The sequence below is a fragment of the Equus quagga genome, chromosome 13, assembly GCF_021613505.1.
Source record: "Equus quagga isolate Etosha38 chromosome 13, UCLA_HA_Equagga_1.0, whole genome shotgun sequence".
NCBI lineage: Eukaryota > Metazoa > Chordata > Mammalia > Perissodactyla > Equidae > Equus > Equus quagga.
In genome coordinates, this window is record NC_060279.1 from 6,230,711 (window position 1) to 6,374,889 (window position 144,179).

Genomic DNA, 144,179 nt, shown 5'->3' on the forward strand with positions numbered 1-144,179 from the left:
TCTCATGGGAGACTCCAAACTAGTTTCCTTGCCTCCAGTTCCTCCTCCTTCCAATACATCCTGCATTCCACGGCGCGATAAATTTTCCTTAAATTGAATTTGCACAATTAAAGTTGTACGATTGTATTTGTACAATTATAATTTTTTTAATTTAATTTAAATTTAATTTTCAAATTAAATTAAATTAATTTAAATTTAATTTTTAAATTGTACTTGTACAATTGGATGTGGGCTCGGTGAGTCGAGGAATCAAAAGAAAGATTTCTTGGACTCTCAAGGTCTGGCAGTAGTGCTCTTTTATTCAGCAAGTAGCATGGAGTAACATGGGGACAGGACCCATGGGCAGTAAAGAGCTGCAAACATGGGTTGAGGGTAGGGCTAAATTTAAGGCATAGGTATGTGAGTTATCTCTTTATAAGACAAAGGAAAGATTATATTAAAAAAAAAGTCGTTAAAATGGTATCAGTGCAGGTGGGGTCCGGTTATTGGGTGGTCCTATAACTTTAGACAAGAATCAGATCAGATCAGGTCAGGACGTCCTATGCTTCCCAGAGGATGATATAGATCAGTATGTAGGACCAAGTCAACTTGAGCTTCTCTCCCTGGGGCAGCCTTGATCCTCATCACAATTAACATCAAAATTGTACTGATACAATTAAAGTTTTTAATGTTTTCCCATTGTCTATAGGAAAAAGGATCTGACTTCTTAGCCTGGGCATCAGAGCTCTCCCTAATCAGACCTCAACCTGATTTCATGGCACTAATTCCACCACAGTACAGGTCCTGTCCTGTGTCTCTTGCCTAAGTTTTCTCTGCCACTGACTATTTCTGGAGTAGTGTACTCTCTCCATCTTGGTTACTCAACTGTATCCAACCTCCAAGGCCATGTTCTTGTTCCAAGCCCTACAAAGCCTCCCTGACCACTTCAGTCCACAGTAGCATTTACCTATTCTGAACTCCAGGACATTCTTCTGACTCTGTAATTCACATTTACTCACAGATGACCTTGTGATATTCCATGTTGACTTATTTACTTTTAATTTGCATTCAATAATGCAGCCGTTCAACAAATATTTATTAAATGCCAAATCAGAATAAGATTATTGCCTTCAAATAGATTATAGTCATGTTTGAGATTTTATTTGATAACTCTGTCGATGAAAATAATCCATAACCAATCTATAAATGAAAATTTGGGTGAGTTTATTCTGAGCTGAAATCTGAGGACCATGGCCCGGGGCCTTTCTTCCCAAAGGAAGAAAGGGCACCAAAGAAGTGGGGTGCACAGAGTGGTTATATACCCCCAAACAGGGTGTTTCACATATGATTGAAATGTCCCTCCCACAATAGTCACAAGATTGCCCTGTTGGCACAGTACTTGATGGACACAGCAGGTAGTGGGTCTGCTATCTCAGAGGGCGGTAGCAGGAGGCAAGTCTATTGTCTCAAGCTGGGTGGTCACAGGTGAGGGCAGCAATCAGTTTCTAGCCTAAGGAAAGATGCTTAATCCTTAAGGGAATGCCAACATTGGGAAGGAGAGGGAAGTTGCACCTTTATCTCAAGGGCCTTTGTTCTTGCCATAGGGAATATCTAAAGCAGACATGCAATGCATGCTCAATGGCCTTGGTCAGGCCCTTTTGGAAAGACAAGGTCAGGCCGAATTAGGTTTATACCAAATGTCTTCCTCATATTCTCCAATATATCCTATTGCTTGCCATTTTTATTTGTCAGCTCACAGGTAGAAAAATAATTACAATGTAGTAAATTTTGTGATAGGAGAAGTATTAGTTCACAGAGCAGGGGAAACTGAATCCAGTCTGGAAGTTTGGGAAAGACGCTTGTAAGATCAGAGTGAACTTGGATATATGTTGATACTTGCTCATTGTATCCTCCTCAGTTGTCTGACCTGAAGAAAGGAATATCTTTAACAAATAACAAATTCCCATTCTTAGTTTCAAGGATATTGCCCAGTTTAAATTAATCAGATGTCTGACTTTCAGTTAGGAATATGCTTACAAAACTTGGTGATTAGAGACCAATTCCCGAACACAATCATTCCTTAGAAAATATGTGACAGAGAGATGAGGGGCCCAAGGGCAGAGGGATAAAGAACCAAAAGCCATCAGTTTGCATAGGAAACACCTTGCTTAACCAAACCTTTTAAATTTTATTACTATATTAGTCACTACAACTATTTTCTAATTGCTATGGTAACAGAGTATTTAAAACAAGCCTTCATTATGAATTGTCACACCATTGTCTCAGTCAAAACCACCAACATTTTTCTTGTTATTGATATTTATGGAAACATCCAATTCCAAGAAAACAAGGAGACCTCTGAACTTTCTAAATAAGTACTCCAAACTCTCTCGTGTGAGCAGGGTGAGCAGTAAGCAGTTTGGCAAGATTACCAACCACTACCACAGAGGAAATAGAGTCCAAGCTAAGACTTAAAAAGTAAGTAGAAATGACGCAGGCAAAGATGGATACTGAGGGGGAAGAGCATTCAAGGAAAGAGAACAATATAAGCAAAAGTCCAGAAATGGTAAATAGTGACAGTACATGGTCAAAGTCAACAAGAGTTCAGAAGGGATACGGGCAGTGAAAAAAACGCTAGATAAGGAAGCCGGGACCAGCTTGTACGCCCCGTGAATTACCCTGGACATTATCCTAAATGCAAGGGAGCAAGCAACGGATCTTTTACTCATTCATTCAACAAATATTGATTGAGAGCCTTTTTGCTGGGCACCATTTCTAGCACTAAGCAGTGAATAGGACAAAGTCCCAGATCTTGTGGAACTGACATTCCAGAAAGGGAGAGGGAGACAATAAATAAGTAAACATAATTGAACAAGGTGATTTCAGACAACAATATCTATGGTGAAGAAAATAAAACAAGATTATGGACAGTGACAAGGCGAGAGAAGGAAGACTACTTAACTTTGGATGGTTAGAAAGGGTCTGTCTGAGAAGGTGATCACATTTGAACTGAGACCTGAAGGATACCAAGAAGTTGGTGAGCAAAGATATGAGGACAGAAGTTTAGAGTGAATAGTAAGTGCAAATGCCCTGAGGTGGGAAGAAAGCTTGGCCTGTTCAAGAAACAAAAAGGACAGTGTGAGGGATGGCCCCATGGCATAGTAGTTAAGTTTGGCATGCTCTGCTTCGGCAGCCGGGGTTCACAGGTTTGGATCCCTAACATGGACCTACACCACTCATCAGCCATACTGTGTTGGCAACCCACATATAAAGTGGAAGAAGACTGGCACAGATGTTAGTTGAGGGCTAATCCTCCTCAGGAAAAAAAAGAATACAGTATGCCTGTAGTGTAGTGAGCAAGGGGGAAATAATGAGATAATGCTGAGGTTAGAATTATAAACAAGGCCAGATAATATAGTCTCACAGGTCATGATAAGGAAGTTAGATGTTATTCGGGAGCATTTGAAAATCATTAAAGGTTTTAAGTTAGAGTGGGAGGTTTGATTTATATTTTTAAAAGATCATTATGGAGAATTATTTATGAAGAGGCAGGAGTGAAATAAGTTAGGGGCTATTTAGTAGCCCAGACTAGGACTGGATTAGGATTATAGCAGTAGAAATAAATAAAAGTGGCACATATTCAAGATCTATTTTGGAGGTAGCACTAATACAATCTGTTTATGGATCATATGTGGGAGTAGGGAAAAGGGAGAAATTAATCATGATTCCTAGATTTGTGCCTGCGCAACTGAATGAATGGGCACTATGAATTGAGATAAGGAGATAGGGAAGGAGAATAAGAATTACAAGCTTTGTTTTGCCAAGTTAATTTTGAGAGCCCTGTTAGACATGCAAATGGAGATTTCAGGCAGGCAGTTGCACGTGAGCGGAGCTCAGTAGAAAGTTAAGGGACAAAGAAAATAATTTGAGAGTTATTGGCATATGCATGGTATTTAAAACCATGGGAGTAGATGAGATACTCAGAGTAGGTGAAGATAAAGAGGCAATGAAGCCCTAGGACTCTGGGGTGCATTTAGGTGGTTATCAGAGACACAGGAACTAGCAAAGGATATTGAGACTGAGCAGGCAATGGAAGCGGGAGGAAACCCAAGAAGATGCAGCATCATAGAATGCAGGAGAAGAGAAAGTTTTAACAAGGCAGTCATTAGCTGCTGGGCATTTGAGTAAGATAAGGACACAAAAGTAACCACTGGATTTGGAAATACAGAGCGATGGGCACTTTGACTGCAGTGGCGAGACAGAAGCCCAATTAGAATGTGTTGAGGAATAATGAAAAGTGAGGAAATATAACCTGCAAGGAGAGACAATATTTTGAGACATTTTTCTACAAATGAGAACAGAGACATGGAGTCCTAGTATGTATTATTTGTCCATGGGAAATGTAAACAGTTTGAGATGAAGGGCAGTATTTTACCCTTTTTATACATCTATACTGCCTAGCATACAGCTATGCTCTTAAGTACATTCTCAATTCATACTGGCTGAATGACTGGATAGATGGATGGATGACTTATGATTTGCCAAGAAGAGCACCCTGTTAGCAGAAGTAAAGCAACACCGGAGAAAGGAAACTTTAGCTTTTTGTTAACTTTGATGTCAATGAAACATGAAAGTAGGACACTAGAAGAGACCTAAATAATTGGATGCAGTTGTTTGCTTAGAATTTTAAAATGTGGTCATTGATATTGATATGGTTCTAGTGGAAAATTCTTGGTGCTTCATTGCAATATCTTGCAATTTGCTTCCTGTTCAGGATAGAAATCTTGAAGCTGCATTTAGAAGGTTCCAGGGTTCACCGGGGTCCTTAGAATTAATTTTTTCCAAGACTCTGTCCATAATAAGAAAATCACTAATATATTTGACTGGTCTAGACAACGGGAAGACAGTGCTCAAATAAGATTTGTTTTAAGAGGACACTTTCCATAGCAATCAGACAATTCAGTGACTAACATGGTAGAACAAAGGGTGTTAGTGTTTCCCCCAGCCTCTTGACTTGCTGTACCTTATCTCTCCACCCTTCGTTCCTGAAATTGTCAAATTCATAAACTTATCAAGGGCTGAATAGCCTCTGGAGAACCGCTGTACACTCAGCAAACTAACAATGGGCAGATTTATAAGCCATGATAGCTGACTAATAGGAAATACCCTGAACTAAAAATGAGAGTTGTTCACTTGCAAATGGGTTCCTTTTCCTAGAGAATTAGAAAATTAATCTTTTAAGTCCCTCTTCCCCATTTTTTTGTGTCTTCTCCTTCAATAGGAAGGAGTTATCATGAGTTACCAGAATTATCATGGCCCTCAGGTCTCACCTCTAGAGAAAGAAAAGTGATTTGATAAAATAATTTACATGAAAGTACTAGTCTCCTAATGTAATTGAGTTCCAAAGGGATCCCAAGGGGAGAACGCTGTTTGACCAAACAGCAGGCTCTTTACTTCATTTCAAACGCTCTGGACAAAGGATTGGGGAGTATGCATGAATAGGGGGTCCTGGTCTACCACCATCTATGCAGCCACTTCCATCACAGTAAGCCTCCCTACTCTTACTCCTGAATTGGTTTACTCATGACACCAGATTTTAGATCAAAAATTGCTTTGTAATGCTTCATCTAATCATTGAGTTGCCTTCTTCTCTTAAAAAATGCAAAGGAAAACTTCTCAGGTTTACTTTTACGGGATATGGCTCTCTATTTATTCAACAAACACTTATTGATCATCTATTATGTGCATCATGCTAGGGACTGGAACTTAGTAAATGTTTAGCACGTTGTTCCATTTAAACCTCGCAACAAACCATGAGGTTAGTTCTATGACTCCTATTTTACAGATGAAGAAACTGATGCTCAGAACCACTTAAGTAACTGGTTTAACGTCATGCAATTACTAAGATGAAGAACTAAGAGTCAAAGCATGGTTTCAACCCAAAGCTTTTCTACTCCTCTGCACTGCTTCTCTAGGTGAGATCTGAGATATTATGGGAAAGAGAAGTGTCATACAACTAACGGAAGATAAATTTTCAAGGAAAGAGAAATGTCCAAAATAAATAGCTATCCTATTTACCAAAAACTGCTGGCTTAAAAATATAATGGAAAAAATCTCATTCACTTTAACAATTTTAAAAAAAATAAGATACATAGGAATAAATTAAAGAAATTTGTAGAACATGTGAAGAAACTAAAAAATGTTAGTAAGGGCCTTAAGAAAAAAACTTGGTTAAATGGAGAGATATGCCATGATACTGGATTAGAATATTTAATATTATAAGCATTCCAATTCTCACCAAATTTGTCTATTCATTTAATCTACCATCAACCAAAATACCAAAGGAATTGTTTACAAATTGTCAGAATAATTATAAGTTTGTTTGCTCAGGAAAAAGAAATATATATAAATAGTGAATAACACCCCACCCCATCCTCCAAAAAAAAGAAAAGATTTGAAAAAGAAAGAGCAAGGAAAATCTTGCCTGCTAGATATAAAATTATAAAAATACACTGATTAAAACAGTTTAATATTAGTGTAGAAATATGCCAAAGTAATGAAACAGAACAGAAGTATACTTAAGTGTGCATAAAAATTTAAATATGATAAATATGACTTTTCAAATTAGCAATGAAAGGATATGCCTAGAGAGGTAAGACAACTAGTTACTACTGGAGGGGACGGGAGAGGATAAAATTAGGTTCCCATCTCACATCCTACACTAAAATAAATTCCAGATGGATTACATTTAAATTTTTGTAAAAAAGGGAAAACATAAAATTCTTGACGAAAATACGGATTGTTAGTCCTATGATCTTGTTTATTGAAGTATAGTTGGCACACAGTATTATATTAGTTTCAGGTGTACAACATAGTGATTCAACAGTTACGTATATTGTGAAATGATCACCATTGCAAGTCTGGTAACCATCTGTCACCATAGAAGGTTATTACAATATTACTGTCTATACTCCCTATGCTGTACATTACAACCCCATGACTTATTTATTTTATAACTGGAAGTTTGTACCTCTTAATCCCCTTCACCTATTTTGCCCATCTCCCCACCCTGGGGGGATGAGATTTCGCCCGTCGCCCCACAACAGATTGGCAACCACCAATCTGTTCTCTGTATCTATGAATCTGTTTCTGTTTTGTCTGTTCATTTGTTTTTTTTTTTTTGTTTTAGATTCCACATAAATGTGAAATCATGTGGTATTTGTCTTTCTCTGTCTGACTTATTTCACTTAGCACAATACCCTCTAGGTCTATCCATATTGTTGCAAAAGGCAAGATTTCATTCTGGCTGAGCAATATTCCATTGTATGTATATATACCACATTTTCTGTATCCATTCCTCTAACAATGGAAACTTAGGCTGCTTTCATGTATTGGCTATTGTAAATAAAGCTGCAATGAACGTAGGGGTGCATATGTCTCTTCAAATTAGTGTTTTCATTTTCTTTAGATAATTAGAATTGCTGGATTGTATGATATATTTATCTGCAATGTTTTGAGGAACCTCCATACTGTTTTCCATAGTAGCTGCACCAATTTGCATTCCCACCAACAGTACACAAAAGTTCCCATTCCTTCACATCCTCACCAACACTTAATATTTGTTTTCTTTTTGATAATAATCATTCTGACAGGTGTGAGGTGATAGCTCATTGTGGTTTTCATTTGCATTTCCCTGATGACTGGTGATGAGCATCTTTTCCTGTATTTTTGGCCATCTGGATGTCTTCCTTGGAAAAATCTCTGTTTAGGTCATCTGCCCATTTTTCAGGCAGATTGTTTGTTTTTTGCTATTGAGTTACATGAGTTCTTTATATATTTTGGATATTAATCCCTTATCAGATACGTCATTTGCAAATATCTTCTCCCATTCAGTAGGCTGTTGTTTTGTTTTGTTGATGGTTTCCTTCCCTGTACAAAAGCTTTTTAGTTTGATGTAGTCCTATTTGTTTATTTTTGCTTTTCTTGCATTTGTCTGAGGAGACAGGTCCATAAAAGTATTGTTAAGACCAATGTCAAAGAGCTGACTGCCTGTTTTCTTCTGGGCTTTTTATGGTTTGAGGTACCACGTTTAAGTCTTTAAATCCATGTTGAGTTTATTTTTGTATATGGTGTAAGAAAGTGGTCTAGTTCCATTCTTTTACATGTAGCTGTCCAGTTTTTCCAACGCCATTTATTGAAGAGACTGTCTCTTCCAAGCTGTATATTGTTGCCCCCTTTGCTGTAGATTAATGACCATATAAGCGTGCATTTATTTCTGGGCTCTCTATTCTGTTTCATTGATCTTTGTGTCTGTTTTTGTGCCAGAACCATACGTTTTAATTACTATAGCTTTGTAGTGTAGTTTGAAATCAGGGACCGTGATACCTCCAGCTTAGTTATTCTTTCTGAAGGTTACATTGGCTATTCAGGATCTTTTGTGGTTCTGTACCAATTTTAGGATTATTTGTTCTAGTTCTGTGAAAAATGCCACAGGTATTTTGATAGGGATTGCATTGAATCTGTAGATTTCTTTAGGCAGTATGGAATTTTGACACTAATTCTTCCAAACCATGAGCACAGTATATATTTCCATTTATTTGTGTCATCTTTAATTTCTTTCATCAGTGTCTTATAGTTTTTAGAGCACAGGTCTTTCACCTCCTTGGTTAAATTTATTCCCAGATATTTTATTCTTTTTGATGCAATTGTAAATAGGATTATTTTCTTTTTGTAATTTTTTTTAAGATTTTTTAATTTTTTTGTTTTCCTTTTTCTCCCCAAAGCCCCCCAGTGCACAGTTGTATACTCCTCACTGTGGGTCCCTCCATCCGTGGCATGTGGGATGCCACCCCAGCGTGGCCTGACAAGCAGTGCCATGTCCGCACCCAGGACTCGAACCAACGAAACACTGGGCTGCCTGCAGCGGAGCGGACGAACCCAACCACTTGGCCACGGGGCCAGCCCCAGGATTATTTTCTTAATTTCTCTTTCTGATAGTCTGTTATTAGTATTTAGAAATGCAACAGATTTCTGTATATTGACTTTGTATCCTGCAACTTTACTGAATTCATTTATTAGTTCTAATGTTTTCTGATGGAGTCTTTAGGGCTTTCTGTATACAGTGTCATGTCATCTGCAAATAGTGACAGTTTTACATCTTCCTTTCCAATTTGGATGCCTTTTATTTCTTTTTCTTGTCTGATTACTGTGGCTAGGCCTTCTAATACTATGTTAAATAAAAATGACAAGAGTGGGCATCCTTGTCTTATTTCTGATCTTAGAGGCAATTCTTTTAGCTTTGCACCATTAAGTGTGATGTTAGCAGTGGGTTTGTCATATACGGTCTTTATTATGTTGAGGTGTGTTCCTTTTATACCCACCTTGTTGGGAGTTTCTATCATGAATGGATGTTGAATTTTCTCAAGTGCTATTTCTGCACCTATTGAGATGATCATATAATTTTTATTTTTCATTTTGTTAATGTGGTGTATAACATCGATTGACTTGTGGATATTGAACCATCTTTGCATCTCTGGGATAATATCTTTTTGGTGGAGCCTTGATCATGCAAAAGTTGTGTGATCATTTTAATATGCTGTTGAATTCAGTTTGCCTTTGCTTAGAGTTTGGAAATATCTCCTGAGAAATGACAGTGAAAAGAGTGTTTAGATGGTCTACCCCAGGCATAACTGACTACTCTGAGGGTCAAAGAGCCTGAGGTAACAAGGCACAGAAGCACTACATCACGTGTTTGTGTCTGTTGGCTTGCAATGGAGGTTCACTGTGACCACGGTGTGACTGCACTATACTCTCCTGGAAATCCAACCATAACAGAAAATCAACAAAAAAAGACTCAAGTTTCCACTTATCAGCTTTTCATATCTCTTAGCCTTTTGCTAACTTTAGAGTAACTTTGAGAGTAGGATGGCTGCCTGAAGACTTTTTCTGTGCCATGGCCTAATATTTTGTTATTTCTTGTATTAGAGGACTAGTTTTGTCAAATTTGATTTCTTGCATGTAAATATTAATGATGACAGAAATAATATCTAATCTGGTGATTCTGAACATTTCCACAAGTCAATGAAACCATCCATCAATATTTACCAAACTCCTATTATAGATAAAGCAGTAGCTAGTACAAGAGTTTAAGACATGTGGTTCTGACTTTGAGGACATTAAAATTTCACTGGGAGGGTAATAAGCATTATAAACCAGGGGTCACGTATCCTGGTTTGCCCAGAGAAGTCCTGGTTTATACCTGATGTCCTGGAAAAACTATTAAAACTGCTTCATTTCACTCTCAAGTGTCCCAGTTTTTAATAAATTATATGGTCAGGTTGACTGTAAAGTTTTTCATTTAACTGGTAAGAGTTACACAGACATATTCTAGAGAAGTTCAGAGAGAAGGGCCAACATAGTGGATCAAAGGGTTAGGATAGCTCCATGGAGGTAGGGCTTAAAGGAGACCTTGAATGAGGAGTAGGAGTGTTCAAATCAAAGAGAAAAAGGGAAAATGGTATGGAGGTTCCCCAAGAAGTTAAAAATAGAACTTCCACATGATGTAGCAATTCCACTTCTGGGTATATATCCAAAGGAAACAAAATCACTATGTCAAAGAGATATCTGCACCCCCATATGCATTGCAGTATTATTTAGAATAGCCAAGACATGGAAACAACCTAAGTGTCTATCAACAGATGAATGGATGAAAAAAATGTGGTATACAGTTTACACACACATGCGCATACACACACACATGCACACACAATGGAATACTATGCAGCGATAAAAAGAAAGGAAATTCTGCCATTTTGACAGCATGAATGGACCTTGAAGGCATTACACTAAGTGAAATAAGTCAGGGGGAGAAAGAAAAATACTGTATCATCTCACTTTTATGTGAAATCAAAAAAAAAAACCTCATAGGAAAAGATCAGATTTGTGGTTATCAGAGGCAGGGGGTAGGGGGTTGGAGAATTGGAGGAAGATAGTCAAAAGGTACGAACTTCCAGGTTTAAGATAAACAAGTACTGGGATGTAATACACAACATAATGATGATAGTCAACACTACTGTATGGTATATTTAAAAGTTTCTAAGAGAATAAATTCTAAAAGTTCTCATCACAAGGAAAAAAACACTTTTTCATCACTTCTCTTTTTGTACTATCTATATGACATGATGGATGTTAAATAAACTGGTGATAATCATTTCACAATATACGTACGTCAAGTCAATATGCTGTACATCTTAAACATACAGTGCTGTATGTCAATTATATCTGAATAAAACTTAAAGAAAAAATAAAACTAAAAAAAAGAGAGAAAGAGAAAGGAAGCCCAGGTAGTCATAATGGTGCGATAACCTTTGATGATGAAAGATTGCTTTCGGAGGAATAATTACAGAAGTGTTCTAGAGACAGGATGGAAATGGCAGTTTGGGCTGAATTAAGGAGAGTCTTGAATGCAGACTAAGAGAGTTGAACTTTGCCCTTGAGATAATAGAGAGCTACTGAAAATTTTGGGGTAAAGGAGTGATGTGATAAAACACTGACCCTTTTCTCAGGCACTTAGGCCTTTCCCCAGAAAGGCAGGCTACCCTTGGAATAATCAACGGTACCAGGGCAAGTTCTCAAAATTTTCCCTGGAAAGTCTTCCACGATGACCCCACTTTTACCACTTCTTTATGAAGACTTCAGACTCCTCTTTCCTATAGACACGGTCCTCATGGTCCTGAGGTAATGTAAATAGAGACAGAGACAGTTATGTTGGCAGAGCACTAGAAGATTGTACTGACCTCCTGGTGTATCTTATGCCATGGGAGACAAATCAAGAATTAATTTCTTTCTCAAGTATTAGATAAAAAACCGATACAAATGTGTGGTCTAATATTTTCTTTCTGCATTGCAATGAAGTGTCTTGTACACCCACTTTGGAGACCACCATCTTTGAAAATGGGAAGATATTAAGGATTTTAATCAGTGAAGAGATGAGTTTGACTTGGTGTGCTACGAAAACTATCATCTGTGGTACGGGGTGACAAGATTAGCCTTGGTCCAATTAGCATTGGGTGAATTGAGGGAATCCTTGATTAGCAAGAGAGAAACAAAGGGAGCAATTAACTAAATAATGGCAGTAGCAGCACTAGAAATGTCCATTTTAGTTAAGTATGGGAAAGGAAAGGAAACATGAATCAAGAACATTGGTTTTAAATAAGACTAATGTCACAGATTTATATGAAACATTAATGTACAATATTACATTTGAAATTCATAACAGTGAGAATAAACAAAACAAATATCCAACATTTTATTGAAGAGGAAACGATTAGATCTTAGTTATTTGATGAAGGGCATGCTCACAGTTACTAAGGGCAAGGATTAGTGGAGGACTCAGGTCTGTCCAACTTGTATTCCAGTGGCCTTTCCACCACACCACACTGCCAACCACTTTCTTGAATGCTTATCTTTGCTCTGTGCTGCTGGTTCTGAGACGTGCTTAGTGATTAAGAAACAACATAAAGTCACAACTCTGTGGTGTGAAGATGCCCACAAGAAATATTCAGGCCTGTACGGTTTCCAGAACTTTCCCTGGGAGTTCTATAGATGTACCAGCCCTTCAGTCAGCCAGGGGAAAATAACAATGCATCTTAAGCCTAAGTTTCACTTCAGATATGTCACAGTCACTTCCTTACAAGAAATCAACAAACGTGACAGATTGATCATTATGTGCCGTAAGTGAAATCCAACGGTTTACGCTCAGAGGTCTGTTATCAGCTTAATGGATCAGAAGGGTGTCATTTTCCTTGAATCTTGGGCGTAGGTTTTTAACAGACTGAACTCACTCTTAAAAAATTCTTTCTTAATAAAACAATTTAAAACTAAAGTACTAAAGTTTGTTATTTTAAAATGCCAGTTTTTAAAAGTGGCCATAGAACATGTAATTTAGATTAGTAAAGTAAAGTTTTGAAGAAATTTAATTGATGGCAATTTTAACGGGAACAATATTGAATTTGGAAGCTTTTAATGGTCACTGAACCAGTTTCACATCTGACTGAAGTCGTGTAGCTCCATGATTTCAAGTTTCGCCTCTTATAGTGCCATCCGTAGTCCAGCAGCATCAGCATCACCTGAAGCTAGTTAGAAATGCAGACTCTCCTCCCACCCCAGCACCTAGAAATGCGCTTGGCAGACAGTAGGTGCTCAACAAATATTCAATGAACTAGTGAATTAACATACTCTCAGGGTTCAGTACTTTTTCACAGACTAGTCCTTCTGACTGATAGCACTCAGTTCTCTGTCCTTCCCACCCCACTCCATCAATCTGATGAAAATCCACTTATATTTGAGTCTGAGGTCAAGTGTTATCTCTTCTGAGAAGTCTTCTGTCACTGGCCCAAAGGAATTTCTCCTCTATGTTAGCATCGTATCAACATTGACTGCCATTGTTGCTATTCTCCTGCTGCATGTTAATTTTCTGCTTGCATATTTATGTAAGGAAACTAGTAATTTCCCCTAATAAAATAAAATCCCTGGCCTTTAGGATTGGCAATGGAGGTAGACTCTAATTAGGAAGCGGGGGAGGAGTGTTCACTTATGTTCACATTCTCCTTATGAGACGTACGTCACTCATCTTCAGCCCATTGTCCCCAATAGTCTGCCTCCATTTAGCAGAGCCCATCTGTCCCCCCAGAACTGTCTCAACTCTTGAAGTTTGGAGTTAAAAGAAGAAAAGCAGGATGCCCTAGCTCTTTCATCAATCTTCCAACTTCTGTTTCTGTCTGAAATCTACCAAGTCACCACCTGACCATTGATACTGGACAATATCCACTCATTCTCTTCTCCTTCTACCTTCTCCCTTGTACACCCCATTACAGGCATATGGTCTCACTCTATACCTCAAAAGGACTACCCTATCAGAAACCTGCACAGTGTGTGTAACACTCACACAAGAGGTTCACTAGTTGTGTTACTACTTCCACCCTAGATTGGAAGCTCCCTAAGAGCACGTAATGTATCATTTTATCTTTATATCCCATTTTTAAGCTCAGTGCCTGACATATGATAGGAAAGGAGGCATTTTCCTTGAAACTTGGGTGTAGGTTTTTAAAAGACTGAACTTGGAAGTTAATATTTATTTATTGAATGATTTTTTTTTAATTGTGACTTATTCCACAAAATTATAAGGTTAAGGAGAGTGCCACAGAATTGGTATAAATAGGCTGAAAATATAATTATCATCCAAATCAGTACACTTTTGAGAGTGCTAGAATGTTAAAGCAGATGGAACACTGGGGCTGTCTCAGGCAAACCCGGCTATATAGTCATTCGAGGTATAAAGCTAGGCAGTATTGTCCTACAAACCAAAACTCCAACTGGGATGAAATGCGAGGGGCACAGCAAGGTCGCCTGGGCTGGCATCAGCTGCTTCTCCTTGGCCTCTTACCTTAGTCATATACCCCTGTCCCTTGATTGTCTCCTCTGCTCTGAGTCACCAACAATCCCGCCTCCAGTCACTGGTTTCAAAGTTCAACTATTGTGTGAATTCTAGGCAACCTCTTGACTCCCTGATTGTGGAGTCTTTTCCTTGAACTCCACCATTTTATATTTCCCAGAACTCTTTATGCTTTTTAAAATTTTAATGAATATGATTCCATATTTGTCTCTCTATCATTCTTCATTTCCCTCCTTCCCTTCCCAGCCCCCTGGCTTTGTTTGTTTGCTTGCTTTCATATATCTCTCTTCTTCTGAGGCCTAAGTCCAAAACTATGTAATCTATTGTTCTGTTTCCTGTTACTTAATCTCTGGCCCTTCATAAATTAAATTTGACAAAGTCCCTTGACTAACAAAGGAAATGCACAAATCACAGCAAATGCGGCACACAGAAGGCAAACAAACTTGAGGATTTGTCTATTCCTCACAGCACTTCTATGAAGATTCAGGAGAAATGGGGTGTAACTGCAAGTGTGCTCAGTTACTATACAACACCAGAGTAAAATTTTCTTACAAGTATCACATTTCCTTAACAGAAATTATTAAGGACAGAAATTGTCTTGTTTACACAAGGTCAGTACGTGGTGAACTCTTGTTGGAAGGAGAATGTGTTTGATCTGTAGAGTAGGGCAGAATTCTGTTTGATTTGCAAGTATTGGAGAAAATTCACCATGAAGCGACTGGCACCTAGGAGGTGGCACCTGGGAGGGACTCAGTTCTTCCTATTACTAAAATACTCCTGAGAGATAGAAAACTTTGAGTGCATGTTTATGAATGACCAAAGAGTGGGCCTATCCAGAATGGTCCTTTAGACCAATTATGGGTAAAATGATTTATATTCAGGTTCTGACATTTTGCTTTGTCATTTATTTTTAAGCAATGGGATAAAATGTGTATATGATAATAGATGATAGCAAACTAAAATTACTGGCGACATAAAAGTCTCTAATGATTTTGACTCTGAGATTATTTCTCTTTATGCTGAACTACAGGACTATAGGAGAAGGGAAGAAGAATTTCTAGGGTATTTTGGGGAAAAGTTACAGAGTAAGATCTTTTTCCCACTCTGGGAAAAGAAAAATCCGTCACAAAGTTAAGAGCGCTGTGGTTTAATGTTTGAAATACAGATTTGAACACATTTCCTGTTAAAGGAACTAAAATTCAGAGCATTAAAAACATCGGTGCCACCTCCCAAGAAGACATTTCTCTGAGGTATTTTCCTTAGAAGAATCTTTTTGGTTCTTATTGTAAAAATCCTGGAGGAGATTGAAAACAGCAAAGCAAACAGGAAACAGAGTTCAATTTGTGGAAAGCTCAGGAAAGAAAAGCAAACCACTGAAAATGTGGCTCCCTCTGAAGATTTTTAAAACACAGATGGTGGAAACGCAATGATAATAAAAAAAGCTGGCATTGAGATTGGTTAATGAGAATGTGGTGTGCCAGTGACCGACTGGGGGTGTTTTGAGTTTCCAGGTTTTAACCTAACTTCGCACATAAATTCTCCCCTAAAAAAAATCCTCTCCCCCTAAACACTCTATTTCACGCTATTTAAAACAAATTCAGAATCAAGTTTATAGAAATACACCAGAAGTTATTTAGAGCAGCAGAGATCTAGATGAATTTTGAGTTTTAGGACATTTTAGACACACATGAAGAATCTGGACAAGACTCCTTTCCTACCTCAGATAACATTTTTTTCTATTTACCTTTTTGACTAAATAAATCTCAGAGTGAGTGAGTTTGTCATCAGCACATTCTGAGGTATATTGACTTCTACTTTATGTAGCCTCAGATCAGAGGCATGACTGGTTGAATGATTGATGGTCATCATGTTGGGACTAGGAGTCAAACCTCACGGGCGGGAACCTATTGGACATTTCAGAGTAGGCTGAGAAAATGGCTGGAGTGACACTCGTCTTATCTGGGTAACTGGGTATGTGAGGTGGTTCTCAGAACTGTGCTGCTGTTGCTGCTGTGCAGCCAGGACAGTGAAGAACTTCTGAGACTCCTGGATACGGTGATAGGGACAGGTTTCAGCAGCCTTCTGACCCCAGTGCTCACCTTGATAACCTTTCCTGCAGTGTCCAGTGTGCAGGGGGAGGTCACATGGGAATACTTGCCTCTGTGCTCTAACCCCAGTTCAAACATTTCTTTTGATTTCAGTTACTGCACAATAAGATAACTAAGACCTTATTCCATCTCTCCTTGCTGGTTGCCCCCGACAGAGATGCTGTAAATCACCTTGAGGGAGAAAAGAAGAGAACTGTCTCTTACAGGCCCCCTTCCTATATTTGGTGGGTGTCATGTGGTTCTCGAGGTTCATCAGTTTATTGCGCATTTCCTCTATCTTATCAGTTGGAAAGCTGTCAAAGTTTGTAGGAGTAATCCACAGGGCTAAGAGGTGAGGGGCAAATGGAGCTGAAAACAGCCCTGTTCCATGTGCCCCACTGTGTTCCCTAAGATGGGGTTGAATCTGCCTGGAGGACAGAGCATCTTTTCCTTTGTACAAAGGCACCACACAGTCCAGCAGCAGCCTGGCGGTGGCATTTGGGGGTCCATGAGATTGAGTACGTCTGATTCTACACAAAGGCGTAAGGTCCATACTGCCAGAGGCGAGCCTTCATACCTACTTTTTCCATCACGTCAGTATATGCCATGGAAAACAACAGCTACAGCTTCCCTTCATTACATCCTTGAAGATCATAACTTTCTTGGCCACTTACCCTGTTCTATGAGGGGCAAAATGTCCCACTTTCTTTACTAATACTTAGGTTACCAAGCTGTTTGCTGCTATTGTAATTTTTACAGTTTCTTTCAAATAGAGTACCAATTCTTCTCCTGAAAAGCACTTCCCTTTGACAACTTCCTCTATAGACGATGAACTCACTTTTAAGGGTTATCTGAGTTCACTTTTAATTCCTCAAGAAGACAGAAATTTGAATTGTGAGAGAATATCTAGTGGTGATAAATGAACTGCAGCTTCCCCACACTGTTTGGTTGACTAGAAGCCACATCACTGGGCTGCCGTAAAGGGTTCTTGTATGGCACAGAGCACCTTCTCTGCCGGGCTGCCCAAGTTATGATGGTGATTTTGAATGTGCACTTTTACCCGAAGAAAAGGCTTAATACCACTGTAACATAGTATGAAAAGTTCAGGAAATTCTGGCTGAAGTGGAGGTAAAGACTCAAGTTCATGGTGTCCCAGGGTTTCCTTGTTCCTCCTCTTTTTCATACAGCTCTGTATTAAGCACCTGAATAAAACACTATGAGAGCACTGAAAAGTGAAGACACATTTTCTCCTCTCAGAAAGTTTATTCTCTAGCTGAGCAACTGACTCCACCTCCCCTGGGGACACTACAGCACACGTGTCATTGGCTTCTGCATTTGACACAGGGAAGTGTGTCAGCTGCCGGTCAGCCTGGACACATTTCCCACACCCCTCAGTTTCTGAACCAAGGGCTGAAAGCCATCTGCGGGGCAGGGGCAGTGGAACTGGAACTGAGGGCACAGGTGCATCTGAGAAATGGGAAGTTTAAAGGAAGAACACAGCATATATGTGACTGAGTTCTTCGAAACAACTTTACAAGTTGCATTCTTCTTCATCCTTAATGATCTGCAACACCAAAGCATCCAAAAAAGACAACTTAGGAACTGCGAGGTGGAGTGGGGGAAGGGTGCATGGATGGAGAGAATGGGGGTCGGGTACCAAGCAGTGCAAAATCTGGAATTTGTTTCTCCAAGTTCTGAACCAGGACTGGTAAACTGTAAAGGTCCAAATCCAATTTTTATCAAAAGTGAGCAAGGCTTCCTATTCGACTGAGAAAACAGGATGACTAAGTATTATAGGAATTCTTGGAAATAATCACTTTCTTTTATACATAGGAACCATGTGGAAGGAACCATGGTAAGTGCTCAGTATTAACTATTGTTCTTTAAAAGAACTCTGTTAAGGAGATACTATTGTAAATCCTGTGTTATAGATGGGGAAACTGAATTTTAACCCAAAGTATTGGACTCCAAAGCCCACTGTCTTAACATACACACTTCTTTAAATGATTAAGTTAAACTGTTTATATGCGAAGGAATACTATGCATCCTTCTCCTGGATTTGTAGCCATATTTGTATCTCAAGTCTCTTGTTTGCCAGCTGTCTTGGGTAGGTGTGTCCCTGTCGGGGAGTAACACTCCCAGAATTCTTTAATGCCCAGAATTATCTAGTTCCCAGGACTGGGCTTCTGCTTTCAGTTCTTCTGTTTGCACTGTACCCTCTCCGTCTAAGGGCTGAAATTGTGCCCTGAGCCGTGTCTCTTCTGCTCCTGAACAGGCCTCCTGGATGACACCTCATTAGGAGTCTAATTCATCTTGGACAACTGAGACATACCTGTTTGTCTCAAAATCATTGATACTATTGTTGTGGGACTCTATCCAATGCTTTGTATCACCTCAATAACCAAACCAGCTGTTAGGGCCAGTTCTACCTTATCTAGCTGGTGGTTCTGGAATGTAGCTGTGGCGTTTGCAGTCGTGGCACCCTAGATACAAGCATCTTACAACTACATGTCTTCTCTGTAGCTACACCTGTGCATTTACCTGATGAGATACAAATTATTTGATTATAAATGACTTTTTCATATTATAATTTTATGTATATGTACATAGATAATATATATATGATTATATATCCATTAAGGATTTACATGTAATATATATAATTTTTAATGATGTGTGTAAATACATTTCTTTTTTAAATTTTTTTTCAACTATTTTATTCTATTTATTATTTTCCTTGATGAAGATCAGCCCTGAGCTGACATCTGCCGCCAATCCTCGTCTTTTTGCCGAGGAACATCCGTGTCCATCTGCCCCTACTTTTTTTTTTTTTATTGAGTTATTGATAGGTTACAATCTTGTGAAATTTCAGTTGTACATTAATGTTTGTCAGTCATGTTGTAGGTGCACCACTTCACCCTTTGTGCCTACCCCCCACCCCACCTTTCCCCTGGTGTCCACTAAACTGTTCTTAGTCCATAATTTTAAATTCCTCATATGAGTGGACTCATACACAGATTATCCTTCTCTCGCTGGCTTATTTCACTTAACATAATTCTCTCAAGGTCTATCCATGTTATTGCAAATGGAATGATTTTGTTCTGTTTTGCAGCTGAGTAGTATTCCATTGTATATATGTACCACGTCTTCTTTATCCATTCGTCTGTTGCTGGACACTTAGGTTGCTTCCACGTCTTGGGTATTGTAAACAGTGCTGCAATAAACATTGGGGTGCATAGGACTTTCGGGATTGCTGACTTCAAGCTCTTTGGATAAATACCCAGTAGTGGGATGGCTGGATCGTATGGTAGTTCTATTTTTAGTTTTTTGAGGAATCTCCATACTGTTTTCCATAGTGGCTGCACCAGTTTGCATTCCCACCAGCAGTGTATGAGGGTTCCTTTTTCTCTGCAACCTCTCCAACGTTTGTTGCTATTAGTTTTAGATATTTTTGTCCTTCTAACGGGTGTAAGGTGATATCTTAAGTGTAGTTTTGATTTGCATTTCCCTGATGATCAGCGATGATGAGCATCTTTTCATGTGCCTATTGGCCATCAGTATATCTTCTTTGGAGAAATGTCTGTTCATGTCTCCAGCCCATTTTTTGATTGGGTTGTTTGATGTTTTGTGGTTGAGTTGCGAGAGTTCTTTATATATTATGGATATTAAGCCTTTGTCAGATATATGACTTGCAAATATTTTTTCCCAGTTAGTGGGTTGTTTTTTTGTTTCAATCCTGTTTTCATTTGCCTTGAAGAAGCTCTTTAATCTGATGAAGTCCCATTTGTTTATTCTTTCTATTGTTTCCCTTCTCTGAGAAGGCATGGTGTCCGAAAAGATCCTTTTAATACTGATGTCAGAGTGTACTGCCTACGTTTTCTTCCAGAAGCCTTATGGTTTCAGGTCTCACCTTTAGGTCTTTGATCCATTTTGAGTTTATTTTGGTGAATGGTGAAAAAGAATGGTCAATTTTCATTCTTTTACATGTGGCTTTCCAGTTTTCCCAGCACCATTTGTTGAAAAGACTTTCTTTTCTCCATTGTATGCCCTCAGCTCCTTTGTCAAAGATAAGCTGTCCATAGATGTGTGGTTTTATTTCTGGGCTTTCAATTCTGTTCCATTGATCTGTGCACCTGTTTTTGTACCAGTACCATGCTGTTTTGATTACTGTAGCTTTGTAGTACGTTTTGAAGTCAGGGATTGTGATGCCTCCCGTTTTGTTCTTTTTTCTCAGGATTGCTTTAGAAATTCGGGGTCTTTTGTTACCCCATATGAATTTTAGGATTCTTTGTTCTAATTCTGTAAAGAATGTCATTGGCATTCTGATTGGGATGGCGTTGAATCTGTAGATTGCTTTAGGTAGAACGGACATTTTAACTATGTTTATTCTTCCAATCCATGTACATGGAACGTCTTTCCATCTCCTTATGTCGTCATCCAATTCTCTCAGAAAGGCCTTGTAATTTTCATTATATAGGTCCTTCACTTCCTTAGTTAAATTTGCCCCAAGGTATTTTATTCTTTTTGTTGCGATTGTGAATGGTATTGTATTCTTGAGTTCTTTTTCTGTTGGTTCCTTACTGGAGCATAGAAATGCTACTGATTTATGCAAATTGATTTTATACCCTGCAACTTTGCTGTAGTTGTTGATTACTTCTAACAGTTTCCCAATGGAGTCTTTGGGGTTTTCTATATATAAGATCATGTCGTCTGCAAACAGCGAGAGTTTCACTTCTTCCCTCCCTATTTGGATTCCTTTTATTCCTTTTTCTTGCCTGATTGCTCTGGCCAGGACCTCCAGTACTATGTTAAATATGAGTGGTGATAGAGAGCATCCTTGTCTCATTCCTGTTTTCAGGGGGACAGTGTTCAGTTTTTGCCCATTGAGTATGATGTTGGCTATGGGTTTGTTGTATATGGTCTTTATTATGTTGAGGTAGTTTCCTTCTATGCCCATTTTGTTCAGAGTTTTTATCATAAATGGCTGTTGGATCTTGTCAAATGCCTTCTCTGCATCTATTGAGATGACCATGTGGTTTTTATTCCTCAGTTTGTTGATGTGGTGTATGGTGTATCATGTTGATTGATTTGCGGATGTTGAACTAGCCCTGTGTCCCTGGTACGAATCCCACCTGATCATGATGTATGATTCTTTTGATGAATTGCTGAATTCTGGTTGCCAAAATTTTGTTTAGCATTTTTGCATCTATGTTCATCAGTGATATTGGCCTGTAGTTCTCTTTTTTCGTGGCGTCCTTGTCAGGTTTTGGGATCAGCGTGATGTTGGCCTCATAGAATGTGTTAGGAAGTGTTCCATCTTCCCTAATTTTTGGGAATAGCTTGAAAAGGATAGGCATTAAATCCTCTCTGAAAGTTTGGTAGAATTCCCCAGGAAAGCCATCTGGTCCTGGGGTTTTATTCTTTGGGATGTTTTTGATTGCTGTTTCAATCTCTTTCCTTGTGATTGGTCTGTTCAAGTTGTCTGCCTCTTCTTGAGTGAGCATTGGGAGATTGTAGGAGTCCAAGAATTTATCCATTTCCTCTAGGTTATCCATTCTGTTGGCATATAGTTTTTTGTAGTATTCTCTTATAATCTGTTGTATTTCTGCAGAATCTGTTGTTATTTCTCCTCACTCATTTCTGATTTTGCTTATTTGAGCTTTCTCACTTTTTTTCTTTGTAAGTCTGGCTAGGGGTTTGTCAATTTTATTTATCTTCTCAAAAAACCAGCTCTTTGTCTCATTGATCCTTTCTACTGCCTTTTTCATTTCAATAGTATTTATTTCTGCTCTGATTTTTATTATTTCTCTCCTTCTGCTGACTTTGGGCTTCATTTGTTCTTTTTTCTCTAGTTCAGTTAGGTGTGCTTTAAGGTTGCTTATTTGGGATTTTTCTTGTTTGTTAAGATGTGCCTGTATTGAGATGAATTTTCCTCTTAATACAGCTTTTGCTGTATCCCATATGAGTTGGTATGGCATGCTATCATTTTCATTTGTTTCCAGGTATTTTTTTATTTCTTCTTTAACTTCTTCAATGATCCATTGCTTGTTCAGTAGTGTGTTGTTTAGTCTCCACATCTTTGTGCCTTTCTCAGCTTTTTTTCTTGTAATTAATTTCTAGCCTTATAGCACTATGATCTGAGAAGATGCTTGTTATTATTTCAATTTTTTTAAATTTGTAGAGGCTTGCCTTGTTTCCCAACATATGGTCTATCCTAGAGAATGTTCCATGTGCACTTGAGAAGAAGGTGTATTCAGCTCTTTCAGGGTGGAGTGATCTATATATGTCTATTAAGTCCAATTGTTTTAGTTTTTCATTTAGCTCCACTATTTCCTTGTTGATTTTCTGTCTGGATGATCTGGCCATTGATGTGGGTGGGGTGTTGAGGTCCCCTACTATTATTGTGTTGTTTTTAACATCTTCCTTTAGGTCTGTTAATAGTTGCTTTATGAATCTTGGTGCTCCTGTGTTGGGTGCATAGATATTTATAAGCGTTATTTCTTCTTGATGAAGTGTCCCTTTGATCATTATATATTGTTCCTCTGTGTCTCTCTTTACCTGTCTTATTTTGAAATCCACTTGGTCTGATATGAGAATTGCATCACCTGCCTTTTTTTCCTTGCTATTTGCTTGAAGTATTGTCCTCCACCCCTTCACCCTGAGTCTGTGTTTGTCCTTGGGGCTGAGGTGTGTTTCCTGGAGGCAACAAATTGTTGGATCGTGTTCTTTAATCCATTTTGCCACTCTGTGTTTTTATTGGAGAGTTCAATCCATTCACATTGAGAGTGATTATTGATGCATGTGGACTTAATGCTGTTAATCTGTTGCTCATTATCTTGTTTTCCTGCGTTTCTTTTCCTGTTTGCTTTAGACTACCCATTTAATACTGCAATTTCTTATGCTGGGTTTCTTAGATTTTTCCTTATTTATGATTTGTGACTCTGTTCTGTACTTTATTTTAGTGTCTACCTTGAAGTTTGTATTTAGAATCTCGTGTATAATATAGTCTATTCTCTGGTGGTCTCTTACTTACTTGACCAATACTGATTTAGACCCTTTGCTCTTCCCCTCCTAAATAATTATTTTCATTTTTTATTCCAACTCGTCTTATTAATTTGTAGTTAGAGTGCTAAGATCGTCCTTGCTTTGGTGGTTTCCTTACCTTTACCCTAATGCTATAGTTGAATATTTGCTATCATGTTCTGGTTCTATCCATCAGTCTCCCTAGTCTGTGGATTGTGTCCCCTTTCTCCCTTTTTTCTTTTTTCAGGTATGAGAGCCTTCTTGAGGATTTCTTGTAATGGAGGGCTTTTAATTACAAATTCCCTTAACTTTTGTTTGTCTGGAAAAGATTTAATTTCTCCCTCATATCTGAAGGAAATTCTTGCTGGATAGAGTATTCTTGGCTGAAGATTTTTATCCTTTAAAGCTTTGAATATGTCACTCCATTCTCTCCTAGCTTGTAGGGTTTTGTGTAGAGAAATCTGCTGACAGTCTGATAGGGGCGCCTTTATAGGTTATTCTCTTTTTTTTTCTTACTTCCCTGAGTATTCTCTCCTTATCTTTCCTTTTTGCCAACTTTACTACTATGTGCCTTGCAGTAGGTCTTTTTATATTGACAAATCTAGGAGATCTAAAACCCTCCTCTACACACATTTCTCCGTCGACCCCTAGATTTGGGAAGTTCTCTTCAATAATTTCGTTAAGCACACTTTCTGCTCCATTTTCCTTTTCCATATTCCCGGGAATTCCTATGATCCTTATGTTCTTCCTCCTCATTGAATCCATTATCTCTCAGAGATTTTCCTCATTTTTTAAATTCTTAGTTCTCTTTCTTCCTCTGTCTGGCGCCATTCAGCCTGTCTGTCCTCGATTATGCTAATTTTCTCCTCTATGTTGTCTACACGGGCATTCAGGGCATCCGTATTCTGTTTTATTGGGTCCATTGTGTTTTTCGTCTCAAGTAATTCTGTTTGATTCTTCTTTATGATTTCAATCTCTTTTGTGAAGTAACTCCAGAACTCGGCTTGTTTCTCTATCTTTCTCTCTACCTCATTGAGTTTTTTGATTATAGCTGCTCTGAACTCATTATCACTTAGTTTACCTAATTCCAAGTCCTCAGGACTTAATTCTGTGTTTTTATTGTTTTCCTTCTGGTCTGGGGCTTTTCTAAATTGCTGGATGGTAGAGGAGCGGTTTATTCTCATGGTGGTAGAATTCAGTTGCAGTTACAGCCTGTCGCCACTAGATGGGGTTCGAGAGCGGCGTGTTATGAGCTCTCCGCCTTCGGGGCAAGATGGCTGCGCCCACTGGCTTTGCCGGGGGGGAGGGGCTGTTACTCATACATGCTGGTCTGGGTTCAGATTAGTTCTGCTCTCTGGTCTCCCAAGGCCCTTGGTTTATGGGGTCCCCGCGGACGGAAGCTTTCCCCCCATCAGCGGGTCTCCACTGAATCAGCGGCAGGAGTCCTGGATGATCCCCCAGTCACGCGGCGCCTCCCCCGCTCCTTCCCGACCCGCGCCGCAGCGATCGCAGACTCTAGGGGAGGGAGCGATGTTCTCTCCTACCGTTCCAGCACCTCCGAGGGTGTAAGCAAGGTTATGATCTCCGCCTTCTTGGTATTGTAGGTCTCTAACGAGCTGGCATTATGTTTATTCTCTGAAATTCAGTTCTTCCAATCTTTTGTTGTATTTTGGAGGGGAGAGAATCCTGGGTCAGCTCACCCTGCCATTTTGCTCCGCCTCCATCCCATCTTCCCCTACTTTGTATGTGGGACGCCTGCCATAGCATGGCTTGATGAGCGGTGCCATGTGCACACCCGGGATCTGAACCAGTGGCCCCCGGGCTGCTGAAGTGGAACGCGTGAACTTAACTGCTGTGCCACTGGGCCGGCCCTTAATTTTTTTTTATTTTTGAGGAAGATAAGCCCTGAGCTAAGATCTGCTGCCAATCCTCCTCTTTTTGCTGAGGAAGACTGGCCCTGAGCTAACATCCATGCCCATCTTCCTCTACTTTATATGTGGGACGCCTACCACAGCATGGCTTGACAAGTGGTGCATAGGTTCGCACCCAGGATCCGAACCCAGAAACCCTGGGCTGTCAAAGCAGAATCTGCAAACTTAACCACTGCGCCACTGGGCCAACCCCAATAAATTTCTTTAACGATGACTTTCATTTCAGAATAATAAAAGAGTGCTAAGAAATATTTGTGTTGAAAAACAGGCATTGGTAAGGTTAAGACCACTGGAGTGATGAAAAGAATAAAGTCTTTCAAAAGATTTCAGTTCAGATTCTGGTTCAAGGTGAGGAATGTGATTGGGATCAAGTTACTTCTTTGAGTCTCAGTTTCTTTATCTATGAAAGGGAGATAGTAATTATAACCTAACTCAGGGCTACTATGAATATTAAATGTTAGTATGTGTAAACCTCTTCTGCCCTGAATATAATAAATGCTGAAAACTATTAGCTATATCATTATTAAAATGGAGATATATATACCTCATAGGTTATAAATATTAAGCAAGACGCCATACAAAGTGCCTAGTTAACAGATGTCCAGTACATATCACATTTCACTGACTCCAACTTGTACCATTATTTTAGGCACCTCTAAGAAAGAAAAAAATACTGCCCATTATACTACAGTTATAGATAAGAAGACAGATCCCAATTTCAGATGTTAAATGTGACAATTTTTGCACCAGAATCAAAATACTTTTTCTCCCCTTCTCTTTCCTGTTATTTAACTAGTGAGGATTCTATACTCTGGAATTCTCCTTTCCTATCCTTTCCCCTTCTACCAAGACCCTCAGGTCTCCTACTTACTTGGCTACAAGGGTGAACCATAAGCACGATTAAGTATTCTGTATCACTTTTATACTCTTTATCAGGATTCTCCTTTATTTCCTCCACCTCAATGTGGCTTCCACTGCACAGCATTCCACTTTTACTATATGAGATAAATGAATATACAATAGAACAAAACAAAAATTTATTCCTAGTTACCTAAGGCCTTCAATCTAATATTTTAAGTTCACTACCATTTAGTGACACATATTTATGCCCTTAGAATTCATGGCATGGCTTAACAACTCATATAAATAGAAACAAACAAAGACTTGGAAGAAATTCACACTTGAAATAAGAAATGGCAGGTTTTTCTGGAGAAAATGTTACAAAATGTCAAGGGTAGCAGAAAGGACAAATAGAATGAGGATGGAAAACAGAAAACTTTCCCATAAAATGATTTCCTAGGAAATCTCATCAAATGCTCAGGGACACTATTTTCTGTCTCACCCAGCAAGTACAAGGTTGTTAATACAGCTGGCCTATTATTTAGATAAAGAAAACTAAACAAACGTCACAATTTCAGAGAAAAATAATATCAAAGCAGAATTGGAACATTCAAAGCACATTTTTGGTTATTCGGTTTATTTCATTTAGGATACTCAGGGGACATTATCTGGGGGACTTAAAAGTCATTTCAATTAGGAACCTCTTTAGTCCGTCATCAATTATTTCGAGTGTTCTAGTCTCAAACACATTCCTTTCTTCTATAAACTTCTGAAAGAGATGAATACCTCCACCTACACCAAAATAATGTGCTTTGCTGGCCAAAAGTACCCGTCCATTTTTATCTAACAATCTACCAAAAGTTTGGTGCAACGTACCATAATAATCTGGATTGTAAATGGTTTCTGAGGTGAGAATGAGATCATATTTTTCAAAGACTTTTTCACTGCTTAGTACAAGCTTACAAAACTCAGACCACTCTCCAGAAAAGAACCGGCACTTACACAGATCTTGTACTACTTTTAATTTCCTGCATCTTTTCACATCTAGTTCGTTTCCATCATTTTCTTCATCTTCCAAAGTGGAGTTAGCCACGACATTAGGTAAGGTTACTTCATCAATCACCATACTGTTGTAGTCTTGAAAATGAACTTCCTTGGCCCCTCCCTTGAATGCAGTTATACCCAGCAACCCTGATCCACAGCCAAGATCTAATACTTTTTTCCCAGCAAATTTCACTTTGGCTTTTGTGAAATAAGCCAGGAGGTCAAAGGTACATTCCCAGATTTTTAAGCCTCCTTCATAAACACCTGTAATCAGATCAGAGTGAGAAGAAAAGCTTTTTGAAACGATGTTTTCTCCAGGGAAGTTCTCTTTCAACAAGATGGTTTTCACTACCGATATGTTAACACGCTGGAGACCTGGTAACATTTCGATGACTTTATTTTCTAACACTTTCTTTAAATCTTTAGGCATAGCGTGCTCTTTGGCAATTCTCAAGCAAAGCTGTTTTTCATACGGCTCCAAGTTACTTGAACTGTTAGCTACACTGAGTGAGCTGTCTGTGTCTTGAAAGACAGCTGCATTTCTCACTGACTTAGGTTCCCCTGAAGGATCCCGAGGCAAGTCAAACTCTTCTGTAGAACATTTTTTGTCCCTATGTTTACCTTTTTGGCTTTCTGAGACCAAAGACTCTTTTGAGGAATCCAAGGCCAAAGTTCCACCTCCAAGGGGTGTTAATTCATTTTCCAGATGGTCTTCTATACTGAAATTAAATTGAAAAGTCATCCTCATTAAATGTACACAATCCTTAAATTCAGAGGAAGATTCTTCTGCTTCTGGATAGAACTGATGACACACACATAAACCTGCCTCAATTATTCAATTAGTTTTGCTGGGGGTCAATATCTCTTTAATTGCTTATACACAGTTACAAGTATTTTAGAGACGTCTCCAAATGACTTTTTAGAGGTCTTTGCTCCTCTTTAAATTTAGCTCTGTGGAAAAAAAGAAAATTGTTATTAAAAAGTAAAATGACCAATTTCACTAAAACGTAATGTTAAAAAACCCTCCCCTTCATACAGCTGTCTTTTCTATAAAAGCTGGGGAGGGAGGGAGATAAAGAGATTTGGAAATACATACACTCTTCAGGGTTCAAAAGTTGGAGAAGAGACAAAACTGTAAAAACAAAAGGACTACAGCAGCAACAATAAGAACTAGAAAACACAAAGTCCAAAATTCTCAGGCAGTAAATGATGAGATAGCTACTCAGCATGTCACTTATCATGACCCTGCCCGAACATATTCACCTCCTAAACTGCCAGGATCTCTTCACTTCAGTCTGTTACTGTTTCAAGTAACAGCACTTCGAGATTTTATTTTGGCAAATGAACATCCCTTTAAGAACATGCAAATGAAACTGGCAAACAGCCATTGATGATTAAGTAGCTAGTAACTTCAGTTTTCTTCCTTTTTGCAATTACTGATTACAGCTTTTAGCTGTTCTCCCACCCATTGTTAACTGTGTTTAGGCAAAATGCTGTCTGATTCCCACTAGGTTCCTACAGATAACATCTCCCTGGGGCCTGGGTCACCATGGTAATGGGTATGTGAGCTGTTTATCAGGAATTAGAACTCCTTGTCCACTTCAGGTCAGTTGGGACCACCAACTCATCAACTGGGCCCACAGAGATGCCCGATAAGCAACCTTTTGATGTCAAGAGGCTAAAAACTCCACCCTCAGATCATGCTAATGCCACCATTTTGTGAACATGGGTCTTATGAAGAGGCATGTAGTCTGACTAAGCTTGCACAGATCATCAATTGCCTCACCTCTCCTCACCTCCAACCACCTCTCTCCACGTTTCAGACCATCTTGGATTCATAACTAGCATATCATTGTACCTGATTCACAGCAGGAATTTTCAAACAATAGGTGTGGAGACTCTGTGCATGTGTGTCTATATATATGTTATGTATGTGTGCTATTTTACCTCCAGATGATATAATTTCTAAAGAGCTCTATTCAATTGGCTAATAGTAAGTGCTTACATAAATTCTAAATGTAATAGAAACTAACTCAAATGTCATTCGAGTTAACATGATGAAATTAATCTTTGATAACTGAAAGCTTATTTAAGCTTGTTGGTCTGATTAAAATGGACATGTCCTCAAAGTTATCAGGACTGGATGTGATGGAGACATGCAGCCTTCATTCTACATTTATTGGTCAAATAAGCTGATGTTATTTCTATTACAAAACTGGTTAACAAAAATAATAACTTAAAATGAAGGCTAATTTTGCCAAAAGTCTGATGAAGTTTTGTAGGCAATCTAAATAATTATTGGGAGTAAACTAAATAGATGTGAAAAAGATAAAAGTGTTGGGTGAACTTTTCAAAATAATTGTGTGTTATGGCACGTATATTTAAGATAACTTCCATAATCTCTCTGGTAACTTGAAACTTTGAAGTTTTGCTAAGTAAAATTGAATGATAAAAAATACTCACTGAATATCTGGGTCATTTTTCAAATAAGATAAAATACTAAAACATTATTATTAGGCATGTCTAGGTTTATCTACTTTTGGCTTCTTATTACAAACTAAAAGATGTTTGGTACTATTAGTAAACGTCTTGTATTTTATTAAAACTTGTACTATGAAGTAGCATGTTTCCAGAAATTTTATAAAAAGTGTTTATAAACTTGCCAAGCCACAGAATGCTAGTGTAAAAGAAAGTTCCTAATTGCTTGCTTTTTAAGGTCTATAAGGGTTAAAAATTCTAATTAATATGTGTAATTAAAGCTGCTAAAAATTAATAAGGAGAATATCTTTGTATTCAAGGAAAGTAAATGTATGTTTTCAGTAAAGAAGGTATAAGGAATGGAAATATTTTTGTTTGTTTTGTTAAGAAAGATAAATTTGTCCTAAAGTACTAGAAGGGAAGAAAGCAAGCATGGGACAAATTCTGAATGTAAAAAAGAAAGTTAAGCAAGCTTTGTGGAAGAGGAATCCTACAAAGAGTTTTATGCATGGTCAAGTTGGTTAAGATTGAATTAAATCTAATTAAGCAGATGAGTTTTAGTGTCAAAAATAAGCTGGTGCAAAAATTAAAATTTGGTTCTCTCTCTCTTAAAAGGATAATTTTCCTGGACTTTTAGTGTGCTCTTGATAAAGAGGTTTTAAAAGGTTTTTATTTACCTTGAGTAAGTTTACCTAAAAGACAGAAGATCTATGTTTTGTTGAAATAATTTCCTATGTTCAAAAACAATGAGGTCTCTTTATTAAGGTTTTCTGACTGTTTCAACTCTGTTTGCCCTTGACTGTTTCTGTTGTCACTGATTGAATAGATAACTGAGCATTGGTTCACAGTGAGCATTGTTTCCTATTTGACAGTGTTTTTTTAACTCTTTTGATATTTCTGACAAGCTTACCCACAAATTCAAATCCTAAATGAAGTCTTTCTTTTAACATAAAGGAAAAATTTTTCTTTGAGGATTTTTAGAGGACCCCTGGGACTACTCAAAGAAACTCATTATTTCTCTTTCTATAAAAATACTAAATTAATTAGGCTTATTTGGTATGTTAAATTACATGGGAAGCATTGTCAAATAAATGATGATAAACGTACTTAGGTGGTATTATGTGGGTAAATGTTATTGATATAAATGTTTTAAAAATTATGTAACATTCCTAAAATTCTGTTCTGTCCTGGTTGTCAGCCATAATTCTAGTTATCCTGAAGCATTGTATGTCACAGAAATAGCCAAGTTTCTTTGCCAATTGCCCTTTTGAGTCTTTTGTCACTTTCAGATAGTGGCTGTTTTACTCTGATGCTTTAGCAAAATATGTTTCATCTTCAGAGAGATTCATGGAAAGGACTCTGACACTTACTCTAGACTACAGGTTTCTGATAGGCTTTCAGATCATAAAACTGAACTGGGTAAGAAATGACAGAATTCTAACAGAGAAACTGATGACTTCATGAAACTGCTGACAGAAGATTAAGATCAAGAATCAATTACACAGGACTGAATGAACTGATGAGGATAATTATAATTTACATGACTTTTCATTTGAAATATTGCTGATTTTTTTGACGTTTTGTTTTGTTTTCCAGATTTAAGGAAATCTTTTCTTTTCTCTCATGCTAACTATGACTTATAGCAATTTGGTAAATTATACCTTTGTAAGCAGAACTGATACATTTATTTATTTTTCTCCCTACCTGATCCCTCCAGGATTTGGAAACTCTTAATGAGTGAGTATTGTTTTCATGGCAATATAGTTATTTGCATAAGTTCAATAAGAATCTGTTTTCCTTATAACAAGACACAATTGGAAACACTGGTTATAATACCAAGTCTTTGACTGGAACATCATATTTGAGAGACACACACAGACTCAGATATGACAAGACAACTTTTGAGGAATAAAGGTTGACTTCCTGGAATAAAGCCACTTGGAAATATTGGCCTGGTACGTTGTTTACAGCATTCCTGGCAACCATACTGGGTAAGTAAGGAAGCTCACTTATCAGGCAGGTGCAAGGAATGTCAATATTTTGGGGAACCTCAAAAGAGAGGAATCCATCCAAATCTAAGGTATTTCAGGCAAAGCCTGATGACAAATCCTTGGATTGGCTTTCCTGGCCTCAAGAGGCTATTAAAGTTCAATCTGAGATTCCTTATAAACGGTTCCAGCAAATCAGATTTAAAAGAGCCTATATGATCAATGGCTATTCTTGCTGTACTTATGTAAATAAATAGGTTAGGTTTATTGAAACTAAACTTATTTTGAAAACCAGTTAGTCTTAATTTGGCTATCTTTTATAAAAATGAGGGTGATTTTAGAGAGAAAAATTATGTTTCAATAGACACTATAGTACACATTCCTGGATATTAGGTTCTAGTTCTGATAATTGTCTTTGAGATTTTGTTTTATATCTGTTAATTGGACTGGATCCTGAATTCTTCCAGTCTCCTGAAATATCTGGCCACAAATCTCCAAACTAATGTTTTAAATTTTTTCCATCATTTTCATTTGGAATCACTGAAAACTGAACCTACCATTTTTCCTGAAGCCTTGCAAACTGAAGTTGGACAACTTGATATAAACTTAAGAGAGATTCATGTCTGCTGCTGTGTGAGCTACTCAGGAAGATACTTGAATACCTGATGACATCATCAGAGACAGTTCAAGCAAAAGATGCTTCAACTCTGACACCTAGAAATCTTTTTTGACTGGCTCCCACCTGGGCTCAGAAAGGTTTATAATTTGCTCCCACCATTAACCTTTTCCTTTTGTCTCTCTGGAAATAATTCTTATTAAATCCTAGCTCTTGCTTACCCAACATAGGCCTAATTTTGGGAGCCCACCTATATCACCATCTTACTAAGAGACTGGTTCAGTGAGATGGAACAACCTATGCCCCTCATCAACAGGATATCCCTCAAGATTGAAGGATGAACAACAAAATGGGGGGGACTGATATTGGCTCAACACAAGGTTGACATAAGGGAAGCCACATTGTAGGAAAGGAATCATATTGTAACTTTGAATGACCTCTGATTAACTAACCCAGACATGCTCTGTAGATTTTACAGCCCCTCCCAGCTGCTATAAGTTGATAACTTTGTTCTTTTGAGTTCCTTAGGAATGTGATGACCTCCAGGCAGAAAGTCTGTGCTGATAGCCATCATCTATGACAACTGAAAGATCAGGGTATAGCACATTTCTGGTCTCTGATGCATATCTACTAAAACAAAAGACTACCAGGAACTAAGACCAGATGTCTGCCCCCACCTGGAAATCAAATGGAGGCCCCACTGGGATTAGGTCCATTTTTCAGGGACTGGTAAAATTTGGCTCATCTATACTTCTTATCCTTCTGGTTGGATGCTTGATTATAAAATGTGCTTTTAGATGTTGTTCCAAAACTGTTGATCAAGGTACAAAAATTGTAATAATACAAAATGTCAACCTGAAGCCAGGAACAAGAGAATATTTCCAAATGAGTGCTAAACAGTTTCATTCCTCTAACTCAGATCTATGCCCAATTCAGCAGGAAGTAGCTAGACTGGTTATTGCCCCAAATATCTCAAGAATGAGGCATGCCCAAAGAACAAGAGGGATTGAAACCAGCAAACAGTTAGCCGCTGATGATCAAGCAGCTAATAACTACAGTTTTTTTCCTTTTTGCCATTACTGATTACAGCTTTTTTTCCTTCTTCCACCCATTGTTAACTGTGCTGTTTAGGCAATATGCTATCTGACTCCCACTAGTTTCCTACAAATAACATCTCCCTAGAGCCTGGGTCACCATGGTAATGGCTGATTGAGATGTTTTGCAGGAATTAGAACCCTTTGTCCACGTCAGGCCGGTTGAGACCACCAACTCATCAACTGGGCCCACACAGATGCATAATAAACGAACTTCTGATGTCAAGAGGCTAAAAACTCCACCCTCAAATCACGTTCAAGCTGCCATTTTGTGAACATGTGTCCTGTGAAGAGGCATGAAGTCTGACTACACTTGCACAGATCATCAATTGCCTCACCTCTCCTCACCTCCAATCACCTCTCTCCACATTTCAGACCACCTTGCTCCCCTACCCCATAAATATCCCTGGGTTTTCAGGGAAGTGCATTTGAGACTCATTCTCTCACTTCCACCCATGGATGCCTTGTGGTTAACACCCTCTCTCTGCTGCAATCTTGTCGTCTTGGTGTCAGCCTTTCAGGGTGGCCGGGGCTGGGGGGGAAAAACAAACCTGGTGACGTAATACATAGGTATGCTCTGGTGTGTGTAAATTCATCCAAATGACCTCACTGCAAACATTTAGTGGAGACCAGCAGTCCTAAGTGTATGGGAGTAGGGTAATTTTGGATAATTAGTAAAGATTAGTTTGGTGGTAAACACAATAAGGGCACTGAACTGTCTGGAGAAGCCCAGAGAACACGAAAGCAACATTACTTCTATCTTCTACCTACAGTGCTAGACACTTAATACACACCATCTGCTTCAATACGCACAACTCTGGCAGGTGGGGCTTTTATTCCCATCACACAAGGGTCACGCAGTTAAGCAGGTAAGAACGTGCCACTTTCTACCCCCACTGCACCACCGGGCTTGGAGTCATTTCCGGCTGCCGGTCTCAGGTCAATCCCGACGCCAGAGAGGACCCCAGGGGACGCAGGGTAGCAAATCTAGGGACTTCCAGCCCTCACCTCCCAAAGCACCTCAAAGCAACGTTTACAGCGATCCAGACCTGGTGATGCTCGCAGCCAGGTATGTTCCCAGCTCACCGCGCTGCGAAACTCCGTTTCTCGCCAGACGCGGCCGACGGAAAACGCGCACCAGTGAGTCGAGTCCTCCGCGGGCTAGATAAACCCGGCTTTCTCTCCAGCCTCTTGGGGCCTGGGCGCACCAAGGATCGCAGCCGGCTTCCTCTCTATGGTTCCGGTGCCGGCAGAGAGCTCGCAAGGCCTGCCGGGACGGAGTTTCCGGTCCTGGCGGTGGCGGGCTGTCTTGAAGCTGTGCTGTTGGCGAAAGCATGTCTCAGGAGCGCGGAGCGCCAGCGAGCGTGGTTCCCCTGGAGGAATTAAGTAGCTGGCCGGAGGAACTCTGCCGCCGGGAACTGCCGTCCATGGTGCCCCGGCTCCTCATATCCTTCATTGTCACTTCCACCTAGAGAGGGCTGTGGGACGGGTCTCGAACCCTGTTGCTGGGCCTCCGAACCCCCGCGTCTGGGCCGTGTTTTGTTTTTGCGGCCTGAGCCCTCCCCTTTCTTTGTTGATGAGCGAGCTGAATAAGCGAGGGGATGCAGGGCGCGCGGGGCCCGTGGGCGCCTGCCGAAGGCATGCCTGGCTTTGGAAGGGCTCGCGGAGGTGTTCTGCCCCGTGGTTTTGGCAGTGGGTGTGGCGTTTTCGCCCGTTCCCCTGCGCCTTTGAGCGTTTCTGTACTCCTTACGTGCAATTCAGTGTAGATACGTTTGCGTGGGGGTGTCGGGGAGGCCAAGACTCAGACCTGAGGTGTAAGGCAGCCGAGCTCTGGCTCTTAATAGCTGCATGAGGTAGAGAGAGAGAGAGAGAAAGTGAGTTCCTACCGTCTCTGAAATGGGTGGTGAATATGAATACCTTCCCCTCAGTATTGTGAGAATTAAAGGACGTAGTTCTACCATGATGCCAAGTCTGTAAAAGATGGGTAGTAAAGAACTAAAAATGTTCTTCCCCACCCCCTTTCGGACCTCTTTTCGGTCGTTGCTGGTTAGAAGTTGTTGCTTCCTTTTGTAATTGGTTCTCGTCTGCTGGGTTTGAATGACTTAATGCCTTCGTTGTCCAGGTGCAGACCGTTTTTAGTAGTCTCATGCCTTTGTGATTGTTAGGTGTGCTAGGAGTCCTAGCCCATCATGTTAAAAGGTTTTTTGCTTTTTTTTTACATTTTTGAGCTCACCTTTAAAGTAAAACTACACCCAAAAGAAAAAATGACTTTCACTTGAGAGAGTCGCAACACTGCACAAATAATTATTTACAGCTAAAGCCAAATATAAATGCTACCATCACATAGAAGTCATTCACCTAGGCATTAGCAAAATCCGGCTTAGGTACCAAAGCCGTTTCTTAGTCGTTGTGTGGATACGGAATTGCTGTCCTCAAGAATTTTGACTTGGGAAACAAATAGCCATCCTCCTACTCAGAAACATTTGCTAGGTCCTTGATTTGTACCCGGCAGGGTCTTAGGCTTTGGGGGAACAAAGATAAGAAACATAGGTCCTCTTTATCCTCTCAAGCTTATAGGGGGATTTCAGTAATTGAAAGTCAGCATTCCCACCTGGTTTTGAGTCTCAAACTTAACATTCAAAAGAATCCAAACGTGCCTTGCTTTTCTGTATCTAAATAAATGGTTTCACAAGCCAAGACTTTGAATTTTCTCTCTCTCTTTAACATCCAGTCGCTAAGTTTATTGTTTCTGACTTCAAACTGTGTCTTGAATCCCCCATCCACAAATCTACACCTACAGCTCAAATGTCACCTCTTCTGCCCTCAATCAGAGCCCTCAGTCTTAGGTAGTTCCCCAAAACCCAGTCTGCAATTTAGGTAGTTCCCCAAACCCAGTCTGTAACACTTTTGTCACATTGCCCTGTTCATTTTTTTTAAAGAGACTGAATCATTAACAGAAATTAGTGTGTTTACTTTGTGTCTTTTTGGTTATCCTCACTACACTGTAAAGTTCATAAAGGCAGAAATTTTGTTTTAACTGGATTATCCCCAGCACCTAGAGTAGTGCCTGGAACATAGTACTTAGTCAGTGAAGGGCTAAAAATATTGTCATGTTTTAAAAATGACTGAAGTCTCATTAGACAATTTTTTTCAGCTTTTGTTTGTATTTTATCTTCACTATTTTCAACAAATGAAAGAAAAGTTTTCAGTAAATCTACAATCTTATCACCCAAATATAATTATCTTCATGTCTTGCATTTTACATGCTGTTTTTCAGCCTTACGTGTATGTCTGCATAACTCTTGTTAGCGCTGTCCAGTCAATTCTGACTCCCAGTGGAGCCTGTGTGCAGCAGAGCAGAACCCTGCCCAGTTTTTTGGTGTCATCCTCTCACCTTCCGGCCCTTTATGGGATGATGCTCCACGGCTGTTCATAGGGTCTTCACGGCCAGTTTTTTCAAAAGTGGGTGCCCAGGTCCTTCTTCCTCATCGCTCTTAGTCTGGAAGCTCCGCTGAAACCTGTCCACCCTGGGTGACCCTGCCGCTGTTTGAAATACCGGTGACATAGCTTTAAATTTATTCTCAGTAGTGAATATCCTATTACTGTGGTACTGCTATCTTCCTTAGTTCTTTTACTCTATGTATCGGCATTCTGACAGTTGGATGGAGCATATTCGTAAGTAAAATTAGTGTAATTCTATGATTTACTTTGACATCGTTAAGCTCTGAGTCCCACATATCAATACAAGTTCATATTCCCTTCAAATGTATTCTTATTGTAGTGTTACAGCCTCTGTAACCGTCAGTTACTTAAAATGACCAAATTCCTTCCAATTATGGGTACTTAAAGTTTTAAATTCTATTTTGGATACATACCAGAAGTGTTCTGTTTGATAATGTATGTATAAGCACATTGTAAATTTTAAACCTTAGTTAAAATGGTTAGACCTGTATAAAACAGATTTTACATTAACCTTCAGCCTTGAACATGTTTAGTGTCAATTACAAAATACTTTCTAAGTTACAAAAAGCGGTTTCTTTAGGTTGTGACAAATTTATCATTTAGAAAAAGTTGAATTTCTCATCTTCATTAATCTTACTTGATGTGATTTACTTATTTAGTTAGGAGAAGTAGAGTGTTAAGACTAGACTCCACAGTTTACTCATATTTTGAGCTAGCTTATTCTATTTACATTTCACTTGGTTGCAGAATATGTGTTATAATTTTGAATCTACGTTGCCTGTTAGGGTCTATTTTTTAAAAAATTATTTTTTATCCTGAGTATAGGAGTTATACATATTCATTGTGGAAGATTTGAAACATGCAGAAAAACGAAAAATAATGAAACATTTATCTGAAATGGTTAAGATTGTGATATAGAACATTCTCATCTCAGTTTTATATATTCCTGCTAGCCTGTCTATTTTTCTTTGTATATACATATTTATATATATTAAAATTGCTATTATACTGCTTTGGAAACTTTTATATTTAAACTTAAAGTATTGTGAACATTTTTTCATGGTTTTAAATAATCTCTAATAAACATTTGAACAATAGCAGGTCCTATTTAGTAGATGTACCTGTAAGCATTAACTGGTCCTCAATTGCTGGACATATAAGTTGTTTCTTTTTTGTTTGTTTGTTTCTTTTTTTTTTGCTACTCTTTCAAATACTTAATTCTCTATGTAGAACAGGGCATTTTGAAACTGTTCAAAACTTTTGATTGCTAGTACTTACACATTCTCACGTTTGAAAAAGGGCAATGATCTTTGTTGGGTGACATGACTTAATTTTCCCATAAAATATGTTACTCTTTTGCTTTATAGAAATTCTGAAAATTCTTGTAGAAATGTTTTTACCTCATATGAACCACTTGACATTGGAACAGAATTTCTTTTCACCAGTGCTGCCAAAGGTATAGTACTATTATTATCTTAAGTGATCTACATGTTATAAAGGCTCTTAAAATCTAGGCTGTTTTAGGTCATTTCTTCTCAATTGTGGCTCTTTTTTTTTTCTAATTTATCAAACATATTTGAAATGCAAAAAGTAGTAAAAAAAATAGATGTCCTGTGAGAATATGATGGTGTTAGTGTGATCATTAGGTGATTAAAAACTTATGTTTTCAGATAGTATGGATCCTTTACTAATTGAACTTACATTATTTGTAGCTAATTTTAAATACTCTTCTATTTTAAAGCTGTTCAGTGAAAATTTGGGATAGGTGATGAAGTTAGCTAAGTCCCTTTGTTGTATCTTCTCTGTGGAGTTTATTAATAATTGTTTAAATTTTTATTGTGTGGAGAAATGCCAAAATTTATTAAAGAAGTCTTAGAATGAAAAAGGCTGGAAAATGGGTAAAATCAAGTAACTAAGAGAAAACATTAAATTCACTGATTACCTTACCACCTTTTAGATGTATGTGGTATACTTTTTCTCTGAAAACCACAGTGAACTTTTTTTTTCTAATTGAGGGAACTAAAGATACTATTGTGCCCAAAGGAAACATTTTTTTATAACGTATTTCTTATTGAATGGATTTCTATCTTTAGCTTTGAAGCAGATAATCATCAGAATTCCTTTTACTCATTTCACTTAATTGTTTTCTATCTGAAAAGTTTTTTAGAATTTGTTCTTGACCACCAGAAAAAGGTACAGCTACTATATAGATGAAAACAGGAATGTTGAGTGTTAGCAAGCCTGTGGGAAACAATAGCCTCTTTTATTTACATTGGGTTGTTGACTATGTTGTTATTCGTGCATTGTTTAGGTTGTTTAAATTGTTTAGAAAGATCTGAGTATTAAGATCATAGGGTGGCTAACTTTTCACAGATAAAAAAACATAGTTCTGAGGTCACATATTGTACCTCTAACCCAGGAATGGTATTTTGAGTTGGTCAAAAAGGGACCTGGTTAGAATACAAGTGAACAGGTAATTCAGCACAAATTCATTACCACTGCCAGAAGATAGCCTTGTAAATGCCCATAAGAATGTTGATGGTTAAGACCGTCATTGTTTGTTGTGTAAAGAGTACACTTACCTTTGTTACATCCAAAAAATGAACTTTGTGATTTTTTTAATGGATGTTATTAAATAGATTCAAACTGCAGAAATGGAAAACAGATCAATTTCTGTTGGAGGCTTTTTTTTTTAGAGATTGTATTGTAGAAATACTTTATATTATGTATATGTTTTATATTATTAGGTGCAATTGTTAAGCTAGACAATATCCTATGGCTGTTAGTAATGCAAAATCAAATCATCTGATTCTTTTTCTTTAATATGTCTTTCCTTTTCTAGTAATTTCTATTACTCCTATGTGTAACCTGCTATGTTTTCACAGACTGTGAAATTATTTGATGACATGATGTATGAGTTAACCAGTCAAGCCAGAGGACTGTCAAGCCAAAATTTAGAAATCCAGACCACTCTAAGAAATATTTTAGAGGTATGTCAAATATATTAGGAACAAGACAGGGGGTGGGGGTGAGGGAGGGGGGTAGCTTAAAGAGTGTGAGAATTTTTACAGTGATACTAATTAACCATGTATTCTTTTATGTAATGGCCCAATACTGGAATTAAATTTGTAGAATTAAAGACATGAATGCAAAAGCATAAATTCTGAGTGTTTTGTACAATTTCATGCTGAGTAAAGATCTAAACTCGTACAAGAAGACAAGTAATCAAGATAGTATGCCCTACCTGTGATGTCAGAGTATGTGTAGAAGACCTGCCGTGTGCTTTGATGTGTGGGTTAGCATTCCAACTTTTTTTTTACCCAGATGGCTAGCCAGTCGTTCCAATATTTGTAGTTCTGATAGACTGAAGTTCTGTGAAAGGAGGAAAGAGTGTCCATTTTGTTCACTGCTGTATCCCTAGCACCCGGCATACTCTCTGACATCTTTTAAGTGCACAAAGAATGTGTTCTGAATTAAATTTCTTCTCTTATTTCCAGACAATGGTGCAGCTCTTAGGAGCTCTTACAGGATGCGTTCAGCATATCTGTGCCACACAGGAATCCATCATTCTGGAAAATATTCATAGTCTCCCCTCCTCAGTCCTACATGTAATCAAGAGTACATTTGTACATTGTAAGGTGAGTGATGGGTCTGAGTACACTTTAAATGACATAGAACCCATGGCAAAGGGACTGAATAAAACAGTTTGTACATAAGATTTTACATTTTAGCTGTGTTACTGGAATAGACTTTCCCGTAGAACAAAAAGCATGTATGTAAATAATAAGTGGTTATAAGGCAGTCATAAAAAGTGGACTTTTGCATTTTTGTTGTTGTTTTTATCCTATTTGCTCTCTATAAAGAAGGAAGTGACATGGATTTATATTGAGTCACAGAGATCCTGCAATAGTTCTGTCATGACATTGGTGGATCAGATGAATTCCTTAATGATTAGGTTCCTATAAAGGGACACTAACCCTTATTTAGTCCCTTTCTATGTTCCCGAGGCAGCTTTAAAGTGCAAAACCTGGCCTGGGATTTGTGGGTCACAGGAAGTTTTGATGCTGCTACTTACTGGGTGAATGAAAATCACTAGTTAGGGGGCTGGCCCCATGGCTGAGTGGTTAAGTTTGCACACACTGCTTCTGTGGCCCAGGGTTTGCCGGTTCGCATCCTGGGTGTGGACCTACACACCACTCATCAAGCCATGCTGTGGTGTCATCCCACATAGAAGAATTAGAATGATTTACACCTAGGATATGCAACTATGTACTGGGGCTTTGGGAGGAAAAAAAAGGAGGATTGGCCACAGATGTTAACTCAGGGCCAATCTTCCTCACCAAAAAACATAAAAAACAAAAAAATTGCTAATTAATGCTTCTCTTTGGTGATAGGGTGCTAAAATGTCACGCACCTGACTTATGTTGTTTCTCTCTCTCTTAGTTCTATATTTGCAAGATCTTGGAAGTCAGAAATCATATCTTATACATGCCTGCGTCTTTTGAAGTACGCTGTTTGTAACGGATGTTCTCTAAACATTTGTTTAATGAATGAATATGTGATTCAGTAAAAAGCATTACATTTTTGAGCTCTGATAGAATAACTTAAAGTAACTTTGGTTCTTCAGCATTTTATGACTTGCTTTTTCTCTCATTTTTATTTATTTGTGATCAGAATAGTGAATCTGTCTATTCTGGGCGTTTACACCTAGTTTCAGACCTTCTCCAGGCTCTTTTCAAGGAAGCTTATTCTCTTCAAAAGCAGCTAATGGAACTGCTGGATATGGTTTCCATGGACCCTTTAGTAGATGAGAATGTTGATATTTTGAATATGGTAACAGGTGAGCAAAGAAAACTTGCTATTTAGTATATGATGTATATTGACTGTAAATTGTCTATCAGTTAAATTATTAAATCCAACATTGTTTCTAATGATTCATGATATCTTAATTATTATGCATAAAAAATTTAAATCTACCCAATAAATTTTTAATCTTTTTAATTTTAGAATTTCTAAAATTGATATTTGATGCCCTAACATAGATTTGTATATTCAGTTAATGTTCACAGTAGATGATTTCTCACAGTGATTAACAAAGAAAGTTATACGACTTTATACCCTCTCAAGTAGTCCAGATTCTGAGGCAGTAGCTTTCAGATTTTTTAAACCATAATTCATAGAAGAAATGAAGTTTACATTCCTTCCCAGAACACATATAATTACATATGTATGTGTGTGTTTGTGAATGTGTTTGTATACACCACATTTATTATACATGAAGTAATACCCATTTTACATGTAATGTACTCTATTCTATTTCATTTTTAAAGAATTGCTGATTGCTACTTCGTTAAATCCATCAGTCACTGATGGATTATGACCCAGAGTTTCAAAAGCAGTACTCCACTGTGTAAGGGCAAAGATTGCATTTATAGCTTCAGCGTAAAGAGTAAGTTGGTTTTGTGCAGTGTATCGGATACCTTTTGATCTGTAACAAACCACCTCAAAATCTATTGGATTAAAACAACTACTATTTTATTTTATCATGATTCTATGAATGCAGTTTGGGCTGAGCTCAGCTGGGACTGCTTTCTCTGCTCCAGCTGGTGCAGCTGGCTGGCTCATGTGTTTGTGGTCAGTGACCTCAATCACGTCCGGCTCTTGGCGGAGGCAGGAGTACTGAGCCAGCCACGTGTAGTACATCGTCCATCAAGCTGACCCCCCCGGGCTCGGTCACCTGACGATGCCTCAGGGTTTCTAAGAACAGCACGAGAGGGCAAGCCCCAATATACAAGCACTTTACAAGTCTCTGCTTGCCTTATGTTTATTATCCTGTTTGCCAAAGCAAGTCATGTGGCTAAGCCCAGGGTCTGTATGGAAGGGAACTGCCCAAGAGTGTGGACACAGAAAGCAGAGTTACTGTGGCCATTATTAGAGATAATCTACCACAGGCAGAGTAGAAGCCTTACGTGAGTACTGTGCAAATTCATTTTAATTCTTCTTGTTAGGTTTTCCTTCCTTAGCTGTTTATTTTGTCATTTTGAATTAGAATATCTATAGAATATTTCATTTATAATAGGGCACAACTTTAATTTCACTGAATATTTTTAGTTTTATTTAGGTCATAGAGTAGATATAAACTTCAAGATTGAATTTTCCATAACTGAAAAACCTTAAAGCAAAACTCTGACACTTATTTTCAATAATTATTTGTACACAGTTTTTGTCAAACTGCGTTATCTATTTTAACAAATCACAATTGTTCAGTAGGTACTTTTAAATATAGGAGAGACTCATGCCATGTGACATTTGAATGTCCTAAGAATTCTATTATCTTTCTTTGTAGTTATTCATTCATTGTTGGAAATCTGCTCTGTTATTTCCAGTATGGACCATGCATTTCATGCCAATACTTGGAAGTTTATAATTAAGTAAGAGTTTTTGTTTTTTTCTTTGTTTTTACTTTTTGTAATATTTTCCATATCCAAAATCTTAATTATTCGTAAGTTTTCTTAGATTGCTCTTAAAACATTCTATGGGTGTGTATACTGTTGACTGATACTGCTGTCTGGTGATCCACATGTTATACTTGTAGCTCCCAAACCAAATTGGACTTCTTTACCTGCTGCTCCTCAAAAAAGAAAAAAAAAGTTCTACCTAGTTAGCTAGTACTTCTGAAGTAATGGGCCATGGGGCCTTAACCACTTGCCTACTGCTAATAGTGTTTAACTGACTAACAAGTGTCCTATTTCTAGGCTTACGTAGATTAGTAATTATAATCAGAGCTGAATATAATCCTTTCATCATATGCTTTTGAGTTGTTCATGTTTAATTCCATTTGTAAAATACTTTTAACTGGAACGTTATGAAGGGTTGCTAGGGAGAGTGCCCATAGTGTTCATCAGATTCTTGAGGGTGGGAGGAGATATAGTTGAGAAGTGAAAATGGTTAAGAGCCTCTACTTTATACACATGCCTAAAACATTAAAGGTCATTGTGGGTCTTTCAGGTCTCAGGTCCTTTTCTTGCACCACCAGGTCATTAGGTTGCCAGCAAGTAATAGTACTGGCTTAAAAGTGTCAACTCAGAGCCCTATGGCATATGCTTGAATCCATTCTGAAATCACTTACTTCACCTGAGTTCCTGGGCAATTTGGTTAACTTCTCTGAACCTTAGGTTGCTCGTCTGAAAATGTGAGTAATAACCTTAGCACCTTCTTGGTGGGGTTATAGTGAGAATTAACTGAGTTGTTCAGTGTGGAATGCATAGAACTCTGTCTGGCCCATAGTGAGTGCTCAGTGAATTAGCCACATCACCATCACCATCATGGAGTATTTTCCACTCTTCTCCCCTTCCATTTTCAGCGTTCAGACTGATCTTTTAAAAATGTTAGTGAGATCATGTCACTCTACTGCTTAAAATCCATCCCGTTTTACAGTAACAACCTAATCCTCTCTGGCCCCTGCCTTCTGTACCAGCCCATCTGTGCTGCTCTCTTCCTGCTCTTGGTTCCTCAAACATGTCAAACTCTCCTGTCCTGGAGCCTTTTCTCACCTTTTCCCTTTGCCTGGGATGCTCTTGTGCCCTGCTCTACACCTTGCTAACTCCTACTTTTCCTTCGGTTCTCAGCTTGAGTGTTACATCTTCATGGTAGCATTCTTTGATATCCTCACCCTAAGAATAAGGTAGATTAGATTTCCAGCTTAGCATTTATCACAACTGTAATTAATTATTTATTCTTATAATTATTTAATGTTCTCTCTTGTGCTAGACCAGAAGCTCCATGCAGACAGGGTGGAGACTGTGTCTTTTCATTCACTTCTCTATCCCCAGGGCCTAGCGGAGTACCTGGCACATAATAAGAGCTCAACTAATATTTTATAAGGAGAAATAAAAAATTAGCAACTTAATTAAACTAGCAGGCCGGCTTCAGAGGTCAAGTCAGCACATCTTAATTGTGCTGTGTCTAGTTCTACATATGATGCGTTGTGATTTTTCACATGTTCTGTTAGGTCATGTTTTTATGGTTCTAAGTTACCTGATGTGTTTCTTGGTGATGACTGTATTCTTTTCTTTTTATTCATTTAGGCAAAGCCTTAAGCACCAGTCGGTTATAAAGAGTCAACTGAAACACAAAGAGATAATTACTAGTTTATGTGAAGACATTCTTCTCTCCTTCCACTCTTGTGTACAGTTAGCTGAACAGATGACAGAGTCAGATGCACAGGTAAAACGTGGTCTAACAGCACTTTAAACAGTAGCTCTTTTCCTTTGGCAGTCACTAAATCTCATTTGAAGCTATGGATCAGTTTACCTAAAAGAGTTTTAATTTGTTGTGTTTTTTTCCAATCTCTTGGATTATTTACACCCCTTCATTACTTTTCACCCAGAACATTGCGTTAGACTTCTGTCTGTACTCATTCCCTCAAGAGTCTTCCCGTCTCCCCTATTACATACTAACTGGTTGATCACGGCATTCCCTCAGAATTCTTTCATTCTTTTCTACCCTAGGACAGAACTCTAATTCCTTAGTCCTCTATTTATTTAAGATTGCCTTAATGTAGCCATCATCAATCTTATCTTCACCAATCCAGCAAAGTGTGGTGATGTGATATACAACTCTGTGTGTGTGTGTGTATATGTATCAGTCTTCTAAAATTGGTATGTACTTAGAGTTATTTTTATTTCAAAAAGTTATAGTGTTGAATTGGCATCTCATTTATGAAACAGATTGTATTCTAAAAATTTGTAATACACTTATTAGGAATTATAGTTCGTTTTTCTATAACAATGTATACATAGTGCCTTTTGTTCTCAGACTAGCCCTTTAAATTTTATTTAACTCATAATAGCCCTAAATTATAGGATTAACAGTACTCAGAACCTAACAGTTAAATGTAATAATTTCAATGGGAAAATGAATTAAATATTTCTTCGTAGAATAACATTTAGATCCCTTCCTGTTGTAGACCTGCAAGCTGATACAGCTGATTCCTTTGTGCCTGTTCTCTTCCCTGCCCAGCAGCTGTGGGGGTGCATGTGTAAGGATTCATCGAGTCCTAAACACTGGTTAGAATTCCTGGGGTGGGGATGATCTGGAAAGACACACCCTAGAGGAGGATGGAAGTTTGAAAAGGAGTTCTGACGTTGGTAGGAAGGAAGTGAGGAGCACCTTTAGGAAGGGGGCTAACCTTTTCCTTCTTGCCGTTCTTCATTTTCTCCTTTCTGTCCTCCCCTTATATCCCTTCTTTCTTTTTCCCCTTTCTTTTCTGTCCCTGCTTCCTTTGTGTACCCTTTCTGATTCCTCTCAGGTTGCTGACAGGAGGCATTTGGTTGGGTATCCTGTGTCAAAGGCAGGAGGGTTGTTCCCCTCTTCACCTTTATCTTATACATCCATATACTTAACCCCAAACTCCTCTTTTCCCAATTTCCTTCTTACCTGTCTTGACACCACAGACTCCGAGCTAGTACCTGAAGGGTAAGTTTAGACAGAGATTCTTGGGCAGGAGTGAGATGGGGAAAGCCCAAGCAACAGTGTAGTCTCTAGTGGAAGAGAAAGGAGAAGCCCTGGGGTCCCTGACCAGTGTGGCTATCTGTACATAAAGTGTGTAAGTTCAGCTTATATTAACTGCTTGTGTATGAAAATCAGAGAATTTAAATTGTAAACTTTCCTCACTTACCAAGCAAATTTTCATGTTTTTCCTTACTTGTGAAAATTTGAGACTGATAAATGTGACTGTCCGAGCCTTGAGATAGCTGTATGGTTGCTCCATTCTTAACTCTAAATTCTGATGAGCAGTGAGTGCCCTCTGCTGTTCACTGTTGATATTTATTGAGGAATCAAACTATGATCTTAAAAGTCTTCCAAGCAGTTTTTTCACCTTATTTTTAAGAACATCAAAATAAAGCCACTAGATTTAATAGGTAATATTCTATTTATGGAAGCATATAGATATATCAGTTCTCTTTATTAGGTTCCTGGGGCTGCCATAACAAATTATCACAAACTGGGCGGCTTAAAACAATAGAAATTTATTCTCACGGTTCTGAAGGATAGAGGTCTGAAATGTGTCAGTAAGACCATATTCTCGTGAAGGCTCTGGGGAGAGTCTGCTCCACGCCTTTCTCTTAGTTTCTCGTGTCACTGGCGTTCCTTGGCTTGCAGCTGTAACTCCTGTCTCTAGCTCCATCATCGCTTGCTCTTCTCTCCCTGTGTCTTCACACCAGCCTCTTCTACGGACAGCAGTCCTGTTGGACTGAGGGCACACCCTTCCCATACGCCCTCATCTGACTAATTACATCTGCAATGGGAACGTTTCTTGTGATATGACATCTAAGCTGAAAAAGATTTCTTATTGAGTATGTTATAAGGTCAGTGTAGATTGATCTTTAATCCCTGTACTTTTAAACTTCCGTAGCACTATATAAGAGGGTTCATGTTCATAATTATCAAAGAAGGGTGAATTTTCATCTAACCTATTTCTGCTGAGGAAAATTGCCTGTATCCAAATAATTTTAGCAAAGGTCAGAATGAAGGATCATATTCAATTAGGGGATCATCCAATTCCATTTTGATCAGTTTAATTAAGGTTTTGCTGTGTTGTAGGAAAGAAATTGAACATAGTCAGTTAACATTAAACTTAAGATATATTATTTCATATGAAATTATTCTTAAAATTAAAGACAATAATGTATCTGTTTGACTTTATGGTACTAATTTAAAGCTCTTTGTATTATAGGGTATAACATATTTGGATGACATAACAACCAATATTTATTGAGCTAAGTTGTATGAGTGTAAGACACTATTTAAATCTCACAGTAACCATAGTACAAACCACATTGCAACCTCATAGAAAGATTTCAGAACTTTCTCAAGGTCATATAGTAGTTGTGGTAGGGTGAGAATTCAATACAGATGATGGCTCCATGGTCCTCCACCTCCCCTGCTTAGACATAGCTGTCTTGGCATTGCCCACTGTCTTATCAATTTACAAATGTGATACATACTCAGAAAACTTTCACATATTACACAAATATCTAACATGGAAAGTGAGATCCTACTTTATTTTGCTAAACAGAACCACAGGTAAAGTTTTGATTTATTTAGGGAGATTAGGGAGCAAATATTAACACACAACACAGATTTTAAAATAATATTGCATTATACATACTGTTATGCAGCTTGATTTTTTACTTAATAATCTATCTCAGGGCTTTCTGTGTCCGTGAAGGTATATCTACCTGATTCTTTTCAAAACTCAATGTTATTATAGTTTATGGATATACTTTGAATTTATTTAACCATTCTCCAGTTGATGGATATTTGGTTCATTTCAGTTTTCATTGTATAAGAAAATGTTGCATTGCATACCTTACTAGTAGTATTTCTATAGGATATATTTCCAGAAGTGGAATTGTGCTACTGGGTCAAGGAGTTTTAACATTTAGCTTTGAATAATAGTGCAAAGGTAGTATTATTTCTGCTCCCACGAATGGTAAAAGAAAGTGCTCATTACCCCATTTTCTCATCAACTCTGGGATGTTAATCAGTCTTTTGAATCTTTGCTAATCAGATAGCCCTCTCCCTGCCCTGCTCAGAAAATATGTAATTAGGTTGTAATTTGGATTTTTTTCAATATCGGTTTTGGGCAATTTGTATTTTCTTTTCTGTAAGCTGCCTTCTCTTGTCTTTTACCTGTTTTCTTTTATGTGTCATTCTTTTATTGGTTTGTAAGACCTTTTTCTTTTGACCATCCAAAAGGACCTTTTTCTTTTTGACCATCTTTGACCATCTTTCTGATCCCCATATAACAACAATAAGGGGTTTAAACTTCTTTCACTTTCAGACCAACCAAGAATGGTCACCTCTTCTACTGTTATGGATTAAAGTTTCTTTTCAGTAATGTAAAGTTGAAGTTTTTGAAATATCTGTGTCGTCATTCACTGTTTGTTTGTATTGCTCCTAACAACAATTTAGAGAAGAATTATGTTTACTTAAGAAAATGTTTATACTCTGTTTGAGAGATCATTTTAGAAAATATTGTCTCATTTACAAGTTTAGCTAATTTCATATTCTTTTCTTACTTCTTTCTTATTTTCTTTCTTTGAACAGGATAATGCTGACTACAGATTATTTCAGAAAACACTCAAATTGTGTCGTTTCTTTGCTAACTCCCTTTTGCACTATACTAAGGTAAGGCTTATTTTTTATAATGTGTAAATGTGAAATCTATAATAAATTACAGATTATCCTGTTTTTGTCATTCCTGCCAAGAACAATATTTTGAAGTTATTTTGTCAAGAGTGCATTTTGTAGTGTTTTTTCTTTTGGTTTAATGTTGTTAATTGTTAAATATTGAATATCTGTTATATCGTTTAAGGTGTTACTATCATCATTATTTTTATTCAATTCTCTGAAAAGATTATTTCTGTAAGCATAAATATAAATAAAATTCTGTAAGCACAAATCAATTTTCAGAAGATAATTCAATTTCCCTTTAAATACTGTTTATAAATTTTTTCTACTGTATTTCTGTATTAGGTTGTTGAAGTTTAAATGTTCAAACCTTTCAAACTGTTTAATAATTTTAAGAAGAGCTGCATATTTGGGAGTCATAAGGGTAGCAGTGATAGTTGAAGATATGTGAATAGAAGAGAAGTTATCAAGGCAGATTATTTGGAGAGAAGAGCAGAGAATGCTTACAGCAGCCAGTGAAAGAAACATCATTATAATAGATATTGGTGATTTAAAAAAAAAACAAAACTGTTGTCCACATTGAATTTTTTTTTGATCTTCCTCCTTTTTGAGGAAAAGGTAAGGCTCTCCATGATTGTTTATTATAGTCAGAATGCCATGGCACATTTCCACCCTGTTTGGTGTGCTGCCTGAGTTGGCGCTTCTGGGCAACTGCCACTTACTATAGTTGGCTGCTCCAACCCTGTGTTCCTTGCAGCTGCAGGTGTGTATTTCAGTAGCAGAGGTACATGGTGGGAGGGTCCTGGCACCAGTGGCTTTTATGGGTAGTTACCCATCTGATGTTTGCTTGGTATGTGGGAGGCAAAATTGCCCCTAATTATGCTATTTTTAATCAATTCTATCAGGGAAATTTTAAACTTTAAAATTAATCATCAGCTTTTTTTCTATATCCTGTAGTACAATAAAAATTATTTCTTTACTTTCTAAGAGATAGGCTAACCATAATGGATGGAGCAGTCACATCTGTACTTGAATCCCAGCCTTGCTGGTTTTTAGCCTTGTGACTTGATCAAGTTACTTGATCCCTTACCTTCAGCTTTCTATTCTGTGAAATGGAGATAATAATCTGTCATAGGATTTTTGAGAGCACTAAAATTAAGTAATGTACCTGAAGTCGCTTGCTACCTGTCTGCCGAGCACTTGGTAGGTGCTTAGAAATGATCGCTGCTAATCTTGGTTGTGGTGATCCTTGTAATAGTGAAGAATGTTAGGTGCTTACCCTCATCCTCCTCTTTATTCTCATGCAAGAACTTTTTTTTTTAATGTGGCACATGGAGGATTTTATTTTGCATGGCTTTGTGAGAAGATATGTATAGAAAAGCACATTGTCTAGAAAGAATGAATAGAGTTATTTTATTCTAGGAATTTCTTCCTTTCCTCTCTGATTCCTGTTGTACATTGCACCAGCTTTATCTTCAGATACACAGGTAAGAATGCCATATGGTTATTAAAATGTAACAGTGCCATTTGAACCATGCAAAGGTTAAGGGGATATCATTTTAAAATAAAACATCAAAGTAACATTTCTTAATGTTCTAGTAAACTTTTAATCTGCTTGCTTAAAATAATTAGAGATGGAAGCTTATAAAGAATAGATTCTATGTAAGTTTTACTTATCTTTGTATTCTTAACTAGTCACTTCTTACACCTGAGTGATGAATAATTGGTCTGCTGAAAATACCAAAAGGCCAAAAAAAGAGGTTATATATACATTTATGTATTTTTATACTGGCATATTGTTTTTTGTCTTTGTTAATTTTTATTTTATTTCTATGAGATTTGAGTAGTAAACTCCATCTCAAAAAAAAGTGAATTCCCAAAAAGTATCATAATTTAGATAGGGGCTAAGTGATATCTGAAATTGACTGTTACCTCAGAAGAGCCCACAATTTTACAGTAAAATAATCTGTCAGCTCATTTATCCAGCAGTCCTCTTTAGTTTTCTAGACAACTTTTTCATACCTCTTCCTCTTCAAACTTCTGTATCTCCAACACCTCCACCCCATTCCTCATTGTCATTTAATGTCCTCACTTTGTCTGTCACTGAGAAAAATGGAAGCAGTCGGAAGAGAACTTCCATATACTCCCTCCAACATCAACTATTCTACCTGTATCTAGGCCCATGTATTCCTTTGTTCCCATGAATGAACTGTCTACACCTGCCTAAGGCCAGCCTCTCCATCTGTGTATTAGATTTCATCCTCTCTCAGATGCTCAGGGACCTCGCTCTACCAGTTGTTCCCTTTCCCTCTTGCATCATCAATTTCCCTTTCTCCTAGTCTTTCTCATGAGTATACCGACGTGCCATAATTTTTCCCATCTTAAGAATATAAAAAAAACAAAATCTCTCAACTCTACATCCTCCTCCAAACACTTTCCCATTTCTCTGCCTCTGTTTACAACAAAACTCTTGGAAAAAGTTTTCCAGATCACTATCCCTACTTTCTTTCTTGAAGCTATTCCACTCAGACGTTCCGTTCCACCACTTTAACAAAACGTTTCTTGTTAGGGTCATTAATGACCTCCATGTTGCTGCATCCAGTGGTCAATTTTAGGCCTCATCTTATGTAACCTGTCAGCAGTGCTTTACCCTTTCTTTTGAACTCTCTTCTGTTGGCTTCTAAGATACCTCACTCTCGTGGTTCTCTTCTGATCTCACTGGCTGCTGCTTCTGAGCCTCCTCAGCAGGTTCCTCCTCTTCTCCCCACTTCTTTAAGTTGGGTGTGCTCCAGCACTCAATCTTCAAGCCTTTTCTCCCTCTGTGGTCAATTAATCTCAAGACTTTAAATTTAATCTCTCCCCTTTAATGTCTAACTGCCAATCAGGAAATCTGCACTTAAATTGACCCAAACTGAACTCTTGATTCCTACCCCTTCCTTCCCCACCCCCTACAAAATGTGCTCCTCTTGTAGCTTCCTCATTTCCTTTTAAGTGGCAACTTTGTTCTTCATGTTGATCAGGCCAAAAGAACTTGCTGTCATCTTCAATGTTTTTCTCTTGCTCTCATTCCCACATCTGGTCCATTAGCAAATTTTGTCAGTATCACCTTCAGTATAAATATATATATTCAGTATATATATACAGAATCCAACCACTTCTTACCACCTGAACTGCCACCATCTGATCCTGTCCACTGTTATTTTCTTGCCTGGACTTTTGCGAAAGAGCATCCTACCCACTGTCTTTGCTTCCACTCTTGCTTTGCTCCAGTCTTTTCTCCATACAGTAGCCAAAGTGAGTGCTAAAACATAAATTAGATACATGACTTCTCTGCGCAAACCCACAAATGACTCAATTTTCAAACAATTCAACAGAATTTCCTGTCCACCTTACCTTGTTTTATTTTTTCTCTATAGCACTTATTAACATCTACTATATTATGTATTTACATGGTCGCTTGTTTGTTAACTGCCCCCTTCATTAGAATATACACTCTATAAAGGCAGTGGCTTTGTATATTCTGTTTACTACTATATCACCCACTCCTGGAAAGGCACATGATATATACATAGGCACTTAATAAACATTTGTCAAATAAATCAATTTAAATACATCTTTTGATTGAAAAACAAATACTTGCTTTGATGCTCAGTAGCAATAGTTCAAGTCTGTGGAGTATCATTACATATATTTTATTTCTATATAAGTCATGCATCACTTAATGATGGGGATATGTTCTGAGAAATGCGTCATTAGACGATTTTCTCGTTGGGCATCATAGAGTGTCCTTACACAAGCCTAAATGGTATATAGACTACAACACACCTGGCTACATATTACTAATCTTATGGGACCACTGTCGTACGTGTGGTCCATCATTGACCGAAATATCGTTACGCAGTGTATGACTCTGTGTCTTACCTTACTTATAATTTAATCCTCACAACTCTGAATCAATGTCACAAGTGAAGAAACTGAGGCTCAGGGAGGTCAAATGAAAGAACCAAAGTCAAACTAATAAGAGACTGGTGCTTTCTTCATCACATTACAAAGACCTCTTTATCTTAAGTGCATCCTTTTAAATGCTTTTACCCCTCTAGACAGGGATTTTTCATGTACTGTCAAGTTTGCCACAATTAAAAAAAAAATGGCAAAAAATATTGAATACATATTTTATTTCACATGGGTTTTGATTGAAGTTTAGTTTAAACCCCAGTTACTGAGACATTTCCCGTGAAAGTCTTTGCGTCTTCCTTCAGTGTTAGCATTCAGTTCTTGTAAAGCTCTTGCTTATGAGAAACTGAGCATTAACTCATAATAGGTTCCACATTCTACCTATTTTAAAACAACTTTTAATAGAAGTAATTATGTTAGAATTTATCAGAAATATCTTTTTATGTATGTTTTTACTAGTTAAGATTCATATTTTTACAGTATTTATTAAGGATATCATTGTCAAAATGGTATTAAAATGTATCAAACAGTAGTATACTCAGTTTTTCTCTAAGATTGTAAACTTTTAATTTTATAGAATTATAGTAATATTTAGTTCAGAGGTCTTCATACAGTTATGATGTCAATTCAGTACTTTGAATTTTACTTTATAAAATGCATCATACTTTTTTTATATATTTCCACTGCTAGAAGAACATGTTTACAGTACTTACCTCTACCTAAAATTAGAAGACAGCTATTAATCAATGAATTTTTTCCCTCCCTTTGCAGCAAGTTTCCTCCAAGCCTGTATGCCGTCAGGATTTCTAAAGCACAGCAGGAGGAAATAGCGGGTGCTTTCCTTGTCACACTGGACCCCCTCATCACTCAGCTTCTCACATTCCAGCCTTTTGTGCAAGTGGTTTTGGACAGTCGATTAGGTAAGTTTCAAAAGAGATTTAGTGTTAAATCATCTCTTATTAATTATGACACGTTAGAGGCAGGGTTATTTTACCCTTACATAGTCATTCTTTGTTTAAGTTTTAAAAGTTTTATTTAAAATTCTTTCTACTTTTTTTTCTTGGAACATATTTCTCATTTAAAAAAATTATGCCTCTGATTTCTTTTTATATCACAATCAGATTTCTGCTGAAAATATTTAGAGTATGTTTTTACCAATTTGGTGTAACTTAATTAATCTGTTTTTTTTTACCTATGAGAGCTGCCATGTGAACTACAGTTCCCACAATGTCTACTGCTCGTTGTTATCATGGATAAGCTGCCTGCTCAGCCTGAGGACGTGCAGACCCTGTGGTGCACAGAGAGCCAGGCCTCGGAAACTACGACCAGGTAGCGTATGTGGCCTTGTTTATATCCAGTCATATTATGGATGGTTTAGAATGCCCTCCTGTTCAGAATGATCTAGAAATTTAGTTTTTTCTTATGTCACATGTTCTAGTTAATAGTTACTATGTAGACCTCATATATGTTGCTGCTTTATAAAAATAGATAAATATACATAAATCTATAACATGCTAAAAATATTTTAATTTTGTTCAGTGTTTTAGAAAGTACCGTCTAGTAGCCAGTGTTATGAATTTTAGTGTAACAGAGTAAATGTGGTTAGTAACATTTACAAATGAGCTCTGATAAATAGAAAGCTAGATACTATATGTTACCTCCTGGGAAATTTCACTTGAATTCATCTTCCTTACCAACACCAGGCTCTACTTTCTTATTCCCTGGATTATTGCTATGCTTTAGTTTTTCACTCTTTCCTTTAGCCCATTCTGGGCACCACTACCAGGTTAGTCTCCCTGAAGCCCAGTTCTGCTTCCTGTTCTCCTGCTCAAAAACTAAAGTGGAATGTCCAGACTCCTCAGCTTTGCATGTAAAGCCCATCCTGTTCTCTCACCACCTTCTGCTTTTGCTCCTCAGACTTTCACCTTGTTTTCCACATGCACGCTTCGCTTCTTCAGACTGGTTATTCCTTTCTACCTTCTCACTCAAGCTTTGTCTTCTTTACCTATTTATATTTTGCCTGTTTTTAATTTGTTATTTAAATCTTCTGTGAATATTTCTTAATCCATTTCAATCTTAAAATGACTCCTCCCTATCTGAACTATAATACCTATTTTCTATTTTATATATGTTGTGTGATTTAGCTGTTTAAATTTCAAGTTCCTTGATGAATTTTGTCTTTGTATAGTTCAGTACTAAATAAATAGTTGGTAGATGATTAAAAAGAACAAGTACAGGAAAATTCTTCTCCTTTAAGGCATTTCTCTAACGGTGACTGTATTTTATTTATATGGATACATATTCACATATGTTGGAAACTGTTGTTGATACATACCTCTTCAGACATTCTGCTTTGTTAAAATAACCCTCCCTGTGTCGTTATTATACCTGCTAATTATGAACTGTTAATAATGTTAGGTTCAATGTTCTCAATTCCCCTGCAGAGTATCTCTACTCAGAGCCATTTTCTACAGTTTTGAGCAGTGTTCTGGTGAGCTCTCTCTGCCCGTTCATTTACAGGGAGTAAGGAGTCAAGGGCAAGCCGAGGGCGCCGTCACCTTGTATCAGCATGTCTGTGTTCATCTGTGTGCATTTATTGCTTCCTTTCATCCCTCACTGTTTCCCGAATTGGTAAGTTTGTTACTTGCTGGGCTAAGTGAGATTACACATTTGCCTTCTTTTAATTGAAATTGTGATTCATATACAGAAGAAAGTGTGGGAATAGTTAATGTATATTCTTTTTAAATGTCATTCTTTCAGCTTGCATATTTTACCCTTTGATTCATTTGTATCCTAGAAAATGGTAATCCTAGAGTCCCATAGTATTCAGATATAATATTTAGCTAAAGTATTTGAGAAACATTTTGAGTGGAAAGGTATGGAAAGACAATGTGAGAAGAGGAGAAATATGTAGGATTTTACTTAATTCAGTTTCATAAAGAAAAGAAGTAGATAATAGTATGCAGTACCGAGTCTCCTATAGATCGTATAATGTAGATTTTTTTAAAAAAGGGATTGTATTAGAAAAGATGTTGAGAAAACTCTAGGAAAAAATTCTTAGAATTTACATAAGGATCATTTAAGATATTATACAATGAGTAGTATCTGGCACCTATTTAATACTGTATTTGAATAGGTAAAGGCAGAAGCAAAAGTATAAGCATGTTGGGGCCGGCCCGGTGGCGCAGCGGTTAAGTTCGCACGTTCCGCTTCTCGGCGGCCCGGGGTTCGCTGGTTCGGATCCTGGGTGCGGACATGGCACTGCTTGGCAGCCATGCTGTGGTAGGCGTCCCACGTATAAACTAGAGGAAGATGGGCACGGATGTTAGCTCAGAGCCAGGCTTCCTCAGCAAAAAGAGGAGGACTGGCAGTAGTTAGCTGAGGGCTAATCTTCCTCCAAAAAAAAAAAAAAAAGTATAGGCATGTATATTGTATATATTGTTTGAAAGATTTCAGGCTACTTAGAGAATCTTTGTGGATCCTAGTGATTGAGTTACCACATTTAAAACCACTTTTGAATCTCCATAGCCCAACACAATGCTTAATATACAGTAGGTGCTCAATAAATGTTGAGGGAATGGTAGTGTAGGTTCTTTCAGATACTAGAAAGTAGAGCTTTCCCCTTGAGGATCTGTTATTATTTGGACTGTGATAGTGTCCTGTTTTGTTTTGAGCAATGTAACATCAATGCTGGTATCTTTGTCGTTAGGATGCTGCTCTTTTGAACGCTGTGCTCAGTGCCAGTATGATCACCTCTTTGCTAGCTGTGGATGCGTGGTGCTTCGTTGCTCGGTACAGCATACTTACTTTTTGGGATTTGGGATTGATTTATAGTAGTGACTAACAGTACATGATTTTATACTTTTAAGTTTATAGAAACGTTCTGTCTCAATAATCTTTTAATAGCCCCCGAACAGTTTGATTTCATATCATAGCACTAAATTAGGAACCGGGTTCCCTCTCTCCTTTCTTTGGTTCAAGTCAATAGGTAACTGTTGCTTAAGTAGTCTTGTATATTGTGATATTCCTTGGCTGTGGACATAACTGCAGTTTAGAATATTTAGTGCTTTATGGAAGTTCTTCTCTTTGCTTTTGTGAATAATTGTATAAAGATTGCCTTCTCTTTCTATCACAGATATGGGTCTGCTGAACTCTGTGCACACCATGTCACCATCGTGGCTCATCTGGTGAGTAGAATTACAAGGCCTAAAACATCCACTTTCCGTGCAGTTCCCTTGAGGATATGATCATCTTAAAGAATGTGAATATTGAAAGGAGAAATAGCGTGGTAGCTAAATTGTTTTGACAGTTTCTTTTTGCTGCATTAATGCTGATGCTATTGAGAGCCATGTACTAGAAACAGTGTAAAACTGGGGAAATTGTCTCATATGTTCAAAACTTTATAGAGTACTATTCTTCTGAAAAGAAAGACTGTTAATTGACAATAAATTTAAAATTGAATACAAAGTAGAAAATAAGAAAACAGCTAGTTGTAATGTTGATGACATCTAGAGGGAGTTCTTTTCTCCCTCTCTCTTTAATATGACTCAGACAAACTGACTCTTATGTTGTTGTATCTCTTTCAGTCAGGATGATTTGAGAGGGACTAAATGTGATAGTGATCCATGCCTTTTGGGAAAAGAAGTAATGCTTTATGAGAGGGTACAAAGAGAATGTGATTTAATGATGATTTGTTTTAATCTTTTCAATGTTGACCTTTTTTTGCTTTTAAATTCTGAGATGTTTGATATGTTCCATATAAGATGGTCATGACCTGTTTGTTTTTCGTTCCTGGGCTTTGATGAAGATCTTATGAGTCCATGTGTCTTTTCTTTCTTCTTATTGTGTTATGTATTTCTTGGTTTGCCTTTTAAGGATGTTGTAGACTAAATCCAGTGAGGTGTATAATAACCTGAACAGCTGAGATCTATGTCTCCATGGCCAATGGTCTGGAGCACTTACCCACTTCACTAAATCCTTAACACATCTTGCACAAAACAGATAGAGTGATTTTTGTGTTATATGTATTATGTCTCCTTTAAATTAAAGTTTTCCTTTAAGTGAAAGCTCTCCTAGTACATTATGATAGGAATTGATTTCCAGAAAATTGAATTTATAAAATCTTTTGATGAAGCTCCAATCTTGAGCTATATCCACCTCTGCATTATTGTACTTATACCTTAAAAACATTCCATGAATTGTCTTTTAGTAGAATGATTGACAAAGCAATTTATCATCAAAATAGTAATTAGACATAGAAATTCCAAAGTGTTGTTTTTAAATATAATGTCGAAATTGTTTTCTCATTATAAAAGTAATCTAGGTTCATGGAAGAAAAAAAATTAAATGAAGAAAACCTTCAAATTACGTTAAAATCACCTATAATCTTACCTCCCAGAAAGAGCTGCTGTTAATATTTTGGCATATAAAAGCTTGTAAAAGCTATGGTTTTAAGTCATTCACTCTCTCCTCTCTCTCTCTCGTCTTTTCCCAGATAAAATCTTGCCCTGGAGAATGTTATCAGCTTACCAACCTATCAATACTGTTCAGACGTCTGTTCTTCTTCATGGCCCCACCCCAACAGGCAAGGATCTTTGTCAGCAATTGCTGAGAATTGGATTCGGGCTCTTTTGAAGGCTTTTTTTTGTCCTTCGATTTATTCTACATGTAAATGTTAACGTGCTCTGAGCATAAATTTTTAGTATGTTGATTGCTTTTCTTACTACTTTTAGATAGGTTTAGATTTTGATGTTGTTAAAGAAAAACCAGAGCTATATAGTAGTTAAAGTGGTAAAAACAGATTTTATTCAGAACTGTTGTGAGGGGAAAAGAGACCTCAGTGTAGAACTGGGCTCAATTCTGAATACAGTATAGACTGGTGGGGATTTATAGTCAAGGAGCAAGGGGTAGGTCAATGGATACAGATTGCTTAGAGGAAGTATCAAGGGTATGGGGTGATTCTGGCTAAACTGACTTGACAAGATTCTTGCTGAACACGGACCACAGTGATCAGATACCAACAGTGAGGGATTCTTTCTAAATTGACTTAGCAGGATTCTTTCTAAAACTGGATGATTCAGACCCAGCAAGGATGGCAGAAGGTCGAAGCCTAGTGGAGAAAGAGGGCTTAGAAGAGCCTGACTTAGCTTTGGTCTGAGAGAGAGTCTTGGTCAATGACTTTGCTGCAGGCTTAGATAATCATTCCAATTCTGTCTTCCTGAAATATATCTTCCCCCTTGTTTTCATACGTTTAAGATACTTGAAATGAAACGGTTCTTTATTCTTTGCCCCTTTTAACTTATTTTGAAGAGCTAGAATATGACATGCCCTTAATAAAGTTTTTTTTTTTTTTTTTTTTTTTTTTTACCATAAATAAGTTGAACTTTTAGGGGAAAATTGAAAGTATGATGAGCCTTAGTTGTTTGCTGCTGTGAGGAAAACAAACTGCCATGATAGAGGAGATTCTCTAATTAAAGGAACCTGTGGAGCCTAGTGCAGTCCCCGGGACTAGTCACTGGAGCTCCTTTTTTAAAAATACAGCTTCCTGGAGTGGGTATGGAGTGGTGGCTATGAAGTGAGGTTCTGTAATATGTTTTTGTTGTTATTGTTGTTAAATTCCTGCATGATTCTAACATGGATACAAGATTAGGAACCACTAGGTTAGTGAAAGGGGTTACAGGCCTTGGTTTGAATCCTGGCTTACTACGACCTTGGGCAAGTCATCCTTTCTGGACATAAGTTACCCTGTCTACAAAGTGGTGGGTATGTGTAACTATTTGGAAACATTCTGTAAGGACAACACTTGTAGTGCCAAGCTTAGAGGGTTGCTCAGTAAACGCTGGGAGTTATTTCTGACTGGAGTGTTTTCCCCAAGTCCGTGTCTGCTTTCCTGTCCTAGAGAGGCTGGCCAGGCACCAGAGGAACCACACCAGCCACCTAGCCCTCTTTCTTGCAGGTCAGAAGCACACAGGGCCCACCTGTTAGCCCTCTAGAAAGTATGTGAGGGCTGCTGTTCTTCCCTCCAAAACTCCAAAACAGTTGTCAGCTCTAGGTCTCTTCGAATTTTAATACCTTTTATTCCCCATCAGAGGTCTTGCTCTTGGTTCCTGGTACATTGTTTTTCATAGAGGCCTTGTTAACTGGAACGCCCTTCCTGAAGAAGTGGGATTGGGAAGGGAAAGAGTCCTTGTAACCTCAATTTTCTCATTTATAAAATAGGAATAAAATTATCCTTTTCCTAAGGTTGTTCTGAAATTTTAACTTTTAGAATAATACAACTCAGAATGAATTAGCTCAAAATGTCTAGAAGCCTTGTTATAAAGGAAGAAGATAAATGCTAGTTTATGTTTAAAGATGTCTTATGTATTTCTCAGTTTTCTAAATTTTTCCAGTAATTGAGGCTATCAGATATGTAAATTATGGATAAATGGGGGGTTACTTTTAATTTTTTTCTTCAGTTATCAAATACTGATTTCCTGCTATGGTCAAGTTACTGTGCTAAAATTTAAAATTAAAGGACAAACCTGAATTTGAATCTCTGTTCTGAGAGTCCTTGAGAGGTTGAGATGCTGGTGCTCAGATGGCAGGTGGAGACTTGAGGAGACACGGAACGTGCGCGTGCAGGGGGTGAGCATCTGACAAGTGTCCGCCCTCCCCGCTCAGCTCGCTGTCCTTTCCTGTGAGACATGCTCCCTCCTCTTGAAGGACGGAGGGAACTGATACTGTTTGAGACTTTAAGATGGACCGGGCTTTGTACTGGGCACTTTAATTCTTTTAGTCCTTAGATCAGCCTTGTAGGATAGATATTATGTCCATTTTACAGAAAAAGAAACTAACTCAGGGAAATTAAAGAATTTCCCCAAACTGACTTGTGGTAAACAGCTGAGCTGGAATTCAGACCAGATCTGTTACTCCAAAATCCAGGCTTTTCCCACTGCTCCAGTATTCTTTTTCAACTGTTCTTTATGTGGTAATTTCAGGACCCTCCCCTGTTTGTGGGCTGTTGCCTCCTTACCCCTTTAACCATAGGAAATCTGCTTTTATTGTTTAGGTGTTATAAAGCTTGCTCATAAATTAATTTTTAATAGTGTTTTGTTGCTTAAAATAAAAACTTGGAAACCACTGCACTATGTCAGGGCATCTAGTCCTAGTAGAAATTATAAACCTATAAAAATACTCGTAATAAAAGGTGGTACGTGATGAGTGCCAAAACTGAGGCACAGATGGGGTTTGGTTGGGTGTTCATAGCTTAGACGATCATTTCTGGGAGGTACGGTGTGGGAACAGGTAGGAATGGAGAAGTTCTTGGAGCTGGTGGCCTTTGAGATACAAACTGAAGAACAGTGACAGTGGAAGGGAGGTGGGGACAGTAGCAAAGGTGAGAAAGCACAGGCTAGGGAGAAAAGGGGGGCAAGTAGTGAACCTGGAATTAATTATTCAGTTCATTTGCATACAAGATGTATCCTTTTTTTTTAAGATTTTTTTATTTTTTCCTTTTTCTCCCCAAAACCCCCTGGTGCATAGTTGTATATTTTTAGTTGTGGGTCCTTCTTGTTGTGGCATGTGGGACGCTGCCTCAGCATGGCCTGATGAGCGGTGGGTGCCATGTCTGTGCCCAGGATCCAAACTGGCGAAACCCTGGGCCGCTGAAGCAGAGCGCACGAATTTAACCACTCGGCTGTGGGGCCAGCCCTAAGATGTATCTTTTTTTTTTTTTAAGATTTTATTTTTCCTTTTTCTCCCCAAAGCCCCTTGGTACATAGTTGTGTATTTTTAGTTGTGGGTCTGTCTAGTTGTGGCATGTGGGACGCCGCCTCAGCGTGGCCTGACAAGCAATGCCATGTCCATGCCCAGGATTTGAACCTGTGAAACCCCGGGTCGCCAAAGCAGAGCGCATGAACTTAACCACTTAGCCACGGGGCCAGTCCCAAGATGTATCTTTTTAAATATTGAAATAAAAACCCAGATTTTCTATCAGTGGTGCAGCATTAACGTAAATGAAAATAGTTAATCCCAGTACAGTGATATTTTACTTAAAAAAAAAGAAACGCCTTTCTTTTTTAAGTGATAGTTTTGAGGGAAATGCCAGTATATATAGAGAGAGTAAAATGTGTTTTCTGTTTCAATATGGAGAGTAATTATTGAGTATCCTGTTATTTCTTTTAGTGTGTAACTATTAATAGTAATCTTGTTTTATAGAAACAAGCAAAAGTACAAGGAGGTTACCTAACTGAAGGGAAAGGGTTTAATATGCCTGATTTAAAGCACACTGGTAGTTGGGCTTTTTTGTGCTTTTCGTGTAAAGTAAAAATTACTATATGTATTTATGTTTTAAGCCCACTGGTGTGTTTTTTCTCTCTTCTCAGTTTTAAGGGGGGGAAGTCGTAATTCTCTGTGAATTATTCCCTTATACTTCACTCTTTGTGAAGTATTGTCATTACTAGCAGTTTTAAATCTTTAAAATTGCGTTGAGACCAGGGTTTTCAAACTCAGAATAGTAAATAAATCAGTCTTTCTGTGTAATAAATTTTGGCAACATTTACCCTTTTATATTTTCCAAGGCATTGTTATTTATAGTTTCTATTTTGGGAGGGGACCAAGTTCATTCACTCACTGGACTTGATTGTAAAGAAGGATCATGTTTGAACTGATGTCATCAGTTGGGGCAGTTCTCTCGGCTTTCCTGATGCAGTCTGGTCTCAGGACTATAGCGGCTGCTTGTGACACACAGCTCGTCGAGGGATCCATTTTTCTGGCTTTAGCAGCTGTCGCAAAAGATAGGCACATGATTTCTCCCTTGTTTTGACAGCTAAATATTTTCTGCAAACAAAATAAAATTCAAATAAAAATATAGTATGTAACAAGAAAGTTTCTCTGTCAAATTTAATAGCATGGGTTTTTTTTTCATTTTTGATGTAGGAAAACTTTTCATTCAATAAGTACATTTTGGATATCATAAATTGAATTCTTCTTAAAAAATTACATTAATAGACTTTTAGCTGGGTTATGCTTAATTTAGTAATTAAGTGTACCATTCATTTTGCTGTTTTTCCACCAGAAACTAATTTAAGCTTTTAACTGTTTAGAACTTTTCTTTTGCATTTTTATCTAGTCTGTTGACACTTCATTTTGACAAAACGGAACTGTCTTTCTGGTAACCTGGCACGCACTTTGAATTATCTCAGTGGTAGAATGCATTTGCCAACCACATTGTTCTGGACTGGTGGCTCATTTGTGAAATGAATTTTGTATGCTGTCTGAAGGAGAGCAGAGCCAGCTAGCCCACTGGAGAGCTGAACTTAACAGGCTTTGCTTCTTTAAATCCTCAGCTGCAGTCGGCTGAGATAACAGCAGGCCACAAAGGTTGGCTGAATCAGTCTGGTTGGCATATTTTGGAATATTACTTTTGACTTTGCAAGGTGATGAGTGCACAAGTTCTTAGGAAAATAATAGATTTATTGGGTAGGGATATGATAAAATAGCTGAGATGACTAATAATGAAATACATTGTTTAACACTTCATAGTGCATTAATATTGCGTTCTACTTAAACTGTGTTTGCCATTTTGGAAACAAATACAACAACAACAAAAATAATGTGTGTTCATTTAAGTCACCTTGATCTGGTACCTTGTGATATTACTATTCAATTAAAGACTTTTTAAAAATACTAAATATGGAAGCTAGTACTTAGCTTCTGTGCATCTGTTCATCAGACTGTCTCATGTTACTCTTGTTTCTCTAACAATTTATTTCAGGTGGAGTTTATCCAAAAATTTCCCCCTAAAGAAGCAGAAAATTTGCCCCTCTGGCAATGTATTTCCTTCCAGGCATTACCTGCTGAGCTAAGGAAACAAACTGCACATGAGGTCTCCGGGGTGGGCACGGCACAGTGTAAGAAGTGGCTGCGTGGCACGCGCACTCTGGGAGAACTGGAGTCTCTGGTAAGATCACCATTTTGATTGATCTGAGTCATTCGGTAGCTGTTTATTGAGCACTGTTTTAGGTACTGGGGATGGGTTGTTAATAAGATGGACATAGTCTCTGCCCTCAGGTTAGAACCCAGCAAGGTTTTCAGATTTCTACCTTATAAAAGGGTCTGTGAGAAACTTACCATTATCTTGATGGATGTAAATTATATTGGGGGAGGTGGTTGTAACTCAAAACACATCAGAACAACATGAAACATTATGAAAAACTTCATTTGTAGTCTTTTTCTGCCACATCTCTGGATTAGGCAGACGTGATTCTTTTATTTGACGGGATATAACCCTCATTTTATATAGACCTACTCTGACCCTTTATGTACCTTTCTGTTTAGAATGCTTCCTTTTAAAATAATAGGATAAAAAAGAAATTCGTCTGTAAGAAGTAAAAAATGATTTTTAAAATGTATTAACTGAATATAGTACATGTAGTTGAATTTTCCAGTTTAGCGTTCATTTGCTCGTTCATTTGCTCATTCATTCAGCAAAGGTATTTTGAGTGCTCTCATGTGCCAAGCTCTGTGCTAGGCATTGGGGGTATATCAGTGAACAAAACAAACAGAAATGCCTCCTCTCCTGGCCTTGCATTCTAGCTGAGCTGTGGACAGTGAAATAAGTAATAAATATACATTTATGTAGATATCACTTTGTGATAAGTGGAGAAAAGTCAAGCAAGGATGGGGACAGGGCATTCGAGGGGTTGGGGGCCTACTTGCAATTTTAAATTCAGGGTGTTCTCAGGGCATACATTTCCATATGAGTGTAAAAGTTCCAATACTCTGTTATAGAATGGCACTTGACCATGATTATCAAGATAATTTAAAACGTTTACATATATCCAAAGGAAATATAAGTTTTTATGTGCCTTTATTTTGGGAAAACTATTATTGGGAAAACCTTGTTAGGAGTAGGTTAAATTGTTCTGGTTTTGCATTTATTGTGCACTAATTTCTATAGTAAAGACAAAAAATCTTTTGTATTAGGTAAAATAAAAGCACCTCTTTTCAAAAATGAATAAATCTTTGCTCTATGACCAAAACTTTAGTTCAGCAGATCATTCCACATGTTTATTTGTAAAAGGAAATAAGTCAATCTTAAATAAAGAACTGTGTGGTAATTACATAAAATTATGTGGTTGTTGAAGTCTAATGGATTGTTGCCAATCTTTACATTCTCCTATGGCCATCGCTTTACTCCCACCACCAACCAGCCCCATTCCTGACCAGAGAGGGAGATTTGATATATAGAATCCAGAAAAGATTGTTTTTAGTTTCAAATTCTAGATTGTGTATGTCTTAAGTACTGTATTTGCTTATTGCAAATACACCTGTTTAATGCAGTGTTTGCTGAGGAACTTTAATTATGGAACAACAGCAACAATAAAAATCTAGTAACTTAAAAAGATTGCTAGGTGCATAATGTGAAAAAAATGGTAGAATTTTTGGTTGGTGAATATTATAAATTAGTTCAATCATACTATTTGTATCAGACCTATTTATTAAAATACAATGCTGTTTCCATTTCATTATTAAATTTTCAACCTAAAAGGAAAAAGGTTTGTTTAGAAAAATGAAGCAAATGTTTCTGAGTATAAGGAAAGGTCATTTTAATAAAATATACTTGTATTAAAGAGATAGCTGAAGAGATGGCTCTGAGTCTTAGGAATAGAGTCCTCCGTGGGTTTCCCTGAGGAGTAGGCCCCAGCTCCTTTAGGCTGGGGTCTAAACGCAGGGCCTTGCCCCGTCTCCCCTCAGAACACGGTGCTCTCTGCTTTGCTTGCTGTTTGTCAGTCTGCTACTGAAGCTCTGGATATTGGACAACAAACTGCAGTTGTGGAAGTTGGGAGTCAGCTTTGGAGTTTTTTAAACGTTAAACTGGTAAGGAAAGCAACTGATCATTTCCCTGAAGAACATAAAATATTGCAGAAAGAGAGTAGTACTGAAATGTCCCTGTAGAGTAAAACGTAGCTCATTTGTTTAGGTGCTTGGCAGAACTTGTGATTAGAACCTTCTCTGTCAGCCAGTTCTTTTTAAGAGTGTGGTGGAATTAGTAAAACTAGAACCTAGTAAAGTGACAGTGACAGTCCAGCTAATTATTTTCATGAACAGTTGGACCCTATTTAAAAAAAAATCTCTTCCCCTATTGTTTGTCTTCTCTTTTGGGTTAGTGTAGCCTGTTTCTGTGATTCTAGGGTCTTTTATAAAATCTTTTGGGCAATGGAGACTGATCCAGCTTAAAGGTGGGAGGGGCAAGTGGATAGATATGGCTAATTTGTATTCCTCTTCCCTAGAAAAGCCAAAAAGCCAAGTGATGATTGGGTTACAATTAAAATGATACGTCTTCCACAGATTATTGTAGTTTAAAAATCTAAATATGATGAGGCTGGCCCCATGGTCTAGTGGTTAAGTTCATGTGCTCTGCTTCAGTGGCCCAGGGTTTGCGTGTTTGGATCCCAGACATGGACCTGCACACCATTCATGAAGCCATGCTGTGGCGGCATCCTATATGCAAAATAGGGGAAGATTGGCACAGATCTTAGCTCAGGGACAATCTTCTTCAAGTAAAAAGAGCAAGATTGGCAATATATGTTAGCTCAGGGCCAATCTTCCTCACCCCCCTCCCCCAAAAAAAGTCTAAATATGATGTTTGTTTTCTTTCACTAAGTAGAAATAAATGTATGACCTCTGATTGTCCCAGCCAGTGGAAGCTGAAGCCAACATTCATGCTTTGGGAAATAATAGAAATGGTTTTGCAGATGTTTTATCATTAAAGTTTATGGATGGTCAGATTTCCCTCCCTACTACAGTATTTTGACTTCAACAAGTTCTTTTCCCTGATCCTCACAAATTGTTTAATAAATGTTCATTGAGGATCTCTCTACTGGTGATACAGCTGACAATATCATGACAGAAACATTTATGGAGAAGAGAAGTGGAATTTTAAGAAGACTAAGGAATGTACAAGCTTTTCAGTGACAGACAAAAGTAATTAGATCCCCACCCAAGGTAAATCTGGGTCTGAATCATGGTTCTGCTTTTTCCTAGCCATGTGATCTTGAACAAATTATTTAATCTCTCTGCCCCTTTTTCTTATTAGTAAAGTGAAGGTAATAATATCTATCTCAGAGTTGTAAGGTATTAGTGAGGTAATAAATAGAAGCACTTAGCATACTGCCTGGTATATAACAAATACTTGTTAAAAAGTTGCTATTCTCATGTAATTGCACATTTTCACCAAAATCATTTTGTGTTTCTTATTTAAGGTAACAGGTCAACCTTATGTTCAACAGACATTCAACCTTTTACTTCCACTGTTGGGATTTTTCATTCAAACTCTAGATCCCCAGCTGATATGTCAGGTAAGAACATGGAGAAAGTTCATCCTTGGTTTGCTGAGGACCTTGTTAAACTGGTATGACTTAAAGTAACTTTCTAGAAACAGTCGTTTTTAATGATTTGTTGCCTGGTTTCCTTGTCTCTCCTTTCTTGTTGAACTGAATGTAAACGTCACAGAATCGCTTGTCCAGGGATGTTTCCTCAGTCCTCCTCTTTCTTTTTTGTAGTATTGTTGGTTACACTGGACTGTCAATTCAGCCTCCGTCGGTTCTTATCCTATCTCCCCGATACTGAATAGTTGAAAGTTTTTGTTATTGCTGTTAACTGCCCAAGAAGAATCCCTGGGGTTAGGAGTCATAGTTCATGTGTGAGCCCTGCATTCACAGCATTTTCAAAGGCGTTTCAGCAGCTGTGGGAGTGTGGAGTAAAACCAGCATCGACTGCCGGATCATCCTCATTGTTTCTTTGAAGAAATACAATGATTTTGAAGGAAGAGCACTACTGAATTTTCTCTCTGGCCCCAGCTTGCATGGCTGGAACAGGCAGAACTGGGGTCACTGTCTGGGGGAATCCTTGTGGTGTTACCTCAGTTATACCCCGCTTTTGGAGGTTCTGAGCCAATGGAGAGAGAAAAGGGGAAAGGCCTTCATCTTCTCTGAAGTGGTTGAGAGGCTTTGGAATGAGTCCATACCGGACAGAAGTGATCCCCAAATCAAGAGCTGACTTCAACTTACACTCACATAAAACAGAAACAGAGACTGTTACAAGGTGACACTAACCCTTCCTGTTGAGGATGACGGAAGAACTAATACCCTGTCACAGGAGACGGGGAAGTGAGACTTGTGATGCTTTGTGTTTAGTCGTTCTGGTTAGTGGTTGTGTACATGAAGAAGTCAGCATTAACAAACATTTACTAATTAGGTATATTTTTAAATTACTGTATGTGTAACATGGATTACTAAATTATATAGAACGAGAATATGGTAGAATAGTTGACTCAATTTTGTTGATTCTGAAGGTTCTATTTCTTTTTTGAAAAATTAACTACTGGTAACTTTTATATAATTGTACCTACCTTTAAAAAACGCAAATAACTAAAGTTGTAAAAATTCACTGTAAGTAAATTGTTCATTTAGGCCTTGCTTCCTTTACAGAAGACTTTTATCTCAGTGTTCCTTTAAATCAGGGGTCAGCAAACTAGGGCCTCCTGGCGAGATTCTGTTCTCCTGTTTCCAGCACAAGAGCTAAGGATGACTTTTACAATATTTAAAGGTTTGTAGAAGAAAAAATGCAAGAGGGAACATGTTGCCTCCAAAGCCTAAAGCCTAAAATGTTACCCTCTGGCCCTTTACAGAAAGTCTGTGCAAACCTGCTCTAAAGTAATGAACTATTCTCACTAGAATTTAAAATGTGATTTTTAAAGATTTGAAAGAAGAGCACTTTTTTTTTTTTTTTTTTACAGTGGTTGTTAGGATGACTGCTCTTAATAATTGACTCAGTTGTTAGATAGTTTTATTCAAATTTCACCTGTGGAGTTTCAGTTTTATGGCGTGTTCGTCTACACTGGGTTTTGTTTTGTTCCCCTCCCCACACACCTATGAAAATCTGTCATGTCTACAAAATGCTTGTTTTCGTATGTAACCGTTCTTCGGTCTTTGCCTCTGTAGGTAGTAACTTTGCAGACCTCTCTACTTAGACTAGAGCCCCCTGACCACGTTCGTTTGGCAGTGCTCGATTTTGTATCTTCTCTAGGAAAACTTTTTATACCTCAAGCTATCCAGGTAATACTCTCTTAATTCTGTTGTTTCCGGGTTAACAAAATCTCTGTAAGAGTTACTGCTGACTAAGGGATTTTTAGGCTTTTAATTGCTGGAATTCTGTGGCAAGAGGATGACTTTGTCAAAACTGAAGTCATTTTGAGTTTTTTCTTTTAGAAAAATATTTCTAGAGTTGGCTGTAGTCTGAGATTCTCATCCCAGTTGGACTCTAGCACACAACGTTCCTGAGGACGGAAAACGTATTTATGTCTTCTGGGGGACAGTGTATAATGGGGAAACGGGGTAGTTTATCAAACTTATTCTCTTGGTTTTATATCCATGAAAGGGACCTTGTTTGCAGCATTTTCATATATAGTCTTAAAAAACAAAGTATATATAGTTGACAAATAGCTGTGTATTTACAAAATTGTACTGTACGTGCCTGGCAATACACTTCCACTGAATTTTACGACATACTTCACACGAGAAGATCATCCCCTAATTGAGTTTTATTCCTTATTACTGTGGTCAAAACACAATTCTAGACAGCTTTTTTTCATCTCCATGGGAGAGACTATAAAAAGAGCTCACTCAGGAGAATTTTTATGTAATTAGAGCAAAAACATGATGGACATGTTGATTAAACTCCGTACATGTTGATAAAAATCTTTGAAACTAAAAATGTAACTGGTTAGTTTCTAAAGGGCTCTCTTGTTCACAGGTAACGATACCATACCATTTGTTTTCATCATGTGAGGTTATGTCTCATGAGATAGGTGTGGACATTGACAGCTTCTCTTCAACTCTCTGGACAGAAGTATCCAAAGATACTTGCATTTGAGCTATCTTCTTTTTAGCATAAAATAAATGTATTCCAAAATTCTGTTTCATTCGTGCATAGCTGCAGACCCTGGCGGGCCCAGAAGTTGTGAAACAAATCTTTTATTAGCAGAAATTAACCTTACATATTCCCAGGAAGATATATATTCCCAGGAGTGAAGTTAAGGCCTGAAGAAATTTTGGGGATTCATCAGCATATAAGAGGGATTTCAAGCCATGAGATGAGACTGATTCATTTATTATTCAAGAAAAAATTGAGTTCTTGCTGTGTGTCTGGCGCTGTTTTAATCACTGGGGACTCAATAGTGAACCGAAGTAATAAATACCCCCCTGCAGCCTGTTGAGAGGCAGCAGGCTAATAAAGTGGTGATATATGTAGTATATTGAATGAGGTGAGTGCTATGGAGAGGAAGAAAGCAGGAGGGGGAAGAGAGTGTGTGTATGTGGGGGTACAGTTTTAAATGGGTCCTCACCAAGGTGACATGTGAGTAAAAACCTGAAGCTAAGGGAGGAGGCCACGGAGGTATCCAGGGAAAGCGCCTTCCGAGCAGGGGAAATAGTAAGTCAGAGCCTGTGAGATGAGAGCAGGCCTGGTGTATTGAGGGAAGCCAGGAGAGCTAACGCGGAGTAGTGGGGCTTTGCAGGCCAGCGTAAAGACTTTGGGTTTTACTCTGAGGGAAATGGGAAGCTATTGGAAGGATCTGAGCAAGAGTGACATGACTTAACATATGTTTTAATACGGGTTCACTGGGACAGAATTATGGAAATTTGACAACATTAGGAATAGCGAATGTACTCTCCTGAGGTTTGCCTCTATTTAATAAAGTTTCTCTTTTTAGGACAAAATTCTGCCCAACCTGTCTTCTATTTTTGCCTTACTGCTGACTGACAGGAATTGGCTGCTAGAACAACACACCTTGGAGGCATTTACTCAGTTTGCTGAGGTAATTATAAGACCTATCTATGACAGTGACCTCCAAAATATTTTAACATTTCGGATATTCCAGAACATTCCAAAAACATTTACTGAGCTCCTTTTGTATCTTAGTTATAAAATTTTCTGTTAGAGGAGGTATTACTAATCATCTATTTTACAGGCTCTAAAAATGAGGCATAGAGAAATGAAGTGTAGGTTATAACAACCAGAACAAACATTCAAACCAGATCTAGTGACTCAGGCACTGTCTTCCAGATGGTGTTTTTGAGTTGAATGATAATACGTTTCATCTCAAACTATCCCAGTGGTGAGGTTGACGACCACAGGCCTGTTAGTCCGGTTCTGTGGAGAAGACAACCCTGATGTGGCTTGCTCCTTTTCCTGCCTGTCGCTGTGCAGTCATGCCCTTGGTCCTAAGGGGCCCAGAGACGTCAGGATGACTGGGCAGAAGTAATTAAAGCTTACAACTCTACCTGTGAGGAGTTCATACTGCATTACCCTAAGGCACCCTGAAAGAACTATGAGCTTGTCTTGAGTATCGTCTGGCACTATTTTGTGTTAAAATGCACTTTTGACTAAGGTAGTTCTTAAAACTCCTGTATTTGTCTTTGCAAGTTGTTGAAATCTTAAAATTGGTCTTGTTTATCACTCTTTTAATAGGGAACAAATCATGAAGAGATAGTTCCACAATGTCTCAGCTCTGAAGAAACTAAGAACAAAGTTGTATCCTTTCTGGAGAAGGTACTTTATTTATATAGAATCAAAATAGTAGTGTCACTTATTTTGTCCTTTATCATGTTACTTTTTGAAATTATTTTATTATAACCAAGGGGAATATCTTCTTAGCTTAAATTTTTCAGTGCTCAGCACAGCAGTGACGCATTGTTGTCACTCTGCCTGTAGTTTGGGACACCGCAGCACTGATAGGTCAGACAGTGAGATGACTGATGAGGATCCCTAATCTGTCACTAATTGTAACTGGGCACACACAGAGGACAGGAGGCCTACAGGGCTCCTGTTACTACCGTAACTTAGATATAATTTTAGGCACAGCTTTTCTGCACTGATGGAGACCGAGACCTACTTTTCCAAACTGTGACATTTTTAAAGCTGCTTTGTACAGTTGGAACCAACTTGTTGAATCATACGGCTTCTTTTCACGTTTGTGCATACGTTACGACGTTTGTGCACCCATTACGTTTGTGCAAACATAAGTTAAGGGTTAACTGAAGCACTAAAAGAACAGTTAAACTGCGAATTTAGAACACCAGGAGACAGTTACTTACACTTAATTTGTTCTTTATAATACGCCCACTATTTAATTTAGCTGTGTATATTTTATCATATATATATCACACATCAGTTGGATTTAAGTACATGTGTGTACACGTTGCTTTTGCAAACTATGGTAAAGTTTAGCAGACTATCATTTTTTCCTGGAAAGACACTACAGCTTTTCTGTAGGGAAGAACATGGAAAGTTTACCTGAATTACACTAAGAGGATACATTTACAGATGAATCCAACTTACTTCCAAAATTTGCCTAGTTCACAGTAAGCCAGAATAGTTGAACACTCAACATGTACTAACACACACACACTTTGGCCTTGATTTCATTTTCTGACTGCTAGTAGAGAATGCTAACATGTTGATGTTTCCTTGGCTTTTCCTGCTCTCCTGCAGACTGGGTTTGTAGATGAAACTGCAGCTGCCAGAGTAGAACGTGTGAAACAGGAAAGAGGTGTTTTCTGGGAACCCTTTGCTAAGGTCACTGCAGAAGCAGCAAAGTGGTCATCTTCACAGGTATGGACTGCTTTTCAGTATGGGTCAAGCTTCAATAAGAGAAATTCTGCCCATATTACTGATGAAAACAGAAGTGAGTATGGTTCTTGGCCTGACCGAATATCAAAATACCAAATAGAGCTAGCCATGTATAATTCTCCTGCTTTATGGTAGTTGCTCTTTTAAAAATCACATTTCTTCTTCCTGAAAGGTTATCAACACAGAACAGAGGTGGGACTACAAAAAAATAAAGTTTTAGGGGGCTGGCACGGTGGCGTAGTGGTTGGGTTAGCACACACTGTTTAGGCGGCCTGGGGTTCACGGGTCCACAGGTCCAGATCCTGGGTGTGGACCTACACACCACTCATGAAGCCATGCTGTGGCAGCATCCCACATACAAAGAAACAAAGGAAAACTGGCAACAGATGTTCGCTCAAGGCCAATTTTCCTCACCAAAAGGAAAAAAAAAAGAAAACAAGTTTAAGCAAGTATCTGTTAATAACTTGTTTTCAAGATACGTAACTTTTATGCCTGCAATATATAAAGTTAAATACATCAGTAGTGTAAACAAGCCCTCAAGAATTTATTATGACTTTTCCCTAGGAAGACATAAAAGATGTCTTGGCCCCAACCTTTCCTCCCCATTCCTAGTGCAATGATGTTAAGCCTGACAGTTTTTTAAACTTGCTCCAGAAGCACCTGAAAGACCATGGAGCTTGTTATAAACTTAGCATTAAAAAGAAAACTGAAAGCATTTAGAAAATTCATACTTGGGGTTTTTTTTAAGGACAGGTTATATGTCTAAAGAATACTCTCTGGAAATTACTGGACGAGACAGCATTTCTCTTGGTTTCCTTGGACAATAATGGTAGCAGCACTTTGAATCACTGTGACAAACCAAAAATACCATCACTTATTTTTCCAGATGATTGTAGGGGTGGAGGGTGCCCTCTTGCCCTTGGGAACCAATGACTAGAACGAAATTTGCACATAAAACTTTAATAAGCTTTTCTCTAGTTCAAAAGGAAGTTTGTTATTTCTGTCATTTTGGGGGTGGTGTCATGGCATTACTTATTCCATGTTTTTCTCACTTGCCAGCCTTATGCAAAAAGAGCCCGTCGCGAGCTCCCCCTGGAGGAAGAGTACAGGTCAGCGCTGCAGGCAGCAGCCGGGGCCCTGGAGGCACTGGAGTTGCTGCTCCAGAAGTCTCCTGCTCCAGACTGGCTTCTCATGAAAATGGAGGCCCTCCAGGGGAGGATTGACACGCTGAAACGTCATGTACTCTAGGGTGAAACTGGAATGGACTGGGCCCTGTGATCACTCAATAGAACTGGGTATGATGTTTGTCATCCTACAATATGTCTTGTAAATGAAAATCGTGATGTAATTATGTCTGTACATTTTCTAACAAACACATAAAACAACTTTTGTAAAGTTGAATCTAGTGAAAATAGTCTTTATTGGACATTTAGAGAACAGGATTGTGGAGGATATTTCTCATTAAGAACTTTGGTACAACGTAATACATGTGGAACAGTCGTTAACTGCCCAGGTGCCCACAGGGCTGCTCACTCAGACAGTACAACTGTAAAGAAATAAATAAGCTGCCTAGGGAAAATTTATCCATTTAAAATCATTTATATACTTTATAGCTAAAACTTTTTCAGTAGGCTGTTTTTCATAATAGAGCTTACTCTTCTGTTAAGGAAATGGCACAAAATTAAGCTAATCAGCTTGAATTTTTGTATTTATTTTCTTTACTTCTGAGTTGTCCTAGAAAAAAGCAGTAAATCCAGCCTTTCCACAGCTCCTTGCTCTTCAGAGAAACTGGCCTCAGTCCAGCGCACTCAGGCCATTCCTCCCAGAGGCCAGCCCTGGAGCCTCCGCTGCGCCGGGGCTTGCAGCCAGCACGTGAAGGCTCACACTTCAGCTGGCACAGACTGGACAAAAGAGCTCCTGGTGCGGAAGAAACAGGACGCTTTTAGGTTTTCATGTCTGCAGAGCCCGCTTCTGAGGTATTAGTTTGATTCTTTTTTTAAGGAATCCTTTTTCCTAAAGTTTAACTCACACCGGTTGTCACCAGTTATTATCTTCCCAGTTCAGCTCCCCTGCTTCTCCCCAGCCTTCAGACTCTCCCTGCAACAAGATAAAGCAAAGCAAGGGCAACCGCTGAAACAAATCATCCAAACTGAAAGATCAGGAATTCAGAAGGGGCCTGCACTCACCTTTTGATGCCAGAATACCTTTCCTCGTTCTAAGTAAAGGAACAGGAAGCTAAAAAGTAGGATTACTCTGGTTCTAGTATTACAAAACCACAGCATTGGAAAATAACTTTCCAAGGACTATATAATCCAATAAAATCAGTCTGATGACACCACATCCGTGGTTTAATCCCTTTTCCAAATAAAAAGGTTATTACTGTAATAAGTAGCCCGGGAACCCCCAAGCATTGCTATACTTTTTATTCATTTTCTGCTCCACTTGATCATTTTAACCAACTGTGTACATTAGCCTTTTCCCTCAGTGGGAAAACAGCGTGTTGTTTTTATAAATGGGACAGTGCGCCTGGTACCTATGAGGGAAATCTTTAAACCAGCAGCACAATTTAATCCTCACCTCAGTAATTTCTGCTGCAGCAAATTTGGAGGAAAACTGCATCCTTGGTGAGACATCGTCCTTGTTAGGAACGATCATGTCTGTCCTCAGTTCAGGTAAAGTAAGTATAGCAGCTGAAGGCTTAATTTCTGGGATCATATCTGCAAACCAATCCAACTCAGGATCCTTTACTGTCTTCCTTTTTACTTGAATGGTAAACTCCTCTCCTAAACCAAGTTCTGAGGGAAGCTTAAGGCGTCTTTCCTGTGACAACACTTTTGCTGGCTTGGTTTGGTCTGGGTCATCCCCACTTTGTGCAAGACTGGTCTTGTGGGGTAGGCCTGATTGCAAAGGCTTGGAGTCGTCAGGGAGTGGGAGCAAAGGAGGAGTGGCCTTTTGCTCCCCTGAGGTAGCAGATCTTGCAGCAGTAATTCCACCTCCTGGGTTTACTTCCATCTCTAAGCTGCTGAGCTCAGAGTCCTCGTGAGTCTCCCCCCCAGTCACGTTAGCCAGTGGGGACTCAGCAGCATCCCGGGGCTCTGCAGGACAGATCTGTACGCTGACAGCTTGGTCTTCAGGCTCCTCAGGCTCACTCCAGTCAGGCCAGTCCTCAGACTTTTTAGAACTTGATGGGAAGTGTTCACTGTCTCCTGAGGTAATTTTCACATCTGAGATTCCATTCATGGGAAATTTAATAGGCTGAGAAAATTGATCACCTGTGGGGATATACACAAGAATTATTCTCATCAAATGTTGGTTAAGAGCAAGCAATATATTTAGGAGAAGGTTAACACTAAAGAAACGTATGATCTAATTTCTTGGAAATATCTATGTCCACTAAACTACAAAACAGAAATCCCAGCAGAACATAACTGAACAAAAATGTAAATTATCCAGATACTTAAATTGTAATTTGATGGAAGCACACCAAGCGCCAAGTAACTGGAGCATCCAGTCGTTTACTAAATATTCAAACAAATTATTTATTAGCATAATTGTCTATAGACAAATATAGAAATGTTCTAAACCAGGCAGTGTTACCCTCAAGATATTAATTATGTATACCCTGAAACAGTATTGTGTGCCAAGTAAGTTTGCCCAACCCGACACATCCTCATTTTAAACAGATTTCCTTCAGTGTAGTCCAGGCCCTGAAGTCCTGTGCAGTGTGGTGACTCTCTGCTGCTAACATTTCCCCAAACTTATTTAGCCACAAGACTTTTCATGGAACACCTATCAACATCTTCCAGAACTGTCAGTCTTTGATAAAATTTGCTAAGTGCTGCACTAAGCCATCAACAGTCCCAGAGTAAAGTATCTGGTGCAAAAAAGAATTCAAGTAATGTCAACATGCTCTTCTCACCAGTTGTGAAGAAAAGAAGAAAAGGCAGGGATATACCCTACAGTCCAGGGAAAGACGACGAGACCCCAGCTGCCCACATGAGAGAAATCAATCTCAATATTCCCAAAGTGCCTTTAATTTTCAGAATTTAAACTTATTACTCAGGAAAACATTCATCCAAGCAGTGGAAAAACTGTACATGTTTAATATTTTCACCTGTCTATAAAAGAATATTGTAATAATCTCGCTGTATGTGCTTCTTGCTGTTGATGGGCATGTTGCCAGGAAAGAAACATTTGGCGAATATGCCAGAGGAGGAGTTCTCCAAGATTGGCGAGATCTGACTGCTGGCTGCAGACGATGTGCATGGGAGAATCTGAAGATAAGTACAAATTCAAAAAAATGAAAGGGATAGTAGATTGCTTCTTGCTTTATCATGTATTAGATGGGAATTGGAAATATTTAACACAGATTCCAGAGAGAGCATCTTCATATACCTGAAGAAACCTACCTATTATGGAATGGACTGTCTGCCCCAGAGGTATTTAACAGGCTGAGCGTCAACATGGTGGGAGGGGGATTGGAACGGATTCCAGCATTAGGTTGAGGAGTTGGATTAGATAGATACATAACTGCCAGGATACCTAGTTATAACAGTTAACAGTCTTTAAACACATTTAAAACTGCAATTGATTCTACTCACTTCTTAAGAATAAAAGTCTAAGAGTACAAGAACATCAATATGAATGTACTCAATACCCTAAAACTGGACACTTAAAAATGGTTCAACGGTGGGGCCAGCCTGGTGATGCAATGCTTAAGTTCACACGTTCCACTTCAGCAGCCCAGTTTGGATCCCGGGTGTGGACCTACACACCACTTGTCAAGCCATGCTGTGGCAGGTGTCTCACATAAAATAGAGGAAGATGGGCACAGTTGTTAGCTCAGGGCCAATCTTCCTCAAAAAAAAAAATGGTTCAATGGTAAATTTTATGTTACAGACATTTAATTTTGAACTGGAAAAAATTGTTTCAAGCAAATGTAGTCTTTAACAGTTTACCAGAAAGCTCATACTCAAGAGTGGGCATTGGTCAAAAAGATTCTAGCAAAATTTTGGCTGAATACTTCCTCTGCCTTAAAAAAGCCAGAGTGAGGGGAACAGCCCAGGGTAAGTCATCCCAACTAGGCTGCTGCCCCCTCTCAACCCTAGCCCTTCTAAGACCTGACCTCTACAAGCCATCCACCCTCCTGCTTACTTCTGCTATTATCTTCTCTGCTGAAGTCCTAATTTCTCTTACTCAATGCCCCCTTCTCTACACTGTCTTCCCCAACAACTCTCTTTCACACAGACTTGTTATTTCCCTTAGGTACACTTGTCATAAACCTCAATATTAGCCGTTATTCTTAAGTTTGACCATGCAGGTAAACTGCAAAAGAAAACAAGGGGAAAAAAGGCTAAGAGTACCTCCTTTCTACACACCCCTCCCAGCAGTCCCCACATACTGCAGAAGGAGCGCTCTTAATTACAACCTGGGAAGGGAGGTTCCCACCAGGGCTTGGAAGCATCTCGGATGAAGAGCCTTAACTTGGCAAGTCAGTGGGATGAGACCTCTGACCTGTCTTTTCATAAAGCCTTCAGGAAAATCTATTTTAACAAAAATTCATCTGCTACTGCTGCTTTGGTGCCTTTTGGTTTCTTATTAGGATTACAGAGTAATTCAGGTGGACAGTATATAAAACGTTGAATTAGAATTCTAAACTCCATCCAATAAATAAAACAGATGTTAGGAGTGTGGACTTTTGCTAATTCGCCATGCAAAGCTGCCCCCAAAGACTGACACCTAAGCCTTATCTCACAACTATGCATACTCCTGCCGCCCCCGCCCCCCCCCCCCCCCCGCCGCAAATTCCTCTGGTATGAAATATAAATACTCTCATTAGCTGAAAGGAAAATTGGTAACACACAGAACGCACTCAATCTGGTATGTACATTTCATGGCTGAAGCGGCGGCAGCAGCTCCTACATTACCCTCTTCGAGCTCCTGGGAGACACAGTGACACTGATCTCAGTAGCACCAAAAGCTGAACTCTTTAAAACTTGAGGAAGCCAGTGTTGCTTTAAAAATTCTCTTGGCATGAAAATCAGAGAAAAGCCTACCTGATAGGTCTTTCTACTAATAACTGTTTCCATGCTATCTATTCACTATCCATGAGAACTGAATTAGAGATCCAGAGTTTGATGACAAGGTCATCAATCTATTCAGGGTTTACACGAAGGAGTAAAGAAATAATGACCCTGTTGATACAAAATTCTTACTCTTGACTTTTACAGCCCTATAAAGACCAGAAATTATTGCTATCTCCCATATAACATCCAATGGGAACATATGAGAAATAAGGATTTAAGTACCTAAAAATCAACAGTTTTTCACCTAACGGGCCAACAAAATCAAAAGAACTTAAAAACATTGTGTTGTTAAGAAGTGCTACAAACTTTTCGGAAACTGACAATATCTATTAAAATTTAAAATACATTATTTGACCCAGTAAATTGACATCTGGGACTTTATCCTATAGCAATAAAAGTCAAAATACATAAAGATACATGTATAAGGCTATCTACTGCAGCACTGTAGTGGTTAAAAATCCAGGTCCTGGATGCAGTATCCATTAATAGGAAAATAACTGAATGAGTTATATTCAGTGAAATATTAGGCAGGTGTCAAAAAAAAAAAAGTGAGCTAGATTTCTATGTAGTGACCTGGAGACCAGTCCCTGATAAGCTGCTACGCGAAAAAATCAAGTTATAGAATTATGCATAGTATTTTCTCATTGTTTTTTCTTAAATCCTATATATGTGTGTGTGTAAACATATCTACGTGTCTTTTTTGTGAGCTTAAAAAAGGGATGAAAGGGAGCTGGCCTGGTGGTGCAGCAGTTAAGTTCGCACGTTCTGCTTTGGCAGCCCGGGGTTCACCAGTTCAGATTCTGGGTGCGGACCTACGCACTGCTTGTCAAGACATGCTGTGGCAGGCATCCCACATATAAAGTAGAGGAAGATGGGCATGGATGTTAGCTCAGGGCCAGTCTTCCTCAGCAAAAAGAGGAGGATTGGTGGCAGATGTTAGCTCAGGGCTAATCTTCCTCAAAAAAACACAAAAAAACAAAAAAAGGATGAAAAGATTCCCACTAAACTGTTAAAAGTTGGTTATCTTATACCCCCCTAGAAGGAGTTGGGAGAGGGAAACTAACTTTTTCCTTATAATTCTCTGTATCATTTGACTGAATACAACCCACTGCATTACTTGTATAATGTTAATATTAGATTATAAGTTAAAACAACAACAATTAAAATAAGAAGCTAGATGTTTTGATCATTCTTACCTTCTGGAGAAAGGTCAACAGTTTTAGTAAAACTTGGGGCAGTGCGTTTGAAGATCTTGGTTCTTTCTCCTCCTACAACCACTTCTGGTCCAAGCAGAGAGACCAGCACTGCTAGGCTGTGAAGAGTAATTGCCACAATGGAATCACTGGTATCACGCAGGCCCAGTAATACCTAGGAGCGAATCGGGTAATAAGTGTAGACAACAACATGGCCTGTCTTTTTCTCCCCCTGTAAACAAGCAGTTGGGCTGCAATCAGACTCTGTTCAGATGAACTTCATATCTTAGATACATGTTCTAGGTCAGTAGCCCTCAAGCTATCTGTGGTCAACGACCAATATTTTTCCTTCCCAGTCCATCACAGACTGATACTTTTTTAAAAAAATAAAATCAAAATTAAATAGATAAATATATTGGAAATATCATAAAATTACTCAAATTTTTATGAAAGGTTTTAGATTTGTCCATGATGCCTGTCAGCTACCACCTCTGACCCAAGGCCGCAAAATCCTCCCAAGAGTTCAGCCCTTTTAAGCCTATAGCACCTGGTATTCCCAGGCTGTCTCACTTCTGAGTACTAACCAGGTCTGACCCTGCTAAGTGTCTGAGATCAGACAAGATGAGTGTGTTCAGGGTGTTATGGCTGTAGCTGATTCTCCAATTCTTGGAGAATCTAAATACTCCAATCAAAAGACATAGAGTGGCTGAATGGATAAAGAACCAAGAGTCATCTATATGCTGCTGACAGAAGACTCACTTCAGGTGTAAGGACACACACAGACTGAAAGTGAAGCGATGGAAGAAGATACTCCATACAAATGGAAACCAAAAGAAAGCTGAGGCAGCTATACTTATATCAGACAAATAGACTTTAAAACAAAGACGTAATATGGAAGAGTATTACATAATGATAAAAGGGTCAATCCAACAAGAGAACATAGCATTTATAAATATTTATGCCCCCCACACAGGAGCACCTAAATAATAAATATTAACAAACCCAAAGGGTAAAATAGAAAGCATTACAATAATAGCAGCAGACTTTACTATCTCATTTCATCAATGGATAGATCATCCAGACAGAAATCAATAAGGAAAATTAGTCCAGATGGACTTCACAGATGTATACAGAACATTCAACCCAAAAGCAATAGAATACACATTTTTCTCAAGCCTATATCAGACATTCTCTAGGATACATGATATGTTAGGCCAAAGAACAAGTCTTAATAAATTTAAGAAAACTGAAATCATATCAAGCATCTTTTCCAACCACAATGGTATGAAACTAGAATGAATTACAAGAAGAAAACTGGAAAATTCACAAATATGTGGAGATTAAACAATATGTTACTGAACAACCAATGAGTCAAAGAAATAAAGGAGAAAGCAAAAAATACCTTGAGACAAATGAAAATGGAAATATACCAAAACTTATGGGATGTAGCAAAAGCGGTTTTATAAGGGAAGTTCATAGCGATAAATGCATACCTATACCTCAAGAAACAAGAAAAATCTCAAATAAACTAACTTTACACCTCAAGAAACAAGAAAAAGAACAATGAACTCCCAAAGGTACTAGAAGGAAGGAAATAAAGATCGGAGCAGAAATAAATGAAACAGAGACCAAAAAGACAATAGGAAAAAAATCAAACTAAGAACTGGTTCTTTGGAAAAAGAAACAAAATTGATAAGCCTTTAGCTAGACCCACCGATAAAAAAGGAGGGAGAACTCAAATAAAATCAGAAATGAAAGAAGACATTACAACTGATACCACAGAAATACAAAGGGTCCTAAGAGACCACTATGAACAATTATACACTAATAAATTGGACAACATAGAAGAAATGGTTAAATTCCTAGAAACATACAACATACCAAGAATGAATCGTGAAGAAACAGAAAATCTGAACAGACCAATTACTAGTAAGGAGACTGACTCAGTAATCAAAGACTTCTCAATGAAGAAAAGACAAGGACCAGATGCCTTCACTGGTGAATTCTACCAAACATTTGAAGAAGAATTAATACCAATCTTCTCAAACTATTCCAGAAGAAGCAGAAACTTATTTCATGAGGCTAACATCACCCTGATACCAAAACCAGACAGGATGACACAAGAAAATTATATGTCAATATCGCTGATGAACATAGATACAAAAATCCTCAACAAGATATTAGCAAACAGAATTGAACAATACATTAAAGGATCATATACTATGATCAAGTGGCATTTATTCCAGGGATGCAGGGATGGTTCAATATCCTCAAATCAATCAACATGATATACTACATTAGCAAAATGAAAGATAAAAACCAAATGATCATTTCAATAAATGCAGAAAAAGCATTTGACAAAATTCAACATCCATTTATGATAAAAACTCTCAAAGGAGTGGGTATAGAGGGAACATACCTCAACATAATAAAGGTCATTAAGTGACAAGCCACAGCTAACATCATACTCAATGGTGAAAAGCTAAAAGCTTTTCCTCTAAGATAAGGAACAATACAAGGATGCTTACTCTCACCACATTTATTAAACATAGTATTGAAAGTCCTAGCCAGAGCAATTAGGCAAGAAATAAAAGGCATCCAAATCAGAAAGGAAGAAGCAAAACTCACTATGTGCAGATGACATAACATTACATATAGAAAACCCTAAAGACTCCACCAAAAAACTGTTAGAACTAATAAATTCAGTAATGTTGCAGGACACAAAACTGATATACAAAAATCTGTTGCATTTGTATACCCCAATAATAAAATATCAGAAAGAGAAATTAAGAAAACAATCCATTTTACAATTGCATCAAAAATCAAATACCTAGGAATAAACTTAACAAAGGAAGTTAAAAACCTGTACACTGATAACTAAGACACTGATGAAAGAAACTGAAGATGACACTAATGGGAAGATATTTCATGCTAATGGATTGGAAGAATTAATATTGTTAAAATGTCCATACTACTCAAAACAATCTACAGATCTAATGCAACCCCCATCAAAATTCTGATGGCATTTTTCACAGAAAAAGAACAAACAATCCTAAAATTTGGATGGAAGCACAAAAGACCCTGAATAGCCAAAGCAATCTTGAGAAAAAAGAACAAAGCTGGAAGCATCATTAGATGTGGAAACAACCTAAGTGTCCATCGATGGATGAACGGATAAAGATGATGTGGTGTATATATCAATGGATATTATTATTCAGCCATAAAAAAGAAATGAAATCTTCCCATTCGCAACAACATGGACAGATCCTGAGGGCATTATGCTAAGTGAAATAAGTCAGACAGAGAAAGACAAATACTGTATGATCTCACTTATATGTGGACTGTAAAAAAACAACAACCCCAAAAAACAAGCTCATAGATAGATACAGAGAAAAGACTGGTGGTTGCCAGAAGCAGTGGGTTTGGGGGTGATTGGAATGGGTGAAGGGGATCAAGAGGATAAACTTCCTGTTATAAAATCAGTCAGTCCTGGGGATGTATGCACAGCATGGTGACTCGTTAATAAGACTGTACTGTGTATTTCAAAGTTACTAAGAAAGTAAATCTGAAAAGTTCTAATTACAAGAAAAGGAAATTTTATAACTATGTATGGGTGATAGATGTTAACTAGCCTTATTGTGGTGATCATTTTGCAACATATACAAATATCAAATCATTATGTTGTACACTGAAACTAACGTAAGGTTATATGTCAATTATACCTCAATAAAAAAAGAGGTTTAAAGAGATGGCCCAGTGGCATAGTGGTTACATTCACGCACTCTGCTTCGGCAGCCCAGGGTTCACAGGTTTGGATCCCCGGCACGGACCTAGCACTGCCTGTCAAGCTGTGCTATGGCAGCGTCCCACATAAAATAGAGGAAGATTGGCAATAGATGTTAGCTCAGGGCCAAAAAGGTTTTAAATGCTAATTCTCCGTATCTGTACCCACCTCATGGCAGAAGCGTAACAAACAGTTCATGGACGGCAGTGTTGTGCAGAGCACACTTAGAACCACTCATCTAGGTCACAAACAGTTACATTCCCAGTCCTGGGCCATCTTCTCACTTTACACACCCACAAGGATAGGACCTTGAAAACTTTCTTTACATCTGATGCATATAACACCTCTCCCACACTGAGCCAATTATGATCTGTTTCCCAGTAATAAAAACTGGAATTTAGAGAAGCTGGTTATTTCTGTGTTTTGCTTAAATTGAGGACAGTAAACTTGGAAGCTATGGGACAACCATGTTTGGCCACATGAAAGCTGGTCTTCAGAGTCAAAATGGAAACATGCAAAGAGAAAAGAAAGGAATGAAGACCACATGGCTGAGTCTCAGCTGCCCTTGATTTCCCTGTAAGGAAGTCTGAAACCCTTTTATTAAAGTCTCTTTTTTTGCTTTAGCTCATTTAAGTGGGTTCCAGTTACTTGCAACCAAAGAACCTTAACTAAAACAGTCACATGCAGGTATCAGGAGAAATTTGCTCTGAATTAGCAAAGACGTCCCTAAGGAAGATGGCGTGCAAAGCACCTGCACCAGCCAGATGCAAGGCCAGGATAAAGGGCTGCCTGGCGGAGCCAGCAGAGTACCACAGGCATCAAGAACCTGGGTTCTGGTCCAGGCTCTGCTAGGACTGCTCAGTATGACTTGACCAATTAATCACTTCATTGTTCTGGTCCAGTTTCCTCATTTATCCAAGCTCAAGGTTTCCAACAAGATCAATAAGAGAATTATCAGGTCTAATGCTAATGGATCAGGCACTTTCTCAAAACAAAGTTGTACAAGTAAACTAAAGCATGTTTACTTGTATGCGATTAGAATTCTAACAACTGAAAATGGTAATCCTAACAAACCGTCCAAGCCAAGAATCCAAGGCATCCTCAAACCTCTGCTATCTAGGAAGAAACTGAGTCCGACCCCTTCTACCCTGTATCTGTCCCTCCTGTAACCACTGCCACCAAATTCTCCCCAGTCTTTGCCATCTCTTAGCTAGACTGTCCCGACAGCTTCCTACCCGACCTCCCTTTCTACAGTCCATCTTCCAAGCTCTTACCCCAGTGCACTTTCCAGCACATAAACTGGCGAAGTTACTCCCCTACAGGGGAAATAACTCCAGTGAGAGCTTTCAGCATCTTTCACATGCTCAATATCTACTCATTCTTTGACCTCAGCTCAGTGCCAATTCTGAGACCTAGGATGGCACTTCTATTCAGAGAGTGCTTCGTTGTTCTAAATATTCAGACACAAACAACTATACACAGGGTAACAGTTACTGCTGCACATGTGAACACAAAGTGCGACACTGTGGTAGCTGAGCTCTAAAGCCAGCCCGTGAGCTAAGCCCCTCTTATCCATGCTCTTGTGCAAACCCATCCCACAGTGAACCTGAGCTGACTTTTGTGACTCACTTTAAGCAAGAGAACTGACAGATGTGACACTGTCAGTTCCCAACTGAAGCCTTAAGAAGGCTGCTTTGGCACTTCCGGTAGCCCTGGGCAGCTACTTAAGAAGTCCACCCACCCTGCTAGAGAAATCATGTGGAGATGTCACGCAGGGGGACAGAGGCCCTGAGACATCCTGAGACTTCGTGGAGAGAGAGGCCCAGCTGTCCCAATGTCCCAGCTAAGCACAGCCTTTCAGCCGTTCCCTCCAAGGTGCCAAGCAGCTGTTTTGCATGTGTCAGCCCCGATGGGGCCCCAGATGACTGCTGCCTCAGCCGACACCACGTGGAGCCATAGAACCCCAAGCTGAACCCAGGTAGTCCAAAGAATCGTGATGATAACATCAGATTGTTGTTTGAAGGCACTGAGTTTTGGGATGGTTTACTACGCAGGAACAGATGACAAACATCAATCTTTCCTACCTACTAGCTCCTTGAAAGCAGGGAGTGTGTTACGTACCTCTACAGCCCCCATACCTAAGCACAAGACCTGCCATGAAACCAGGCCTTACAAACAATTTTCAAATACATTAATCTCAAAGGTAAACAGATTATTTGAAAGAAACCACGTGGCTGACAAAATGTTTTAAAACCTTGTACTGAGTTGAATAGCGTCTCCCCAAAATTCATGTCCACCCAGAATGTGACCTTAAAATGAGGTCAGACTGGGTTAGAGTGGACCCTAAATCCAATAACCGTTGTCCTTATTAAAAGGCCACAGGAAGACAGAAGACACAAGAACTATGAGAAGCCAGGAAGAAGGCAAGGAAGGATTTTCCCCTAGAGCCTTCAGAGGGAGCACGGTCCTGCTGACACCCTGATTTCAGACTTCCAGCCTCCAGAACCCTGAGAGCATTGATTCCTACTGTTTTCAGTCACACAGTCTGTGGTAATTTGTTATATTAGTCACAGGAAACCAATACAAACCTGGAGCCCTTGAGTGGGCGAATCATAACAAGGGTCCCTGGGGGCTGATAAACAAGCTGAAAATCACTGATATGAATAATCTCATGTTCCTCTCAGCTAAAATTTAACTGTCTTATAGTAATTTAATTATAGATACTTACAGCTTATGCTCACAAAGCATTCCACAAATGATTCTTGCTCGTTCTCCCCAAAGAATTAGCAAACAGACTAATTTTTTTCAGGTTAAGACCAAATGTGTTAGTTTAATTGATTGGCCTGTGTGAATGGGATGGACAGGCAATTTGAATCTCAGCTCTTTGTATTCCTGTTGGCTCTTAAACCGAACTGCTGCCTCGAGGCCTCCTAAGCTATTACCTTGATCCTCCATAGCCCTCTTCCTCCTCTCAGCCCCCCAACACTGGTACCCGCTTTGCCCACTCTCTCCTCGCCTTTCTCTGGACGGCTCTGTGACCACCTGCCCGCCGACTGTCTCTGACCTGTGGCAAGATGACTTTCCTCAGCTGCTCCTGAGTGAAGTGCTCCACATAGGCCTCGAGGTGAGACAGCAGCACCATCCGCACGTGCTCCTCGTGTACCTCAAACAGCTGGAGCAGCACGGGGATCACCCGCGACTGGAACAGGGCTGGCGAGAGCAGGCAAGGGTTCTCTCCCTGTGCATGGTCTACCCCATCAGAGGTGGTTACAGAGGAGAAAAAGGTCGTCACTTCAGTGAAAGGAGCAGTAAGCACAATTCAGAACTGAGCCCAGAACTTCACACGCATTCTGAGTATTCTTCTAACTTCATATGCCCAAAGGAAAGCTCTTTTCTTGACCCAAAATTACTCAAGGCATCTTAAGTACACTCTACATTGTAGTATTGTTTTTGAAACATTCGATCATACTTAAAATACATCAAAGAAAGCTTATATTTTAATGGAATCCTGAATCAATAACTTTCTATACTAAATGTATAGAATGTTTTAATCAGTGAGGAATTTCATATACTAGATTAGATTGATACTGTTGTAATTTTTTCTGCAAAACCAAGAGGTGTCAAATGCTACAGTGCGACTTGGGCTGCATGGCGCTCTCTTCCTAGTCATTGTGGTAGTGGTTCTCAAACACAGACATGCATCAGAATCATTTGGGGACCTTTAAAAAAAAACAACATATATATCTCTCTATCTCCATGCCCTCGCTCTGTCCCGAACTAGTGGATCAGGCACACAGGCAAATTTTCAGAAAGCTCCCCAGGTGACTCAGAAGTACACCCTCATCTCAGGTCTCCTGAGTAACAGGATAGAAAAGCTATAAAGAAAACACTCATGGCTAAAGGGGATGACAAAGTAGAGATATAAGGAAATTCTATGTTGTAACATAGTTACCTGTAATGCTGCTTTGTTGAATTGAGATCTCTTAAAAAAAATTCTGAAAGCAGGAGTCTACCCAGCTCAAAGTTCTATAGAATTATATTAATGCTAACACATCTAATCTGACGTGTGGTACCATCTATAGTGCTTATAAAGTCATAAAGTTTCAAAGAAATAACCTCATTTCACTGAGAAAAAAACTGAAGCTCAAGAATCAAAGCGCTCTCAGTGCTTTTCAATCTTCCCACTGAAAACAGAAAATAAAAGGCCTGCTCCCGGGAAGTCAGGAATGCATCTGCCTGCATTGCAAGTGCAGAAGTCCTTTGAAGATATATGCCTTGTCTTACAGCTTCATGTGTATTTCATATTCTAGTCCTGTGTGTGTGTGTGTGTGTGTGTGTGTGTGTGTGTGTTTGTAAACCTGACTCTCTGGGAAGACGGCCCATATTTATCCTGCGGGCTTTGGTACCCAGATATGAGCCAAAGTGATCATATCAGGGGCCAATAGTTGTTCTCCACTTTTGGAACCATACATTAACTACACCATGCAGTAATCTCATTCTGCTCAAACATGGACTAACAATCCCCAAACTCCTTAATTAACAATAATGCTTTGAAAAAAACTCACCTCTTTTGGGGCCAAGCAGATGAGGAAGAAAACTCTTCACAGCTACTGGCTCTGCAAACACCAACTGATTGAGCAGGAGAGGCACCAGCCGTGAAGCTATTAACTCCTCTGACAAGCAGCGGACCCTGTCCAGCAGAAATCTAGAGGCAAAGAAGGGGAGCCTGGGAAACTGGTCATGACACTGTTATCAATGTATTCGAGCAGTTTAGACACATCTGGCCTCTCTCCCACTTCCATCAAACTGATACATTCTGAAATGTAGCTAGGGAAGGTGGACAGGTCAGTCCCCAGGTACTTGAGAAAAATGCAGAAGGCGTGGGGTAAGGCCAGCTAGTCAGCACACAGACAATCTCCAATCCAAGCTAGAAACTATTTCAACAAATTGCCCCTTATTAATAGAAGAACTGTCCTCCCTTTTCCTTTAATAGGCCAGAAGCTGTCTAATCAATAAAAGGTGCTTTCTTCATGGGGCTTTCTGGTGGCGCAGTGGTAAGGTTCGTGTGCTCCACTTCAGCGGCCTGGGATTCACCAGTTCGGATCCCGGGCATGGACCTACGCACCACTTATCAAGCCATACTGTGGCAGGGGTCCCACATATAAAAACAGAGGAAGATGGGCGCAGACGTTAGCTTAGGGCCAATCTTCCTCAGCAAAACAAGGATTGGCGCCAGATGTTAGCTCAGGACTAATCTTCCTCAAAAAGAAAAAGTACTTTCTTCACATTTAAAAGATGTAGGATATGAGATTATCGAAAGTTTCCATAGTAAACAAAATACAGGCTTTTGTTACTAAACTTATTACAACAACATATGTAAAAAATTTTGTTAAGGCATATGTGGATATCAGATAGTAGTAGTAATAATATCCCACTATACAATCACCCTTGGCAGATAATCTTTATTAGGAAATAGGCCACATCATGCACCATCTCCTTCAAGCCCCTAGGCCTCTATCGACAAACAGGTTACATCCATACTCATTCCTACCTCCTTTCTAGGTACCAAGGATGAGGGCCTCCCCCATTTAAAGCCACCCCACCTAGCCACTGCCCCAACATCCCCTTCTCTTCAAGGACCACGACCGACAGTCTCCCCAACACAACTGAGCTTCAAATGCTCCCTCCACTCTTCCACTAGCTCCATTCCCTCTGCCTATAAACATGCTCACATCTCTTCCATCCTTAAAAATGTCCTTCCCGGACTCCATTTTCTTCTTTAGCAATTCTAACTTCTCTCCTCCTTGAACTTTTCAGGTTTAACCCAATGTCTACTTTCTCACCTTCCATCACTTCTCAATTCCTGCGCTCTGACTCACTCTGCTGGACGAGCTGTCTAGACAAGCCCCCAGTGCTATCCTGAGTGCTAAGTGAGCAGGCATGTCTTGATTCCTCCAACCTTTCTCAAATTCTCTACGCCTTTGGGAATACCAGCCTTCCTGGCTCTCTCTGAATCTCCTCTAACCATTGCTTCTTTGTCTCATTCATCAGCCACTGCCTCTCCATGTGTCCCCTTACAAGGCTGGGAAGCCCAGGGTTACAATTTGGGCCCACTGTCCTTCTCATGCTCCCCACTTTCTCTGGGAAAATGTCACCATATCCAGGCTGAGGAACCTTAATATTTACCTGTAGCTCATCAGCGTACACTTCTGTGCTCAGTTTCAGACCCATGTGGCCAAACGCCCATGCACATCTCTAGCTAAAGTTCCAGAGACACTTCACTAACACATTGAACACCAAATTCAGGATTTTCCTGCACAATAGGTCCTCTGCATTCTCTAATTCATTTGGTGATAATCACTAAGGCTTGCCAATTTTATCTTTTAAATCTTTCTTATCTCAGTGTCTTCTTTGGTGTTCCCATAATGCCTTTACGTGGGGCCTCACATCTACTGCCTTGACCTCTATGGTCTACTAACCGATCCAAGTCCAACAGGAGTTAAGCCTGTGCCCGCCTAGACAACAGAGTGATCTGTCTACAGGGAGATGTACCCACTTCAAAGCCTGCTTTCAACCCTTCGATGGCTTCCATGCCTGAAGTCCACTGCTCACAGTGTCAGTACTGCTCACCACCACAGACAAGGTGCCCACCTCTCACCCGTCCTTGTCTTGGAATTTGCCCTCCAACAGGACCCAGCTGCTTGTCATTCCACACAAAGGACACACCATGTCCCAGCTTTGTGCATTCATTCATGTTGCCTAGAATGCCGCCTCTAACCACTCCTGCCCATCCTGTGTACTCAGGATGCCCAGCAAGCTCTATCACTGGTGAAGGATCATCAGTGTGTGTGCCTGTGTCCCTCAGCAGAACCATCTATCCCAGCGCCCAGCAGAACGCCTGCCACAGAGGAAGTGTTCAATAAACTCTGTGAAGAGACCAGCTGTCTGACCCACCCTCTCCAGAATACCTGACGTGATTACAGGGACTCATCCAAGTTACTGAATTTTAAGGTGCTAACCTCCTGGACTTACTTGAAGAATTCAGTTTTTTCCTCTTCACTCTTCAATGTTAAACTTTTCAAGAAATTCACAACTTCTAGAAAATCATTCCTAAATGCCAAAAAGAAAAAAAGCATGCAGGGCAAGAGGTTAGAGAAGCCATGTTAAATATAACCACAGACTACACTACAATAATATTCAGCAAAGAAGCATTCTCCTGTGCCATTTAAAGGATTCTACAATAACTAAGTAGCTTATGAAACAAATACTATGGAACAAGCCCAAAGGGAATCTAACATTTTAAGAATATCAAAGAGATCTGTGAAGAGGATACATGCTTACACACACTCACGCCAACTTAACTTTGTGGTTTTAACAATCATCATAATCATCCAAATTTTTTGCTGTAATAGGATGTGGTTAAATGAAATATCCTGGAGAAAGAAATGGTATTACCATTACAAAACAGTCGTTGATTCTCAAGTCTCCTTTGGTGAAGTAAAAACTATTAGAGAGGGTAGGGGAAAGGAATTTCTTGTACTAGTCACAGGAATCTTCTCATTGCTCCTGCTGTAAGCTGTGCAGTCGTTTTTTCAGCCAGGCAGGGGAGAGTGAGGAGTGGGCAGTCTCCTGCAGGCCCCACAGAGTCACGCAGGCTGCGAACAGCTCAGCTCCCAGGGAGCCCGCTCGCGTCCTGCCCTGCGGGAGGGCAGCCTGGGAAGGACCCTTCGGCGAGGAGCCTGCACCACCTTCCCCGGCAGCCCTTGGAAGCGCAGCTAAGCATCTAGGGCTCCACAGTTTATATTTACACCTGTCTCCCTCCGGCTTAGCAGCAGAGAAAAAGCACAGACATCTTAACCAAGTCTAATCAAACTGGTTCAGCTGCCTCAGTTGGAGATGCTGGCCTGGCTCCTGTCTCCGGCCGGCTTTTCTCCTCTGATGTAACAATCAGATTTTGTGAAGGGGACACTGGTGTGTGTTTTTGGCTTTCTTCTCCCCTCTCTGTTTAAAATACAATTCTTAATAAAGAACTCTTATCCCACACAGTGATGAAAGAATCTATTTACTGTAAAGGATGGTTATTCTTTGTAGAGACTTTATATCAAAGTAAATAAACTATTACTATGAATCATACAAAGGACATGGAAATACCTTGGTTAAAAGACTCCTGTCTTTTAAGGGAAAGGTTTGAACAGTTTCTTTGAAATATAAATGACAAAACCCTGATACCTACGATGAAACCATCCCCTTGGCCTTGTTTAATAGTAACCCCCCGAATTCTACCCAAGAGGCAACTCTTCCTCCCTCCAGGGGTAATATTAGTTCTCCCTTCACTCTGGTTTTTCTCAGGCTCTCCGACCGCAAACACAAAGATTTTTAGTTTGAAAACTGACAGAAGACTGATTTTACTAATAAAAGTCATGAATGTGGAATTAACCTTTGCAGAAGTTCTGCAGTCACGGAAATAAAAAAATGAAGGACACATAACCTTGAAAAGAGGTTCAAAAACATGTCTGAACATAGGGACAGTGTTAAGAGTTATATTGTGCCCCTCCCTCTACATCGACGTCTCTGCTCTTCCATCACGTTACTGAACAAAGAAAACAATCTTCAGTCTGAGGAAAAATAGGCTCTTCTCCTCCCCCCTCAAAAAAATTCCACAATAACAAACTCATATCAATAATACAATGGCAGCAGAAAGGAGAGGCCACGTTTATTAAGTTTCTCAATTAACTTACAACTGTGAACCACTGGACAGCGCTTAGCTTCTTGACAATCAGAAGCCTTAAGGAAACTGGCTGTAATTTCTAGGCCCAAGCCTTCATGACAAAGATTTCTAAAACTCTAAAGATAGGAAGATGAGAGGCAACCCAATTTCTCCCTCTATTTTCTCATGTGGACATGACTCAATCTCCCCTAAAAATTAACAACCACAACACAAGAGAAACTGCATATGTGATCTTCCAACACCCAGCACTGGAGCGCAATGTCTGAGAGAACAGGCCGGCAGTTGGGGGAGGCGGCCAGTGTGGCATCCTGGGTGCCCTCACCTGAAGAAGTCATGGGACAGGAGGGTGCAGAGCGCTGGCCGACACTTTGGAATGGGATTCAGCAAAGTTGAGTGCAAGGTCTGTTGGAAGCTGGAGAGAACATCCGCTGAAACTGAAATCCAGAGCGACAGTTAGTTTCCAGAGCCTTCTCCCTCTTTCCAGGACCGCTATAGCTGGAGACTGACGAGAGCAAAAACCAACCTGGAAAAGCCCAAACAAACAAAGCCCTGGCTGTTGCTAAACAGCTTCCTGCTGCCTCAGGCCAAACTCCTTGGCAGGTGTAGAAAACTGTCCTGCCAATGCATCCACTCCCCACGGCCCCCCCTTCTGTGCCCTCTCATGTCCTGATGGTCAGTTTAACTCAACTCAGGCATAAAAAGGAAGGTTTAATAAGCGGCAGGTTCAAGGGTCTTTTCAACCAGGGTTCCTCATCCACAGAACACAGAAAGTTATTTGAATGACTATATTTTCAATTTTCCCAAGAATGGTACATAGTTGCCACCATCCTAGACAGAGCGATGAGCAGTGAATCCATTACCCATAAGGAAGCCTTAGGGTTCAATTCTCAAGTGTTTAGGCTGGGACTGTTTGGATCTGACAGCTAACTGGTGCTCAGGACTTCAGGACGCTGTATAGCCTGGTAGAAGAAACTACATTAGAACCTCACAGAGTTTCAGCATGGTGATACACAGGCCAGGAAGGGCCTAATGTGACAATGGACACTGGTACTTAACAGGCAGACAATTGAAGGCCGGGAGTGGTTGGAGGAGAGTGAAGCAGGCTGCTGAGCACGCCATTAGAGAACTCAGAAGAGAAAAAAGAAAATCTGTTCAGTAGCCTGGGCTTTAAGGGGCAACAAAAGAAAAAAGTAATTACTTCAAGAAGAAAAAATCAATAGGACTTTGAAAGAATAAAGATAAAGAAATGTTAAGCTTGATTTAGAAATTAACAAAAATTTTTGAATCTTATTCTCTTCTTCAGGTTATTACATATAAATCAGTAACAGCACTCATTTACTTATTGGTTGGCTCAATAATAGCATCTTTAGACCATCAATACCAGTACCATTAATAAGGTGATAATGCACAGTACTGACAGCCAAAGTTCAAAGTGCTTCCTACTTAAAATTCTTTTAACTACGCAAAATAAAGAAACCCAAAGCTGCTTCCCTCCCTGCTGTTCAGATCTGCCCTAAAAAGTGACGTGGTAAGCAGGAGGTTCCTTACTATGCTCGGACTGCGGTCCTCTGAATCCACACAGAACAGGCCGCGGGTGGTTTTCCTACTTATTCTGTGGATGCAGTAGTAACTCCAACTCACCCTGTTCACTTAAGATTGTGAGCAAACTTTCCACCAATGTCCCAAATGAATAGGCATCCCGGGCATGTCCATGTGACTCTGGCAGAGTTGTGAATTCTGGAGACTAAAAGCAGTAAAGGCCATTAAAACTACAGGATCTGCCTTATTAGCCATTTCTAATTTTCTCTGAAGCACTTTCTCCCATTTGTGCATTTACTAAACTCAAAGCTAACTACATAGCACCACACACTAATTTACAGACTTTTAAAACTATCAGTGAGTAGAATTTATCAAAGATTTTAAGATATCAAACAAGGGCAAAAAGAAAAAAATGACAGATATGATATATGTCTGTGGCTTTCAAAAATATTTTTGACTGCAACCCAGAGTGAAAAATTTATTATTTACTATTATCAGTATACATACATATGTATAAATACATACATAATAGAAACAAAAGTTTCATGAAACAATACTTAGCCTTACTACCTAAGATGTTCAATGATATTTTCTTTCTTTTTTTTTTTAAAGTTTGAAAATGTTTTTTATTTTATTTATTTTTATTTTTTTTATTTTTCCTTTTTCTCCCCAGAGTCCCCTGGTACATAGTTGTGTATTTTTAGTTGTGGGTCCTTCTAGTTGTGGCATGTGGGATGCCACCTCAGCATGGCTTGATGAGCAGTGCCATGTCCACGCCCAGGATCCAAACCAGCAAAACCCTGAGCTGCCGAAGCGGAGCGCGCAAACTTAACCACTCGGCCATGGGACCGGCCCCTCAATGATATTTTCTATTTTATTCTTTTTTTTTCCTCAAAATGCTGGTCAGGACCCGCATTGATTTAAAACCCACAAATCATCAGTTTCAAAAACCCTAGTATATACACATAGTACTGATTTGGATAAACCTGATTTACTTCAAGTCTTAGGTCTTAAGTTTACAGTTGGGGTTGTTTTTCCCGTAAAGCACATTAAGTATGTCTTTGGGGATCGATGCTTACAGTGATTATAAGAACAAGTTTAGAGGGAGCAACTACTTTCAAATTTTTTGGTAAATATAATCTTTCTTTACCAGCACCATAATATTAATCATCGCTCTTCTACACATCTTGGAATCCTAACTGATGGCAGACAGGCAGATGAATGGCTTGGGTGAAGCACGGACAAGGTTAGGAGTGCTGCTTCTCCAAGCCTTACGGCTTCCAGCAAAGTACAAAGACTTGCCGTGAAATGGGTATGAAGCCGCAACCCTATTCACACTGCGGTACCTCTATCTTTAAACAACATCAGGTGTCTATACCACCAAAAATGTAAGCTGAGTGTCAAGAGAAAGGCTCCCTGCCGTGGTGAGAGGATTAATCTCAGAAGCCTTTGAGCTCAGAGGAATTATGAGGCGTCTGTAACTTAGGAAAGAAAAGGGGGGCAGAGGAGAGTTGTTTAAGTTTCACAGTCAGCTCCACAAAGAAGCCTTCGTTACATCTGAAGTATATCGTCTTACCATCTCTTCAGGAGGGATGCACGCTGGGTCTCTCACTGACTGAATACTCCTCAGAAACTAGACAGGGAAAGAAATTAAGGGAAATAATTCATACATATGCTTGGTGAACCGAACTCTGGAACCAAGTTACAGAAGCAACGAGCAATGGAAACAGCAGCAATGAAACCTTCAAACCGATGCTACACATTAAATACGCAAATTTAAAACCTTCCTAATTAAAAAATGTAAATACAGTACCTGACATGGCACAAGACCTAGCAGAAAATAAATTTTAGTTCCCTTTCCTCTCCACTTTAGCTGGTTTAAGAGATACTCTCTGCTGTTCAGAGGCATCTCTGCATCTGATGCCCTTATATGGAAATCAGCAATACTTCTTTCTCATCCTGCATAGACATTAACAAACAAAAGGCTCTTCTACCGCAGAACACATCTATCATTAATCTTCTCACTGAATCAAGTCAATCTTACGGCTTGCTGCCACGTGAGATATAAAGGTTGAGGATCTTACAAGCCACAGAGACAAAACTAACATCCACAGGACAAGTACATTCATCCACTTATTCAAAGGTTATTTTTCAAGAGCTTACATGTCCCAAACACCATTTAGGGCACTAGGAATACAAAACGAATGCAATGAATCCCCTGCCCCCAGCCAGGTACTCAAAACCTAACATGCAAACTACGGATTTCAGTAACACAGACTGAGTGCCACAGAAGCAGAGAAAGCCTGGGGGAGGGCTTCGCAAAGGGGAGACTTAGCTAGACCTTAGACTTCCGCTTCATCTGCCATTAGATATAAAGATAAACGTAAGAGGCTAGCACACCCTCAAGAAGCTCAAGCATGGGTAAAGAAGATAGACACATAAAGACAACTCAACGTTAAATGTTAAGTGGTATAATTAAGTACAGGGCACTACAGGGGTAGAGAGGAGGGGCATTTAATTAAAAATTTGACCAAACCACTTTACCTCTCTCAGCCTCAGGCTCCTCGGCTACAAAATGAGGAGAAAGAATAAATGATCCCTAGTGCCCTTCTGAAGACTAAAATCCTACAATTCTATGAATGCGAGCATCAACACAAAAGTCAGGTCCCCAAATCTAAGAGCACCCTAACACGGAAGGACAGTCCCTAGGTGAGAAGCACACACCAGAGTGCTACCACGTTCTGAAGAGCAAAGAGGGCCCACAGCGGGCGTACCTCTGGCGTGGCCTGAGGAACTGCACATACTGTCTCCATTCCTCCCAGCTTCCAGTGCCCATCTTCGCTCACAAACACAGATGACAAGCAGACATTGTTGTGTGTCAGGTGGCCCTGGAAAAAAAGAACAGCAAGAAGAATGCCAACCCAGTTTCTGAAGTGGAAGTTTTAAAAAACTAAACACTAATCACCAAAAAAAAGATCATGGCAAGTCTTCCCACTTTTGGCATAATAAATGGAATTGTGACTTTAAGGAATAACAAAGGAGCCTGCTTAAGGATTACAAGGTTAGAAAAAAGGAACAATACAATGGAAAGGCTTTTGCTCTCTCCAGCTGCCGCGCGAGGCAGGGGAATAGCAACATTAAAGCCACTGCACATCCGCATGTCCATGGGAGGCAGGGCACACAAGTGTCCTTATAAATAGGTGTACAGGTCTTCGTAAACTACAGTTTGCTTCCAATGCCTTCAGAGAGAAAGTGTGGTTTTGCTCCCACAGGTTACTGTCTTCATTTTCTCCTCTAAATTCTTTCTCACCTACATTCTATCACAAACCCAGATCCACTTCACCTGAAATCTTGTCAGTAGGCATTAAAAAAATTCTGCCTGAAGAAGAGGAAAATAGAATGATAAAGACCACCAGAAATATCCTAAAGAGCAAAAAAGAGCCAAATTTAAAACTACAGAAAACAGAAAGGTCAAGAGGGAAGAAGAAAATGAGAACATAGTTGAGGTATATGTATTTTTTCCAAACCAGAAAGCATTCCAGTAGACAAGTACATTTCAAATATTCTACCCACTAGATCAAATATGTACATATTCTTATATAAAACACTCCAAGATATATATATTTTTAAAGGGAGGTTTAGAATAGTATGTATGGTATGCTTCCCCTTGAGAAAAAATAAAGGAGAAAAAGCATATAGATCTTTACTTTCTCTGCACAAAGAACATCTCTGGACTCACCCACTGAGCACCATGGTTGCCTGGAGGAGAAGCAGGGCCTGGACTCAAGGATGGGGGAGGGACTGACTCTTCCCCATATGCACTCTCCTACTATTCAAAATGTGTACCATGTGCATGCACTTTCTCCAACAGAGAAAATATTCCTTCAGAGTGAAGCATTAATAGTTCTTCTTACGTGAATCTTAGACATACGTTTAAGAGACAATAAATCTTGAGCGATATTCAGAGAGTCTGTCTCCCATTAATAGAAATTTTTTTAAAAACATATATTAAGATGAGTCAAATGCAAGTGTTTCTAACCTGTGACTGGTATTTTTCTTTTTTTCGAGGAAGGCCAGCCCTGAGCTAACATCCACTGCCAATCCTCCTCTTTTTGCTCAGGAAGATTGGCCCTGAGCTAACATCTGTGCCCATCTTCCTCCACTTTCTATGTGGGACACCTGCCACAGCATGGCTTGACCAGTGGTGCGTGGGTCTGCACCCAGGATCTGAACCCCGGGCCACCAAAGTAGAGCATGCAAACTTAACCACTACGCCACCAGGCTGGCCCCTGTGACTGGTATTTTTTAGTCTTAGGGGGCTGCCAAAGGCCTTAATACTTCAGAATGTAAATTTCTTTAAAAATAATAGCTCAATAATACTGTCAAGAAATAGACCAGATATAAACATAAAAACTACCATTTTATCCCCTTAATAGCAAACATTGCCAGTGTTCAGGGGCTGTCTCTTGTTGGTACCACATACTTGAATGGGAAAGGATGTGTAAAACTCCGCCACTAAGAAATGGTCACTTCTTTCTTCAAAACCTAAAATGGAACCAAACTCCTGAAAACAAAAAGGAACTTTGGTCCACAGCAGCACTGATATTAAACCTTTATTTTTGTCTTAATAACAAATAACAGCTGAGCTACTTCTAGATAAAGACTTATTCAAAACTAGAGGGAAACTATAGCATACTGAAATAAAGTTCTATAAATAACTGCCAGGAATGGAGAACCTGTTGCTCATTCCACAAACCGTCTGTCTGTAGCACTCCTTGTGCCTTCCAGAGTCCTATTTTCCCTCAGGAAGCTTTCCAATGAAGTCCGTGCCTTATGATTTCTACACATACCATGATTTACAAGCATTACCCCACACATCAAGCCCCCAGTCCACATCAAAGCCCATGAGGCAGACTGTCCAGCTTACTTACTCTGTCATGAAGGAAGATAAGAGCCAGCAAGATGTCATAGATCCCAGCACAGACTTCCGCAGAAGACAACGCCTCCAAAGCCACTTCCAGAGGCTGAACACGCTCAGTGACAAGATGAATGCCATCTGCTTCCACAGTGCAAGATAAAAATCTTAGCAAGCAAGGGTGACGAAGCGTCTTCAAGTGCTTTAAAAATACAAACAGAAGAGTTGATGAAGTTAATGAATCAAAACCAGATTAATTATAGTTCCATATATATGGTGATAAAAGTCAGAAAATGTATACTTGCATTCAAGGTCCTCTCCAGCTCCCTACCCCAAATTTCAAATAAGGCAGTGGAGAATCTGTGACTTGCTCTGACTTTTTTCAACTTACCAACACTTAAATAACTCTGCAGAGACTTCTGGTTCTATTATGGCAGAGTAAGCCACCAAGAGCCCAGACCTCCCAATGATTCCTACTATAAACTCTGAACAAGTGCCAAAAACAACTCCCTGAGAACTCTGAAAAGTAAAAAGAAGCACCAGATTGTGGAGGAGAATCAAGATTTGGAGAACAGACACCCATGGGGGTGAGTTTCCTGGTTTAGGGGATGTCCCTTCTCACAACTGTGCACTGATGGCAGGCCCCAGTCACAGAGCAGGGTAGCAAAGGTGGCTATAACTCTGATAGAAACTTTGCCATCATTTTGGCCAGAAGAATCACAGAAAGGAACCAAGGCAGGCCTGAGTATGAGAAGGATATCCACGAGGCCAGAGAGCTGGAGAAGGAGATGCCCTAGTTATCTGCACACCCACACAGCTCTCAGACTAACCCCTGAAGCAAGCATGCACAGGACAGACCCAAACCAGCAGAGCAAAATTTTGAAAAATGAACTGAGGTTTGAACTACCACTTGCAGGAAGGGTGTGGGGAGAGTAGTTCAAAAACTTGAGTCCTGGGGGTCAGCCCGGTGGCACAGCGGTTAAGTTCCCACATTCCGCTTCTCAGCAGCCCAGGGTTCGCCGATTCGGATCCCGGGTGTGGACATGGCACTGCTTGGCACGCCATACTGTGGTAGGCGTCCCACATATAAAGTCGAGGAAGATGGGCATGGATGTTAGCTCAGGGCCAGGCTTCCTCAGCAAAAAGAGGAGGACTGGCAGTAGTTAGCTCAGGGCTAATCTTCCTCAAAAAAAAAAAAATAATAAAATAAAATAAAATAAAATAAAAACTTGAGTCCTGAACCTAAGGGGATTGATTTCCTGCTAAATCAAAAACATCCACATTCTCTGGAGGATTATAGCAGAATCAAGAGTCTATGCAACATGACATTTCAAAATGTCCAGGACGCAATCCAAAATTAGTCAACAAACCACCACGAAAATGTGATCAATTCTTAATGAAAAAGCCAACAAACACCAATCCCAAGATGGCTCAGATACTAGAACTATCAGGAAGAATTTACATCAGTTATTATAACCATTCTCCTAGAGGTAAAGGAAAACAGTCATGAAATAAGTCGAAAGATAGAAGTTCTCAGCAGAGAAATAATGTTACATAAAAGAACTAAATGAAAATTTCAGGAATCAAAAAAATATTAGAAATAAGAAATTCAATGAATGGACTCTAACAGAACGAAGATGACACAGGGAAGAGTCAGTGAACATGAAGATGTTAACCAATCTGAAGAACAAAGAGAAAAAGTATTTTTTTAAAAAAATGATCAGACCCAGGAACCTGTGTGACAATAACATAAGGTCTAATGCATATAATTGGAGTCTCAAAAGAGAGCTGAAAAGAATTGGAGCATAAAAAATGTAATGGCTGAAAACTTCCCAAATTTGACCAAATACTTTTAAGTTTACAGATTTAAGAAGTGAACACCAAATAGGATAAATCAAAGAAAACCACACTGAAACACATTATCATCAAACTGCTGAAAACCAAAAATAAGTTAAAAATCTTGGAAGCAGCTTGAGAAAAATCACTCTTTACGTGGAGAGGAATGACAGTTTGAATGATGCAGATTCTCATCAGAGAACAGAGGCCAAAAACAAAGGGGACAACATCTTTGCAGTGCTGAAAGAAAAAAATTACCAACCCTGAACTCTCTATCTAACAAAAATATCCTTCAGGCAAGAAGGCAAAATAAAGGCATTGTTGATGAAGGAAAACAGAAAAGTTATTGACAGAAGCCCTGCTCTACAAAAATGCTAAAGGAAGCTCTTTAAGCTGAAGAGGAAATGATACCAAAGGGAAACAGGGGTCCTCAGGAAGGGAGGAAGATCATCAGAAATGGTGAATACCATAAATGTGAGGGCTCCATTTTTACGTCTTAAGTTATTTAAATATATATGACTATTTAAAGCAAATATTCTAACATTGCCTGATGAAGCTCTGAGTGTGTGTGACGTATATGTACGTGTGTGTGAGATATATATTTATATATATAAAACAGTTGACACACCTGTCAGGACAGGAGGGATGGACGCTGGAGACACCCATACGATTCCATGGCTTCTACATTTCCTGTGACGTGGTACAATATTAACCACAAGTAGACTATTAAAATAGCTAGTTACGTATGCTGAAATCCTTAGAGCAACCACTTAAAATATATAAAGAAATAAAGCCAAAAAAATCAAGATACATTGAAATGGAATACTAAAAAATATTAAAATAATCCAAAAGAGGAAAAGGGAGAACAGAAGAACAAAAACCAGAAGGGGACAATGAAAACAAATAATATAACTGAACCACAGTAATAATTACATTAAATTTTAATGATCTAAATGCCTCAATCAAGAGTGGATAAAAAATGAAGACCCAACAATATGCTGCCTATAAAACACAGACTTTAAACACAGACAGAGAGCCAGCCCTGATGGCCTAGCGGTTAAAGCTTCCTCCGCTTGGGCAGCCTAGGCCCGGTTCCTGCGCGTGGAACCACACCACTCATCTGTCAGTAGCCACGCTGTGGCAGCAGCTCAAATAGAAGAACTAGAAGGACTTACAACTAGAATCCACAACTATGTACTTACAACTAGAATACACAACCATACTTTGGGGAGAAATAAATAAATAAATAAATAAATAAATAAATACAGAGCTAGGTAAATGGACAGAAAAGGATATCCCATGAAAACAGTACACATATGAAGACTGGAGTGGATCCATTTCTATCACCAAACAAAATACTCTTCAGAACAAAGAGTACTGGCAGAAATACAAAGGGATATTTCTTAAAGAATAAAAGGGACAATTCATTAAAAAGATACACCAGTTATGGATAAAGAAATTATGGTATATATATATATATATATATATACAGCCATAAAAAAGAATGAAATCCTGCCGTTTGCAACAACATGGATGAAACTGGAGGACATTATGCTAAGTGAAATAAGTCAGACAGAGAGAGACAAATACCATATGATCTCTCATGGAATCTTAAAAAAATGAAATAAAAAATCAAGCTCATAGATACAGAGAACAGACTGGTGGTTGCCAGAGGCAGGGGACAAAGGGTGGGAGAAACGGGTGAACTGTTTTTGTTATTTTATTTTAGTTTAACTAAATTTTTAAAAATACCCCAAAAAAGGCACAATTATAAATGCGTGTGCCTAATGGCAGAGCCTCAAAATACACATGAAGTAAAAATTGGCAAAATGAAAGGGAGAAACAGACAATTCCACAATCACAGTTGGAGGTTTTAAAACTCTTCTCTCAACAATCAACAGAACTAGCAAAAAAAAAAAAAGTAAAAACATAGAAAACCTGAATAATATCAACGACCTGGACCAAACTGACATTTAGAAAACGCCCTGCCACCACTGCAGGACACACCTTCTTCACAAGTGCAGGTGAAACGGTCACGAGAACAGACCACGCCAGGCCCTAAAACAACTCGGAATGGATTCCAACCTTGGATTCGCCCGAATAGAGGGTAAACATTTCTTATTTTGTTGATCCTGTTTTCTTACATTTTACCTTTTGCTTGTCAAGCATTTAATCCCCTTAAAAATATTTAACCATCTTTAAAATGTTTATCTTTTTAGTATCTAGAAAAATGATTGTCAAACGTTTTTGTTCACACACTTCACACCAGTAAAAACGTTACATAAGTAGCTTATATATATTAGATGTATATATAATATATATATGTTGTGTGTGTGTGTGTATATATATATAAATAAAATATGTATACTATATAACACCCACAAAATAGAAGGTACCAAAAAAAAGATTAAAAGTAAATTTAAATAGACATTCTCGATATTTTTTCCCCCAAACTGTAATGACTCATGTTGCACAGTCCCTAGGGTACAGATATCCCACTGTAGAAATCCCTTGTATGGAGTGTTCTCCCACACACACACCTTTCTTCTTTGCCCTGTTTTCTCAGCAGACAGGGAGGATACCCAGATGGACGACAAATACAAGACACTTCTGAACATTAGAGGTGAAATCTGTGCAGTTTCTTCCCTTCCCCGGTTGGTTCTCTAACTGCCCTATCAGATCCAGACTTTCCAATCTCCACCCATGCTGCATATCCCAAAAAATTCGACCTGAGTAACTTCGGAGATCCACGGGCCAAAATTCCCAACCCAGCTAAACAATCCTATCATTTACTCACAGCAAAACTTAAAATGCTGGAAGGTTGCTTTCCTAACAAATCACTCAGTTTTTCTGAAAGAATTTACATGGCCCTAAACTCCGGGGTCTACCCCGTACCATCACTGGGCCTTGGGGCAGCCTTGTGAACCAATCACAAACCAGCAGGAGATGACGGAAGACTTCACCTGGAGAATAACCCTCAAGAGAACATCAGGTTTCATTTTCACAAATAAGCACTTAGTATGGAAAGCTCCAAAACACCTTCCTGGAAGAATATGGCACAGTGTAAGAGCCCATAACCCAGCACCGGCACACACTTTCTATCAGTCACCTCAAACTTGTCTATTAAATGTCTCAGGCAAGATCACAGAAGAATCTTCTGAGTGTAGCAATTTGTCCAACGTCTTTTCTTTTAATAATCTCAAATTTTGCCAACTCTGGGAATAGCTCCAATAGAGTTTTTTGTTTATTCTTAAGAAGGAATATGTTACCCTCCCCTGGGTTACTCTAATAAACAAAAAGAAAGGGTTAAGAAAATTTCTTTAACTAGCAATTATGAACTATTAATTTGTGTATTTGCCTTTAAAACAATCCATACATACACATATGTACACAGCAATGACACAATGAGCCAAGAAGTGTGCTGGCAGGTTGGCTGAATGAGTGTGGTTAATTGGAGAGAATTTCTTTCAAGTGTCTTTTGAGCTATGGTTTCTGAGTAAAATTACACAACCTCTTTCATATTTTCATTTTAAAAATCATTTCAAATTATCTGCAAAACAAACATGAAATACTTCACTTTCCCCTGTTTAGGGGAAAGTCTTCGTTCAGCTTTTATGTCTTGGAGCTCGAATTTTTCCCTTGGTTTATGTGCCTTCTTTTATTGTCCTTCTAGTGCTCAGGGCAGACTATTAAGTTAGGAGGAATGCTACCTGGTTCAGTGCTGGCATGGAAACACAGACTCAATAAATGTTAACCTGATGAAGAAATGCAATAAGAAGTTCCATTTTCACTCCTGCTTATTTTTTAACCCTACATGCCCAGCAAAATTCTTGGTCCAAAGTGACTTGTTTGTTTAATGAAGGAAGAAAGGAAGGAATAACTTGCTGCATGATGCTGAGCAAGACACTTAGCAGGACCTGTGCTTGTCGCTCCCCTCTGGCACACACAATGTTAAGCATAAACTATACTTTTTTTGTTAAATATGAGTATTACTAGATAACTTGCCAATATTCACACTTATCTATGCCCATATGGAGATGTTAAATGTGAGATTCTAGTCTTGAATATAAACTATTCCTACTTTGCAGGAATCAGTTATGACTCAGCTATCCAGAGAATTAACTCAAGCCATAGGGACTTGACTTTCCATTACTGTTCTACCTCTGATTTGCTAGTTCACTTTGAAAACTACACAAAGTAGTAGTTCTTAACTATAGCTCAAATTCACTTGGAAGTTTTTAGACAGGGAGAAAGTCATAATTTCACTCTGTTAAAGAAATATAACAAAATAACCAAGAAGCCTAAACTAGAGAGCAAGAATTTTCAGGGAAAAATATTCTTCCTTCTTCCCCTAAGATGCAAATCTGAGACAAAGATGGAAGTACATTCTGGCTTTAAATGCCCACTGCCAGGGCCGGCCCAGTGGCGCAGCGGTTAAGTCCGCACATTCTGCTTCAGTGGCCCGGGGTTTGCCGTTTCAGATCCCGGGTGTGGACATGGCACAGCTTGGCAAGCCATGCTGTGGCAGGCGTCCCACATATAAAGCAGAGGAAGATGGGCATGGATGGTAGCTCAGGGCCAGTCTTCCTCAGCAAACAGAGGAGGATTGGCAGCAGATGTCAGCTCAGGGCTAATCTTCCTCAAAAAAAAAATAAATAAAATACATGCCCACTGCCTGGAGGTTAGATCCTGAACTAGGAAGAAAAAGCAGAAAGGGAAAGAGATAAAGGACTCTATTTTGGAAACCCTGCACCTGAGGTACTGGTGGAACATCCAGGTGGAGATATTCTGTAGGCGGGTGGAAATACAGACCTGGGGCTCCCATAAGAGGTTCCTGCAGATAATGAGTTGGGGTGGAAGGCCGGATGGCCATAAGCATTAGAGGGAAAAGGAGGAGCAGGTGTAGTGTGAACACTGTGGTGGGAGCTGGGAAAGGGCCAGTTCACCTGGTGGCCCTCCCACACCTGAGGGATGGGGGAATGCCTGTGAAGTTCTTCTGAGTAGACAACGCTCAGGAGCCTTGGAAGAGAACCTGATTTTGATCATGAGAGGAAGGAAATAATTTTTTCAAAAGTTAACAATGGGCGTGGTCCTGTGGCGTAGTGGTTAAGCTTGGCATGCGCTGCTTCAGTGTCCCAGGTTCATGGGTTTGGATCCCAGGCGCAGACCTATACCACTCATCAGCCATGCTGTGGCAGCGTCCCACATACAAAATAGAGGAAGACTGGCACAGATGTTAGCTTAGGGCTAGTCTTCTTCCAGCAAAAAGAAAAAAAACTAACAATGTAGGCAAGTTGATTTACTGGAACAATGGTTGTAAACAGCATAGAAAAGGGCTAAGAGGGAGAGGAACAAAAAGAAGATGTCAATCTAAGGAAGAACTGTAAAGCATTCCCCAAATAGAATGCAAGCTCCTCTGAGCACAGCAATCATCTCTTCCATTTCTTTCTCATCCCGCACCTCGTGGGCTCTCAAATATGCTGAATGGCCCTCCCACAAACCAGCCTGAATCCATCACAGAGAAGAGCACGAGGTCCCCCCAGACACTAAGCAGAGCACTTGTAGAGCATCTGTCTGCCTATTCCTAGAGCCCAGCATGGCTGGCTGCCTGGTGTCAGGGCACTCAGGAGTCACCACAAGCCTGCACTTACCAGGGAGCCCTAACTAAGCACGTAGATTAAAGTAAACACAGTAACCCAATTCTGACTCAGGATTTACCATTCCTCACAGGCTACTGGATAGAAATGAATCATAATCACCAGTGAGACAATTATACTTGACAGCTAATGAATTCAAGATAAAGTAAGAAGGTCTCATGGACTTGAAGTATTTCTGATATTGTCTTGTGACCAAAGGTTAGCCTTGCAATCCCTCTTGCTTCAGAGGTCTAACAGTGTACTGTGATTGTTATTCTTTATTTATAGCAGTAGAGGACGAGTATAATTACTACCTGACAGTATTTGGCAAGGAAAACCCTGTATATTTGCTTGAAATGGTCATTAAAATTGTCAAAGGTAGGATTAGGAACCTGAACTCTAGAACAGTGAGGCGAGCTAACTACATTGTTCTAATGTTTCAGGTATCTAGGAAATCAAATTCCTAAAACTTGATGCAACGTCACACATTTCTTAAGTACTGTGGCCCAAATCTAAACTCCTTATCATGTTGCTGCCATTTCAAATTTCTCAGGTTCACGTCTCAGGAATTCAAAGGCACAAGATGGCCTGAAGAACACAACAGACAAGCCTATGAACCACTTGAAAACGCTTAGGCCCGGCTTAGAAGGGTATGTGCATACACTAAGGGAGAAAACATCTTCCCTCTCAAGCTTCCCACAGCACGGAAGTCTTCAAACATGGAGAGTAGATCTTTGTTTTTTCCTTTAAAAATTGTATGATCTGGGCATTCAACTTTCTTGGGACATACACCATAAAGAGCAACATAATTTTAAACAATCTTATGTTTCATAAACAAAACTAAGAAAGATTATAAATCTCCAGTACTTCACTAGTAATAGTCATTCTAAATAATTATTTTAAAAACATGCAAGCTTATTAAATGAGAATAATACAAAGCATGTCAGATATTAACTGTACATAAGAGTAAGACAATGAGGCAAGGCATTTTATATTTTGCAAAATCACAATAAAAATTATTAATTTTTATTTTTAATTAAAAAGTATTCAATTCCTAGATGGAATGGAAAAGAGACAAGCTCATGGTCATAACACATAGTCTTACCAAAAAGCAAAATTACCTAGCAACAAAACAGCCAGCCATACTTTTTACCACAATACATTAATGGAAAACGCATCCTGAGAGGAACATTTTCCTTAGGAATCATCTCATAACTGTTAACTTCATGCCTGACCAAAGAGATAACATCAAATAATGAACTAGCGTGACAAATAAAATGCTGAAATTATATTACTAATATATTATTATATTATAATATAATCCTTTATAGTCATTAAAAAAGGTAAAAACCATTTAAACAGACCTATGAAACAGACATCAATGTAAACAGATATCAATGTCTCATACTTGTTGATAGTACGAAGTGACTCAAGGTAATACAGGTGGTAACTTTAACAAAATAAAGATATCAAGTCGATCTGAAAGCAGCGTGCCTGCCAGAGTAAACATGATGAGTGAATTAGCTAATACAACTATACTCACCTTTTAGGACCTTCCCAAAATAATCTAAACAGATGAATATCCAAGGAAATGGCTAGCTATCCAAGGAAATATCAAGTAGTGCCTTTTTTTCTCTAATTTGAAAAGACACTCAGGGTAGTTTTATTGAATTATGTTACGCAGTAGAATCGTTTTCCTAGTACGAGGCCAGCGTCCCCTGACAGCGCATCAGACTGTGCTACCCCGGGGAGCCTCTGCCAGGAGTGGCACTTGGTGGGTGCAGGTGAGGAGGACCTTTGCCCTAAGGAGGAAACTGAAGCCTCCAGAAGTCCATCATCTGTCTAAGGCCCCTCAGCAAGAACTAGAGCCCAGGGCCAGCATTCCTCCCAGGACATCGGGCCCATCTCCCAGTTAACACTCTTTCTGGGGGCACCCAATGCCTCGGGGAAAGAAAAAGTACTTGTTACAGTTCTTAAAGTATTTTATTTCCAGGTCCATCATCAATACACTAATTAATATGCTATCAATATTTACAGCATTTTTGCTAAGCTAGATTAACTCCCTTTATCTTATATTAGCCATGTAAAATCACCTCCCAAACTTTCTCATTAAAAAATCAAATATGATGATAAAAGTTATCATGCTCACTTGGATGAAGCTTTCTGGCTAAACCTATGGTACCTGATCACGTCATGCAAGGTGAAGACATCCCCATGAAGTAAGGACAACTATGTTATTAAACGACAGGAAGAAAAATACTAGTCCTTATGACCTACCTCCTTTGAGCTCTATTAATTTCACATTTTTTAATAGCAAACAAGATAGTAAAAAGTACTAACTATTAAGTAGTCGCCTATTAGGTACCTTAGCAGCTTTATTAACCTTGTCTTCGTTTTCTCTCTTATACACGAAAACTGAAGCACATTTGCCATCCTGCAGCACCGCGGGGTAAACAGCAAGTCCGGAGGGTAAGGTGAACGGCGGTTCCTTCAGCGCACAGCTCTTCAGAGCGCTGTTCTCTGACCCCATCCCTTACAGAGGCAGTGCTGCAGCCCCTCCGCAAAGCCAAGCAGACCTGCAAGAAAACAGAAATGTTTCCACACATTAAGTTTCTATCTGCAGCATGAGCCAGAGAGAGCCCCGCATCCAGACACACCACTAAAACCTACTCGTTTCTACAATCCTCATACGGTAGGCCATGTGACCATAAAAATGGTAAACGCTCAACAAGTTACTCCAGTGCTTGTCGATTAACAACTAACAGCTCTGGAGAAAATGCTCTTAACCAAATAGTTACTCCCAGTTACTGTCCCTCCCAACCCCCACCACACACACAGAACTTTCAGAGTGGAAAGGCCATCAAAAATAGAATAAGATCATTCATGCTCTAACCCACTCACAATCCTGCCCCACAGAGGAAAATGCTGTAAAACTTGATTATTCAAAACATGCTAAACTTCTGTACATCTTAAATAATCTCAAATTATAAAGCAAGACAATACAAATTGTAGAATATTTCTAACAACAATGAAAAACATGTCAACAAATGGAGAGCTCATATAAACCAAGTAAAACATGAAAACACCAGTAGAACAAGGGAAAGGAAACAGACAACCCACTGAATACAAATGACAATAAATGTAAGAAAAAGTGAGCCCTCACTGCTCTTCAAAGTCCTTCTAAGTAAAAAGAAAAACCACAAAATTGTTTGATCTCAAATATATACATACACGAGATTTTAGAAAATGCAAACTACTCTACAATGACAGAGACTGGATCAGTGGTTGCCTGGGGTGGGGGCACAGTGAGAGGGTCCAGGGGAGAGGAAAGGATTACAAAGAGAAGCAAGGAAACTTTGCAGGAATGGATATATTCATTATCTCGATTATGATGATTATGGTGATGGGTGATCACAAATATCAAAACTTACAAAATTATACACTTTAAATATGATCAGTTTATTGTATGTCAATTACACCTCAACAAAGTTGTTTTAAAAAGAAACCTGTATTATATATCTATATCTGTAGGTGTATACACACACCCACACACACACATACATACACACGCAGACACAGACTTGAAGAATATTCTAAAGTATTAACAGAGGTTTGCCGTGGGCTGCCAGATCACGGGTAATTCCCATACGTACAGACACAGACATTTGCCTGCGCCTCCCAAATCTTCCACAATGAGAACATATCTTTCTTTACAACAGGGATACAAACTCACATGGTTACAACAGGCAATGCAGAGCCGTCCAGCAGTATTGGTAGAACAGCAAAGGGCCTACTGTGTGTGCACAGGCACCTACTGTGGGAGGGCTTGCACTCTGAAGGGAGCGGCCATCACAAAGTTCCAACCAGGCCTGCAGTTCCAGAGCAGCCAGATTATGAGAGTTATCATAAGGAGCCAAGAGCCTGAATACTTATGTGGAAATGTCCATTTTCTCCAATGTTGGCTTAAATTTCTTTAAATCTGTATAGGCCAAATAAGATATGTCTGGAAACTCTGTGGCAGTCAGCTTTCAGCTCTGGCTTTACTATAATTTTTAAAATAAGAAATAAAAAGCGTTCATGCTAACTCTGGTAATGTGGCAAGAAGTTACGAGTGCTAAATAACACGGCCAGAAGTTCTGCGTCGACCCTTAACAATGTCAGCTTAAAATCTACATATAATAATATAATAATTTCAGTTTAAATACATCTAAACTGTATTTAGATAAATACAAACCCAAAAGTCATTATACACAGACCCTCTATGTGGATTTTTTTGCGCTTTGGTGAAGTTCTGTACAACACTTCCCATGTTATCAGAGTATGTGATGCTGCTCCAGACACACACCTAGAATAGAGAATTTCAAGAGCCTACAGACCCACATACGTCATTGTACAAGGAACACAACAGGTACAAGGGCTAATGCCAACTAAAACTGAAGGTTTTCAAAATCCAAGAATGTTTCTGAGGGTAAGAACTAAGTTGGTTTTGTAACAAATCCACTGAGGGCTACCAACCTGGCAATTTATCTTCCTTAAGAATGACAGAAAAGTAAAAAAAAAATAAAAATAAAGGTACTAAAAATGCCAAATCTCAACTATATGTAACATCCACCTTTCTATTGGGACTACAAATAAAAGGAGTGTTTATGTGGAATCATGGAGAAGAGCAACTATTGTTCATTCTCCTGTTCTGAGGATGCCTAGCCTGGGACGCCCACTCCCACCCCTTCCCCCTGAGGAGAGAGGGTCAGGGTCAGGTTCAGCACTTGCATCTTGCTCCTCTCTTCCCTGGCATAGTTAATGGGTCAGGTGCTACCCCGGGCCAAAGGGCAGTCAGTTCACACATTAGCCATCTCTTGGACCCATGGCCTGGACAAAGAGCCGGACCGGCCAGATCACTGCCCCAGGAATCTGAATGAACGAGAGAGATTTTTGTCTATTAGCAGCACAGCTGAGAGTAAAAGATGACATGAGGTAGAGCCAGGGCTACGGTAAGCCAAAGCCACGCAGAAGCAGAAGCCCGGCAGGCACCGAGGAAGCCAGCCGGCAGCAGGAGAATGGGAAGCGAACAGTGAGAGAGCAGCCTCGTCAGAGACTCGGGGGCACATCACCACCCTCCATCTCAAGGCCACAGGGAACCCAGCTTCAAACCCACATCCTCACTGCCTCACTGACACACTTACAACCAGGAGCAGCCTGAGTACACCCGAGGTAGCCTGAATGCATCTACATTCTTTCAAACCAGTTGCCATTTCACAAGCAGAAAACTCTACTTCTCTTTAACTCCTCCAGTCTGAAAAACCAGTCAGACTAGAGGAATGAGTCAGAGAAGCATCACTTCGAAAGTGTATATCTGAAACTAGTCTAACCTCCTTCTCTCTCTGAGCCACAAAATATAGCTTTCCAAAATCAACCCAGAAGGAACTGCAAGAAAATGAAAATCCTCTTGGCAGAAAATCATGCTGAGTTTTTAGTTTTAACACCAGTCCCCAGAGGAGCTAAGATGCTCACAGGACTCAGGGGCAGTGCTCTGGCTGAAGGAGTGGCAGTCCGCAGAGGGACAGCAATGGACATTTCATTTACTCAGTCATTTCTAAATAGCAATCCTGGGGAATACTGGGCCTCACAACATCTATTAGCCCTCCAGTTAATATGATAAATTCCACTACAAGATAATTAACAGTTCAGGGTTATGAAAGCTTTAGGAAGAGGTTAAAATTGGTAATTTTTCTTAGCAGTGTACGTTTTGGGTCTAAGACCTTAAGAAATACCACTTAAAAATTAAAAAGGAATGACTTCCTTTGATGAGAGAACTCGGGCGAAAGGAAGCCATTTTAGCGTTTGGAAAGCATGATTAATGTTGACAGAAGTCTACTGATACCATCAGTGCGCTGCTCACAGACCAGCAGGGTTATATTCTCTGTCCAGCACAAACTTCATTAGCGAGAAATGAAAAGATGTGCTGTTGACTGCAATCTGAGAACGTCTCAAAAGCAGTCAATTCTTAATTCTCTACTTCACACAATGGTACCCTAAGAGGCACAAAAACTGTTGATATAAAGTGCTTTAAAAATGATAATTCAGCTAAAATGGATTTACTGAAATGTTAAAACTGATAAACAATACACTCGGACTTCCAAAACGCTCTCCTCCTTGTTTTGAGGAGTGAAGGGGAAAACACAAAATCTTTTAGCTTTGAAATAGTCACAAGAAGGTAGAAAAGGATATTCTAACAGAGATATTAGCATGGGTATTTTGCAGAATTTACCATCTCCACTCTCTGTAATATAACGCTGAAGAGGCGGTTTCTGACTTGAACAGCATCATGGTCTTAAAAATTTGTTCACCTATCTTCCTCTATACCTTTGCTTCTTGGACAGCACATGAAGATTCTGGGCCACCTGTAGATTATGAAAGCCCTTGTCCGGGTCACTGAGCAACTCACAGACTCTACTGAGAAATTTGTGTCGCCTGGGGAACTCTCTCTCCCTCTGTTTCTTTCGCGGCAATTAATGGAGATGATCTTGGTCCTAGCTCCCTAGCTTGGAAGTTCCAAAGCTAATGGCTTGCACCGTGACTTCCAAGAACACACTGTACTCACTGATACTTTGTTACCTGGCGATAACATTACTCCGGGCCCTCTGCTTTGATCTGTTTCAGGTATACATCCCCTGGACTGAACTCAGTCCAGCACTGCTAGCTAACCAGCAACACACAACGAGGCCTTTGTGGACCAAAAGAACTCAGTATGATTTCAGCTAGGAGAGGTTATGTAGATATGCACATGGGTCCTTAAAAACAGCAGTAACAGTGATTCCAAAATTCAGGGCCGGACTGTGAGTATTCACATGGTTTCCTAAATATGATCTGCTGAGAAATGTTTCATTTTTATTCTAAATAAAGAGCACTTCTCAAAGACAGGAGCCAACAGGGCCTCTGGGGCCCTGGCACTGGTCTTGAGTCCAGAGCGAAGGCGCCTTCCCAGGGTGGGCGCGACCCCAGGCTCCCAGGCTCGGGCAACGCCGCCCGGCGCCGCCCCGCACACCCGCCCGCCCGGGAGCGGGGTGCTGGGGTCCAGCGGGGCGGGCGCGGCCCCCGGGGCGCAGAGGGGCGGCGGCGCTCCCACCGCGCTGGCCCTCACCTTCCACGCCTGCCCCGAGGCCCGGCTCCGCGGCTCCCTCGGCAGCTCCGGCCGCTGGCACCGAGCAGCGGTCACCCGCCAAGCCCAGATTAGAAAGGCGCCCGAGATCAGCAGGGGAGGCTGCGCGGAGGCGGAAAGCAGCTCAACCGGCCGCGGCGAGCTCGCCCCGCGCGGGTCCCAAGCGCGGCCCCGCGGCCGGGCGCGCGCCCCCCGCCTGCGCTCGCGGCCGGACCCTGCCCGCGGCCCAGTCCCGCGCCCACGGAGGACGCGGCGCGGGGCTCGCTGTTACCTGCGGGAGGGCGGCGGGTGGCAGCCGGGGGTCTTGGCTCCGGTCCCCTCTTCGCCCCCTGTTGACACCAGCCACCCTCGCCTCCCCCGTGAGGCTCTGGCCACTACACCCACAGTCTTCCGAGGTCTGGTCCCTCTGACACCATAGAGACAGGTGCGGAAACCGGACAGAACAGCAGCCTCCAGCCCTCCGACGCCACCACTGAGAGGAACGAACCCGGAACCGAGCTAGAGCGGCCACACAGCGCTCCTCAGGACGGTGCCATCTTGAGTGTGGGCGCCGCGGCTGACCTCGCGTTTCACTCGCTCCTCCCAGCGGCCCAGTTGGTCTGCGAAGATGTCCCCTCCCTTGGCCGTCGACTTGAAGGCGCAAGTTTGTCTTGATTTTAATGTTTAGGCTTTTCTTGCGCAGTTTTGATTTGATTTCCGCCCGAATCCAAAATGGCCGCCGGTCGCCTCTAACGAATAATACAGGGAGGGCGGAGCAAAGGAGGGCTGGGCAGGGGGCAGTCGGCGAGGGTTCCTAGGAGGGACGGCGCTCGCCCGCGGCCCCGATTGGCTGCGCCGCGTGGGCCGAAGTCTTGCGGAAGGGCGGCGGAAGCTGGCCGAGGTCGTGGTGCTTCCGCTTCAAGCCTTTGGAGCGGAAAGCCGCACGTTACGCTTAATTCAGGAAAGAGTCAAATTTGGGACTATTGAGGTTAAGAGTACCTATTATTAATATTAATGGTTTCTATTTGATAGGGTGTTGTGAGAAGAAAGTGAATATACGTAGTAGTTTTAAAACTACATGATTCCAAGGAAACGGAATGTATTTTTCCTGTCATCATCACTACTACTCAGTGCTTTTACAACCTCGCAGTTGACAGCTAACCTAAATCCTTTGATCATCTGAAGCTTTTAGGTTCTTTCTTGTGGGTAACAGTAGCTGAAAGGTTTTAGGATGGATAAGGACCCCACAATTTCTTCAGCAGGTTAAATGAAAGCAGTATAAGACCACATTTTGTCCCTTATTCAGAAATGTATTAAACAAATATTTATTAGGAGGCAGGCACAAATAGTATTTAATCTGGCCAAAAGGCTTAATGAAGGCCCTCTGTCCTAGGTTGGCACTGTCCTACTAGAAATAGAATTCAAGCCTCAAAGACGTATGTAATTTTAAATTTTCTAGTAGCCACATTAAAAACGGTAAAAAGAATGAGGTGAAGGTAATTTTAATATTATGTTTTAACACCATATCCAGATTGTCATTTAGACATGCACTCAATATAAAATTAATGAAATATTTTACTTTTTTTTGTGCTGTCTTCAAAATCTGGTAGATACAGATTTTTTACAATCTGGATTAGCCATATTTTAATGCTCAATAGTCACACGTGGATAGTGCCCACCGTTTTGGAGAGTGCAGTTCTGGCGGTTGCCCACCACCTCGGACTACACAGTTGAGAAGCACAGCGCTGCTGAGCAGGATTCTGTCACTGCAGTCAGCATCAGCAGCTGGCAACCTGAAATCTTCCAGACCAGTCACAGAGCCAGGACCAGTAGGAATGGTGCCTCACGTGGCATCTCCAAGGGCTGGGGGCCCCACGAATTTTTAGACCCTGTTTATTCAGGAGTGGAGAGCATTTTCTAAAATATTTTAAACAATTCATCTATCTTGAATTCTTTTGAGAACCCAACTCTAGAATTCATCATGATAATAAACTGTTATTTTTGCCAATAAAAACCCATTTCTGTCACTCATGCTAATTAGCAAAACATCTGGTGTTGTCAGAGATCAAGGTGCCTAAAGTATCTGTAGCTCCATCTTTGGAATGTGGCCTTTCTGGTATGACACTAGCTAACTACCCTGGGAATGTGGATTCATGATTATTAGAATACTAGTAATAAATAAATAAAACAAGGTAATGTGATAATTATAGGAGCTAACATGTTGAGTACTTACTGTGTGTTAGATACTTCATATGTGTTAATTCGTTTAACCCATATATCAACTCCATTTTGCACATGAGGAAAGTGATGCACAGACAGGTTAGGTAAGTTGACCAGTCATACAGCTGGTAATGGCATGGAGTAGTTTGCCTACAGATTTCGTGTTCTTAACCACAGTACCATTCTGCCACCCTAATGTAACAGAGAGCAACAGCTTAAGGGAGAAGACAGGAGAGGAAAGGGAGTTAGATGGACCCTCAGAGAGGGCCTCTTTAGAAAGGTGATATTTGATCTGACCTCTGAATGACAAGAAGGAGTCAGTTATGGGGAGATCTATGGGCAAACCTTTCCTGGCACAGGGAACAGCAACTGTAAAGACCCCAAGGCAGGAACTAGCTTGGCATGTTTAAGGAAGAGGAAGAGGCCAGTGTGGCTCCAGTATAGTAAGTGAAGGAGAGAGTGGTTCAGGAGAGGTCACCGAGAGAGTGGCTGGGGCTTGAAGGTCATGCGAAGGCATTTGGAAGCCACTGAGCATTTTAGGGAAGAGAGTAGCATCTAGTCTAGCGTTTTAGAAACTCACCCTGGCTATTATGTGGACAATGGATCCTAAAGAAGGGAGACAAGTTAGGAGACATTAGCAGTAGTTTATGCAGGGAATAATTGTGACTTGCGCTATGGGCGAAGGAGTAGAGGTGGATTTAAGTGGCCAGAAATATATTTTGAGGTAGAGTGCTAGGGACTGAACTGAGTCCCATCCCCGGACCCCAACTGCCCTTGCCAGATTCACATATTAAAGCCCTAACTCTTGTTTGGAGACGGGACTTTGGGAAATAATTCAGGTTAGATGAGGTCATGAGGTGGGATCATAACGATAGGACTAGCGCCCTTGTAAGAAGAGACGCTAGAGAGCTTGCTCTCTCTCTGCCCTGTGGGCGGGGTGAGAAGGCAGTCATCTGGAGCCAGGGGGAGAGCTTTCACCAGAGCTGTGAGGGTATAAGTGACTTGTTTGAGCTACCCAGTCTGTGGCTTTTTGTCCTGGCAACCCAAGCCCGCTAAGACGTAGAGTTAGTGGTACTTGCTGCTAAGAGGCAGTGAAGTGAGGAATCCAGCCTGCTGCCTTGGGTTTTGGCTTGAGCAATTGGGTGCATGGTGAAACCATACAAGTTTGCAGAACCTGTAAAACATCCAAGTGGCACCATGAGGTCAGTTGATGGCTACAAAAGTTTGAAGCTCAGTGGAGAGGTCTGGACAGGAGATAAAAATTTGGGAATCAGGGTCTCCACAGGTTGTAAATCTCCTGATATCCTGTATGCTTCAGCTTTAACTTCAACACAGAGAAAAACAACTATGATGCAACACAGTATCTGAATAAATGAACTGTAGAGACTACTTCTCTGTGTAAGATTCTTTGTTGGTTATTCAACAATGTGCTGGTAAATGTTTAACAGCTTATAAAGTTTATATATATACTATATAAAGGATATGAAGGATACGCAGCAATTTACAAATAGAATATATGATGTCCTTTATTGTAAATTTCACATGGCCAATTGATTCTCACAGTACGTTTTCATTGATTTTTGCCACACTCTTATACCCACGGCCAACCTGTGGTTGCAACTGATGAACGAGTGTAGTTCTGACATGAATGTTGGTTACTATCTTCATGTTAACAGTTAAGATGAAACTGGAACAACAAAGACATTTGTTGGAACTTCATTCGTTCATCAATGATAGGAGTTAACTTCTATGCTGAATCTGATCATAGGTTTTGAATATTAGAAGATTATTTCCTTAATTTTTTGAACTATCACAATTTAACAGCTGCAGTCAGGATGCACTTTTAAGGGCTTTTTCCTTTTTTTTTTTTAAAGATTGGCACCTGAGCTAACATCTGTTGCCAATCTCCTTTTTTTTTCCTTTCTTCTTCTCCCCAACGCCCATCAGTACATAGTTGTATATTCTAGTTGTGGGTGCCTCTGGCTCTGCTATGTGGGATGCCACCTCAGCATGGCCTGATGAGCAGTGCTTGGTCTGTGCCCAGGATCTGAACCGGCGAAGCCCTGGGCCACCAAAGCAGAGTATGCAAATTTAACCACTTGGCCATGGAGCCGGCCCAGACTTTTAAGTTTAATTTGCATTGTTATTAACATTTCTTCATCACTTTACTAAGTCTAAACAATCAACAAACCCTTAAACAAAGCCCTGATTTGTAGCATTTGCTGATTTCTATAGTGTAAATACTCCCACCATGGCCAACTTCAAGATACCAGTGTGACATCACTGAATGCAGAATCAGGAAGAGATGTGCTCCACCCATTACATGGTATTTCCACCATAGAGATATAATAGATGTAAATGACCTCTTAGCATAGATAATAATAAAATACAGTAAAATAATTTAAAAGTTATGAGTACTTAGTTTTTCTTACTTGTTAAAATAGAATAAAATATAATCTATTTAATGATGAGTTTATATTTTACTTTTAAATAATGGCCATGTTTAAAATTAGCTTGCAAAATTCCTGACCATGTAAGTCAGCTCTCATGAGCCAGTGTGAGCCACTTTGCTGGGTGGGCTCGAGCATGCCACTGCAGTGATTCCTTTTTAATCCAGGTTGGACAAAAAGAAATTTATATTAATGTTTTCTTTCATATTTCTTTTCTCCAAAAGTAGACATGCCTTCAGATTCCACACATGGTAACAAGGTATTCATATTTTCTGGTTCTATTTCTCATTGTAAATTAATAAATTATTTTATTAATCCTTGCTTTTATATGCATCAATCGTTTTGAGTTTGATTGTTTTTTCTCCTAGAACTTGATCATAGTTGGTGTCCAAACTCTCAACTCCAGCAAACTAGGACCAGACATTGGAACCTCGTATCCAGGGCCATCTGTGGCAGCCCTTCAGAGACGTGGGAAGCATGTGAGCCTTCCCCGGGTCACACCGTACAGTCTTCATTGTGCATCATTTTCAAAACCACAGTGCCACTTCCTGACCAGAGCCCTTCTAGCTATTGCCTTGTTTTACCTTTACAAAGACTATTTTCAACCTTATTGCTTAGTTTCTTCCAATATGCCAGGCTCCAAAGTCAGCAGACCTGAGTTATGCCCACTTTTGCTGCTCACATCTGGAACATCCTTGGGCAAATTCACTTTGCTCAACTGCCATGTTCTCAGCTGCAAACTAAAGCTGGGGACTAAAGCAGTTCCTACTTCATGGCATTTTGTGAGGGTTAGAGCAGATGAAGCATGTCAAGGGCACCATGTGTTAAACATTTCAGTAAATACTAAATGCTGCTCTTACTCCTCTGGGACCAGCCCAGCCCCTGGGGTGCATGGCTGTTTCACCAGGGTTCTCATTCCCTTCAATCTGGCACCCTTCACCTTTCCATAGCCTTAGGGGTGCAAAGCCTCAACCTGGGCCTCTCATATTTCCCTGAGAGACCTCATTCTACAGTTACCAAACCCGCTTTGTTTTTGCCTGCCACCCAGAAAGCCAAACACCGAGGTGACGAGATTGCAGCAGAGTTTACTCACAAGGCAGCCATGTGAGGAAGTGAGAGCATGAGCCTCAAATTCGCTTCCCCAAAAGTAGGGACTCAGGCATATTTATGGGGTGGAGGGCAAGGTGGTCTGAAATGTGGAGATAGGTGATTGGAGGTGAGGAGAGGTGAGGTAACTGATAATCTACACAAGCGTAGTCAGACTTCATGCCTCTTCACAGGACCCGTGTTCACAAAATGGCGGCATTAGCATGATCTGAGGTTGGAGTTTTAGCCTCTTGACATAAAAAAGTCACGTATCAGACATATCTGCAGGCTCAGTTGATGAGTTTGTGGTCTCAATTGACCTGAAGTGGACAAGGGGTGCAAATGCCTGAAAAACAGCTCATTCACCCATTACCATGGTGACCTGGGCTCTAGGGAGATGTTATCTATGGGAGCCTAGTGGGAGTCAGATAACTGTGCTGTTTAGGGACTATGCTAACAATGAGTGGGTTAAACAGCCAAAAGCTATAATCAGTAATTGCAAAAAGGAAAAAACCTTTAGTTCCTAGCTACTTAATCATCAATGGCTAACCCTCTGCCAGTTTCAATCCCCCCTATTCTTTGGTCATTCCTCATTCTTGAGGGATTTGGGGCAACAACCAATCTAGCTACTTCCTGCTGAATCAGGGTGTAGATATGGGTTAGAGGAATGAAACTGTTTAGCACTCATTTGGAAATATTCTCTTATTCCAAGCTTCAGGTTGACATTTTTGTATTGTTAGAATTTTGTGTCTTGCTCCACATCTAAAACATCTAAAAAGCACATTTTATAATTAAATGTCCAACAAGAAGGATAAGAAGTATAGACAACCCAAATTTTAACAGTCCCTGAAAAATAACCTAATCCCAGTGGGGCCTCCATCTGATCTTCAGGTGGGGCAGACATCTGGTCCCAGTTCTGATAGTCTTTTGTTTCACTGGATATGCATCAGAGACCAGAAATGCACTATACCCTGATCTTTCAGTTGTCATAGATGCTGGCCATCAGCACAGACTCTCTGCCTGGGGGTCATCACAGTCCTAAGGAACTCAAAAGAACAAAGTTATGAACTTATAGCAGCTGAGAGGGTCCATAAAATCTATAGAGCATGTCTGGGTTAGTTAATCAGAGGTCATTCAAAGTTACAATATGGTTTCTTTTTTACAATATGGCTTCCCTTATGTCAACGTTTTGTGGACTGGTATCAATCCACCCTTTTGTTGTTCATCCTCAATCTTGAGGGATTATCCTGTTGATGAGGGGTGTAGGTTGTTCCATCTCATTGAACCAGTCTCTTAGTAAGACAGTGGTGCAGGTGGGCCCCCAAAGTTCAGCCTGTAATGTGTAAGCAAGTAACCAAGTATTTAATAAGAAGTGTTTCTAGAGAGACAAAAAGCAAAACAAGGTTAATGGGGAGCAAATTATAAACCAGCAAATTATTTCTGAGCCCAGGCAGCAACAAGTCAAAAGATTTCTAGGTGGCAGAGTTGAAGCATCTTTTGCAGTTTGAAATGTCCCTGATGATGTCATCAGGTGTCCAGGTATCTTACACAGCAACAAACATGAATCTCTCTTAAGTTTTACATCAAGTTGTCCAGCTTCAGTATGCAAGGCTTCAGGAAAAAGGGTAGGTTCAGTTCTCAATGACTCCAAATGAAAATGATGGGAAAAGATTGAAAATGTTAGTTTGGAGATTTGTAGCCAGATATTTCAAGAGACTAGAAGAATTCAGGATCCAGTCCAGTTAACAGATGTAAAACAAAAACCTCAAAGACAATTATCAGAACTAGAACCTAGTATCCATGAATGTGTACTATAGTTTTTATTGAAACATAATTTTTCTCTCTAAAATCACCCTCATTTTTACCAAAGATAGCAAAATTAAGAGTAACTGGTTTGCAAAAGAAGCTAGCTTCAGTAAAACTTAATTCAATTATTTACATAAGTACAGCAAGAATAACTATTGATCATATAGGCTTTTTAAAATCTGCTTTGCCGGAACTTTTTATAACGAATCTCAGGTTCAACCTTAAAGGCCTCTTGAGGCCAGGAAAGCCAAGCCAAGTATTTGTTATCAGGCTTCACCTGCAATACCTTAGATTTGGGTGGATTCCTCTCTTCTTTTGAGGTTCCCCAAAGTATTTTGAGGTTCCAGGCACCTGCCAGATAAGTGACCTTCCTTACTTACCCAGGTTGCTGGAATCCTTGTAAACAAGATAGCAGGCCAATATTTCCAGGTGGCTTTATTCCAGGAAGTCAACCTTTATTCCTCAAAAGCTGTCTTGTCATATCTGGGTCTGTATGTTTCTCTCAAATGTGACATTCCAGCCAAAGGGTTGGTAAGATAACCGATGTTTCCAGTTGTGTCTTGTTATAAGGACAACAGATTCTTATTGAACTTATGTAAATAACTATATTGCCATGAAAACAATACTCACTCATTAAGAGTTCCCAAATCCTGGAGGGATCAGGTAGGGAAAAAAATAAATGTTTCAAATCTGCTTACAAAGGTATAATTTATCAAATTGATATGTCATAGTTAGCATGAGAGAAAAAGACTTCCTTAAGGGGCTAGCCCCGTGGCTGAGTGGTTAAGTTCAGTGGTCCAGGGTTTGGATCCTGGGCACGAACATGGCACTGCTCATTAGGCCATGTTGAGGCGGCATCCCACATGCCACAACTAGGACCTACAACTAAAATATACAACTCTGTACTGGGGGTTTGGGGAGAAAAGAAAGCAGGAAAAAAAAGGCTTCCTTAAATCTGGAAACAAAACAGAACATCAAAAAAATCAGCAATATCTCAAGTGAAAAGTCATATAAATCATAATCATCCTCATCAGTTCATTCAGCCCTGTGTAATCAATTCTTGATCTTAATCGTCTGTTGGCAGTTTTATGAGGTCATCAGTTTCTCTGTTAGAGTTCTGTAATTTCTTACCCAGTTTAGTTTTGTGATCTGAAAGTTTATCAGAAACCTGTATTCTAGAGTAAGTGTCAGAGTCCTTTCCATGAATTTCTCTGAAGATGAAACATATTTTGCAAAAACATCAGAGTAAAACAATAACTGTCTGTAAACAGCAAGATCCCCAAATGGCAACTGACAGAGAAATTTTGCTAATTTTGTGACATACAATACTTTAAAATAATAACCAGGATTGTGGCTGACAACCAGGACAGATCAGAATTTTAGGAATTTTATATAATTTTTAAACATTTATATCAATAACATTTATCCACATAATACCACCTAAGAAAGTTTATGATCACTTATTTGACAATGCTTACCATGTAATTTAACATACAAAATAAGCCTAATAAGTTTAGTGTCTTCCTCCTTATAGGAAGAGAGAGCAAATCTCTTTGAGAAGTCTCAGAGGCCCTCTGAAAATCCTGAGAGAAATTCTCTCCCTTCTTCTAGTCCAAAAGAAAGCCTTTACTGAGGATTTGAATATTTGGGTGGGATGGGGAGCTTGTCAAAAATATCAAAAGCTTTTAAAGCACTTGGTCCAATAGGAAACAATGTTCACTCTATTCAGTCAAAGTAATAACAGAAACAGTCAAGGGAAAACAGTTAAAACAGTCAAAAAAATCTTAATAGAGAGACCTCAGTATTTCTGAACATAGGAAATTATTTTAATAAAACATAGATTTTCTATCTTTTAGGTAGACTTACAACAATAAAGAAAAACAGCCTTTCATAACCCCTTTATCAAGCGCAGACCAGAAGTTCAAGAAAATTATCCTTTTGAGAGAGAAAATCAGATTTTAATTTTTGCACCAGCTTATTTTTTTTTTTACATTAAAACTCCTTTGCTTAATTGGATTTACTTTAATCTTAGCCAACTTGACCAGGCATAAAACTTGGAATTTCTCTTTCAAAAAGCTTCCATATCTTTCTTTTTACTTTCAGAATTTATCCCATGTTTCCTTTTTTTTCCTTCTACTTCTTTAGGACAAATTTATCTTTCTTAACCCAACAAAAAAATATTTGCATTCTTTATACCTTCTATACTGAAAACATACATTTTACTTTCCTTGTATACAGAACTGTTTGCCTTGTTAATTTTTAGTAGCTTTAATTACATATATTAATTAGAATTTTTAACCCTTACAGACCCTAGTAAAAACTAAGCAATTATGAACTGTCTTTTACATTAGCATACTGTGGCTTGGCAAATTTATAAATACATTTTTATAATTTCTAGAAACATGCTACTTCATGCTACTATCTTAATAAAATACAAGACATATTTATTAATAGACCCAAACACCTTTTAATTTCTTTGTAATAAGAAGCCAAAAGTAGATAAATCTAGATGTCTAATGATAATGTTTCAGTATTTTATCTTCTTTGAAAAATGACCCAGATATTCAGTGAGTTTTTTATCATTCAGTTTTTTTTTTTTTTAAAGATTTTTTATTTTTTCCTTTTTCTCCCCAAAGCCCCCCGGTACATAGTTGTGTATTCTTCATTGTGGGTTCTTCTAGTTGTGGCATGTGGGACGCTGCCTCAGCGTGGTCTGATGAGCAGTGCCATGTCTGCGCCCAGGATTCGAACCAACGAAACACTGGGCCGCCTGCAGCGGAGCGCGCGAACCTAACCACTCGGCCACGGGGCCAGCCCCTTATCATTCAGTTTTACCTAGCAACACTTCAAAGTTTCAACTTACCAAAAAGATTTTGGAAGTTATTTTAAATAAACATGTCATAAGACATAATTATTTTTAAAAAGTTTACCCAACACTTTTATCTTTTTCACATCTGTTTAGTTTACTTGTTTATAATAACTATTTGGATTGCCCATAATACTTCATGAGACATTAGACAAAATTAGCTATCATTTTAAGTTATTATTTTGGCTAACCAGTTTTGTAATTGAGATAACATCAGCTTATTTGATGAATAAACCCAGACATGTCTGCATCATATCCAAATACTGACAATTCTAAGGACATGCTTATTTCAATCAAACCAACAATCTTAAAAAAGCATTCAGTTACCAAAGATTAATTTCATATCATGTTAACTTAAAAGACATTTAGATTAATTTCATTTCCATTTATAAATATTTAGGTAGGGGCCAGCCCAGTGGCACAGTGGTTAAGTGCGTACTTTCCACTTTGGTGGCCCAGGGTTTGCCAGTTTGGATCCTGGGTGCAGACATGGCACTGTTTGGCAAGCCATGCTGTGGTAGGCATCCCACGTATGAAGTGGAGGAAGATGGGCATGGATGTTAGCTCAGGGCTAGTCTTCCTCAGCAAAAAAAGGAGGATTGGCAGCAGTTAGCTCAGGGCTAATCTTCCTCAAAAAACAACAAACAAACAAAAGAATAATTTAGATAAGTGTTTACTTTAAGTCAATTAAACAGAGCTGTTAATTTTTGGCCATACCATCCCGAGATAAAAATATCACACACATTTAACATACATATAGACACACATACATAGAGACTGCACAGCTATTGTTTAAAAATTACTGCCATGAATCAGGTACAAGGCTTTCTAGTTATGCATCCAGGTTTTTATTTTAAGCCTTTCTTTTACTAATATTTGTGGAGAAGACACTCAAGATGCTAGATTTTTGGGGAGGGTACTTTTCTGGCTGTTTTTTTGGCCTTTTTCCTTTTTTTCCCCTTTAGTCTTAGGAATTAGTGACGGGTCAGAGATTCCCCAGAGGACTCGCAGGCTCTCTGAGATAAGGGAATGGATGGAACTGCCTCTACAGCTGCATTTCCAGTCTTACAAAGATTTCCCTTGCTCTTGATTCCTCAGAAATTGGGTTGTAACTCAAATGACATTATGGGTTGACCTACCTGTCCAACTACATCATAAAAGCACAGGGAAACTACTCAAGTTTTCTCCAAGATGGAGTTTCTGGGGCATAACCCATCCAAAGTTGAAAGTGTTTCCAACTAATTAAAATGCACCCGAGGGGTGAGTCTCTGGGGATGCTCAGGGCATCCCCATGGCGGTAAAGCTGGTGTCTGATTGACAGCAGCCAGAGAAGGGTGCGGAGCCTGACTGCAGGTGTCAACATAGTTATAAGATTTGGTCAAGTCCCATTCAGCCCGGGAACTTAGTCCCTGAGCCAGCACAAGGCGAGACAGGGAGGCAGGAGGCAAAGGCCTGGAGCTGCCCGGGGCGGGCTCCCGACACCAGGGTTGAGAGTTAAGTCCCTGGAAGAAAGTTTTTCAAGTTTGATTTTACAGAAGGTCTAGGTTCCACTCAGGTCCAGCCTGAACTTAACCCCGACTTGATGACAACAGAGGAGCTGACGAACAAGACAGACAAAGAAGGGAAAGAGGTGATCAGGCCTCACCCTCCCGGCCTCTTCCCAAGAGTTATCAAGATAAAGGTCACACAGTGACAGCTCCCGGGCAAGACAGTTCACAGAATAAGTTACAGGTCTCCTCTCCCCACAACTGACTCAGTAGGGGACTAAAATCCTCAACAAGCTCTTGACAGGAGACAAAACAGGGTTCCAGATTGTCAGTCAAATGACTGACCAAGGGGCTAACCTGGAATCACTCTGGGTGCCCAAAAACCAGAGGAGCACCCTGGGGGTGGAACTTGGACTCTCTGAAACCAGGCAGAGGACAACTCCTAGGGGTGGAATGAGGACTCTCCCATACCAGGCAGAGGAGGACTCCTGGGGGATGGGGTGGGGTGTGGAGCTTTCATTAGCATCTGTAAGACCTCGAGAGGAAGCTGAGATTCCAAATTTGATTAAGTTCTGGAGACTAGTCATTGCGAGAGCTCTCTGATTGTGGCCCCATGGCATTACAGAAAAATAGCATATTTTTCTTTTTTATGGACTCATAACTGAAAGTCACCCATTTTGAAGAATGCTGCCTAGTGGGGGCTGCAGGTGGGAATCAAACTAGTATAATTTAGACACTTCCAGTCAAAGTATACTTCTGCTGCAGCTAGAACCAGATCTCAAAACCAAACCAAACCAAGAGCACTTCTGTGAGCGGATCACCTAATTCTTCCTTATTATCAAGCGTCCTCAAAACCAAGACCCTCACAGGGAAGGCCAGACCAAGGCTTCCCTTGTTGGAAGTCACGGAGGGCGTCCCCTGCCAAACCAAGGCTTCCTTTCGGAAGTCAGACTCAAAGGAAGAAGAAATAAGAATCCAGTCACTTGTACCGAAGTAACTCACCAAAAAGACGTCTCCCAAACCCAGAAAGCATCTCTCTACTGCAAAGTTAAAATGCATGCCAAGCAGTCGGCAGCGTCACGCCAGGCAAGAATCCCGGACAGTCCTGGGGAAACACCTGGCGGCTGCTGGACCCACCCACAGGCTCTCCATGCTGGCAGGGGGCTGATGAGTCTCTGGCAAAGACGTCTGTCTGGACTGAGCTCCTAGCTGGCTCGCCATTTGTTACCGAAGCAGGTTTGCTTTTGCCCGCCGCCCAGAAAGCCAAACACAGAGGTGATGAGATTGCAGCAGAGACAGGGTTTACTCACAAGGCAGCCATGACAGGAAGTGAGGGAATGAGCCTCAAATTCGCTTCCCCAAAAATAGGGACTCAGGGATATTTATGGGATGGGGGCAAGGTGGTCTGAAATGTGGAGAGAGGTGGTTGGAAGTGAGGAGAGGTGAGGTAATTGATGATCTGTGCAAGCGTAGTCAGACTCCATGCCTCTTCATAGGATCCATGTTCACAAAATGGCAGCGCTACCATGATCTGAGGGTGGAGTTTTTAGCCTCTTGACGTCCAAAGGTCGCCTATCAGACATCTGTGTGGGCCCAGTTGATGGTCTCAACCAGGTCTCAACCGGCCTGAAGTGGACAAGGAGTTCTAATTCCTGAAAAACACCTCACACACCCATTACCATGGTGACCCAGGCTCCAGAGAGATGTTCTCTATAGGAACCTACTGGGAGTCAGACATCACATTGCCTAAACAGCACAGTTAACAACGGGCGGGTTAAACAGCTAAAAGCTATAATCAGTAATTGCAAAAAGGAAAAAAACTTTAGTTCCTAGCTACTGGATCATCAATAGCTAACCCTCTGCCGGTTTCACTACCTTTTTTAAAAAATTATATTTTAATGGCTTCTCTCTCCCCTGCTATAATGTAAGTTCCACAAAGAAAAGGATCTCTTTGTCTTGTTCCTTTATCTACCCTAAGTGCCTGGAACACTACCTGGCCCGCTGCAGTGCTCAGCAGATAGCCATTGCTGACTGAAGGAACGGAGGTGTGGACAGAGAGGCTAGTCCCGTCACAGTCACCATGTGGGGTAGGGAGGGGATTACTTTTTTCATTACCTTCCTGCATATTGCTTTATATGTTACAGTGAGCATATATTACTTTTGTATTTTTAAAGACAATTTAATAAAAGAATAAGGACCTGAAATGTAAACTTAGATTGGAAGCTCTTGCAGTCTTACATCTAATAAGACAGCGCTCATAGTTCCTCATTATGTGGTCGCAACCTTGGCGGGGAGGGGGAACGTCACAGCAGCTGCACAGCATTTGACGAGAAAGACGGAGGGAGAGAGCACGTGCAGATTTCCGTACAAGGTGTAGATGGCCGATGAGTTCATGTCACATACTTAAGGCAAGAAATAGTGACATGTGATCCTCCGTTAGTTTCTCAGTTCTCTCAGAAGCTGTGCTTCCAGCTCAGGACAAGTTAAAAACTCTTTGCTGTTTCCTTAAAAAAAAAAAAAAGTCCCTGTTCCTCCCCATAACCACTGCCCTGAGTCTCAGGCTACACGTCTCCCGAGTTACTCCCCTCCTGCCTGCAAACACTCAACCCCAGGCTAAGTTCTAAGTCAAGGAAGCAGCAGCTAGATTGGGCAACTGAGTGCTTGTGGGACAAAGGGACTCTGGGTGAATCTGTCCCGTGGTCAGCAAACATTTTAAAAACAAGGAAACAGAGCCCAAAGACTTTAGAGCTCCTCTTACAAGATTTCGCCCTCGCTTTTGGCACTAAATTTTCTTAAAAATTATTTTCCCTTTTTCTCACAGCAACTGTTTTGTTCACCTATCCTTTCAATTCTTTTTTTTTTTTTTTCCCCAAGGAAGATTAGCTCTGAGCTAACATCTGCTAATCCTCCTCTTTTTTCTGAGGAAGCCTGGCCCTGAGCTAACATCCATGCCCATCTTCCTCTACTTTATATGAGGGACGCCTGCCACAGCATGGCTTGCCAAGCGATGCCATGTCTGCACCCGGATCCGAACTGGCGAACCCTGGGCCGCGGAAGTGGAACTTGCGCACTTAACCGCTGCGCTAACGGGGTCTGGCCCCTTGATTCTTTCATTTAACTTCTTTTCCCCAACTTTTGCTTCTTTTTCATTTACTTCTTTTCTCCACTGTATGGAGTAATTAGAGTCCCTTAGGCATGAAATCTTCAGTCCAGTGTCATTGTCACAGTGAAGGCCACACCAGTGTGTACTACCAAGTGGACGGGAAAGACGCCTGTGTAACAAAAGTGCAGGGGACAGTCCCACTGCTGCTTCCCGCCATTCTGATAAGAGAAGGAGAGGAAGAGGAAGGGTTTATCTGCCTTTCTTACCTTTTTTAACAAGAAAGCAAGAAAAAGCTAAAGGAGTCAGGTAGGAATGTGCTGAAACCAGACCAGCCCTAAACCAAATACATCGACAGCATTTTAATAACAGGAAATCAGACCAAGGAAGGGTAATTAGGTTTTACATGAAAATGTGATCACACCGAGAGTCTCAGGGAAAGACGAACTCAAACAGAAGGAGATGCCATAAGATTAGGCCTCAGAACAAAGGCAGGGCTGGGAAGGGAGTTTGGCCAGGTCTAGACAGGGGCTCAATTCATTGGTGCTCTTCCGCTCCCCATGGTAGTAAACACATCGTCTGCTTAGGTAGCTGTGTGCATTTGGAACTTCACTATGTCCTCAGTTTGAGTACTTTATTGCTGCCTCTCTAGAGTGGCTAGAGTGAGAAATGGATAAACGAAATGTGGTCTAGCCAGGCAATGCAGTAGTATTCAGCTGTAGAAAGGAATGAAGTCCTGCCTCCTGCCAGGACATGGAGGAACTCTGAAGACATGCTATGTGAAAGAAGCCAGACACAGAAGGCCACATATTGTGTGATTCCACTTCGATGAAATGTCCTGGATAGGTAAATCCATAGAGACAGAAGGTAGATTAGTGGTGGCTAGTGGCTGGGGGTAGAAAGGAATAGGGAGTAACTGCTACTGGGTACAGTGTCTTTTGGGAGTGATGAAAATGTTCTGGAATTAGTGGGGATGGTTGCACAATCCTATGAATATACTAAAAGCCACTGAATTGTACATTTTAAAGTGGTGACTTTTATGATATGTGAATTATTTCTCAAAAAAGCCCCTGTAATACGTGTGAGCACATTCACACGTGTACATGAAGGGGGATGGGTGTCATATTCACCAGTTCATTGTGTAACAGCTTTAACAAAAGGGAACTCTATCTCAATAGCAGGGCTTATATCATATCCTATGTCATTAAAAGGCAAGTATGAGAAAAACTGAAAACTAGTTGGGGATAGTCTTAAAGCCAACATTAGAAATGTTAAAAAAACAGAACAAGTGGCCAGACTTAACTAATTTTGATGAGAAATGATTGCTAGGCTTGACTTACCTTTCCAAAGAATTTCACTGCATTTTTAGAGTTTGCAGATACCTGAGCACCCCAGACTTGCGTGGATCTCCTTTTCAAAAATCACTGAATTATTAAGACTGAGTCCTTCAGCCCAGGTTTGGAAATAAACGAACTCTGAACGTTAACGAAAAGGCAAGCGTTTACCTTAACTTGCCCTCCTGGAGTCTAGGCCTAAGCAGGCAGCTCCACGTCCCACCTGTGTGAGCGGTTATATTCGTGCTCTGTGGGGCCAATGTCACAGTCATGCCGAGCGCAGGGCTGTTTACACAGGAGACTTGAAACGCTGGCAATTTGTAGGTAAGGAGGAAAAAGAGCTGGACTCGTGAGAGATATTTATTCTGCTTTCAAGTAGCAGTGACCAACCACCAGATTCCAGAATCACTTACCTCAGTTCCCGAAACTACCAAGCTGGCAAGATTAAGACTTGGAAGAGAAAAGGAGCAGAGGAGGGAAGGTCCCTGTGAACATTTCTCCCCACAAGTTAATTAACCACAGAGTTTCTGTACTGAGCTGTCATAAGGATCAAATAAAAGTGTTTTTTTACACTGCAAAGCCTCATATATTGGACCTCTGCTAATCAAAGTATTTCCAAATGGCCTTGAGAGATTACAATTTAACTGACAATTTCACTGAGAAATGCATTTAAATTATACACACTACAGGGTGCTGGAGTGTTGTTCTCTGTTGCTCTTCATTTACGGGATAACTCAGGAACTCATGACCTTCATCTCTATAGAAAATGCTGTTGGTGGGCATAGATGTGCAGAGAACGTGAAGAGATTTAGGGAAGTCATAGTACTTGTGATCTGAAAATTTGTATGGGCCTGTGGACATATCCTTCTCTCATACAGCTTATATTAGTTATCAACTGCTGCATAACAAACCATCACACACTTAGTAGCTTCAAACAACATCATTTATTTTTCTCACAAATCTGCAGGAGTTTGGGTAGGGTTTGGCAGGGCAGCTCATCTTGGCTCATGTGGCATCAGCTGTGGTGGCTTGAGACCGGGGGCTGGAATCATCTGAAAGGTTATTCACCTCTAGCAGGTGATGCTGGTTGTCTGCTGGCCCATTTATTGCAACACCCATATGTGGCCTCCCCATGCGGCTTGGCTCTCACAGCATGGTAGCTGGTTCCAAGAATGAGCATTCCAAGAGAACAAGGTGGACCTGAAAGTACTTTTATGACTTAAGAAGTCATGTAGCATCGTTTCTGCTTAAGTATATTGGTTGAGATAGTTAAGAAAGTCCACCCAGGTTCAAAGGGAAGAGACATTGACTCCACTAATAGATGGGAGGAGTGTCAACATCACTTTGTAAGATGAGCACATGGGATGGAATATTTTGGGGTGGCCATCTTTTCAAAATATAATCTGTCACATCAGCCTCAAACCCAGAGGCGTAAAACAACACTTGACCATTTTTCACAGTTTTTCGGTTGAGTGGGTGGTCCTTCTTCTGGTCTTGCTGACTGCTTTTTGGTCACAAGTCCGCTGGGGTGGAGTCAACTCAGCTGAGACAGCTGGATGGCCGGGCTTCTCTCTCCAAGTGTTTTCACAGCATGTCAGTCTCAGAGAGCACCCCACAAGGGCAAGGCAGAAGCTGCAAGGCTTCTTGAGGTGTAGGCCCCAGAACTTACACATCATTTCTGCCACATTCTATCAGTTGAAGCAAGCTACAAGATGATCCCAAATTTAAGAAGTGAGGAAACGGAGATCTCAGGATAGAGGAGCCTAAGAATACCATGGCCATCTTTTTCAATGAATAACATTACCTTACCGCCACAATTATTTACATTCTGTCCACATGTAAAATACGCTCGCCTCCCCTGCCGAAAGTCTCATACCATTACGGCATTAGACTCTGTCTCAAAGCGCAGGATCTCATCATCAAAATCACATTCAGGTGAGGAGGAGGCTCCTTGAGTGTAGTTTTCAGGTTCTCCTCTAGTATAGTTTCCTCTTGATTCAGAGTTCTGTGAACTGAAAGAAGTTCTCTCCCATCTTACTCCCTGTCCCCACCCAACATACAATGGTGAGACAGGGACAGGACAACCACAAAGGACACTCCCATTCAAAAGGGGAAAAATGGGAGACATGCAGCAGTTACAGGTTCATAGCAAATCTGAAATCCTACCAGGTACACTGGCTGGTCCCCTTTACTCTGGGGTCAGGGAATGTATCTTAGTTGGGGCACAGTATTGCTCCCTGGGAATGCTTTCCTATTCCATTCCCAACTGTCAGCTCAGCTGACCTACAGCAACTTCAAGCCCCACACAAGACACAGAAGAAACAGCTTTTTGTAGACTTCTCCACTAGCTCCTACAATTGTATAAGATCTAATCTCTATAATAAATTCCATATGCTATCTCAGAGTTGATCTGTTTTTCTGATCACCTTCTGACTGATATAAGAGCAATTAAAAATAGCTGACTCCATCAGTCCCAGAATTTTTTTTTAGTGGTATTACGCACTGTGGACGTAGGATTTTACATCTGTGGAAGATCCCTATAGGGTCAAGAAAGGAGCAGCAGCCACCGGTGTGATTTTTTTTTAAAGATTGGCACCTGAGCTAACAACTGTTGCCAATCTTCTTCTTTTTTTTCTGCTTTATCTCCTCAAACCGCCCCCGTACATAGTTGTATATCTTAGTTGCAGGTCCTTCTAGTTGTGGGATGTGGGACGCCGCTTCAACGTGGGCTGACGAGCGGTGCCATGTCCGCGCCCAGGATCCGAACCCTGGGCCGCTGCAGCGGAGCGCGCGAACTTAACCACTCGGCAACGGAGCTGGCCACCAACGGTGTGATTTTGATCTAAGGAATTCCAGGGAACATAGACAAATTTATATCCTTAGAAGAACAACCATTTTCTATCTAGTTGGACCTGAGTTGAAAGGCCTCATGGGTCTGGTGCCTATAGCTATAGCAACAAAGCTTCTAATTATATTTGGATCAGATAAAACTCTGAACAGTCCAGAATGATGGCCTAGATCTCGACTGGATTAAAATAACAATGGTACTTTGAGGAAAGGGTCAAACTATAACACTCACAAGCAGGTGGCAAGGCAAACACTGGTCCTCCTCTCTTGTAAGAGATGGCTATGTTAATTGAGATCAGAGGGGAGCCTCTGCTAAAATGAAACATGCCTTGTAAGATTAACAGTGGAAACACAAAGGCTACTTGTGGGTCAAGGATAGCAATGCCACCATAACCTGGCATTAGGTTAAATGCTAGGCTTCCGCCTGATGATTCCCTTGTAGGACCAAGCTAATTGGCACAGTGTACTTAGCTCCAGGCAGTCTCGATGCAAACAGAACAGAAAACCGAGTGATTGGTGGGCTGTAGCTAATGGACTGGCCAAGTGGTCAAACAGATGAAAACAAAATGGCTACATAATTAATGAAAAAACAGTTTGGGCAAAGGAACCATCAGACTGGTGTTATATGTAGATACTCAGTTGTTAGAGAGAGGTTTCTAAATATAATAATGAAACAGATGCTCTAACCTGAACAATAAGCCTATAAAAAGAAACGTGGGGTAATATGGGTTCTTTCCATTACTGATTCTGTTCATGGAAGTGTCTGAAAGGTGGACTCAGACAACATCCTGATAGTTGGGCATCACACTAAAATGAACAAAAAATGGATCTAAATGAGTGAAAGCCAATCAAATATTCTCTAATTTAATGTCCTAACTTGTCAGACATTATAAATAGGTCCTGGGCTGTGTTCCTAGGAGAATACTTTCCGGGTAACATGGTAGATGGATTCTACGGAACCTCTGATGAAAGTCACAACAGACAGTACTGACTTACTGCCCTATGGTTGTATTCAGGGTTGTGGCTGCATTTGTTTCTGCCATAATGACATGCCAAAATGCAGCAAAAAGGTTGGAAGAATTGTGGGAAAGATATGCAACCCCTGAGACCATTGATCATGACCAGGAACCTCTTTTATACCACAAAATCTATTAAACAGTGAACAAGTAACATGGTAATTCAATGGAATTTTTAGTCCTATGGAATTTGTTCTCCTTAGATTTGATTGTAACTGGAATAATAGAATGACAGAAAGGTCTATTTAAAAAGACAGCTGAAGAAACACTTGGGACCAGAATTGATTTCAAATGAGCAAAAGAGTCAAGCCAATAGGTTAAGGAACAAATGATGAATAGAAAGAGGGAACTACAACTTCTGAGAGACAATGTGAGACATTCCACACTGCGTCAAGTAATGACACCCAACCAGGCACAGAAGAGAAACCTTAGCTTAATTTTCAGAAAGGCTTGCGAGGTCCCTAATTGCATTTAGTTGTCGTTCTTTTCTCCCTTGAGCTGCTGGGACTCAGTGGATACTTTCCTCAGCCAAAGATGAAGCATTGTTGGGAGTTGTCCTTCCAATGAGAAAAGTACCTTGCCCAACAGGGAGGATGGCTATTTAGGCTATTATAAATCCCTTCCATTTGCATCAAACACTTATTTTGCAAGACTAGAGACCTGCTTATTCAAAGAGAAAGGCTCACCTAAAAGAAAAGCAAGCAGTAGTGAAGGCAGAAGCAGAAAGAGGTAACTGAGGGCCTCAGTGACTCACCCGCGGTGAAGATGAACAAGCTAAGAAAAAGACACACTAAGATATAATGGAAAAAAGTTATATTTGCCCTTTTGTAACAATTTTGGCTACATTGTTATACTACACTATTAATCATGTTAAGGATGATGACAATATTTATGACCAGTTGTGCAACTCAGCCTTCACTTGTGATGACCATTAGCATGGTTGATTTTGTGTGCGCTGTATTGTGTGCTTGCAGGTATTCCAGCGGGCACATTTTGCTGTGGCTACTTTTAAGTCACCTAATAAATTTTATGTGGAAGCAGAACCCCTATGTCCTGGTGCCTGAACTAGATACAATAATTGTAGGAATATCACACCACCAGCATCTGCCACATGTGCTGCAGTAATACAGAGATAGTATCTACTAGCACAGGAATTTCACGCTCACAACATCCCTACTCTGCATATAATTTGGACAGTAACCTATAAGTTAGGTGAATGGACAAGTACACTGGCATTTAAAAAATGCTGCGTGTGGGAGTCTATTTACTGGTTTCTGTCAGCAAGGATATGCCTGTCGGTTAGTTTCCTATAAACTAGAGATTCTCAATGCTAGTTGCACATTAAAATCACCTGGGAGAATTTTTAAACCATAACGGTGCTTGGGCTCCAGTCCCAGAGATTATGATTTAATTGCTTGAGTTGGAGTTTGGGAAGCAGCATTTTTCAAAATGCTCCTCAGATGATTTATTGAATGCATACTAGTGTAAAAAACAGGACCCACAGGATGAACTAACGCAATGGTTCTCAAAGTGTGGTCCTTGGATCAGAAGCAGGAGCATCACCTGGGTACTTGTTACAAACGCAGATTTGGGGGCCCCATCCCAGACCTGAACTGGAAGCACCTGGATGTCGCCCAGCGGGCCCTGCAGATGATTCTCATGGACGCCGGTGTTTGAGAGCCACTGAGCTAGGGAAATGATTCGGTGGAGTCTGAGCGAGCATCATTTTATTTCGACAGATGGGTGAGAAAGAGAATTGTTTCAAACTTCAGCTGGGGCAGAATGCTGTGGTCTGATGTGATTATTTGCTCTTTTTGAGAAGAAATTAGTTTTCCTGAAAAAAACTGATAAACTTCTATGAGAATTAGACTTCTAGAGGGCCAAAGTTAGCTACACAGCTGTTCAACTGGTGTAATAATGCTAAAGCAGAAATTCTTCTCTTTCACCTCCTCCTCTTTTTCCGCCCTCTCTCCCGTTCTTCTACCCCTCTCCTCCCCACCGCCCCCCCTCCCCCCCTCCCCCCCTCCGCCGGCTGTAAGTGATTCCTGGTAGGTGCTTCTAGACCTGAAACCAGGAAGATCGGGAATATTTGCCTATGTAGATACACTTTCTTTGTGTAGATCCATATTTCCTCTGGTGTCATTTTTATTCTGCCTGAAAGACTTCCCTTAACATTTTTGTAGTGTCAGTCTGCTGGTGATAACTTCTTTCATCTTTTGTATGTCTGAAAATGCCTTTTTACCTTAATTTTTGAAAGATATTTTCACTGTGTATATAATTCTAGGTTGACAACTCTTTCAGTACTTGAAAGATATTACTCCACTGGCTTCCTGTTTACATTGTTTCTAATGAGAAATTTGCTATCATCCTTATCTTTGTTCCTCCTTATACATGACATTTTTTTTCCTTACCTTTAGTTTCTTTTAAAATTTACTCTTTATCACCGGTTTTGAGCTATTTGGGCAGTAGAGATTGTAAAACACCAGTAGAACACAGCGTGAATATGTATGGATGGACAAGTAAACTTATTTCTATAGCTTTGGCATATGTGTATTATTATGGATTGAATTGAGTTCCCTCCAAAATATATGTTGAAGTCCTAACCCCTAATACCTCAGAATGTGACCTAAACTTGGAAATAGGGTCTTTACAGAGGTAATCAAGTTAAAACACAGTCATGTGCTGCATAATGATGTTTTGGTCAAAGACAGACTGCATCTATGATGGTGCTCCCATAAGATTAGTACCATATAGCTTAGGTGTGTAGTAGGCTATACCATCTATGTTTGTGTAAGTACACTCTATGGTGTTTTCACAATGATGAAATCACCTAGTGACACATTTCTTAGAATATGTCTCCATTGTTAAGTGATGCATGAACATAAGGTCTTTGGGTGGACCTTAATACAATATGACTGGTGTCCTAATAAGAAGAGGAAATTTGGATACAAAGACAGACATGCAGACATGCAGAGGGAAGATGATATGAAGACACAGGGAGAAGACAGCCATGATACTGAGTGCTGCATCTACAAGCCAAGGAATGCCCAGGATTGCTGGCAAACACCAGAAACTAGGAAGAGGCAAGGAAGGGTTATTTCCTATAGATTTCAGAGGAAGCATGGTCCTGCCGACACCTCGATGTCAAAGTTCTAGTCTCCAGAACTGTGAGGCCATACATTTCTGTTGTTTTATACCACCCAGCTTGTGGTACTTAGTTACAGTAGCCCTAGGAAACATAAGTTTCATATATGTGGTTGATTTGGAGCATTGCACAGGTCCCACCCACTCAACCTCCCTCTGCACAAACAACTTATAGGATTCCATCAGGACCAGCCGTCCACGCCAGGGGTACAGCATTCCAGGTCTGAAGTCCAGTTAGTCCTGCATTATCCCACTTCATAGGAAGCCCTGCTGCTTGAGCTAATTTCAAGGCTTGCTAGACCAGCCATTGGAGTATGGTGGCGACTGCCTCAGAGTGAGTTTTTTAGTACAAAGAGACTAGTCCCTGAAACCAAGGAACCACCAAATTGAGCCTAGGCCAAAGTGCCAACCCTCCCAATTATGAGCTAAATAAATGGTTGTGGTGTAAGCCACTATGTTGGAATGGTTTATTAAGTAGCAAAAGCTGACAGACCCTTCTAATAATGCCTTTGCCTTAAAGTTTACTTTTTCCTTATATTAGTATATTTACTCAATCTCTTGTACTTGAATGAGTTTAACTGAATATACAATTGTAGGTCAGCAGTTATTTTCTATCAGCTCACTGAAGATATTTGTCTACTGGCTATCTTCTTGCATAGCTGTTGAGATCTGTTGTCAGCCCAATTATAATATCTTTGTAAATATTCTTTCTTTCTGGCTCTTCCTCTTTTTCTCTGATATACTGCAGTTTCATATTGGTGCATCCAGGGATCTATATGTGTGTGTGTGTGTGTTTCCTGTCTTGGGATTTGGTGTTCTTCATTGCTATGGTCTGAATGTTGGTGTCCCCACAAAATTCATATGTTGAGACCTAACCCTCAAGGTGATGGTATTAAGAAGTGGGGCCTTTGGGAAATGCTTAGGTCATAAGGGGAGAGCCCTCATGAATGGGATTAGTGCCCTTATAAAAGAGGCTGCAGAGAGATCCCATGCCCACTTCCACCATGTGAAGACACAGTGAGAAGGTACCATCTATGAAACAGGAAGTGGGGCCCTTTCCAGCCACCACAGCAAATCTGTCAGCACCATGATCTTGGACTTCCTAGTCTCCAGGACTGTGAAAAATAACTGTTAGCTGTTTATAAGCCACGCAGTCTGTGGTATCCTGTTTTAGCTGTCTGAATTGACTAAGACACTCATTTTGAAGATTATCTTTCAATTTGGAAAATTATCTCTTCAAGTACTGCCTCATCCCATTATTCTCTTCTAGAAGTTTCTATTCTATATGTCATGTCCCTTAAAACCTTATATTCCTCTTTATCTTTCTGTGATGCATTCTGGCTAATTTTTTAAAAATCTAGCTTTATGTCCTCTTGAACTACATCTAATTTGTATAACTCAGAGATTGAAATTTAAATATTAATGTATTTCATTTCTAGAATTTTTAGTTTTCCATGTGTCTTATCTTTCCCATTTGTCTTTTATTTCTTGCTCATGTTTTTAATGCCCTCTTTATTTCTTAAACATTTTAAACACCTTTAAAAATATTCTCTATATGAAAATTCCAATATCTGATGGGAGAAGGGTGCTTCATTTTCTGTTTATTTCTGCTCTCTCCCATTGTGGCTTTTGTCCTCATTGTTTTGTAATTTTCCCCTGTGAGCTCACGTTCAGTTGATCTTAATCTGTGAGAATCCCGTAAACCTGGGTGAAGGGACATTCCTCTGGAGAAGATCTGTGTCTGTTTCTGCCAGGTGCTCCAGAGTTTCCAATAGTATACAGATGGTGTAAATTTGACTTCAGGGGAGACTTCTCCCTCCTCACCTAAAGCCTAGGCTGCATGGGTCATTTTTTTCTAGGAGATTTTTCTCACTTAAGAATATTCATCTCCTTCACAAAGCAAAAACAAAATACTAAAAAAAATAAAGACAATTGATTACGTGTAGTATTTTTGAGTTCCAAATCTATCACTCACCAAAAACAACTCTATGGGTCAGACTCCACTGTCTTCTGCCACTTAGTGTCAAATGTCTGAGGGCAGGCTGTTTCTTTGAAGGTATTTTGTCTTTCTTTTCAGGATTCTTATGAAAATTTAAATTTATTTTTCTCAAGAACTTTTCCAGAATATGTCAAGATAGATGTTAGTATCCATTTTTAAAAATGGCTCACATATTGTAAGGACAAAATCCTCAGGAATGTTTTCCTCCTATATCTTTGACTGTTGTTCCTGTATATCTTTTTACTTTTTTTTTTTTTTTTGAGGAAGATTAGCCCTGAGCTAACTACTGCCAATCCTCCGTTTTTTGCTGAGGAAGACTGGCCCTGAGCTAACATCCATGCCCTTCTTCCTCTACTTTATATGTGGGACGCCTACCACAGCATGGCTCTTGCCAAGCAGTGCCACGTCTGCATCTGGGATCCAAATCGGTGAACCCTGGGCTGCTGAGAATTGGAACGTGTGAACTTAACCGCTGCGCCTCCAGGCCAGCTCCTGTATATCTTTTTAAAATGACTCTTTTATTGGAAAATTGACTAGCCAAATGTTGGTGCTCAAATTTTTATCTTCTATAATATTTTCTTATTGACTATTTAATCTATATTCTTTTCCTTTGCCTTCTGAGAGCTTCTCAATTTTTTCTTCCAAATCACTGATTTTTTTTCAGTATTATTAATTCTATTCTTTAATGCCTCTCTACTTCAGGCAAGAGTTTATCCTAAGTAGTAGGAAGGTTCTGCTGTACTCCACAGGGAACATACATTGAAGCCTAATACATTATCGCTTCAATTTAGTAGACTTTCAGGTACCTGGCTAGAATGTACATATGGGGTTTTAGACATCTGAGGAGACACCAGGATTTTCTAAATTCCCATTAAAGTAGCAAAAGGACACGAAAGAACACAACTCATCTCACTGAAAACCTCAATATAGCCTCAATAATAGAATTTATGATGAAACGTACAGCTTCAGTTCTGTTGTCTGTGCAGAACTAAGCAATAGGCGTGTCACACATATGGAAGGGGAAAGGAAGGCACAGAGCAGCGTTCTCTTCCCCACTTCCTGCGTGGAAGCAGTGGGAGCTCTCCCATGTCGAGGGCAGCTGTGATCTCATGAAGACGAAGCAGTGTGGGGACAAGAGGAGGAAACAGAACATGAGAAACCCACTCCTGGCCCAGTGTGAGAAAGCACCTTAGGGAACTCTCAGAAAGAGCAAAGAACTCTTGAGAAGACAGAATTTCCAGCTATAAACCATGGCTTGAAACCATGACAATTTAGTTATCAAAGTAAATGTGACTTTAATTTGTAGTCAAAATCCGGTGAGGCCAGGATATTTGGCTTATATATAAACAGTATTTCTAAACGTTCCCAAGGCCAAAGCCTTTTGTTCTCTAAATATAGAAGAATTTTAGATATTCTTCCTTGGTCCTTTAGTAAAACTTTCCTTTATAAATAATGCAAAGGTAAATCCGTCCATGCCTGAGTGAAAAGATAACAATTTCTAAATTTGTGAAGCCCTAAAATAATGACAAAAAATATGCAGGGGAGTAAGCATGTGAGCACAGCCCTGGGAATGTTATGACTTGTGGGAGACGTTCCTCCGAAATCAGTCTGGAACAGCATAAGGGAAGTTAAGTGCAGAATGTTTGCTTTATCTTTCCATTAATGTCACTCATTATGTCTATTTACACTTTGTATAGGTGACAAAAAGGCAAGCGTTGAGGTTACTGGATTGGAAGCATGGAGACAGGTTAGTCACCAGCTAGAAAGATAGCTCGGGCAAGTCATTTAATCTCTGCTGGCCACAGTGTTTTCAATGAGAGAGTTTGACACGATTCCTTCTAAAGATTTTTCCAGCTTTAACATTCTATCGTTAAAACAGAAACTCAGACAAATAAATGCATATTTTCAGAAAGATCAATCAGATTGTGAGTTCAAAGATACAAATCCTATCGTATATTCACATATTCCCTAAGGAGCATGATACACTTCCTCATATATAACAGGTAGTTAAGAAAGTATCTGTTGCTTCTATTTAAAATTTTTACGTGACCAATTTCTCAAATAAGTAGATGGACTGAGTTATTTCAAAGGCCCTTCCCAGCTCTACTATTCTCTGCTTAAAATATAAATCAAGTCAAATAGTGTACTAGATCCATAAGATTTTAAATTCAAGGACAGAAGTCTGGTCTGTGTAGTCCCTTCAAAGCCTCATCTAATTCCTTCCATAGCAGGTGCTCAAAGAAATATCTCTATAGTTATTTATTTATTACTTTGTTTTTCAAGTAAATTTTCAACATTATAACATTAATAAGATATTTTCAAAACTCATTATTAATTATAATGTCTTTCCATTTCTTACTATCCAAATAGATCTTATAAAAACAAGTGAACAAATGGGAAATGGTGTCTAAGAGAGCAAAATATTCTGTTCCTTAGTTTTCCTCAATCAGACTTACAGTTAGCTTTGCCATACTTTAGATTTCATGAACAATAAAATTTAAAAGCCAAATACTAATCTAGTTTCATGTATACCAATAAATGTTCCAGGTTTTCTCTATTAGAATCAGAAAAACATGAATTCAAATTGCTGACTCTGCTCATATATAACATCCCATAAGGCATATATTCCATTGTTAACTAAAACTCAGAGTTCAGAACTTTCGGAAGTAAGCTTTCAGGCATATGGCATGGAAGAAAAAGGTGACGTTCTTTTTACAAATTTTAAAGGTAGCACATATCACAGGAAATACTCAAGAGTTCACAAGGAGAAAAGAGGGCAGGGAAAAATAAAATTCATACGCACCCTATATAAGCATGTAACTCCTAATGAAACACATTAAATAGGAACACGACTTTTGCTAATTCATTTGTACTTCATGCTTCTTTTTAATAGAAATTAAATTAGTCACTTAATGTACATAATGTAGTGTTTGTTTTCCAGTCTAGTTGCTTTTCAGCATTTACTTTTCAGTCTCGTGGGAAATGTTATTCAGCATCAAGATGTGGCTTGATGACTGAACAGTGTCAAGCATCAATTGTACTTAATACAGGACCAAAGCAGTGGAGTTAATCTGCAGCTAACAACATGGAAAAATAAAAAGAAACACATATCCACAATAGTATCAACATGCATTATTAGGCCAAAATTCAAAGTTAACCCGACCCGCACAGATTTCTTCTAAGCTGAGAGAACAAACGGAAAGGGATGACTTTATCGAGCTCCATAGCCATAGTAGTAAGGTTCATCAGGGCGGAATCCATACGCTGTGGCAGGGCGTCCAAGAATGCCAACTGACTGGCCAAAGCCATCCATTCCAAGGCTAAAGAGAGAAAAAGAAATGATGTTATATTTTTCATCACTCATCTACAATACAGGTCAAGTAAAAGGCCTGGAATTTTACACCTCCAAGATTCTCTTCCTAGCAGCAAAAGTAATTTATGTGGCTATCATTAACCATCTTTCTTCTTTAACTTAATATAGCCAAAAAATGTGTATAATAAATATTTACTTCTAATGATGTGTGTTAAAAATGTTGGAAACCTCTGTCATCAGATACCATTCAAGACGAAGAGGAGGACAGATCATAAAAGCTTTAATAAATTACATTCATATATGGCTTCCATGCCAGATTATGAAAAGATTTTACATGCGAGCAATTATTAGTAATACACTGTTAGGGAATGATAAAATTAAAACTCTAGTAAACTGTTTTCTATTTATAATAAGATCTCTTTTTCATATGAAGATATAGGATTAATCCACTATTAGTTAGGACATGCAATTTGAGTTTTAGCAGTAAACTCTCACTCAGGGCCAAATCACACTATATATAAGCATATGACTAAAAGAACAAGACAAGGAATTTTACGAAATTTGCAAGTTAGCCAGATTTGATCTGCAAATCCTTCTTCTGACTCCTCCATGCAAAAATTACTAAATAGCACCTGTTTCTTTTGAGTGTCAGCAAGGTAATTATAAATTTTGGTTCAATTTATTCTATGGAAATAATAGAAGCCCAAAGACAACCTTCACAGTTACAAAGATAGCTTGAAGCATAAACTTTGATTATCATTTTAAAAAAATTATTCTTTTGTCTATTAATAAATTTATTAAAAAATCTGTTCTCCAAAGCACTTTTTAAGAATCAGAGAATTATCCAACACTTAGCAAAATGACAAGGTATTTATTTTGCCAGGCAAATATGGCAGCTGTAACATGCTCATGCATAGCTCATGCAGTGAATGCTAGTGAGCTTATTTCTAGTCAAAGGAAACGGTTTATAATGCATAAATGTAAGCTTTGAAAAAAAACTTAAATAATTTAAGATTATACTAGATGAAAAGATACTTTTCTCTTTACCAGCAAAATCTTAATATGATTAAAAAATATATTCATATAGCCACCAACTTCCTCTCGCAACTCAAAATGAGATTAAAACACTTTAAAAGTAACTATTAAAATGTTAAGGTTTTAAATAATTTGTGTATATGTGTACAGGGACAGACTAAATACTAAATGTAAAGAACGGGAATACATATGGGGCATATTATTTATGTGAATCTACCTCTCAGGGGAATGGAATTTCTGAAATATAAGTTTCAGGTTGGCATTTGTAGTGAGTGATACTGGACAAATCAAACTTTTTGGGCTCCTTCTACATAAAACACTCTATAATTTCTGAAAGTTGTTTGAAATTTTTAAGTTTGAATTTTATTTTGAAATGGCAAAATATAAGCATGCCCCTCCTACCTTGGTCCTATGGGAAGAAAGATGAAATTTTATGATGAAGAGAAATATTACTCTAGAGATAGCTTCAAAGATGTTTCAGAAATTAATGTAGTCCCTGAACTAAGATATACCCGTATCATTTTAAAATTAGAAGAAAAGCTGACAGTTGAATTTTTTTCTCCTGAAGCACTAAGGCTAACAAATATTCATGTATCTAAACAACTCTCAATTACATAAAGGTTGACGTATAGCTTGCGGATTTCAGCTCCTTCCCTTTTTATCTTTTTACTCATTAGCTGCCTTCAGCCACTCCTCATATGCTTTATCACCTCTTCTGAGGCTCAATAGAAGCAGACTTAGGCTAAACTTTGTTTCTCAACCTAGAGGCTGTGCTGAGATCTCTTTCAAAAACTTGCAAAC

The 144,179-nt window shown here is 39.6% G+C and overlaps 4 protein-coding genes across 12 annotated transcripts in view; 1 reads left to right on the plus strand and 3 right to left on the minus strand.

The window, feature by feature from the left end:
• Nucleotides 1-26,388: 26,388 nt before the first annotated feature.
• METTL18 (methyltransferase like 18) lies at nucleotides 26,389-34,709 on the minus strand. Of its 2 annotated transcripts, none has more exons than XM_046682762.1 (2): nucleotides 34,541-34,709; nucleotides 26,389-28,307 (listed from the first exon to the last, which is right to left on the minus strand). In XM_046682762.1, exon 2 carries the CDS (start codon nucleotides 28,102-28,104, stop codon nucleotides 26,977-26,979), a length of 1,128 nt encoding a protein of 375 aa, XP_046538718.1. In that variant the 5' UTR covers nucleotides 28,105-28,307; nucleotides 34,541-34,709; the 3' UTR covers nucleotides 26,389-26,976. The 2 variants fall into 2 exon arrangements, with proteins under 2 accessions (XP_046538718.1, XP_046538717.1); XM_046682761.1 differs by having other exon boundaries at nucleotides 34,582-34,701.
• Nucleotides 34,710-34,834: 125 nt separating this feature from the next.
• On the plus strand, nucleotides 34,835-74,487 carry FIRRM (FIGNL1 interacting regulator of recombination and mitosis). Of its 3 annotated transcripts, none has more exons than XM_046681869.1 (24): nucleotides 34,835-34,977; nucleotides 37,168-37,207; nucleotides 38,362-38,450; nucleotides 39,880-39,984; nucleotides 40,492-40,632; nucleotides 41,669-41,834; nucleotides 43,341-43,425; nucleotides 45,082-45,220; nucleotides 49,109-49,189; nucleotides 50,615-50,679; nucleotides 53,918-54,066; nucleotides 54,346-54,475; nucleotides 55,591-55,777; nucleotides 56,856-56,938; nucleotides 57,282-57,333; nucleotides 58,641-58,730; nucleotides 63,903-64,088; nucleotides 65,885-66,007; nucleotides 67,393-67,488; nucleotides 69,133-69,246; nucleotides 70,902-71,006; nucleotides 71,660-71,740; nucleotides 72,683-72,802; nucleotides 73,880-74,487. In XM_046681869.1, exons 1-24 carry the CDS (start codon nucleotides 34,867-34,869, stop codon nucleotides 74,066-74,068), a joined length of 2,727 nt encoding a protein of 908 aa, XP_046537825.1. In that variant the 5' UTR covers nucleotides 34,835-34,866; the 3' UTR covers nucleotides 74,069-74,487. The 3 variants fall into 3 exon arrangements, with proteins under 3 accessions (XP_046537825.1, XP_046537826.1, XP_046537828.1); XM_046681870.1 differs by having other exon boundaries at nucleotides 50,660-50,679; XM_046681872.1 differs by lacking the exons at nucleotides 70,902-71,006; nucleotides 71,660-71,740; nucleotides 72,683-72,802; nucleotides 73,880-74,487 and having other exon boundaries at nucleotides 67,693-69,247.
• Nucleotides 74,212-114,384, minus strand: SCYL3 (SCY1 like pseudokinase 3). 3 transcript variants are annotated; one of them, XM_046681875.1, is made up of 13 exons: nucleotides 114,258-114,384; nucleotides 108,903-109,113; nucleotides 99,082-99,267; nucleotides 96,925-97,038; nucleotides 95,727-95,783; nucleotides 94,253-94,355; nucleotides 92,934-93,045; nucleotides 90,916-90,993; nucleotides 88,449-88,588; nucleotides 86,948-87,132; nucleotides 80,103-80,274; nucleotides 75,398-76,092; nucleotides 74,212-74,917 (listed from the first exon to the last, which is right to left on the minus strand). In XM_046681875.1, exons 2-13 carry the CDS (start codon nucleotides 109,065-109,067, stop codon nucleotides 74,858-74,860), a joined length of 2,067 nt encoding a protein of 688 aa, XP_046537831.1. In that variant the 5' UTR covers nucleotides 109,068-109,113; nucleotides 114,258-114,384; the 3' UTR covers nucleotides 74,212-74,857. The 3 variants fall into 3 exon arrangements, with proteins under 3 accessions (XP_046537831.1, XP_046537829.1, XP_046537830.1); XM_046681873.1 differs by lacking the exon at nucleotides 114,258-114,384 and adding an exon at nucleotides 113,968-114,222; XM_046681874.1 differs by lacking the exon at nucleotides 114,258-114,384 and adding an exon at nucleotides 112,806-112,920.
• Nucleotides 114,385-141,892: 27,508 nt separating this feature from the next.
• The window catches only part of KIFAP3 (kinesin associated protein 3), a 148,425-nt gene continuing 146,138 nt past the window's right edge, over nucleotides 141,893-144,179 (minus strand). For all 4 annotated transcript variants that reach the window (XM_046682625.1, XM_046682624.1, XM_046682627.1 and 1 more), the window contains one exon: nucleotides 141,893-142,350. Coding sequence is in view for 3 of the 4 variants with exons in the window: in XM_046682624.1 (XP_046538580.1) it covers nucleotides 142,242-142,350 (109 nt within the window). In the remaining variant the exon portion in view is untranslated. The remainder of the gene's footprint in view (nucleotides 142,351-144,179) is intronic.

Coding starts and splice junctions, on each gene's coding strand:
- METTL18 (XM_046682762.1), bottom strand. CDS start 28,104: ATGAGGATGACTTTTCAATTTAATTTCAGTATAGAAGACCATCTGGAA.
- FIRRM (XM_046681869.1), top strand. CDS start 34,867: ATGTCTCAGGAGCGCGGAGCGCCAGCGAGCGTGGTTCCCCTGGAGGAA. Junction 43,426..45,081: donor ACTTGGAAGTTTATAATTAA/GTAAGAGTTTTT, acceptor TTATTCATTTAG/GCAAAGCCTTAAGCACCAGT. Junction 49,190..50,614: donor CCCTTTTGCACTATACTAAG/GTAAGGCTTATT, acceptor ATTTTATTCTAG/GAATTTCTTCCTTTCCTCTC.
- SCYL3 (XM_046681875.1), bottom strand. CDS start 109,067: ATGGGGTCAGAGAACAGCGCTCTGAAGAGCTGTGCGCTGAAGGAACCG. Junction 88,589..90,915: donor GAAAAAACTGAATTCTTCAA/GTAAGTCCAGGA, acceptor CTTTGCCTCTAG/ATTTCTGCTGGACAGGGTCC. Junction 80,275..86,947: donor GGAAAGTCATCTTGCCACAG/GTCAGAGACAGT, acceptor ATTCGCTCCTAG/GTATTACTGGGCCTGCGTGA.